The following is a 144179-nucleotide window of genomic DNA, read 5'->3' as shown; positions in this document are numbered from 1 at the left end:
GAATGGAATTAAACTAAACATATCATTTCACATAAGCAAACTAAATAGAGACTTGAGCATTGTGAAGCAATCCTCAAGCTCTTGAAATACTTTAAAGGGGCATTGAATTATGAATTATTTTATACGTGGAAACCTGTTAACCTTAAGGGTATAGTGATGAGAATTGAAATTCAGATAAGGGTGATTCCATATCCATAAGCGGATGGGTTTTACCATTGAATCTAGGGCAATATACTAAGAATTGAAGAAACAAACCATCATAACCTAATGCACTATGAAGGCTTAGCTTATAGCACTAGAATTTTTTAGTATGGAAGTTGAATGACTGAGAAATCTTTTGATAATGATTTCATTGGATAGCAAACCCTTACCCCTTGTATCCATTCATTGTGGTAGCCAAGCTGCTATATATAAAGCATTGAGTAATATATACAATGAAAAATCTCGACCATAACTCTAAAACACAATAATATAAATAATTTACTTAAACAATGAGTAATTTCAATAAAATGTGTGAAATCATGTTAAAATTTGGTAGACCTGCTTACAAAAGGCCTTTCTTGATACAACAACAACAACTACGCCTTCATCCCAAAACTAAAAGGCCTTTCTTGATAAATCATTAAAAATACATTGGAGGAAATGAGATCAAAACCTACTAAACAAATTACTTGTAATGGAAATCCAACTAAGTGACTCACGTCGAATGGGTTCTTGGTTCAATGAGATGAACAAGTCATTGGAGTAATTAGGTGAGCACTGAAGTATATAATGAAGATAAAGAATATGTTCATGTCCCATTCTGATGTAAGTGTTAAAAAACCTGTAATATGAGGGTGAGTTTCATAACTTTTAATGAGATTTGTTTGTGAAATTGACTAAAGTAGTTAAAAAATATTTTCACCTTTGGCAAACTCACCTATATGAGTATGAAGGTGTGGGTCATCTTTTATGAGATTCTAAGTTGTCTTTAAAACACACATTAAGTGAGATACTACATAGGACATTAAATATATGCAACCTTTATATATTGATGATAGATATGGTTACTTTAAAGAGATGTGTGTATGAATGAACATAAGTCCACAATAGGGGCTAAGTTCAAAGCTTACCTACTTAGTTTTTGAGACCATGAATCTTGTTCACACTAACTAAATGTTCAAATGAAAAAGGTACTTTCATTTATGCATATGACTTTCATGAACAATTTCATATTTTTTCTTGTTATAATTTTGACCCACATGGGGATTGTTGTTGTTTGACTCAAAATTTATAGTTTTTTAACCAAACTCCCTAAAGGGGGTTCTCAATTGAACTTTGGACTTACTGTCTTGGTCTTTGTTTGATCAATTTTGTATCACTTCTTTTTAGACAATTTTCTACCTCATGAAATTGCTCAAAAAAACTTTTAATATTACCAAATCAGTTTTGGAGGTTGACAATGGCAATCAAAGCTCATTTTGTCCTATCTGGGGAGCGACACCTAGCCTTAAAGTCTAGTCTCAATGTCTTGGCATGTTGGAAATGTGAGTGAGCGCATGAGGCCCGTTTGAGGCCTTAAATGGGTGTGTACTACCAGTTTGAGCATTAACAAGTGCAAGCTACCCGTTTGTATTTTTTGGGCTCATGCAAATGGTCTTGTCGACCATTCGGTTGGGGTTTATATAAACCTCAGCTGCCTCAGGTCATTTCATCAGCGAATTTAGCCCTTCTTGACTCTCTCTCTCTCTCTCTGTCATTCTTCTTGAAGCTGTTTAGCGTAGCAGTGTCGTGGTGACCAGTCTTCTCAATGTTAGGAGTGGTTGGTATTGCATGTGAGGTGCATGCTTGATTGTATCCCATAAGCGAGGTTGTGTTCAACCCTACTGCACCCGGGTTCAGGTGGGGCAAATGTTGCTTTTAAGAAAGTCATTGTTGCACATCTCCAGCCTTTGGTGGTCCCACCTTTTAGATGGAAATTTGGTAACAACTTACTCTTTGTAAATGTTATTAGATTATATTACCTACGAAAGTTGAAGGATTCTTGAGAAGCTTCTTTTCATTTCATAGATATTTTCTAATGAAGCTGAACTCCTTATAGTCTAATGAAGGATGCATGAGAAGCTTCCTTTTGATTTCATTGATATTTTCTAATGAAGCTGTATTCCTTATAGTCTAATGAGATTTCAGCTGAGTTCTTTCTTGCAAGTTTATTTCCTCGTATGTAATCATTACGGTAACTGTATCGGGCATGTTTCATGTGGAAACATTCTACATAGCCACCATGTGCCAAATATCACAATATTTTGAATTTTTTGCACGTGTTAAGTTTTTTCAATAAAGTATCCAACTATAGTGATAAATTGAAGAAAACTCTAAACAATGAAAACAAATTCAGACATCATTGTGAGATCAATTTTTGTGGCGAGGATCTGAAGTTTATTGGATTAACATTTTTATCTTTAAAAAAATAAGAAATTACTTGGAAAATGTTTTGCATGATCATACAATCATGTTTGAAATAAAGGTCTAAATTTATTCTTCTACACCAGTACTGTCCACTTTTCTTCGGAATTCTCATTCATATGTTATTAATTCCTTGAATGCTACTAAAATTTTCTGCATGGTTGCACTGCCATGCAACAGTGTGGAATATCTCCTATGCTCTCATGTACTGGTGTCAAAGAATTGTACTTACACATAAACTCGTTTATACATTTTGAGGAGCCAATACTTCATAATAGTATTGAGAAATGTATATTTTCAACATTCATTGCAAAACCACCACCGGTGGTTACTCATGTGGTCAGTGGGGTCCTGTGTCAAGCTGAAGGCCTTGGATTTTCTTAGTCATAAAAAAGATCTATTGCAAATTTTTAAAACGAGCAGCTTGCTTGTTTGTGGGATTTAAAACGTAGATAGTAGACATAGCGAAGATAGTGCGTGAATAATGCTACTTATTTGGAAAATCTGTGTGATTGACATAGCAAAGGCATATAGATATATGGGTTTATATTTGGTACAATTGATTGCACCTAAAATCTAGTTTGAATCTCATGATGGAGTTGTTTTGACACAATCTGTCCTCATGCTCGATTTAGTAAGAATCAACACTTGGATCATGTGTTTTAGATGAAAAACATGTTTTTAGGAGTCAGGAATTTTTGCTCTATGTTGTTAGATGTGAGAAAAAACCCAAACAAGGGTTTCCACCCATTTGCTATGTAGTTTGCACAACTGTAGCAAACATAAACCCCTCCCCACCCCCCCTAGGAATCTGGGTTTGGGTAGACCACTACCAGTTTATTAGAAAACAGAAATTTAGCTGTACATAATTACAAAGGAGGAACCGAATCTGGGATAATATAGGACCAGTGCCTTTCTTCCAAAGAAGTGGCAGAAATGGCAAGAGTTCTAGCCAAACTATTGAACTCTTTAGAAACATGCTTTACCACACATCTTTCAAAACTAAGAAGGCATCCTATTAGAATATCTAATTGATCATGAGATGGACCTGGGCCTTCCATTCTTCTGTTGATATGAAAAACCAAGTCTTTGCGTGAAGCCTCTGTAATCACCCTTGCTGACATAGGGATTTGATTCAGGATTTTGTACGTTCCCCGATACTCTCTATCAGAAACTCCTGCTTGATCAGAGACCCATCCAGCTTTAATGAACCTACCATACGAATCTCTCCTCGCATACCCCACTTTCCAGAAATTCTGGTATAAGCTGAAAATATTGATCTTGATCCACTAAATAGGAGGGGGCGACCAATGTCCTGCATACAACGGACTCCAACTGAAAATTTTCACTGCAACTGGGAAAATGAGTTTCACTTTCTGCCTTCTGAAGGCTGACCACAGAAGCACACTTGTCCTCATTTTGAACCTCCTCTTCATTAATGGGTTCTGAATTGATGTCCACTGGGTGCTCTATCACCATCGCATCAGCCAATATCTGATCCTACACTTTTCCATCTTCATCAGCAGAAGTAGCTTTCAAGACGGAAGCTTCTGCTGTATTCTCCTCGCTTGTCAAAACCGAGAATCGGTTAGGAGCAGTCTTTTGATTCACTCACTTTGGCACTTGGCGAGGCCGGCTTGCAGACTTATCTTGAAGAGGCAGTCTTTGTTTGGGGCAGGTGCTCTGTGAATACAGAATAGGATTCGTTGCTCATAAATTATTTTCGGGATGAAGTTCGCCGATTGAGAATGGTAATTTCTATTTTCAAATTGGGTACGAAATCTAATGAAATCCAAACGCATATGCGATCAAATGCGTAATGTTCCATTACACAGATGTGAGTGTCGATGTCTAATAGAGAGCTTTGAAGGTACTTAATGATCTTTAATGGCCTCCTAATAAAGTCTACTATATCAAGATCCATAATAAAGCTTCTAATTCATATGGCTTGAGATAAAATCTTGTATAAAAATAAATAAATTTCCCCCCAATGGATTTTAGAAATTCATTCACAGTTCTGCAGTGAGAGATGACACCCTGAATATTTTAGCCACTCACGATTGTAAAAGCGACAGGCTAAGAATATTTGAGCACTCCCACTTCTTATAAACATCTTTTTAAGCATTCTCACTTCTTATAGACAACCTTCAAAGCAACTGTTCTATTCTTTGTATGAGTGAGTGATTAATCGCTTTATCTGAGATTTATATTGAAAAGGTAAATGTGAGACCCTTTATTATTCACTTTTTTTTAGACAAATATAATTAGCCTATTATTGTTTCACTTTGGTGAAAACGATAATACTCATACTTATTTTGTCTCCTCAATTCATAAGAAATTGATTTCAATTGGTAAAACTAACAGTTCATGTAATCAAAGACAATTCATCATTATACCTTTGAGTATAAACATGCGTCATGGGTTGGTATACACTATACTATTATACCCTGTGTGAATTTTGAACACAATGACTTACTTTTGGGTAGAATCATTGTTTCATAAAGTCACACACAATCATAATACCGAATCTTAATACGCTCCAAATAATCCTCAATAAACACAACTTAGATTACTTTGGTGATTGCATGAATCAGTTAATCAATATCTTTTATTGCAAACATATTTGTATTATGAAGCATGCCTATTCATGATGAAATATGTATTCAATCATAAAAAATACAGGCTTCAACTTATATGCACAAATAAATTTTAATGAAACCACTTCACAAATGTTATGAATTTAGTCCTAATTCATGCTTAAATATCATGCATAACTTTTAATAATCATCAAATGCATATAAAAAATCATACTTCTATGATAATAAACACTTATAAAGTATGAAAAATAACAAAAAATACTCTTTTGGGTAAAACTCGGGGTCCTCATGTTAGAATTGATCTAAAAATGCTCAAAACCAGTATGAAATAGCCTCGAACAGGTCAACTAAGGGCATGAACCGGTCTTGAAACTGTCAAATCGGTTTAAAACATGTACAAAAGCCTACAAACCCTTAAAATCGAATGAGTCAATCACTTCTCCTTCGTAGATTCATAAAAACGTGGTTTCTACATTAAAAAATTGGTGAAAATTTGATAGAAACCAGTCAAAAAAGCTCTGAATCGGTCCCGAAATACTATGTATCGGTTACAGAACCAGTTTAGGTGTAAATAGTGCATGAACTTCATTTCGAATCTGTTCCAATTTAATTCAGATCCAGATCTAGTTCCAATAGATTTTGGGTTAGATCCTCCGATCTTAATCTAGTAAGAATCCAAACCCATAATGACTGGGTCCTGAGTTAGATCCCACGATCAAAACCCAATCTAGATTTGTAAAGAATACGTGTCAGATCTGGATCTTGGATCCGATCTGTCTGGATTTGACCTAGATCCGAAAACACAAATAGGTTTGGGTTAGATCCGGATCCTCAACCTGATCCAGATTCTGTCCAAACACGACCCAGGTCAGATCTGGTCCTTAAACCTATCCAAGTCTAGACCCGATCCAAATAGGACATGGGTCAAATCCGGTCCTCTTTCGGGTCCAGATCTGGTCCATCATATATCCCGGTCGGGGCAAATCATCGACCCAATCTATAATGGATCCAGGTTAGTTGCTGATCCTGGGTCTGATCACTACGGGTTTGACCCAGATCTGAAACCCCAAGTGGATCCTGGTCTGGCTGGTTCGGACCAAACCCAGAACCCCAAATGGATTCGGGTTGGATCTGGTTCTTTGAGTATGGGTTTAACCCATACAATGGGTCCAGACCTTATCCACTCTATCTAGGGGTGGCAATCGGGTCGGGTTGGCGGGTTTGCAGGTCGGGTTGGCGTGTCAGCATACCTCAACCCGAACCCGACCCATTTATTAAACGGGTCGGCTGTGGCAAACACGAACCCGACCCGTTTAATAAACGGGTAACCCGACACGACCCGCCAACCCATTTAATAAATGGGTTGGGTCGGGTAAACGGGTTTTCAGGTTCGCGGGTCAGGTTGGCGGGTCGGGTTGGTGGGTTGACGGATCGGGTTGTCAGGTTGGCGGGTCGGGTTGACGGGTCGGGTTGGCGGGTCGGGCAGACGGGTTGCCGGGTTGACCCACCCGCCTAACCCGTTTATTAAACGGGTCAGCCGGGTTGGCATACCCCCAACCCAAACCCGACCTGTTTAATAAACGGGTTACACGGGTCGACCCGTTTATTAAACGGGTTGGCTTAAGCCCAACCCGAACCCGCCTAAGAGGCGGGTTGGCGGGTCGGGTTGGCGGGTCCTGTCAGAAATTGCCACCCCTAACTCTATCCATAATTGATTTGGGTCCTGGATCAAGTCCTTCTGCGGACGTGGATTCGATACCTGATCTGCCCAGACCGGGTTCGGATCGAGCTGGTCACAGGGTTTGGGTTCGCATCCAGACCCGACCCACCCGGAACAGGTCACCTCATAAACCGAAAGGTTTTCGGTTCTGAGAAATGGATACACTGCTTTCGGTTTCTGAGAAAGCAAAGGCTTTCGATTTCTTGGAAACTGAAACGCTCAGACGCCACATCGCCCCATGTCATCTACCTGCAGTTAGGGGTGGCAATCGGGTCGGGTTGGCGGGTTGGCGGGTCGGGTTGGCGTGTCAACATACCTCAACCCGAACCCGACCCGTTTAATAAACGGGTAACCCGACACGACCCGCCAACCCATTTAATAAATGGGTTGGGTCGGGTAAACGGGTTTTCAGGTTCGCGGGTCAGCTTGGCGGGTCGGGTTGGTGGGTTGACGGATCGGGTTGTAATGTAGGCAGGTTGGCGGGTCGGGTTGACAGGTTGACGGGTCGGGTTGGCGGTCGGGTTGGCGGGTTGGCGGGTCGGGTTGGCGGTCAGGTTGGCTGGTTGACGGGTCGGGCAGACGGGTTGGTGGGTCGGGTTGGCGGGTTGACCCACCCGCCTAACCCGTTTATTAAACGGGTCAGCCGGGTTGGCGGGTTGGCATACCCCCAACCCGAACCCGACCTGTTTAATAAACGGGTTACACGGGTCGACCCGTTTAATAAACGGGTTGGCTTAAGCCCAACCCGAACCCGCCTAAGAGGGGGGTTGGCGGGTCGTGTCAGAAATTGCCACCCCTGCCTGCAGTTATCGACACCGGCGGCAGATCGAAATGCCGCTGACGCCGGCGACCCCCACCCTGGCCGACGAAGACGACAATCATCAGCATCTCCACATGAAATCGCCAGCCCTCATCCGCTACCGATGAAGACGAAGACGACGCTTCTCTATCCCACCCTCGATTCCGGGCATCTTCCTCTTCGTTGTCATGTCATGAGAGGAGATGAACGAGAGGAGCCGTGCGCACGAAGACGCGCTCCCGAGCTTCCCTGGTAGAACCTCCTCCTCCGGCGTCAACATCCCTCCGCCAGCGAAGGTAAGGGATTTTTTTTTTATTTGTAGGTAGCCTCCGCCCTCCGTCGACTGCCGATGCCATCGGCGATCGGCCACTGCAGCTGACAGCGATGGCCGGTCGACGACGACCAACCGCCATTCACCGGGGGCTGCAGCAAGGGGCGGTTGCATAGGGAACATCGTTCCCTGTTCTTGCGCCCACCCGAAACAAGCCCCACCGCTGGGGAAGGGCTCTCGGACGTGGAGACGCTGTTGATCCTCCCAACGCTGAGAGACTGTGTGGAGCACTCGTACAGTGGGGAGCTGCTGATGCAGAGTGACCTCGATGTGCTCTCCGGCCGCCTCGACGAGTACATCCGGTGCTTCAACAACGACTACCGGGAGGGCGCCCTCGCATCGCAAAAAATCGCGATCGTCGTCTCTCGCATCGCAAAAAATCGCGATCGTCGAGTCTCCTAGGGAGGACATGAGCTTCTGCAGTAAAGGGAAGCAGATCGGGTCATGCTGAAAATGAGCGTTTTTGCTCATGCGGACATCGTGGCCGTCTGTTTGCATTTTGGATGAATGCCACGTGGTTTTGTCGACTTTTGATCTTTTTAAAATGCAAATCGGATGGCCACGAGTCAGCATGAGCAAAAACGCTCATCTTCAGCATGACCTGATCTGCTTCCTTAGTAAAGCCTCCAACCGGCGGCAGCCAGCGGCAGCCAGCGACAGCCGATCCTGGATTCCGCCGACGATGATGTTTCACTGCCGGTGATGACGTTCGGCGGCCAGCTGTGGGCAACCACAACCCACTGCTACCGGCAACAGCAGGCAAAGTTCCGATGTAAGGTAGGTCTGGATGGGGTTGACCCCCTCCCACCTCAAACAACCGGGCGACTGACCTCCTCAAGTGATGGGAGATTCCATCCAGTGCCGCAAGACCGCCGACACACCCACATGCTCAGCGGACTGGGAGGTGTGGGCTCATAACCCATTATTGGCGTTCTTCAAAACAAAACTGGAATGTAAATGGAGGAATACATACCGGTAGATGCCATGGAAGAAATTTGCATGCACGGGTACTCGGTGTTCTCCTCAGCCTATCGACGCTTACGATGAGTCCAGGCCATCAAGTCGATGGTGAGCATGACCTTGAACCCAATTGAGAAAAAGAGAATACCCCTTGCTTGTTCTCATCAAGCAACTAAACCCCTTTTTATAGACTTTTGAGAGAAGCCTGTGGTGGGAAGAGTGGGCTGTTACCAAAATCAGTGGTTATTTTGCATGGTCAATTGCAATAACTGCTCTGAAAGTCTCATGAGTGATGCTCTTTTCCCATTATGTATCTATGTCAAACAGGGTCATATTAGGTTGAATGCCATTCATATTCCAACACATACTCCTCATAAAACCAAAACCTAGATAAGTTTTTTAAGTCATATATATATATATATAGGCACTTATGGCGATACATGATGGTACACACTTGAGTTGCAAATATCTAAACCCCAAATGCAAAATCTCTCTTAAATTATGTTATATTTATTATTTTCATGTGTTAAAGTTGACTCGAATATGATGTTTTATACTATTTTTAAACCACTCTTATTTTCATGAATTGTGAACCGTTCACCTTAAAAATAAAATCTTGTGGCATATTATATATGATAAAACCTTATAAACATATTTACTATTTGGAGGCTAGATTTATAAAAATACGACCATATGGTATGATGGTATAAAACTACCATATATTTTTCATATATATATATATATACATAGAGAGAGAGAAAGAGAAAGAGAAGGGAGTAGCCGCCAACGCTACTCCTTGCTAACACACACACATTGATTGATGCATGTGCATCAAAACTCTTTTTAGCAATGGTTGTGAATGCCGCTAAAGACCCAGGTGGTCTTTAGTGGCATATAGCGCCTGCAAGGTGTACTTGTGCCATCTCTGATGCCATTCATCCATGCAATGAATGACATTCTAACTCAATCATAGTAGGATTTTATAAAATTCATTCGTACTCAAGAAAAGTTAGGTGTATTACTACTCTCTTGAATATTAGGCTTTAACTTTCGTATCGAGAAGGAATTTTGCAAAGTATGCACAATTTTTTGTTTATTCTTTTTGCACCAGAAAGGATTTCACAAGGTACATGCAAATTTTTGTTCATTTTTTTTAATCAGAAAGGAATTTAAAAAAAAATGAATATAAATTCATACGTATATTACAAAATTCTTTCCTCTGGGCCAGTTGCAAACACATGTTCATTACTTGTTATATACATATTATACACAATTGAAGTAACTAAAAAAAATCAATCACCTATTACATAAACAACACATATCAAACAACTTTATTTCCTGTTATATACATAATTTATCATTTAAAAAAAAACAAGAATCGAACAAGTTCATTTCATGTGTATACAAAATTTATTCATAAACAACTACATCACCGTACACCCACATTCATTAATTTATACATAACATAACAAAGTTTAATTAATGTCTATAACAAAATTCAATAATATACAAAGTTCAATTAATGTATATAATAAATTTTAATAATATATAAAGTTTAATGATGTACACTACAAAATTCATCCCTTTAGTAGCTTCTTGATACAATTTGGCAAATTAGTGATAAGAGCAACTTGAGAGTTAAGCATCTCCGTCAGCCTGTCAACTTCTTTCTTTAAACAATAATTTTCTACATCCGCCTTGGTAGCACTTGTTGTAGCTCTAACTTTCTCCTCATTGTAGACCTTATCTCCCTCTTCATCCCTATGTACATCGGCCATGGATTCCCTGTTGAAGTCTTCTTCATTATCGTAACGGTCTTCCAGTTTGTATTCAAACAAAGTGGGCTAACCCTTCTTCTTATCCTTCTTTTTACCATGAATTATTTTACTAACTATTCAAGGGTGGCAGGGTGTTTGCTGAACAAAGCCAAACTGTCAGACCACTCAACTGACTAGTAGCCGTTCAACTTTGTTCATGTTATGCGACCAAATGTCACTTCTTGTGAGGCCTCTCACATGCACAACCACATCCTCACGGTCCTCATCTATAGCATCTACGTAAGGGCACCACGTCACCTAAAACGTAACAAACATCATAAATACCTCCAATAAAAGAATGAACTCCTCTATCAGATTATTTGAAGAAAACTTACATGTGCTTCGATGATGTTCTATAATTATGCTATGCAAGATTCCATATTGATATTAGGACCCAATGCTCTTCGATCATTTTTATCCTCATTGTCCCATGTTTATCTTCATATTACAACACGTGAAAATTTAGAGAAATGTTACATCTCAAGTACCTTTCAATAGATATGGGCTTTCACATCCAAACCTGTAAGGATCAATACAAGGATTAGTACAACATCAATAATTAATAGATAAAGAATGTAAAAAAAATATCAAATAGGAAACATAAAAGAATTAATACCTCTACCAAAATTAAAATGCCTGCAATATTTTTTTCACCAATCTTGCACTCAGACAAACCTGCATACCTTTATGCAAGAACGACAATTTCACATGCATATTCATCGATAAAAGTCAATGGTTGCAACAATTCAAAGTACAATCCATGAATCATCTTCCCACCAGAGTAGATGAATAAGCATGCATTAGAAAAGTAGAGCAAAAATGCTATGATGTCGTTTTGCAAATTTTTTTTGCCCTTCCTTCCAAAAGTCAGCATTAGCTTTCTACTAGAACTCTTTGTCAATATGGGGTTATAGTGGTTCCTCAACCATGATAACTTGACCCCAGCACCGTCTCATGCCTCATCATCCACATCAATGTAGACACTACCCAAATCCTTTAATTCTCACCAACGATGTCTAGTCATTGACTTTACATGACACTTCAATCTATTGATTCGTGTTATATCCTCCAACGTAATTGTCATCTCAATGCCTCCAAAGATGAGTGTTTTTTAAGACAAACTCTAAAACTGCACAATAGAATCTACAAGATTATGGCCGATGTTTCATGGGGTGATCTTTAAGAATTTTTTAAAATCCATCTGATCCAGCAAATCCTTGTGGGACTCCGTCAGTGCTAGAATCCACGAGTGTGTTTTGTGCCAGAAGAATTGATGCACGTTGGATGATAGAGGTTGATGTGGTTGATGCACTCACTTGCACATATTCAGTACTTATAACATTTTCACTTATTGAAATGCAAGTACATAAACACATGGCTATGGATAGCATGCATGATGCATATATATATATATATATATATATATATATATATATATATATATATATATATATATATATATATATATATATATATATATGTGTGTGTGTGTGTGTTGTGGCACTGAACAAATATAACTTATGGTGATATACTTTTGATTTATGTAGATGTAATATCAAAATTCAAAATTTTTTATTGTATGATTTAATATCAAGTGATAGTTATATAGAAAATAAATGTAGAAAAATACTTGTCCTTTGACACCAAACATTGTTTGCTACTACAACCTCCTACTCGAAGCATTCACTCTCGTCGAAGGAGGCGGAGTAGGAACCTTATATGCAATATGCAGCCTAAGATTGCTCAACTCTACCTCTGTCAGGCCCATAATCACATATTTTGCTTGAGAACACTCCATAATTTTCCCAACACCAGCCTCACTCTCTTTCATATTTGGGTGACTACTCTTCTTTAATTCGAAGATAACCTGAAAAATTGCATCCATTTCTATCTCGCCACTACCACTACAAGTGGCCTTGTCTCCATGTTATTCAAGCTAGGTATTGAGGTTGACAACAACTTTATAGTGAGCCAATGACTTGAACTGCTTTACTAATGAGTCCCCCTCCTTTGATGCTTTCATGATGAGAGACAATATTTAGCTGCAATCTCATCAACTTTTTTCTTAGAATCAGTAGGGCTTGTAAGTCAGTCTAGAATTTTTAGCAACTGATTTGTTGAAAGTGCATAAAATTGCTTGGATGAGTGTATATTTGTATATTGCAAATCAATTAGGCAATATTTTTGGTGGACAAGATCTGGCAACCAGTTTTTTTGTGTTGGAGTAGGATCCTTTTCTATTGGAATGGCAAGCTTATTGTATTTATTAAGATGTGTCTCATGAAACACCATGTAACTATCAAATCTTTGGAGCCTGACCGACTCATTTTGCCTTTTTATTTTCTTCTTTGTGATGGTAGGTGTAAATTGTATGTTTTTTCTCTTATTCGGTACCATCTCGTAATAAAAAATTTAATTCCTATGATAACAACAGTAAATTAGATAAAATACATGTAAAAGCAAAAAAAAGGAAAAAAAATTGAAGAAACTCACATGCAATATTCTACACACCCAAAAAACTGATTAAATTGGATAATATACATGCAAAAATAAGTCTGTCGATGGACGTAACTGACACATACAACCAATTTTAAAAAAAGTTTTTACCGAAAAAAATAATAGTGAAAACTATTTACCGAAAAACCCAGCCGTTAGTAACCTTACGAATAAAAATCTTGGTTGAGGGACACTTATGAAGTCATTGCCAATGGTTTTTACTAGAATATTCGCAAGAGATTCGCCGAAGGGGGGCCATAATTCAAGGTTTTCTACCTCTGGTGAGCCGTTGTTGATGAATCACCATCGATGAAGGATTTTCGCAAAGTCGCCACCACCAAAATATTTGCATGAATGTCATCGAAAGTTGCCGGAAGGATTGGGAATCACCAATTGGAGACCATAAGAATGCTAAGAGTTACGAAAAAACTCGGTTGACGGACATAAAAAATGAGGTTGAGAAACAAAACATCATTTATATGGGATGGAATTTCGCAAGCAAAAGTAATTTCGCAATACGAGTGTGATTCAAATAAAAAATTTCACAATATCTAACTTTTGGAATTTTTCATAATTTTGCAATATGTTGTTCAATACTCTTTCAGAATTTCACAAGATATAGACTTCTGCAATACTTAAAAGGAGTTTTGCAATGTGCCTTGCGATACTTGCCTGGAATTTCGCAATTATCAAACTTCTGTAAATTTTATGATTTTCGCTGGTTATCACCTGAATCTCGTCATGAGTTTCACAATTTTTTTTGGAATATCGCAACTTCAAATGCAATTTTGTTGATGAGTTCTAGGAAAAGTATTATTTTAGCATCATGACGTGCGAAAATAAAAAATTCGCACATGCGAGAGGTAAAAGGATCAAGAAAAATTTAGAACTGGCAAAATTGTCCATTTAATGGATTTGGTAAATTATAGGACATTTTAAAAAATACATCATTTTGTGAAACAGTATGATCATTATGATCATTTTCTGTTCTTAAAATTGAGGCCCATTTTTGTGATTAGGGGCAAAAGTTTTGCCATTGTATGAAATATTTTCTCAATATTTTAGGATAGTGTTAAGAAGTTGCTTTTATACGCAAAAGCTCAAAAAGTGGTATATTAAAAACATAAAAGATTGTAAATAATCTTATCGTGGAACTGGTATAATCATTTACTGGCCAAAGCGAGAAAACCCGAGCAGGGGCCCCACAACCACCCTGCTTTACGTAGCCCACCTCTAAAGGCTATGGACAGACCCATGCCTCAGTGGGGTTTGATTCGATGCCTTTATGTCAGCGCTCTCACGACCACCCCACTGCCAGTGACCAGGTAAAAGAGTGTAACTAGAACAGTCACATCAATGTGATTAAAGAGAGCAGGGCCCTCCTGATTTTGTATGACAGGTTCCCTTATGCATTTGGTGATACTCACGTGAAGGTGATATGTGAACGTTGCCTTTTATATTTAGGGGTTTTATTAAATTGTTTTAGTATAGATTAGAAATTTGGGATGTAGGCTAAAATGTGAGGAGTTTATCATAATTTTTAACCAAAAATCAATGTTAAATCATAATATATTCATTTATGCCATAAATTCAATTTATTGCTTTTTTTGTTCATTTATTTTAGAAAAAAGATAAATTGAAAATATGAATAGTATTTATGTTTTGTGTGTTATAGACACACGCACATTCCTTGGTGTTTCATGTTTAGACGTGTTTTTAGAGCATTAAAAAAATCAACCGTTCACACTGCACCAAAAATTTGATTAAGCACAAAAGCTTCTAGTTAAATCAATTCAATTCAAAGAAATGACTTTTATTGAATAAGCAATAATGAACACATTTATAAGTTTTGATTAAGCACAAAGCAAATGCAACTATATTTTCGAAGGTGTTTGAGACGGCTATATATAAAATTAGATTTGAAATATCTGTTCCTTTATTAAATGGAAATTGTCTCGAGTATGTCTTTGTGAATAGGCATTCGTAGATAGCACATAGTTGGCATAATTTTAATCTCCATTTTTTTCACGAAAATTCTCTCCTTTAACAAGTGCCCACTTACCCGCAAGGGTTAGGCGTAGTTGGAGCGGGCCTTAGTTGGCATACCACCAGTCGGGGTTTGATTACTACGGGCTCTACCTCACTGCATATGTAACGGTCCGACAAATTTTAACCCCAAAATATAAAAAAAATTTAGTTAACACATTGTTACATTTTTTTTTCTAATATGTAATAATGCAATGGTCTCACTAATGGATACGTTCCAACCGTACCAAGTACTAGATGACCCGCTTGAGCGCAAGCGCAAATGTGTCTTAGCCTCGTAGTATCAGATCCAGTACAGAACCACCGTTAACAAATTTGATTAAACCATTACATAAAAAAACTATTAATTTAAGTCTTTTATCATTGGCATTACCTTAACACAAATAAGCTCTAAGGAGTTAGCATGCGCATGCACTGACATTTAATAGCTCCTTAGAACAAGGTTTGAGAATAAAGCATCCAAATGATAATTTTTAATTTATTATTTATGTGAGCAAAAACAACAAAAAATAATGATTTTTAAATCAATTTCATAGGTTGAATTTTTGGTTAAATCTCTCAGAGACATTACATTTTTAAAATATTATCATTTAAACACCCATAAGAGAAATTAAGTGAAATATGGAATAGTTATATTTAATATTAAACCATTCAAGCCATTGTTAAAAAATAAACAAATAAATAGTCAATGAATCTTGAAATAAAATAAGACAAGTAGCCCTTGGGATATCAAAAATATCAGCCTTGACAACCGCCTCCAACATCCTGCACTCGCTTCACAGATCACATATTACCTGCAAAATATTTTATTTTGAAAGTATGAGATTTGAAGAGTCTTAGTAAGATTGACACAACTAATGCAAAATATAATACATAAAGCTTGCGTAACATGCATCAATCATCAAAGAACTGCATTTAACATCTAATAAGCAGATAAACGATTTTATAGGAAGTTTATGCATTCATGATAAAAAAAATACACAAGCATGATATAACAATTTCAAGCATATATAATTGTATTCTAAATAAAATTAAGACATTCAATAATATGCATAAATCCACATAATTATATGAACATAATAAAAATGCAGAAAAATAAAGTGAGCAAGTATTTTATGTTCTACTTGATTATCAAATGCTTATCGGGTATGCGTAGGACCATCACGAAACAGACTAGACTACTCGGGTGTTTATTATGCTACATATTTTAATTTTCTGAATAGCTGACTGAGTCTTCTCCCTCAGGAGCGAAGTCAGGTCGTGAGAGGTAGCAGCATGCTCATAGAGATTCTACCCAAAAGCATGGCTTCATGCCATAATGATGATCATGATCACTCACTTTTGCAAAAGTACCAGGGATATGCTCACCTAGGATATAAGAGGCAATTTTGGTCCTCCTAAATTCTCTGGGTTGGGGGACCGTCGAGGCATTGCCTCTCGCAACATAATAAGAAAGAATATATCCCAAAGAGTTTTGTACCACCTACCTTCTCTAAGTTAAACCACCAGTCATTCTTGTTAAACATACCTTGGTGAAAGTATACCCGAAAATATATCACAGGTTATCTTTATTAATTAGGCCATAGGTAAATGCATATACCATTTAGGCTAGTGCATTGTCATCTCATTATTCTCTCTTTGGAACCATAAATTATTATTTTATCGAGCATTTAAAATGCTTATACCCTATGAGATTTATATCATCTTGTATGTGTTTCATAAATATTGAATGCCAACATATAACATGCATTTTCATAAAAAAAGAATCCTATCAACATGCTATTCAACAATTTACTCATATAATATCACATAATTTCAATATTCAAAAATATGCATGCATCAATATCACAAATATGAATCAATCTGAGAACCACAGTTCCAACATGACTGTTAAATTATTTAGGTCTCATGGCTAGAGTAGCCCGAAATCGCATAACCAAAATATGTTGCTAACTCACAATGCAATCAACATATCCATATTCATCTTTTTACATGCTTTGCATATAAAATATCTCTATTTAGCATGAAGATAAACACATTTAAGATGTCATAAATGAATTTACTCATAATTCTCATAAATAATTTGTGTAGGAGCCTTTTTCTTAGAAACATGGCATCCTCACACCACAACCATAACTTACCAATTTTAATCGAAATCACTTTTATCATAAGATCTGATATGATTTTAAATTGAATTTGTGAAAAGTTTAGAAAAAATATCAAAACATAATTAAAGCCATAAACCTGACTTTCCCCAATAAGAGCTTCCATAAATCCTCACCGAGCAAATCGACATGACTCCAATTAATATCTTGATTTTTTAGTACTTAAATCACATCAGATCTAATTAAAATATCTATGATAACAGATTGAATCAATGAATCCACTACAACTAACCCATAACAAAAAACACATAAGTTGATTTTCCTGATCTAGTCCCAATAAGCCAAATTAGAAATGCTTATATGCTTTTAATTATGTTTAGTCGTAGCCATGCTTAATCAATGTAGAAATACATAACTTAATTCAGTTCATGTTGTACATAACTTTAAAAAAATCATATCTCAACAATATATACATTTGGAAGAATCAAAATTCAAGAAAGAGCTCAAAACCTTAAATTGATTTATGAGAAAATGGGGTTTTGATTCTCTCAAGCTTAAACCATTACATCTTCATTAAGTCAATCATGAATTCAGATATTAAACAAGCTAAACATAATGAATATGATTATATAAACAAAGGTACTTTATTTTGAAATCAATTAAAATAATTAATTTACAAGACAATCAAGATTTGGTAATATTTTTTAATTACATCTTGCATGCATAACTTCACAATCAAATCTTTCTAAATGTTTAGCCATTTGTTTATAATTCAATAGAGTCTATTAGCACTGATAATATGAGTATATATCAGAAAACATCAAAACCACAAGATCCAGACACATTACTAATTAATCACAAGCACAAGTCGTTAGGGAAATTTGGTCCCTGGTGACCCATTTTTATAAAATCGGTCAGAAATAACAGATCACATACAAAATCATCATATTTTTACTGTGGCTTTGTGTACCTGTCGAGAATACAACTTAACAAACCAATCTAAAAAATAATGAGTACATAAATAATTAAAAATCTTTCACGAAACCCTGTTCTGATAAAGTTTTAATCTGGAATCTGTAAACACCAATATTTTTGTCAGATTTATGTTTTTTTTGAAATTTATATAAAATGTATTTGACAAAACCCTTTTTAAAGAGTCTCTTTATATGTTAAACTTCATTCAAAACTTTTATAAATATTTAGAGTAGTTTTGCTTGGGTGTTTATATCTTTTATCAGAGTTAGGTCGAAAGAGTCCTGTAACTAGAGCTAGAAACTGAAACTCTGTTAGAATGAACATTTCTTCCTCAATACGAATCTAAATTTGGTAGAACAAGATTCTAAAATCAAGATCAAGATGTGTAAATTAACTCTGTATTTTTGTTTAGATTTTTTTGACTGATATTCAAAGCGACATTAATTTATTTTCGAAACTGGTTGGGAATAACTTATCAGACATCTCAAACTTAGGTTTCTCAGGAAATGTTTTTGTTAAAAGTCTTCTTGAGACCATAAAACCTTTGAAATCTCAATATTTTAGATTTAATGAGATACAATATGAGCTTAACTTATGAACATCTGCAATAATAATCAAGTTATAACTGAATATAATACAAACTAATAAAGAAACCCTATTTAGGCATGTTTTTAAAAATCATTTTTATAAAAAACTCATGATTCGCCTTCTTCGAACTCAAATAATGATTTCTTTATAAAGGAAAACATGTACAAGAGATCCAGACATGTTAATATGTTGTTGAAAATAAATATAACTCAGATATGCATGCTTAATGTAAATAAAAAAACATCTACTACGTAAATCTTACCTAAAAAATCGATAGATTCGCTAAACTGAAAGAAAATCAGGTTCTCAAGTTAAAAATGATCTTCGCCTCTCATCTTCAAACCTTGGAAGTGCTTTAATAGCTGCTGAAAAAGCTCCAAGAAGAAAAAAGATGATGGAAGAGAGAAAGAGATGAGAGAATTCTAATGAGAATAAAAGAGTGTGAAAAAACTAACATTGTTAATCTTTCTCATGATGGCCTCTATTTATAGATGAGCTTAGACAACAGTTTCATATCTAATATAAGAGGTTAATATCTATGATTTTTCTTTATTAATAAAATAAATAAATAATTTATGGGTCTTAAATCATTAAATTTTAAAATTAATTAAGTTTGAGAAGAAAAATAGAGACTTCTTATCCTGTCTTGGGCTAGAGTGACATGATAACCTTTTGGGCGGCTTATAGACCCAAAGACTCAACAAAATTTAATGTTTAAATAGTCGATTCTATAGTCCTCGAACTGTAGATCATTGTGGTGGTCTTAGATTTAATCGTACACACACGGATCAACAAAAAAATTTAGTCGATACCGAAAATTATTGGTTTTTAACTTATAATTAGGCATGAACTTCAATCGATAATAAAATACTCAAATCAACACTAATTTGGGTCTGTAGATAGTCTATTTCAATGCACTCAAAATGAGGAATGTCAAGGTTGACTTCGATTTAATAAGTGTACCACCAATCAACCGCAATTTCTATCAAAACAATAATGACGTTGTTCATAGTGTCTCACCCTATGCGTCAAATCCAATGAGATTAGATCCAAATTTAATATCCATAATCTAAAAATATACAAATTATTTACTTTCTTATTCAGTCCACATATTAAATTTTTGTTTAATTATTCTTGCATTGTTTTTCATAACTTGAGAATTAATTTTATAATAATTTAAAAATATAAAAATTAAGAAAACCAAGAAAATGCACTCATGTCATAGATGCACATAAAACTCATTATTTATTTATTATAATTGCCAAAGAAAAATTCTTGATTTTACAACATAAGCCAAAGTCTAGCATTATGCATAGGCTCTAGGGGATGAGGGTCCTAGCCACAATGTTTTATTCCTTGAGAGGGCGGCGACTATGTCTATGTACTAGGGATGAGAGTGGACCGGGGTGGAGGCAAGGGACAAGATCTCCATCCCCTCCTCATCTCAAAATTTTGCCCTCCATCTCCGCCTCCATCCCCGCACGAGTTTTGATTTTAACCTCCATCTCTGCCTCCATCCCCTTTTCATGTTCTCCATCCCCGATTCAAACAGGGCAAGGTGGGGCCAGGCCTACTGCCATTCCTAAAGGTATTTTAGTTATTTTACTAATGATGATCGAGGGCGGGGAGGAGGAAAGCGTAAGTCCATCCCCACAAAGGTTTTGATTTTAACCTCCATCCCCATGTCCATCCTCGTTTCATATCCTCCTTCCTCAGTCCAAACGAGGTGAGGTGGGGCGGGGCCCCATTTTCTCCTGGTCCACTACCATCCCTACTTTGTACCCCAGGTGGAGATTTTCCAATGTAAAATATGAAAAAAACCAGTGCGGCATTACGGAGAATGGTGCAACCCAGTTAACTTTATTGCCAAATTAATCCTAATGGCGCTGAAAAACACAAGATATGTCAACCATGAGATAGACTCAATTATGTGTGTGTGTGTGTGTGTGTGTGTGTGGGTGTCTGCGATCATGGTAAGTACTTGGTGGCCAGTTCTACAAATAGGAATAAAAGAACGACTTCACATTGTATGCAGGGCATGCAACGACCTGCCTAACAACCATCCATCTAGGCATTTCTCGAGATGGGTGTTGTGCCCATCCCATCCCGAGAAATGCCAAGATGGACGTCATCAAAAAACAGTAGTGGAGCAGATGCTGCATAAAGAATGACCTCTAGACGAAAAATATCATGCAATGGATGTGAAGCAACAGAATTGTCCAAAAACCTCTATAAGCATCTCCCTTGGTTTCTATTGCAAGAATTAATTCCTTCCCTCTCCAGAGAATAAAGAACATTTAGGGGACTTACAGGGTTGAGCATCATAAGTCTGTGAGCTGCAATTTCTGCAGGGTTGGCTATTGAAAGTACAAGAAGTGGTTGTATCCTTTTTTTCAAACTGTAGAGCATATTGTTCCTTCTTTTACCTTTAAAAGTGATCTTTTTAGATTGAAAATCAGAAATTAAGCATAAATCATTTTCAAAAGAAACATGAAAACCTTTATCACATAATTGACTAATAGATAATAAATTATGCATTAAACCATCTACTAAAAGAACATTTTCTATCAAGAGAAATTTTGGATTACCAATATTACCAATACCTATTACTTTTCCGTTGTTATTGTCACCAAAGGTGACGATTCCTCCATCCTTATTTTAGAGGGTGAAAAATAACTCCGGCCTTCTAGTCATATGTTTGGAACAACCGCTGTCCAATATCCATTTGCTCCTTATTTTGTGTACCTACAACAAAATTAGAAGACAAAAAAATTGACCCCTTTCTATTTTCGGGTCTATGAGAGTTAGTCTTAGGAACCCATATCCATTTGGATTTTGGTTTCTTTTGATAAAAAATATTCTTTCTATAACAAGCTTTAGCATTTCTAGAGTAATCATGTCTAGGCTTATAAGCATTATAAGTTCCATGATTAGATGCATTTCTACTAGAAAATTTAGTTCTTTGAACAAATGGTTGAGAATATTGTCTTTGATTCTTCACCGCATAGTTTGGTCTATTTTGAGTGTCAAATAAGCTATATCCCAATCCGGTTTTATTAACCGAGCATCTTTGAGAACCAAGAAGTCTTTCTAGATTCTCTTGACCATTTGTGAATTTTGTCACTATAGAAAGAATATCATTTGATTTTTCTTTTAGACTAATTATTTCTTTTTGTAAGAGATTGGTTCTAATTCCAATTTCTTTTATCTCAAATGCTTGACAAGAGTTTTCCTTCTTAAGATCATCTATCTCTTGAAGTAACACTTTGTTTTGAGAGTCAAGAGTTGAATTCTCAGTTTTTAACTCTTTGTTTTTAGAACTTAGACTCTTAAATTTAGCATATAAATCATTGAATGCTTCTAATAAATCATCATAATCAAATTGACTTACCGAGTCTTCTTGTGCTACAAAGTACCTGTTGGCGACTTCTTCATTTGATTCTTCATCGGAAGAGGAGTCACTATCATCCCAACATGCTTGAAATGCCTTTTTCTTTTTGAATTGGTCATTGGGCTTGATTTTGAGAAGAAGACAATCTTTCTTGATATGTCCTGCCTTTTTGTAGTTAAAGCACTTGACTTCATTTGGATTAGAAGAATCCGCTTTCTTTACCTTTCTTTGAAATCTTCCCTTTTTTATGAATCTTTTGAATTGCCTTGTAATGAGAGCAATATTTTCATCTTCTTCAGAATTTTCAGGTCAGAAGTAGCCTTAAAAGCAAGAGATTTCTTCTTGGGTTCTTCTTCTTGTCTGTCTTGAAGTTGAACTTCATATGCCATTAAGTTACCAACCAAATCTTCAAGAGTCAGAGTGTTTAAATCATTTGCTTCCTCAATAGCTGTAGTTTTTCTCTCCCATTCAAGAGTTAAACATCTTAGGATTTTTTTGACTAAATCCACTTGTGAATATTCTTTTCCAAGGGATTTCAGAGTGTTAGTGATATCGGTCACTCTTGTTACCATGTCCGATATAGATTCATTTTGCTTCATTTTAAACAATTCAAATTTATGAACTAAAGAAACAATTTTAAATTCCTTTACCTTTGACGTACCTTCGTGAGTCATGAGAAGAGTATGTCAGATTTCATTTCCTGTAGAGCATTGAGAGATACGATTAAACTCTACCTTGTCAACGACACAATACAATGCATTCATAGCCTTGGCATTAAGTGAAACAGTCTTCTTTTCTTCATCGGTCCATTGACTGAAATCAGTTGATGGCATTTGGTACTTTCTGAAACAACTCTCCAAATTTCGAGATCCGTGGATTACAAAAATATTGTCATTCTCACTTTCCAGTATCCATAGTTTGTTCCGTCGAAGAGAGGAGGACGAACAGAGGAGCATCCTTCTTTGCGTTGAGATGTTGTAGTTGCCATGCTAGATGATGGTCAAATCAAAATAATAGCAAACTTGCTCTGATACCAAATGAAAGTGCAGTAGGATCGAGGCAACGAGCACTAGAGGGGGGATGAATGGTGCTTTTAAAAATTGCATGCGAAATTTTAAAAGGATTTTGCAATTCACAAAGCAAACACACAAAGAACACAATAATTTATCCTGGTTCGGTCTTTGCCGACCTACATCCACTTCCCAAGCAAAACCCGCTTGAGATTTTCACTATCAACCTTGTGTAACTACAAGATCATACAGACCAAATTTGGTCCCACTTCCAGTAACACTCCTACTGAAAGCAAAGAACTCCTTTAAACCAAGAGTCCTTCATTTTACAGAAAATTGAAACAAGTAACAACTTACAATACAACCTATGAGTTCTTCTTATGAATGCAAATGAGATGCAATTGGCTTTTAAGGTTGTTGAAATACTCTACTCACGAATTCACTATCTCTTAAAGGAATTTGAGTGAAAAAATGAAGTGAAAAATATCACGTCAGTGAGAAAATGAATATGAGTGAAATGCAAAGAGTAATTGATTCAAATTGATTGAATTGCAGTACTTTTGAGTGTAAAATGCAGTTATATTTATAGTTGAAAGTTTCCATACGTTGAGGGTATGAAAGGGTGTCAAAACAGTCCATTTTGAATGATCAAAACGTTTGAAAAATGAAGACACACCTTTTTAAAGTTTCAGGAAAAACGACAAAATTAGTCGACTGGAACAATAGTTAGTCGACTAATAATTAGTTATTAGTAGACTGACAGTTATCGTCGGTCGACTAATCTGTTTATCGAGCCGTATGAAAATCTGAAGATTTAAAACTTAGTCGACTAGAGAAAAGTTAGTCGACTGATAATATTATCAGTAGACTGAAAAACCTTTCAGTCGACTGCTGCTAAATTTCCAGAAAACACATGTTTTGTCCAGTCGACTGATAAAGTCATTAGTCGACTGCTGCTAAAATTTCCAGAAAATAGACATTCTGTCCGGTCGACTAATAAAACCTTCGGTCGACTAATTTGATAAAAAGGACATTTTAGAAAATATGGCGCGAAAGGATTAGTCGACTGGTGAGTCTATTGGTCGACTAATAAATACGAAAATTTAAGAAAAGAGTTTTTTAAAAAGATTTTCATGAAGGGTTGTTTTAGAAAAGTTTTTCTAAAGATTTTTTAGGTGAAATGCAACTGAAATATGCACTCTAAGTAAGGTTCTTACAAGAATCTAAGACTTTTAATGAATTTAACATTTGCGCACTAGTCTTCAAAGATTCTTCAATACTTGTCATCTTTCTTTATCGCCTTAGCTGAAATGCAGTTGATTTACTTGTTCATCATCAAAACCTTGTACTTGAAGTATCATGTACGACTTCATTGTCGTAACATCTTTCTCTCTCTCTCTCTCTATATATATATATATAGAGAGAGAGATAGAGAGAGAGAGAGAGAGAGTAATGTGTAGGTGCTAAATGATACTTGATAAATGGTTCATGCTAAATGGGTTTTTCTTTTTTGATATTTTTTTCAATGTTTCGACCCCATTAATGTGTTTGGCATGGCAGATTTACAAGGAATCCATACCTGGATCATGTGTTGATGAAAAAAAAATGATATTTGGAGCCTAAAAAATTTATAAAGATTTTGAACAATTGATTTTTTGAACCTTATAAAAACTCACCCATGCATCGAAATCAAACACTTAAGTGTTGATCCCTATAAAATCAAGTACATAGATCATATTTTTACAATCAAAATTTCAAAATAAAACAAAAAAACCGTGAAAAACACATTTAGCACCTACCCATTACTCTCTCTCTCTCTCTCTCTCTCTCTATATATATATATATATATATATATATATATATATATATATATATATATATATATATGAGAAATGGGTAGGTGCGAAATTGGTACAAGCTAAATGGGTTTTTCTGCCCTTCCATTTTTTTTGCAGTTCCAACCCAATAAATGGGTTGGGCATGATTGATTTAGGAGAAATCCATACATGAAACATGTGTTTTTGATGGGAAAAAATGATATTTGGAGCCTAAAAAATTTTACAAAGATTTTGAACACTTGATTTTTTGAACCTTATAAAAACCCACCTATGTATCCGAATCCAACAGTTCAAGAGCTGATCCCTATAAAATCAAGTACATAGATCACATTTGTACCGTCAGAATTTCATAATAAAATGAAAACAACCTGAGAAACTCCTATCCATTATATATATATATATATAATTTATTTATTGGTACCATGTCTTTCTTTTGTTTCCTTGAATTGGATTGTCGTTGGGGTCAAAATATACTTGCTTTGATGAGGTTTAGAATGGTGTTGTGCCCCCACGATTATAAGTTTTTTCTTTATTATTATTATTATTATTATTATTAGTTTTTTTTTTTAGAATCAAGAACAACCATCTCATTCACTCGTGAGTTTCTTGGTGTAAAAACTTTAGGTTCCTTGCCCACCGGGGATTACACCGAGCTTTGGCCTTGCGGTAAGGTTAGATCTTGGAGACAGCTTTGTTTTATATCTAAATGAGTAAGGACACAAAGTGTACGACGTTACATCAGACGAAAGCACGCGATCAGCGGCACACTTTTTTTTCATTTTTTTGACATTTAGCGACATTACATTTTTTTAACTTTTTTTTTACGCTAAAAGTCTTAAAATACTGAAAAAACCCATGGGGAGGCTGCTTCGCTAATTGAGAACATTTTATTTGATTAGTCCTTTATTGATTTATTTACTTAGTTTGGAGTGTATAAGAACCTTTTTATTTTTTTAGATTACCAAAATGTTCGGTGGCACATAATGGCAAGCATCGAAATATTGCCTAAATTCACACATCTCGGACACCAAACGGGTTGGATTCAGGCTGGATCTTGCTAGATCCAAATCCAAATTCAATAGTAGATCCAAATATAGATTTGGATCTGAATCAAATCAGATGAGAAAAGACAAAACCATTTTGTACTGTTGTTAAATGATTAGAAATGACGTATGTTAGCCTTTTGCAACTTGCAAGCATGCGTCAAAGCATGAATTTGGACTCACCTGGACCTGCAAGCATAGACTTTACTGGCAAGTGGGCTCTATGGCATTGAGGGACAAATCTTGGTATAGCTCATAATGCAAGGAATAACGTGATCTATAAATGAGGTCATTCAAGTGAGACAAGAGCCTAGAATGGAGATGCTCAAATTAGGTACCCATACTATGCAACTGGCCTAGAGAAAATAAATTGAAAGGTTAAAGGTTATCACTGTCTCAACAGACTTAAAATTATATAAAATAATGTAAATTATATTTTTTGCAAAACAAAATAATGACAACAAATTAAATATTCTAAGCCCATATGAATATCATGATGGAGTTATGTAACTAATACATTGATTGACCCTAAAACTGTCTTTATCCTACTTTTGTGGACCTCTTTGGACTGCCTTGAAAGAGTTTTTGATGAAACAAGCCCAGGGTTATAACGATAGTGGGGCCACTTAAGTAAACCAACCACCTAGCATATGCTTGTTGGGAGCAGACATGGGACACTTAAAAGGCCAGGAGCAACATAAAGGGTGTGTTTGATTGCTTGTCCAAGCTCAAACAGAATACACTGCCCTGACCAGTACAGACATGTTCTTGTCCAAGACAATTTTTTTTTACAAAATGCCCCCTGTTGGGTTTGTTTTGTCCCTGAAACAGGGAAAACACTGGACAACCCGTCCGTTGTGACTGTGGTGTCCCCAGGAGAGTTTTATCCTGTGTCACAAACACACACGTAACAGTTATTTTGTCCAGCTCTAGATAGGTTATTCTACTGGCTGCCACATTATCCTTGTTCCTTTGAAAGTATTGAAACGTGACCAAGTTCACGAACATGAGTGTCTTGACGAGCAGCACCGTTCAAGTTTGTGAAATTGGTCTAATCTCCCATGAACTAAAAAACCACCCTAAAAACGTGCTTAGGATTTTGACAAAACCACCCTTTCCTGGTTTAGAAGTCTTCTCCCGTCACAGATATCAAAACTACTTTGGCAATATCGTTGATTATATTACAATATTTAAAAATTAATAAAAATTTCAAAAATATTGTGATGCATTGAATATAGAACCAATTTTAGTATATCGCTATAATAATCATTAACACTTTTTAATAATTTACTATATTTGTAACACCCGAGATTTTTTTAAATTTTTTCGATAAAAAAAGATGAAATTATGTCTCAAATTTGGATTGAATTTTAATTTGAATTTGAATTGAGATTTAATTTTAATTTAGATTTATATTTCAATTTGCGATTTAATTTCAATTTGGGTTTGAATTCCAATTTGAAATGAATTTTAATGTGATTTGAATTTGGACAGAAATCTGCAACATTACATTCAAAAGTGATGACACAAACATATTGCCTCAATAGGCTCGTCTAATTTACATACTTATGTCATGTACCCATCTAGTTTACTTCTAAAACCATAGCATGTTCATCTGGTTCACTTTTAGAACCATGACATACATTCAAATACAAATTTTCAATTTGAGACTGTTATCACAGAATTTACCCGTTATTGTAAATTCTACATAAATAATTCAAAATGAATTTGGCTCTAGGATTTTCACAAAAAAAATTCACATATGTTACATGCATCTAGGCAAAAACTTAGACCTTAACTCATTACAGATTGAGAATTCAGAATTCTATAAGCATATACTGTTTTCTATTCACAGAACAGTCTGGTTCAAATTTAGCTTTTCAATGAAAAATCAGTCATAAATCATGCATAACAAATTAAATGTTGGGATTTGTACTATGGGTGGCTTGATATGTCTGATTCAAGTCGCAAAAAACTCAGAGTTAAATTAGATTCCAATAAAGAACTAAAAATCATGTAATATCTGTTGTTTTTGTTATTTGACAAAACATGATCTAGAAAATTTTAAATTATAGAGCAACTTCCTTGATTTTTTATTTCAAAAATATGAAGAATTAACATCTAAGATTTTAAGTGTGTGTTTTGCCATAACATCCACAAATCTTGAGTATGCTGAGAGATATGATTTTTACAAAATTTTTACTGTCTCTACAGATTTTCTGTCATGACATGATTCTTGTATCAACTTGATGATGGCATATCTCTTAAATCATGACTCATCGAAGCCTAAGATTTATAAATTCATAGTTTCAGAGAATCAAATTTTTAGAAATGATCACAAGTCAAAATTAGTAGGCTTTCATAAATGGGAGAAACATTCAAGATCGCATCATTCTCGCCCCCGAATTAGTTGACTTGAAGACAAGAGGGAAGAAAAAGGGCGCACTCTTTAAAATGGATTTGGCCAAAGGCTATGACCACATTGGTTGAAGATTCCTAAAAAGGATAAAGTTCTTTGGTTTCTCGAAAAATTGGAAATAATGAATCATGAAATGTGTTCGCACTCCATCCTTTGCAGTGGTGGTCAATGGAAAAATGAGTAAACAATTTTATAATATAAGAAGGATAAGGCAAGGAGACCCACTGTCTCCTTACCTCTTCCTTCTGGTGATGAAGCACCTATCTCATAGATTACAACTAGCAGAGGAGGAGAAGAAAATCAACCCAATACATATTCAAGGGTTCTCATGGCATCATTGGTTCTATGTAGATGATATCCAATTTTTAAGATAAAAAAGACTTGGTATACAACTTTTTGGGTATTATGAGGCAATTTGAGGAGGCATCAGACTTACTTGTAAGCAGGGACAAATCTGTCTTTGTTTCTTTCAGCATTTTCCATCTTGATAACAAAGATGCTTTTTTGTCCACTACCTCAAATGCAGGGATAGGCCCTATGCCTTATCGCTATCCTTATCCCAACATCTTGCACACATTTTGTATGAAAACCCTTTTATAAAAAACCTCCAGAAAGCTATTTCCATCTTAAGAATAGACCTCACCCCATGTTCATTGAATCCAACTGATTTTTAGTTTTTTAACCTTTAAGTAGTGTAGCATCAACTAGTAGAATGCAATCGTATCATCCTCACAGACAATGTCATGAGTTTCATACCCAAGTGCTAACCTTGTAGAGAACAACCAAATTATACCATCACTTTGCCTCACCCTCTCTTCTATTCGGATCCACCACACAGAGGTTCTGTCAGATCAACATCTCAAATCATAATACCTACGTGGACGTGCTACCAAATCATGGAGGAGAAAACTCTTAGATCACCATACACGCCTTGTCGAAGAAAGCCTATAATTTGGAGCCAAAATGTATATTGGATAAATGAAATGACAACATCCACAAGCAAATCTCATTCTAAAATATTTACAACTCACTAAAGAGTAATGATCTAAAACAACAAAGTTTAAAACTTTGCAAGTCTTTTAAATAACAAAGTCTGGATTCCTCTAAGGATCGTAATAAGTAAGAGAGTCCCTTCGAGGGTGCAACAACCTGTCCTTCGCTTTAATCCTATCAGATGGTATCTGTAATATTGTAGAACATTAATAACGTGCCCGTAAGAAACCCAAAACTAAACTTGAAGAATACAAATCAAGTTTGTAATGTTATAACTATAGTTTGATTCTCGTTATTATTGAAATGAGGTTCAAGAGAATCTACAACATAGCATTCATTCTTAATACATATATGCATTCATTCCATGACATTCATTCATTCATTCATATCTGTGACATTCATTCGCATAAATAAATGAACAATCAAGCAACTCCACATAAAATTACATAAAGTAAATAGGTCATATCTCATTGACCGTATCTAGCATAAAACACACACACATGCTTTTCAACAAGTCAGGACATAAGAGTTCTCTCAAACTTATCATATATATTTATAAAATTGCATATGACAAACAGGTCAAAATTTCATTTGACCATTCCAGTGTACTTTATATGTGCATGCTTTTTAAGTAAATAAGATATAACAGTCTATAAAAAATGGAAGTATTCATATTATTTTCTCAAATGAGCATAAACATGTGCATCTCATGACTATGATATGTATTCTTACATTTATGTAATCATTAGGTCCGTTCTTAAGACCATTTATTCTCTTCTGCATTTTTATCATATGAGAAATAAGTCATTTCTCTTGACATTTCCCATATGGTCACACATACATGCACCTCACATGCATTCAAACAAGTTCTTAACTTAAATCATCAAGTTAATCACATGACTCTATACATGTCTTTTTTATTCACATGTAAACTTAAATGCAATGACATATGTAAACGTTAGAAAGTTATGTCTACTTTTATATGTTTATGCACATGATAAAAGTGATTTTATAAATTTAATGCATTGATTCACTTGATTATTTTAAACCTATCTGGTACAATAAAGGGTATAGTCCCCAAAAAACAACTATTTGAGTATTTATTATTCTATGTATTTTATTTTTTTCTCTTATGGCTTAACTGGCTCCATCCTAGGTTGTCAATCGATTGAAAACCTAGGATGAAGATGCAATGCAACAATTAGAAGATGAACATAGAGTTCTTATACTGGCCTATGCCCGCGTACACCACCCAAGCTAAAAACAAAATAAACACATTCCCTCACTATGCAGAATTTTTGGCCCTTTCGTGTAAATCCCCGAGTAGGTATGCCCCATAACTTTCATGGCACGAGAACGAGGCACACATAGTCTTCAAACACTATAATACCCTATGAGGTTTGTACCATATTTTCCTCTTCAAGGAAGACATAAGATCGGGATAAACCCAACCATCTTTGACAGTCTGACTTCACTAGCATTTCATTTGTACCCGTAGTCTAAGGGTTATCTTTTAATTAAAGTCAGGTTATATTCCAGTGCCATTATCTCATAGGATAACTCTCTCATGCCCTTATGCATTATTCATGTCATATTTAATTCATGCCCTCATGCATGATACATGACTCATTTAAATATACTTTGATGCATGATACATGTCATGATTCATTCATGCCCATATGCATGATTCATCAATTTCATATGTATGATACATTCATTGCATTATATGGCATGCTTCACATGCAAATATTTGCACAAACATTTAATTTGGCCATGCATTCATATCAATCACGTAACATTCATTCCAATCATACATATGCACACATGTACCTACAAAAGCACTCTATATTTCGATATCTAAAATCATGTCAAGGATGATCTTTTGAACTACGACAAAAGAACACTTATATTCTTATATATTCAAATCATGCTTCGCATGATCTCCGAATTACATTTCAAGGTTTACATGATGCTTTTGCATCACACATACTCACTATAGGTAGTTTACCCGATTTTCTTTTTGAATGTGCATTGTCTTAATGGCTGCTTTATGATACTTAGTATTAAGTGCCATTTTATTTGCGGTACCTGCATGACAATTCATATATTTGCAAGGTACATATATTTTAACATTCATATAATTCTAAACTGAATTAACACGTGCTTCTATGCACTTTCGATTGCAAACATAAACATTACATGAGCACATGCATGAAGTTGGCTTGACGATGTGCATGTTAACATAGTTAACTACGCACATTCATGTTTATTTACATGCATTTTTATGATGCATCTCATGCATAATCATAACCATGATGCAATTATGTATAAAACCTCTTCAAAATTAAGTTTTAAATACACATAATTTATATTTGAAACTGATTTTAAATCATGTTTAAAACTACAAATTTTAGAAATTATACTCTCTTAGACCTTTTACCGAACACTTAGCATGCAACATAATTCTCAAGGTATAAACTAAATTTTCAGAATTATAAATATGTATTATAGAATTAAATAAACTAATTTAGTCATGCTAATTATATGTTTGTTATATTAAATATTTAAATAATAGCATAATCATCTAATTAGGTATCTCAAAACTTAATTTGGCAAACATGATATTACGCTACACCCATCCTTCAACACAATGCTACAAATACACTAGATTGTTACCAAATAACCTAATTATGCATTCATCGAGTTTAGTTTAAGGATTCTACCCTAATAGATCTATAATATAATGTTGTGAAACCCAAAAGGCCAAGGTGTTTCTTAAAAATGGCAACAAATTGCTGCTTTGGTAATTCATCGAACACTTGGTGTGCACATATAATACCAAGAAAAACAATAAAACTGGTTTAGCTGGAGCGCTCTTCCGCTGATGGAGAGTGATATAGGACTGCACAAATAACAAGGAGGTGTAAAAAGGTCTCTCCGCACAAAAACTAGCATAAATCTGAAATCGAGTAAGCCAATTTCTCGAGAATCGATCCAAACAATACAAGAAATGACAATGACTGGACTGATTGACTATGCTGGGCATTCTCCTCGGTTCTACACGCAAATTTTGGTGTCTTTAATGCTAAAACATGCTTCCCAATGCACCCAAATTTCAAGAAAAATCGATTTTCTTAGGAAAATTGATCCAAAATAAGGTAGAAATCGAAGAGGAAGGTGGAGAAAGCATACTCCACGCTAAAGCTACTGACGAAGATGACACCAAATTAATAGTGCATGAATCCCAATGTAGTGAATCAAGCACAAATCCCAAGAAAATCAAATAGGAAAAATCAACTAGAGAAGAAATGCTCACAAAGAGGGAATGAGAAGGAGAAGAAGGTGATGGAGACAAAGAACTCACCTAACAATGTTGATGGAGGTTGTGGATGATGCAAGTCCCAAAAAATGCAGCATCAAACCCAAGAAATGGGTCAGCTAGGGTTTGTGCAAAAACCCAATACAAAACGAAGTGAAAAGAGAGGTTAAACTCGCTACAAATCGAAGCCAAAATAGGGAAGAAGAGATTGAACTCACCAAAATGAGAGTTGTGGGAGGCTGAAGGAATCTGCAACAATGGCACAAACCCCAATGACTGATGCAATTTCCAAGAAGGATAGAAGGAATAGAAGAAGAGAGTTCTCCACAGTTTTTGGGGAAAAAGGCAAAAAGAGAGAGAGAGAGAGAGATAGGGGTGTCAACCTTTAGGGATTGAAAAGAAAAGAACAAAAAGGGGGTTGGGTGCCCTAGTGGGCCCCACCCCATTCGAGTTTGTGTGCATACCCCAAACTGGGTCCCAAATCTGGTCCGGTTTAAATTTGGTTTGGTCCCAAACTCAAATTGATTTAAAAAAATAAAAATATAAAAGTAAAATAACTATAAAAAGTGATATTTGTTCAAATATTATTTAAAGTTCACATTATATTTAATTGTTTAAAAACCCATAAAATCCTAATTAGGGTCGACCCATTGGGTCTGGACCTACTTGTAAAACAAGTTTCAAAATAAACTTGAATTTCATTTTTATACTTTGAAACATGTTAAGAACTTATAAAATCCTTCTTAAATATTTATTTAGCAATATTTTATTAAGCATTATATTAAAATAAATTAGCAATGAAAACATCATTTGACCTAAGTTTAAAAATCAAGGTTTTAGTTACTAAAACCATCTAGTTAGCTTCAAAATCAAATGATATCACTCCAATACATTACAAACATCATAAAAATATGATTTTTAGTATAATTAATATAATAAAATGTTAAATACCTTAAATAATTTTATAAATCCCATTTTACCCTTGTTATCTAGAAATGAGTAAATGAACATGCAATACATCAAACAAATGCAATTAAAAACCCATAAAAAGTTTTTCTTTTTATTTATTTATAAGTCATAAAATTTATATATTTTATAATAAAAGCTATCTCATGCATTATGCATTGGTTCATGTATCATGTGTGATTGCTAGAACATCTGAATCGGTTTATGTAGCTTAACATTATCTAAGGTAGATGTTTGTTTGATTTATGCTTTTAATAATTCAAATGCTTAATTATGGATATGTGCTTGTTCTGTAGCATGTTGCTTGAATTTAATTGCTATAGTTGTCTCTTTGATTATATGCTAATTGTGATTTGCTCTATATATGTTATGAAAGAATGTAATATTTTATGTATACTTGGTTCTATATATACATGCATTGTTATTGTGTTTCTACTTAGACTTAATGAGTCTTACACCTATATTATAAACATTCAGGTGATACTGAAGCGATGTCGGGATGTTACGGGTAGTGTCAAAATTCAATAATTTTGGATTTGAGTTTTGTTTTGGAAAACCGTTTATTATTATTAAGATTAGTTATTTTTATTAACAATATTTTCAAACATAATTTAAATTAATTCATGAATGATATTATCCCTTTTCTATCTTGGCTTTTAGATTCTTGAGTTAGAATCGATTCTTGATTTGGATCTAGACTCAAGTCCAATATGAGAATTGAATACAGTTCTATGTTGAGTTGAAATACTTGTAATCCGTTTGAAATTTTTAACCAAAATCAAAATGTATGTTTTCATAGTATTTTTATTTTTCTTTGATAAAAGGTTCTTATTATTGATTGTCTCTTTTGCTAACTTAGTTCTATTGAGCTAATATTAGCTAGCGCTTGTTCACAAGCAACGAGCTCCTTAATGCTTAGTTCGATTAAATTATTGTCATTCATAGAGCCTTTCATCATTTACTTAAAAAAAATTGACTATATTTTTAGGTTAAAATTTTGAAGCTTTTTTAGAATAATATGTCATCGTTTATAAAAAAATAGTTTTAATTTTGTTACAAGATTTTTTCCTTGCTGAAAAATCATGATATTGTGAAATCATGTGGATGGGTTAGGCATAAAGCAAGGGCTAACTATAACGGATGTAAGTGATTTAACGTAATCTTACTGAAATATGAATTCATTTAGTTGGGCTCGATGATTAGGGCTGGTAAATGAACTGAACTGCTCGTGACTTGGCTTGGGTTAGCACATTACAAACTCGTTTTGATTGGTTCGTATAGCTGATGAGCCGAGTCGTAAACAACACGTTTAGTTGAAACGAGTTGAGCCCAAAGTGTTTCCCTTAGCTTGGTCAAGTTTGGCTCACAGAGCTCGTGTGTGTATATATATATATATATATGTATATAAACCATGAAATGTTTTTACTGTACATAGTTTCTTACCGGGTGGAGAGAGAAAACATTCATCATTCAACATTACCAAAATACATCCAACAGAATATTGGATGAGAAAGAAACATGGTGACTGTCACAGTTCAGAGTACAAGTAGATTCAACCCCCCATCTCTACTCTCTGTAATTTAAGAGCCAGATACACATCTGACGTAGCCTTCCAAAATCGAATTTGATGAGAGAGAGAGCGCGCGCGCTTTAAACGAGTCAAAGGGAGGGATCGAGGACCAGCATACATAGTTTCTTACCGGGTGGGGGCTGCCACTCTCCAAATTCACACTACTACATCATCGACAGTCAAATTCTCTTTCCTGTTGGAAAAAGGTGCTGAGCCACAGATCTGCGCCAGCCGAAGGCCGGCGCACAGGAACCTTCCAACTCGACCCTACCCTCTCTCTCTCTCTCTCTCTCTCTCGTATCTACACCACCACCCCACAATTCCCATCGTCCATTTCCTTCTTCCTTCTATCGGGATTTCTTTTCTTGCTTCCTGCCTTCTTCCCTTTTCTGGTTCTTCTTTTTTATTTTTAATTTTCCGGTCTTTTCTCTTCTGCCGATGAAATTTGCTTCAAGTGTAATTCTGTTGTTTCCATCAAATTTCTGCACATATTGGCTCTCTATCTTGGCTATTTCCTTCGCCGTTTTGTCGTTCCGGAATAAATTTGATGGGTTGATTGAAATTGGTTCTGCCCGTTGTACGGTCGGTTGATGGCCGTGCTGGCGCCATCGCTCCATGATTTCGTGGCTGTTCGGAGAGCATAGGACCAAGGAGGGGGCGGGCAGCTCGTCCATGCCGGCGGAATCGAGCGGCCGGCGCCGACGGAAGCCCCACCGCCTGGAGCGGCAGAACGCCGCCAAGGACATCGACTACGACCCGCCCTCTCCTTCGCCGGCCTCCTCCCCCGCCCGGTCCCTCGACCCGCGCCCTTCCGACCCGGCGGACATCGTCACCAGCTTCCGCGTCGTCGACGGCAAGTTGGAAGAGATCTGCGAGAAGATCGGGATCGCCGGCCCGGACGATTTCGGCATCCCCGTCGACGAGTGGTTGGCGATGAAGGTGCGGTTGTCGTTCGATCTGCTGCCGATCTCGTGCCTCCAAACGGTGGGAAAGCCTAGGCTTGCGGATGCGAGCGATGGGGCGTCGGAAAGCGGGGTAGCGGCGGCTCGGGCGAATGAGGTTCGGGTTTCGGCCCGGGAATCAAGGGCGGAGAACTGGATCAGGGGGTTCAGGCCGCCAGTGCTGGCGCCGGCACCCTTGATGCGGGGTAGCGGCTTCTCCACGTTAGGTACCACCAGCCGGTTCGCGTCTGAGAATGGTTACAGGGGGAAGGATGAGGTCAAGGATTTGTCCGAGACCGAAGCGCCGGGCAACGGTGCGGCCATCACAGCCTGCTCCTCGTTCTCGACCTCTAATAACGACGATTCCTCTAGCACGACAACGGAGTCATCAATGTTTTTTATATCCCCAAATGGGAGATTCAGGCGAGATATCAAGTCATGGCAGCGGGGAGGGATTCTTGGGAGCGGATCATTTGGGACGGTATACGAAGGGATCAGCAAGTAAGTGGTTCTTCTGATCTTTGCGCTATGTCGAGATAATTCATTGAACCAATAATGGTTTCTTTTCTTATCGTTTGTGTTTGGAGTGAAAATTGTATTTGATTTTTTCTTGATTGGGCTATGCAAAATTGGGGAGAATTAGTTGTTGCGCTAGATGGGGGAAAACGTCTAATAGAATTCTCATTGTCTGTGTAGAGCTTGGAATTTGTCTGCGGGTAATTGAACCACTATAAATTAGTTCCCTGAATTCACGGTTTGCTCAGGACAGCTTGGTTATTTGAGACGAATTTAGGCCTTAGGGTGTGATGGCACTGGTTATCTAGATTAGTGGATCATTGAGACAGTATATTTCGTTTATGGGAGTGTATAAATATTTTTTTGGTTCTCTAATCTATTGCATTTGTGCGGACAGAAGGAATAAGCTGAATTCTGCATTATTTTATGGTGCTCTGTGAACTATTTCTGGGATGTAACTACGGCTGGTAAATGAGCTGAACAAACTGAGCAGAGGGTGTTCAAGCTCAGATCGTTCTTGTGGTGAGCCGAGTGAGCTTGAGCTCATGGCAAGCCTGAGTTAAACGAGCTGAGCTTGAGCTGGCTAGTTAACAAGAAAAAGGTACTTTTTTTAAAAAATAATAGAAATTGAATCCTGAACCTATTGAATCAACCTCAAAATAACTAGTTTTACAAAATGAATATATTGTTTTAAAGTTGTAGCAATAGGATTTCACTCGTAGCTTATTACTTGCAAGACAAACACTTCAACTATGTATACTCTACCGTATAAAATATATGTAAAATCTATTTTTTACTAGTCAAGGTTCCTATGCGAGATGAGCCAAGCTGAACACGAACTGAACACTCATTGTTCGTGTTCAGCTTGTCAAGCCTATTTCACGAGTTCAAACTAACTGTTTATGGGCTGAACCACAAATGATTCATCCTGTTTCCCAATGTAACATTAACAAAAGTTGAAATTTGAAAGAGACAACAGGATGGCTAATATGTTTGAGGAGAAATCTCTCAGATAGAATTATCTGCCCCTTCTTTGGCAGACTGCTCTTACTGCCATGTTAAGCTGCTAGCAATCTTAAAAGCACATATACACAATGATGGCAGAAAAAAAGTCTGGAATTCTCGAGTATTGGAACTCCATATGGGTGCTATGATCTTTTTGCTGTTGAAGTGGAAGCAACATGATAATTGTTCAATTCCACACCTGAGATGATGGATGGAGTGGGTTTCCATATAAAAGATGAGCATTAAAAGCCAAAACTACTAATTGCTGCACATCAAAGAAATGAGTGGTATGAACTTGTTGAAGTATTCAGTGGTTGTATAAGTGCAGACATAGGGGGAATAGAAGAAATAATGGAAAAGACAGCAGGACTGAATTATCATCCCTGAAGAGGACGTCTGATCTGGTAGATGCAAAGTCCCTTCCCAAGCATAAAAAGGAACATTTAGGTTGTGTTGTTGTGTCAAAAACACACAGGGAGGTTTACTTTTTAATGGAGTGTTATTTTTTTATTCTTTAAAAAATGAAAATAAAATTCTATGGAAAATATAATCTTGTGATATTTGTGACTTTAAACCCATAAAAAATGAAATATCCAACATGATAATATGTTTTTTTATGTTTTTATTGGAATCAAGGAAAGTAACTGGGAGTTGCCAACATCAGGTCAGGATTTTTTATTATCCTCCATGCGAATTTTAAGGTGCAACATTTTAATCCGTGTTTGGATTCATTGGTTTGGGATCACATTTTATTTCCCATGCTTTATAGCATAGTCAAGATTTATGGTTCTTGGGGTTTTGTCTCTGGAAGGGATTGTTTTATAAGACTCTTGGGCAATCCTTTTCCTTTAGAAGAATCCTAGTAACATTGAAAGAGCTAAAATAAAGTTCAGAATTTCCTTTAAATTAGAAGTTGATAGGTGTAAAATTGTCTATGAAGAGACAATACGCATACAAGCACAAATACTTTATAAAAGAAGTATACGAAGACACCCTCACAACACTTGAACAAAATACGCAAAAAAGCGTAAAAATAGCAAACATGCAATAATGCATGTATTTGATAAAAGGAACAAATGCTTGAGACTCTCAAGCTTGGGAATTACAAGGGGGGAACACCCCTATTTATACAAGTGCCAAAAGGTGCAAAGGGGGGGCTCCCAAAGGAGTCGTAACGGTCACATTTGTGACCGTTGGGGCCCCCCAACGACTCTATTGGGGGACCCCCAATGCACTTTAAATAAAATCAAAAAATAAAAATAAAAAGTAAAAAAAGAATTACAAAAAAATAAATAAGAAAATTACAACATATTCCAAATGGAATATGCGCAAAACAAGAAATTACAAGAATACCCTTTTCGGGTAAGAATATATAAATATATATATTTATATATATAGAGATAAATGTACATATAATATATTATATGTAAATGTATCTCTATGTATATAAATGTATATATTTATATTTACAATAATGATTTTAGGAGACACATTTTAACACCCCCCCTCAAACTTACGGTGTGATAACCGCAAGTTTGTTAAGAAGGAAATGAAATCTGGGCGAACATAGGGCTTTTGTGAAGAAGTCGGCAAGTTGATACTCAGACGTCACATATGGTAGATCAATGACCTTCTTCAAGTATTCTTCTCTGACATAATGACAGTCCATCTCTATATGCTTTGTTCGCTCGTGAAAGGTGTGGTTCTTGGCAATATAGATTGCACTTTTATTGTCACAACAAAGCTTTGTTGGTTCTTCGACAACCACTCCCATATCTTCCAAAAGACGTCGAATCCATACAATTTCCACGGTGGTAGATGCCATGGCTCTATATTCGGCTTCAGTGGATGACAAAGAGACCTTCTGTTGTTTTTTATATCGCCATGAGATCAAAGATTCTCCTAAGAAAATACAAAAACCAGTGGTGGAGTGACGGTTACTAGGGTCACCTCTCCAATCTGAGTCAGTATAAGCAAGCAATTTTAATTCAGAGGAAGAAGATAGAAATACTCCCTTGTTCATTGTTCCCTTCAAATATCTGATGATGCGAATGACATCACTCATATGAACGGTTGTAGGAGCGTGCTGGAACTGACTGGCGATGTGAATAGCATGCGACAAGTCGGGTCGAGTAATGCTAAGGTACATTAGAGAGCCTACCAACTGCCTGTAAGGAGTATGATCGGTTAGGGAAACACCGTCGTCAATCTTCATTTTTGATCCCACGACTTCAGGAGTTTCGCATACTTTGTCTTAAGAAATTCCTGATCTGTCAATAATCTCACAAGCAAGCTTAAATTGAGATAAAAAATAACCACGTTGCGAATAGGCAACCTCAATTCCAAGAAAATATGTCAGAAAACCCAAGTCTGACATCTCAAATTTTGAAGTCAAAACGGACTTAATACCCTTGACTCCTTGAACATCATCACCTGTAATTAATATGTCATCAACATAGAGTAATAGAATCACAATTCCTGCATTAGATCTTCTAGTAAATAGAGCAGTGTCAGTATAACACGAGGAAAAACCATTTTCCAACATTACACTGGTAAACCTGTCATACCAGGCCTTGGGGGCCTGTTTTAAACCATAGAGGGCCTTACGAAGACGAAAAACTTTATCTTTAGGAATCTTCATGCCTGGTGGAGCATCCATATATACTTTTTTCGTTAAGATCACCATTTAAAAAAATATTTTTCACATCCATTTGAAAAATGTTCCAATTTTTAATAGATGCAATAGCAATAAGACATCTAACTGTAACCATTCGGGCTACAGGGGCAAAAGTTTTCTCATAATCAATTCCATACTCTTGCCCATACCCTTTAGCAACTAAACGAGCTTTATACCTTTCCAAGGATCCATCGCTTTTAGTTTTAACCTTAAAAACCCATCGACAACCTATAGTTTTCTTTCCTATGGGTAGAGTTTGGAAATCCCAAGTTTAAGCCTTTTTAAGGGCATTAAGTTCATTTTGCATAGCTTCTTGCCATTCTATACATTTTTTGGCTTCTTCAAAATTCCTTGGTTCAAAATAAGAGTGAATGACACTAAGGCAAGCCCTATATCGGGGTGAGAAAGAATCAAAAGAAACAAAACGAGTTGGAGGTATTCTATTCCTTTCAGATCTCCGGTGGTCGATAGTAGGAACAAGCTCACTATACTGGTCAATAGCACTTCTAAAGGTGTCTTGGTTTCTACGAGAGTAGGTTATTGGATCACTTGAAAGTCTACTTTCTTGTTCATTGAATGAGTTATGTTCACCAATGTCACCATCATTTTCCTCATCGTGATTTGATGATACATCATCATCACTAGATATATCATCATTATTAGACAATAGATCAAATAGGAAGGAATAATCAACATTTTCTTGTTGAGAAACATTTTTTTCAAAGCCACTTTCATTTTCCAAAAAAGTTACATTTCTAGAGACATATAACTTATCATCTCGAAGATCATAACAACGAAACCCTTTTTGAGTTTCGGAATATCCAAGAAAGGCGCAAGGGATAGCCTTGGGAGATAGTTTGTCATTCTTATCCGTAAGTATAAAACACTTACACCCAAAAACTCGTAACCTATTATAATCCGGTTCAAGTTTATATAAAATCTCAAAAGGGGATATTTTTCCTAATATCCTAGATGGCAGGCGATTTATCAGATAAACAGAAGCAAGAGCTGCTTCTGCCCAAAAAATTTTAGGAATGTTTTGGGAAATAAGAAGGGTCCTAGTGGTCTCAATGATGTGCCTATGTTTTCTTTCGGCCAACCCATTCTGTTGAGGAGTTTTAGGACAAGACCTTTGATGGACAATTCCATGATCCTCAAGATATACTTTAAATTGATTGGAGAGATATTCCCCTCCAGAATCACTCCTAAATATCTTTATATTACCGTTGAATTGATTCTTGATCATTGAATGAAAGGTTTTAAAACACGAAAAAACTTCATGTTTGAACTTAAGAAAATAGATCCATGAATATTTGGAAAAATCATCCACAAAAATGACATAATAAGAAAAGCCTCCTTTTGAAGTCACAGGTGTGGGTCCTCAAACATCCGAATGAACAATTTCAAAATTTTTAGAAGAGAACATGGTTCTTTGCTCAAAAGGTAAACTTTGCATTTTTCCGAGAATACAATCATTACAAGAAAATGAACTTTTACGTAGGTCCTTTGCAAAATGTAAATAAGACAACTTGGTGATATTAGGATGACCAAGTCTTTTGTGCCATACATTTATATCTTTGTTTTGGGCCACATTACAAAAAGATTTTGGAACTCGAAGAGATTCCATATAGTATAAGTCTCCTTTTCTAAAGCCTTCCCCAATCAATTTCCCGGACTGACGATCCTGTATTAAACATTTATCACAAGAGAACTTAATATCGCAACCATGGTCCGAGAGTTGAGAAACAGAGAGAAGATTTAAGTTTAGTTTAGGTATAAATCTAATTTTTGGAATAAAAAATTTTTGAGATTCGAAATTACGTATACCTTTAATTTCAAGAGATGTTCCATCCGCAGTGGAAACAAAAGAGGGAGAAACATTTTTTGAGAAATCGGAAAGTGAAAACATGTTTGGGGACATGAAAAGATGCACCAGAGTCCAAAAGCCAAGAGACTTTACCTAAAAGAGATGAGGTAGACACGGCGGCACCGGAGGTAGCTCCCTTGAGTAAAGGTTGAAGGGCTTCCACTATTTGATTTAAAGAGAGTGACCCACTTGATGATGCCTCCTCCTTTTGTGGAACACCGGTGGTAGCCATTGCGAGAAGCTTTTTCCATTTGGGACATATGGGTTTGATATCTCCGGGTTCTTTACAAAAATGATAAATAATTTTGCTATAGTCCCTTTTTCCTCTTGGCCTACCATTTTCACCTTGATTTTGTGGTTTAAAATGAGGGGGACGATAGGTTCTTACATTGTTCCTGGGTCTTGATACGGCATTGACCTCATTACTTTCTTCATGATTACAAGGAACCATAAGAACACTTGATCCTTGTTTACATAAACTCATACGAGTCTCCTTACCACTTAATTTGGTGAGTACATCTTCAAGAGAGGGAGGAGAAAAAGATGATAGAAGAGAGAACCTTATTTGGTTAAATTCGGGCCTTACCCCATTCAAAAAATTGAAGAACCGATCTTCTTCAAGTTGCTTGTGACGGAGTTCAATTGCTTCTCCACTCCATTTTGGTTCAAGCATGACAAACTCATCCCAAACGGAGGAAAGATCGACAAAATATTCCTTAATAGTCATTTCACCTTGAGTAAGAGAGAGAGTCTTCTTTTGAAGATAATACTTATGAGATAGGTCCCTCGATGTATACATTTTTTTAAGATAATGCCAAGCTTCCGATGCCTTTTTGAATTTAATAATGTTGGCATTAATCTTGGTTTCAACGGATGAAAAGAACCAAGAAAGAATCTTAAAATTCTTCATTTCCCACTCATCGTGCTTCTTAGAATACTCTTCAAGAGCTCTAACCCTTTCTTCTCCTTCAAGAATCTTGATCTCACTTTCGTTTACCACGATTATTTTGGGTTCCGGTTCCGGAATTATGCCTTGCACATAACCCCATAGTCCCTTCCCTTTTATGTGAGCCTCCATGTTTCCGGCCCAAATATGATAGTTGGACCCATTTAATTTGAAGCCAAGAGTAAAGTGAGACTCTTTTTCGCCCATTATGAAGTAGAGAGAAATGAAGAAATGGCGTACCAACACAATATCCCAAATGCTAGCTTGCGCAAGATTCTTCTAAAATATTTGAGAAGCAAGATCCACCACTTCAACCTCCAAAGGTCCGAAGGCATGCTTTTCGAGGTACTTGAAAAGAAGAGGATCCCACAATCCTCTATCACCAACCAAGCTCTGATACCATGTAAAATTGTCTATGAAGAGACAATACGCATACAAGCACAAATACTTTATAAAAGAAGTATTTTGAAAAGATACATGTGTTTTTTGAAAAGAAAATTAAAGCACGCATACGCATATTTAAAGTGTGCCTACATAAGTAAATCACGTGTAATTTAATAAAGCAAGCGTACACAAAACTACGTATATAAATAGATGCATGCGTAATTTAAGGAAAGTAGCATCCACATAAATGCTATCATAAATAAATGCACACGAAATTTTAAATAAAGCAAGCATACATAAATAAATGCACGCATAATTTAAAGAAAGTAACGTCTACATAAATACCATTGTAAATAAATGCGCACGTAATTTAAATAAAGCACGCATATGCAAAACTGCCTACGTAAATAGACCATACATGTATACGTATGCATATAAGTATATATACATATTTAATATTTTTATATATGCAATATGTACATCAGGACTGTACAAATACGATCATCACATGTATTTTCCCTACCTCAGAAAATGTGCGATCCTTGGTGAAGTTCGAGCATAGGCGACAGTTTGCCCATGCCTTGGTATTTGTGCTGGAGGTACGGGAATGCGTTGATGCTCGTGTTTGAGGCGCTCAAGTATTTTTGCGAAACTGCGACAAGAGCTACGGTTAAAAACATATTTTTGGCGGAGGTGGCGACTATAACGGTCCTGGGGTCGAAGCCGAACTGAGTTCGAGTTGACCGAACTAAGCTAGACTTTATTTTTGGTTAAGCTGAGTTGGGTTTGACTCGACTAAACCAAGATGGGATCGGTTGGTTTGACCGAGCTAGGTTCAACTCAAGTAAACCGATCTTAACTGGGCTTGGCTCGAGTGAGCTGAGCTCGGCTTGGTTAAGCTGAGTTGAGCTTGGCTTGGCTAAACCAAGAAAAACAAGGGGGGTGGGGATTTTAACTGAGCTGGGTTCGGTTAAAGGGAGCCGAGTTGAACTCGGTTGTGATGAACCGAGTCAGGCTCAGTTTTGAGAAAATTGAGTTGGGCTCGATTTAAGGAAACCGAGCCGAGCTCGATTGTAATGAACCGAGTCAGATCTGGCTCAGGGAGTAGCAAGCACAACGAGCAGTTGCTAGTGGCTCGTCGAAAAAGAAGCAGAGGGAAGAAGAGGAAGCAGCCGCCGCCGCAGGTGGCACCGCTGTGAGCTCGAGAGGAGCGGGGAGCTCCTCTCATTAGACAGAAGAAGGCGGAGAGCGGCGGAGGCACCCAACACTCGGGTGGCCTCCGTCTGATGTAGCAGCAATTGCTGTTGTTGCTGTCGGCTCCCCGGTAAGCAGAGGAAGACGGCGGTGCGGGCTGTGCTGTCGTGAACCAGAGAAGAGCAGTAAGGGGGGTGGGGGCTTGCTGGCCTGTTGGAACAAGGAAAAGAAGGAGGGCGACAGAGGCACCCAACACTCAGGTGGCCTTCGACCAGTGCAATAGCAGCAACAACTGCTGCTGTCGGCTCCCAGTGAAGCAGAGGAAGACGGCGGTGTGCACTGCGCCATTGTGAACTAGAGAGGAGTGGGAGGGGGAGGGGGGGGGGGCTTGCTAGGCTGCTCCCAATCTGCCGGAACAAGCAGAAGAAGAAGAAGAATGGGGGAGAGGAGGAGGGGGACTTCACCTGTATTTGGTGGGGGCTCAACAACGAGAGGGAACGAGAGGAGGGGTTTGCCTCTGGCATAGGGTAGCGGCGTACGCTGGGGGACTGAGAGAGTCGATTTTAAACACACGGTAGGGGGGGGGGGGGGTATAGCCGTTGAGGGGAGGTGGCCCCTTTCGGATCCAACCCAAACATATTTTTTTCAAAGGGTTGAATTTCGATTGGATTGGGTTGGGTCCATTTGGATCCAACTCAATCCACCATATATATATATATCAAGGTTGTAAGTTGTGTATCGTTACCCGTATCGGTCAGGCCAATAATAACACTGTATCGTAAACGTATCATAATTTTTTAATAAGAATTTCAAAAAATCCAAAAAAATTAGAAATTATTAGTAAAACTTCTAAAAAAACATATCACATCAAATAATGATGAATTGCACATAATACAACCATAAAATTGCATATGAAGCATTTGTCTCTATGAACTCCATAAGACACCATCAAACGTCAACTATCTCACAAGAACAATGCAAAATATTAAAAATCTTGCAATTAAGAACATTCCACAAGATTCATACTTTCATACTACATAAACAAAAATATTATGACAATAGTTGCACTCGATTTTCAATCGGTTCCCACTGATTACTTGAGTGCCCCATTGCTATGTCGGATCATATGATGCCATCTTTGTTGGAGTGTGGAGCCTAATTTCTACCTTAATATAAATATTTAATTTTGGATAGTAGCTTTGTAATTTTATTCATAATAAAGATTTTTTTACCTTAACCCATTTTCTTGAGTGAAAAAATAGTGAAAATGCATATTTTTTTTATCTTAACTCACTTCTTTGGTGAAAAAAACAATGAAAATGCACTTCTAATGGCCTCTAGACAAATGGAGAAGCTGGCCCTCAGAAGGTATTTAAAACCCAAAATGAAAAAAAAATAATTTTTGGCCTTTTTAAAATGCGCGAAAGGTATATCGTACGATACAACACGATACAGATACGATACACCTGATACAAATACGATACACACTCGTATCGCAATACGAGTATGTATCGTATCGTAAACCCTAAAAGTAACAATATGTATCGTACGATACAACACGATACAAACATCCTTAAATTATAAAATCCAAATCCAAGCCAAACCTTATTCCAAGGTTTAAACCCAAGCACATGGATCCAGTTAGGGTTTGAGTTGGGTCCATTTCAGATCCAACTCCAATTCAAAGAGTTTAAAACATTATAATAATATGGTTTTATTGGGTTGGGTCCGAATGTCTGAATGGACCCGAACCCTATGTTATTTAAAATAAGACCCACCTTGGGTCTTATTTGGATCTTGGATCCAAATTGATATTCATCTATATATATAGATAGATATACTTTATTTTTGTTTATATATATATATATTCACTTTTGTGAATTGGGTCCATATAATTGATCCAATTCAATTTTTAAAAGGATCTCAATCCAGGTATATATATATATACTTGTTTATTTTGGAATTGGTCCATCTATTTGGATCCAATCCTAGACCCCATGTGTCTAATAATTTGGATTCTCTTATGGATCCAACTTGTTTTGAGATTGGATCCACCTAATGGATCCAAACCTAAGTCTTAAGGCTTTGAGAAATCCGGATCTCTTTCGGGATCCAACTCGAAACTATTCTAAATTTGGATCTGGTCCATCGAATGGATCCGAGTCCTTATTATAGTGTTTTACAAATTCGGATCACTCTGGATCCAAACTCCTTTAACTAGGAGATCCAGTGGACCCTAGGCATCTCAAATGCACATTTTGAACGGGGTTTCATGGGGGTCGATCCTCATGGATCCCCCATCGAGATCCATGTCCAAAGATGTATAAGAAGCTCAAAATCTTTAATTTAACTGGATAGAATAAAAAAATCTCATCGATAATTAACAATTAATCAATTATTCAAAAAAATACCGGGATAATCCCTTATTATTTTCGAAAAAATCCAGGAAATTCGCTGACTTTACCGTTAATGCCAAAACACAAACACAAGGGCCATTCAAGCATACACAAGAGCCAATAAAACAATATTTCATTAAAAGAAATTTCACAAATTCTAATTCCAATCGATTTAAAAAAACATATTTTATATACCCAAGAAATGACCATAATATTTCAAACAAATTTTGATAAATATATCATAAATACCTTTTAAAGATTAAATAAGAGATATATACGGAAATATGAGAGCCTCGAGTCCAAGCCATATATCAATCCAAAATTTTCTTTCGAAGCATGAACTCAAACAAGATATTAAGATCAAGAATCCCTTGCTCTGATAGCATGTCACGAAATGGCACGGAAACCAAGATATTCCAAACCGAAATCCAAATGCCAAACCAAAAAGCATTTGGATACAAACAAGACACATTAAAACAAATGCAATGCAAATATTGTGAATGCATGATTTCATTAATAATGAACAATTAAAAATACAAAAAGTAAAAGACATAAAGACCTCACTACAAAATATACTCAAACACTCAAAACCTAAAAACTACCCATTACTCTCTCTCACACAACAAGCACGCTTAGTTCCCAACGACTAGAAGAGACTCAACTTTAGTTGACTTTATATATATTATATATAAAAGTATATATTATATAAATATTATATATACATATATTATATATACACAAAATATGTACAAAATGATACATTAGTCTTAACAAACCAATGTCAGTTCAGGTACTCATATCTGGCAATCTTATTCTCTAGTCGCTTGTATTTCTTCCTAGAGATCAACAACTTGCCATCCTAGCATGTTGCGATCTGTTTTCCAGTAAACTGTTTCCTTCTTCTTTTTTTCACCTTTTGCCTGAAATTCTGTCACTAATCACCTTTTCTGAAGTTCCTGTTGTAGTTTTCCTGACAATGGTCAAATAAGGACCTTGAGTTAACCTCCCTCAAACATAACAGTGGAAAAATGCTTTAAAGTGTTTTAAAATTCCTATTTTACCCTTATTCACTAAAAATACATGATTGCCCTTTTTACATGTTATGAACTTACATCCACCCACCTTTAAAAGTTGCTAAACTTATGAATAACCAACATGGACGAGCAGAGCTCCAACCCAAGTCCAAAATAGATCTTACTCATATTTTTGGGTTTGCGTAGCATATATCCATATTTGGGTCAAATTCAGTATAAATATACTTAACTAAAGTATTTAAAAATATCTAACTCAAGTTAACTAGTTGAGAATAAAGTAGAAGGGTATTTTTGACATTTTAAAATATTTAACTCAGGTTAGCTAGGTGAGGGTAAAGTAAGTTAAAATAATTTTTTATTTGACCATTGGCACACCAAACCTAGGACTGTACCAGGAATTTCACAAAAGGTGGTATCTAACATGGAATTACAGGTAAAAGGTGGCACTGTATCAGGAAATTGCCCAAAAAATAAATGTGTGGCAGTAAAAAAGAGAAAAAATGTAACTGACGTGATATGAAGTGTCTTATGGAAACATAGCCCTGATGATAACCTGATCTATCATGTTTAGTTTAACTTCTGATAGGCTTGTTGCAGTGGTGATAATGTGAACCATGCGTCATTTAATTTCTACTTCCTTTGCTTGTGAAGAACTTAGTCGACAAAAGAAAGTAATGATGACTGTGTGCTGTTTTGGTGCTTGGGTACTTGATGAAACGAAGAAAAAGGCTCATTCAATTGATTTCATGAACTGTCAAGAGTTTTCTTAGTTTTCTTTCTCTTTAAATGATATTTTGATGTGGCTGTTTCAAAAGAGAGAAAGAAGAGAATACATATTATATGACACTATTTATGCTTATAAAGTCTGCATCTTTTTCAGTGATGGGTTTTTCTTTGCGGTAAAGGAAATCTCTCTGCTTGGTCTAGGAAGCAAGTACCAACTTACTCAGCTTGAACATGTAAGTGAACTTAGACTACCAACATATGCCATGTGCACTATGTTCCTCAGTTGAAAAGAAAAGTGTTCCTCTCATTATTACTTGCAACTTGCTGGCCTTCAGGAAATTGCTCTGCTCAGTCAGTTTGAACATGAGAACATTGTTCAGTATCTTGGTACTGACAAGGTATAACCTCTTTTTGCTGTATTTGATTAAGTCTACTTATTTGCTTCATGTTTCATTATATCTTGAATATTCATACTTTATCTCAATGCCCAAGCCACTACTCTTTAGTCATTGTTGTGCTACTCAGAGGATGATTTTGATGGCATTAGCACAAATATAACTGGTAAATACTAGATACTAGATAACTTACTGAAGTACTTAAAATCAATAAAATTGTGGCAGATAAAAGGATACCAATTCCTTTGTTCTATCATACGGATGGTTACAAAGTGACTATGAGAACAAAAGGAAAATTTTAAGAAGAAACTTTGTCTGTATACTTCTGGTGGATTGCTGGCATCCTTGGGGGTAAGTTAATTCTGTGAATGGGCCATTTTATATGAAAACTGAAAATTCTAAATCCTGCTGTCTGCTGGTATAGGACTCCTCTACCTTAACTGCTTTGTCAACTGGGAAAGGTTGATTAGCATGACATTGGCAGACGGTGAAATCTGCTTGATGTTGTTAATGCCTTAATGGTATAGATAGTGATGTTAACCTGCAAAAAGTAGTTCAAAGCTTGCACTAATTGGTTGGTTTCAAAGTCCTTTAAGTATGGTAGTCCTGCTTTAGTTAATAAAATCAATGCTGGTGAATATGCTAGTTTTTTCATTTGGATCTTTATACCATGCTCTTCTTTTGCATTTGTATTTGCTTCTATTCATCCATTTGTTACTATATCATAGGATTAAATGAATAAATGAACGCTTGCAAACTTGGTCGTGTTTCTATTTGAATCATTTTTATCCTGCCATGCATTTGTATTTTTCAATACAAACATTGTCAATACTAGTTGGCGTGCCAAGATATTAAAAGGATTAGCCGACTAGGGGGCTAGATGTTATTTCCTTATTTGTGTAGCTGATTGCATGTGTAACTCTTTGTGTTGAATGTGCAATGATGGTGTTTAAATTGTATTACATGTTCTATACAGGACGATGCTAAACTTTATATATTCCTTGAACTTGTGTCACAAAAGTCTTTGGCATCACTTTATCAAAAGTATCACCTTCGAGATTCTCAAGTATCTGTATACACAAGGCAGATCCTGAATGGCTTAAATTATTTGCATGACAGGGATGTGGTACACAGGTGAGATACTAAATATTTCTTTTGAAATTTATGAAGCATGTTTCATTTCACATATCTTGTGTGCTTTCATCTTCCAAACGCCTATGTATTCAGACATCTGTATTTTATGCATCCTTTGTTTAATGATACTAGAAAAAGTGATGTGCTCTTCAAGATGATTTATAAGTCGACTTATATCAGTCAATGTGGTGGTCTGACAACAAAAACTTTCCATGTATGGCCTTTTTTCATAGCATTCTTTATGATTTCCTTTTGGGGGTTTTTCTAGGGCCTATAGGTTTTCTTGTGAGAACTGCCTTGGGAAACATGCCATGCAAGAATGTGCAGGGATTTGTAGAAGCAAGGGTTAGAGAAAGAAAGCAAGAGGACTTGGAGCAAAAAACGTCCAACCCAAAACTCTAGGGCTGACTCACGTGTGGTATTTTACAACTATGTAAAATACATTACATACACTAAAATACATGAATTGGATCCTGGTCCGTGATCCATTACCTAATACTGATATTTCTAACATGCCCCCTCAAACTGTTCATGGGTTAAAACTAAGGGTGTCAATGGGTCCGTTTTACCCGGACCTGACCCGGACCAAACCCTATAGGGTCCGGGTGTGGTGACAAATAAGAAGTCCTGATTAAGACCTGGGTCCGGACCCGAAGGTTCGATTAATACATAGACTCGGGTATAGTTTGTGAAATTTTATACCAGACTCAGGCCCGACCCGAGTTCCGATTAAGACCCGCAATTTTTCAATGTAAAAATGGTAAAAAGTATTATTTTATCGGGTATGGTCCAGGTCTGGTTCATGTAGAATATCGGGTCCGGGTATGGTTTCTCTTATAATATACCCAATTAGTCCTGGGCTCGGACCCGATACCATACCCAAAAATCTGGTCCAAGTTTGATTCCACCTGAGTTCGAACCAAACCCGACCCGTTGACAACCCTAGTTAAAACCATGAACAGTTTGGCCTTTAAAAGCCAATGATTCACCGTTAAAGCTTTTGTTAAAAGATCTGCCACTTGGTCTTTGCTTCAAATGAACAATGACTGAATCTCTTTATCTTCCACTTTTTTCTAAACAAAATGTTGATTTATCTCTACATGTTTCATTTTGCCATACTGGACCGGCTTTGTGGAGATGGCTATAGCACTTATTTTATCACTGCACAATAATGATTTTGATATTTTTTGGTGCAAACTTGTCAACAAGTGATGAATCCATGAAACTTCATTTGTAACTTCTCCCCTGGCATGATATCCCACTTCAGTACTAGAACGTGCCACTGTTCTTTGCTTTCTAGTAGACCAAGAAACCAAGTGCTGATCCAAATAAACACCATAACCTGATCCTGACCGTCTAGTACTAGGATCAGCTACCCAATCTAAATTTGAATATGCAATAATCCATACAACAAGCTCTGGATTGATGTGTGTTGGTCTAACATAGATCAGTCCATCCGACATTTATACCTTTAATATAACGCAAGATCCTTTTGATAGCTTATGCATAAAATGAGATACCTGGTTTACGGAATATATCAAATCAGGACATGTAAAGGTAAGATACTGCATGGATCCCATCCAGTTCATTCAGATCAATGTCATCGGCCCGAGTATCTCGTAATTGAGAATTCAAAGACATAGGAGTAAACATACCACTCCGTTTGAGAATTTCTAGTGCATACTTCTGTTGAGAAAGAATCAAACACTTGGGTTGTTGATCCACCTGTACACCAAGGAGAAACCAGAGTGGTCCCAAATCTTTCATGTGGAATGGAACCACTTGTGGAGGATTGACTTCAGCTGCTGAATCTTAGAAAGGCTGCTCCCAGTTATAACTGTGTCATCAACATAAACTAACATGATGATCATATCAACATTATCATGATGCACAAAAAGGGAGTGTAATCATAATGATTTTTTTGAAAGCCGAGATTTCGGACAATTGAGCTAAGAGTGTTGAACCATGCCCTTGATGCTTTCACTCAATACTTCCATCAGATTTACGTTTGATCTTGCACACTTAACGACAACCTACCACATTTTTATCTATTAACCTTTGAACAACTTCCCAAGCATTACATTCATGTAGGGAAGCAATCTCTTCGTTCATTGCGTCAGTTCAACGGTGATTCTTACATGCCTCATTGAAAAATTTCGGTTCCTGAATGCCATCGAGTACAGCAGCATAAACCTGAAAATCTAATGAAAAAGTCTAACTAGCCCCTCTTTCCGATAGATGTCGTATTCTGCTAGATGTTCGAATCTGGCTGTGATGGCTGAACCATAGAGTGGCCATGGGGCTGCTCCAAGGGCTGATTATCAAGCTTGAGAAATTGTACCAGTCTTTTGATTATCAGCAGCTGTGTTATGGACTGAAACTTGACAAATCATTATTTTGCTGACCGATTTCATCATTTCTTACAAAACCATGATGAGGAGTATCATCAGGTGAATGTTTCCTGCAGCTGTACCCGTTGCTGCCCATGGATTGCCAGTAGGCTGCTGCTGCAAATTTAAATGACCAAAGGACACACTAAGAGCATCTGCATCCTGGGAACCTACCACAAAAGAAGTGTATGTACTATGTACTAGAGATCAATTGTACATAGTTTTTCGGGACATTCCCTAAAGGTGCAGCAGCTGCCATAGCTCAAAAACAGGCTGAAATTGGCACAGTTAAAGGTCAATACATAGGGGCATATTGCCAATAGCAGTTAGAGCAGGTGTGCCCTTTCTTGCCACACATTTGACATGTAACATTAGCTTGATTGGGAGTGAAGGAGTAGGCAGGATTCCTGCCCCATGACCATCATAGGTAGATTTTCCCCGGCCACAATATCTACCACGCGGAGCACTGTAAGACTGGCAGCAAGCATAACTTCATGATTCACTTCATCTTTAAGAGGCCTTGAGTAAATCCCAAACATGGCCTTGTGCTCCAACAACTTCGACATTAATTGATCAAAATGCGGCCGAGGACCTATAGTTGTATATATGGTTGCAAACATATTATACTCACTTCTCAAGCCTCTCAGGGTTTTCATACAGATATCTTCATCAGAGAGAGGCGCACTAATCGCAACAAGCTGGTCAATGATCACCTTGACTTTGTTGAAATATTTTAATACGTTGGAATTCCCTCTCTTCAATTTAGTAAACTCGGCCTTCAACTGATAGATTTTTGGAGTAGAGTGTTGGATTAACCACCACGATTAACGTGGTGGTTATCCACAATGTGGATACATCCCCATTGAGGGGTGATCATGCCTATAAATCAGCATGAGATAAAGGGGAACGGTGCGTAACCGTTCCCACCTTATGCATATATATATACAGGGTATCATGAGCGACCCTGAGAGTGTGTGAAAAAGGAAGATCGAAGGTCTGCTCACCGATTGCATACGGAAGCCTGGGCTCGTGAAGGGCTGCAGTCCAGCTGAACAGAAAATTCCGGCGACCTCCGACCTCCGTAAATGGCAGCATCAGGTACGCTGTCTACTGCTTTTTCTGTTTTTGTTTTTTGCAGGGTTACTGCTACAGTGACGCCGTAGGTATTGCCTCCTCGCCGGACTCCGATCCTCGCCGGAAACCCAACATTGGGTTATGGGCCCACACCCCGTTTCCTGCTGCGCGGGGTGTGCTCCGGTTTTGACCAGAAACGCAGGTCACCGTGGGGTGACCCTGCTGCTGGTCACCGGCGACTGTCGCCGGCACCGGCGATTGTCGCCCAACGACAGTATATAAAAAAAAAGTTCTTACCTCTGTTCATGGGGGGTTTTCCTGTCGGCAAGGATCCCGCCGGCATCTTCATCTTCATCCGCCATCAGGAGGCTGCGGGAGCCGTCGCCGGCGACTATTGAGTCGCCGGATTTCAAAAAAAAAAATCTGCGACAACCATTTTGGCCGGCGGATGGTTGTTTTCGCCGGAGTTGGAGCTCCATCTGATGGCGGCGTTGGTCGCCGGCGGATGACGGTGTTTAGTCGCCGGCGAATGGCGGCGTTGGTCGCCGGTAAGCGCCGGCGCTGGTTGCCGGCAGGCGGCGGCAACACCCTGCAAATTTTTAAAAAAAAAGGGGCGAAATGGGGTTCTGTAAACCCTAACTCGACCCTTAATTTTTTGTTTTTCGGGTCGGGTTCATTTTTGAACCGGACCCGACCACCTGAAATCGATCCATAAAGTGATTCAGATCGGATCAGGGATTCGGGTGGGGACCCGCTCGGGTCCGACCCGGATAAGGAAAACCCCGGGTCAGACCCGGATCCAGCGGTAACCGGGTCCGACCCGGATCCGGTTAGTACCGGGTCCGACCCGGATCCGGTTAGTACCGGGTCCGACCCGGATCCGGTTAGTATCGGGTCAGACCCAGATCCAGTTGTAACCGGGTCCGACCCGGATAAGGACTGTACCGGGTTCGACCCAGATCCGGATAATCCCGGGTCTGATCCGGATCCAGTTAGCAGTCGGGTCTGACCCGGATCCAGAAGGGTCTAGGCACTATTTGGCCTGAACCGGATCAGGGACTGACTCAGTCCCCTTCCGGGACCGGTTCAGAGCCGTTTTTGGCCGGTTCCTTCCCGTTTCTCACCGGTTCCGAGATGCTAAGACCCTGTTTTCTTAAATATAAGAAAATATAGGGGTTTTGGCATACGGTTATAGGGTTTTAATGAACTTTTGTTCATATTTGACCCGGTTCATAAGGTTCCGAACCGGTTCGGATCCTTGGATGACCGGTTCGGGGCTGTTTCAGACCGGTTCAGAGTGCTTTAAGACCAGTTCGTGATACATATGACTGGTTCATTCAGTTTAAGAACCATTTCGAGGGTCATATGTTTAGTCCATTCGGTTTACAGACTATTTTAAGATATAATTTTTCATATTAGCATTAAGGATAGTTAAATGAATCAGTGTTTTCATGTCACAAAAGTGACTGAATACACGTGAGTCATAAATGAATTTTATACTATCATACAGTTCCTAAGCCGATATGCACATTGTACTTATATTCATGAAACGATAGACGACCCAAAGGTACTTTTATCGTGTTTGGAATTTAAGTAGGGTAGAATAAGGTAAATGTGTCGAGATACATCACACATGAGTATCCAAAGGTACCTTGTGTTGATGGTCTATCTTCACAAGAACCTTAGTTTTACCGAATATGGTCGGTAGGCGAAGTGGTTTCGCGTGTCGGAGCTCTTACCAAAGTAGGACTCCGATGACCCCCTTCACTCGCCTGGAAAGAAGCATATCAAGGGCCTTTATTATTTTGCTTTTTCCACTAAAGTTTTAGTCTCGTATGAATGTTTCCTAATACATGTCTTTTGTCATGCAGTTTCTAGTTCTGTGATTTTAGATGGCTCTAGCTCCATACCTTTTCTAGATTGATCCAATTTTAGTGATTGGAAAGAAACTGTTTTATTTGCATTAGGGTATATGGATTTAGATCTGGCCCTAAGGATAGATGAACCCGCTGCCCTCACTGATCAGAGTACTGCTGATCAAAAGATTGCTTTTGAGAAGTGGGAGCGCTCGAATAGACTTAGCTTGTTGCTTTTGCAATCTAAAGTAGCTAAGAACATTCGGAGTGCTATCCCACAATGCAGAACAGTGAGAGAATTCATGAATGCCATTGAGGCACAATTTGTGAGTTCAAACAAGGCCAGAGCCAGTACCCTGATGTCAAAATTGATATCTATGAAATATACTGGAGGGGGAAACATTCGCCAGCACATTTTGGAGATGAGAAACATAGCGTCTCAGCTGAATGACATGAAGCTCACTATCTCTGATTCTTTCCTAGTGCATTTAGTTCTAACGTCCTTACCCTTGGAATACGGACCTTTCAAAATCTCGTACAACACACATAATGATGAATGAACATTTAATGAACTTATGTCCAAGTGTGTTGAAGAAGAAGAGAGGATGAAAGGTGAGAAGGTGCAAAGTGCACATATGGCTTCTCATATGTCCAAGGTAGGACCAAGGAAGAATGCATTTAAGAGAAATGCTAGGAAGAAGCCAACTGGGAATAAGTCATCCCAAGATAAGCAATCCAACTCTGCTCCCATAAAGTGCTTCTTTTGCAAGAAGAAGGGACACATAAAGGCAGATTGCATAAAGTACAAGAAGTGGTTGGAAAAGAGAGGTAATTTGTCATTTGTTTCTCATGAATGTAATTTATTACAAATTCCTGAAAATAGCTGGTGGATTGATTCTGGTGCTACTGTTCATATTTCCAACTGTCTACAGTTGTTCCTGAGCAGAAGGGAACCAACAATGCATGAGAAAAGCATCTATTCGGGAAACAAGATGCGTTCACATGTGAAGGGTGTTGGAACCTGCAGGATTACTATGGATACATGCGTAGTTTTAGATCTTCATGATGTCTTTTATATTCCATCGTATAGTAGAAACTTAATTTCAATTTCAAAGTTGGATAAATTTGGATATTGTTTTAAGTTTGAAAATTCCAAATTGTTCATATTCAGAAATTCAATTGAAATTGGTTCTGCATCTGTTTATGATGATTTATATAGATTGAATGTGAAGATCCAAACTCAGGAGTCTTTGACTTCTGAATACGCATTAGTTGGAAATAAACGTAGCATGATGAATGATAAATCTTACATGCTTTGGCATCGAAGGTTGGGTCATATCTCTGAAAAGAGAATAAAGAGACTGGTAAATGAAGGAATCTTGCAATCTCTAGATTTTACTGACAATGACCCATGTGTTGATTGCATAAAGGCTAAGCATACAAACACATATAAAGAGGGTGCCAAACGCAGTAGTGAGATATTAGAAATAGTCCATACGGATGTATGTGGACTGTTTTCCCCATGTTACACAGGCAAAAAATATTTCGTCACCTTTATTGATGACTATTCTCGGTATATGTATCTCTACTTGATTTTCGAAAAATCTGATGTTTTTCAGATGTTTAAAAAATTTAAGAAATAAGTAGAGAAACAAACCGATAAGGTTATTAAAATAGTCAGGTCTGATAGAGGTGGCGAATATTATGGTAGGTTTACTGAGATGGGGCAAAGGAAAGGACCATTAGCGCGATTTCTTAAAGAGGAAGGCATTGTGCCTCAATATACCATGCCTGGTAGTGCCTATCAGAATGGTGTAGCTGAAAAAAGAAATCGTACGCTTAAAGAAATGGTCAGGGCTATGTTGAATTATTCAACACTTCCCATAAAGTTGTGGGGTGAAGCCTTAAGGACAACTGTGCATATTTTGAATAAGGTTCCTACGAAATCTGTGCCTAAAACTCCTTACGAGTTGTGGACAGGTAGGAAACCATCACTGTCTTATATGCACATATGGGGATGTCCTGCAGAGGCTAAACTATATAACCCCCACATTAAAGCCTTTGATCCAAGAACAACCAGTGAATATTTCATTGGTTATCCAGAAAGATCAAAAGGGTATAGGTTTTATTGCCCATCTCACTCACCACAGATTGTTGAAACGGATAAGGCTAAATTCCTAGAAGATGGTTCAGTAGGATTAAGTGCACTTCAAAGCATTGGTTTTGAGGAAATACAGGATCCAGTTTTATCACCTGTTAAGGAAAACATCGAAAGATACCACATTGTTATTCCTAATGATAGTGTGGTTGATCATTCGATTGTTAATGCACAAATCCAAAGTGAACCTATTGTGGACAATGCGGAAGAACACGAGCAGGATGATCAGGTTTCATCTGAGCCTGAGGAACGACCTGTTTGGAGATCCACAAGGATTAGGAGATCTGCCATACATCCTGATTATGTGGTGTACCTTCAGGAGCCTGGTGATTTCATAGATATGGATGATGACCCGTTGAATTTTATGGAAGCTGTTGAGAGCAAACAATCTTCGCACTGGATTGAAGCCATGAAAGAAGAGTTAGACTCTATGGCTAAAAATCAAGTGTGGGATCTTGTCACGTTACCTAAAGGAGTAAAGCCCGTAGGGTGTAAATGGGTCTTTAAGACCAAGAAGGACTCCAAAGGTAACATAGAGAGACATAAAACAAGATTGGTTGCTAAAGGATTCACCCAGATGGAGGGCATTGACTATAATGAGACATTTTCTCATGTCTCAACTAAGGAGTCAATGAGGATTATTCTGGCCCTCGTAGCTCATTATGACTTAGAGCTACATCAGATGGATGTGAAAACAGCGTTCCTCAACGGGGATCTGAATGAAGAGGTATACATGGAACAACCTCTTGGTTTCTCTGAAAATGATCGTTTGGTTTGTAAGCTTAACAAATCAATATATGGACTTAAACAGGCCTCCCGACAATGGTATATTAAATTTTCCCAAGTCATTGTGACTTTCGGGTTTACAGAAAACATTATTGATCAATGTATATACCTTAAGGAAAGTGGGAGTAAGTTCATTATATTGATGTTGTATGTGGATGACATCTTACTTGCAACCAACGATATTAAGTTACTTTCAGAGACAAAACAGTTTCTTGCATCACATTTTGATATGAAAGATATGGGTGAGGCTGCTTATGTTCTTGGCATTGAGATTCGTCGAGACCGAGCAAAAGGGTTTTTAGGCCTCTCCCAAAGATCCTATATAGAAAAGGTGTTAAAGAGATATGGGATGGAGAATTATTCTCCTACTTCTACACCCATATCAAAAGGTGACAAGCTGAGCCTAAAGGATTGTCCACAGAACGATATTGACAAAGCACATATGAGTGCTTATCCATATGCATCAGTTGTTGGCAGCTTGCAGTACGCGCAGACATGTTCTCGACCAGATATTTCTTTTGCAGTAGGGGTACTTGGTAGATTTCAGTCTAATCCAGGTTTACCCCATTGGAAGGCTGCCAAGAAAGTCTTGCGGTATTTGCAAGGGACAAAAGACTATATGTTAACGTATCATAAATTTGATCACCTCGAGGTCATTGGCTACTCAGATGCGGATTTAGGAGGATGCCTTGATAGTAGAAAGTCTACTACTGGGTACGTCTTCTTACTTGCTGGGGGAGCGATCTCTTGGAGGAGTGAAAAGCAGACGACCACTGCTGCCCACACCATGGAGGCAGAATTCATTGCATTGTACGAGACTACTTCGCAGGCTATATGGTTAAAGAACTTCATATCACAGTTAATGGTTGTTGATTCCATTGGGAAGCCACTAAGGTCTACTGTGATAATGAAGCTGCAGTGTCTTTTTCGAACAACAACAAAAGTACTACGTCATGCAAGCATATGGAATTGAAATATTTTGTTGTTAAAGAAAGGACGGAGAATCATTTAGTGCATATTGTCAATATTGGTACCAAAGAAATGATCGCTGATCCTCTTACTAAAGGGCTAGCACCGGGATTATATTCCGAACATGTAATGAGGATGGGATTGTTAAACTCTTTTTGACATATGCATATAAATAAAGTGATCACTTTCAGTCTTTTGATTCTCATTATGGTTGTTGTTAATCTCATAAGGATTAGAGATTCAACTAAGGACCTTTAGAATAGAATATAAAGGCCATTCTATTCATCAAGTTATTTCCATAAGGTTTTTCTGGTTAAAGATTTATCGTCGGATCAAGTGGGAGAATGTTGGATTAACCACTACGATTAACGTGGTGGTTATCCACAATGTGGATACATCCCCATTGAGGGGTGATCATGCCGATAAATCAGCATGAGATAAAGGGGAACGGTGCGTAACCGTTCCCACCTTATGCATATATATATACAGGGTATCATGAGCGACCCTGAGAGTGTGTGAAAAAGGAAGATCGAAGGTCTGCTCACCGATTGCATACGGAAGCCTGGGCTCGTGAAGGGCTGCAGTCCGGCTGAACAGAAAATTCCGGCGACCTCCGACCTCCGTAAATGGCAGCATCAGGTACGCTGTCTACTGCTTTTTCTGTTTTTGTTTTTTGCAGGGTTACTGCTACAGTGACGCCGTAGGTATTGCCTCCTCGCCGGACTCCGATCCTCGCCGGAAACCCAACATAGAGATCTGCTCAAACCATCTATGAATTGTGTCTCATAACTCCTTTGCAGTGGCGCTAGTAGGAATGTGTAAAACGACCTCCTGAGAAAGAGTGGTTGTAATGAAAGCCGTGGTAGACTGATCATTCTTGTGCCATCTAACAAAATCCAGATTCTTGATCATGGACGTGGACCCCGAGTCTCCCTCTTTCTTACCTTGCACTTAGCTATCCATTTGAAGAACGTAAGGCAGTGTGATTGATCCATCAAGGTGTCTCATCAGATCATGGCTGCAAATGAATGGAATGATTTGTTTCTTTCGAGTGATAAAATTGGAAGAATCAAGTTTTTCAGTGACAAAATGACTGAAAAGAAGAGTTGAGAGGGAAAGAAAAAGCCATATGAAATATAGGGGTGAAAAATCAGAGAGAATCAACAAAAGAAAATAAATATGAAATACGAAACACAAATTGATGATAAAAGAAACTAACAAAGTATTACAAGCACATTATAGATTCACTGGCACAACCAGAAAGCACCAGGTAGGTGGTGGTGGGACCGTAGATTTTGGATCTATTTTTGAAGGCTTAGGACCTTGCAGGAGGTCTTCAATAGCTTGGCGCACAAACGGATGTTCAAGCACAATACCAATACGCCAAACCTCCTCGTGTGCCCGTGAGCGAGTACGAGGCGCCACTTGTGTGTGCAGTGTGCAAACCATGCCTAGACTAGGAATTATATAGCTTACAAGGCTGAGAGGGGGTTTCGTCTAACTTATGCTGGCGGTTACAAGCTTACTTTTCAATTAAACCAAACAATAAAGCAAATGACTGAATTTTGCTTGATGCTATCGGCGCACTGTGCTTGCGCATGGTTGTGGCCGCATCAGGCGCACAGTCTCAACTGCGTGCACTGCATCGGTCGCAGTCTGCTATGTGCACTACAGTGAGGCAGTAAGCACACGACTGTTGTGGTGATGAGTTGTCCGACACCTTGGCTTGCAGCGCTGAGTGCTCACGCAGAGTAGCGTGCGGCGGAATGTTGACGCGCAGACTTGCACGCTGAGGAATGATGACGTGCGGCTTGCGCGTTGTGGCGGAAGATGCGCGGTCTGCGCGCAGCAGGTAGATAGTGCGTGGCTTGCGCACGCAGCGATGCAGCAAAGCATTAGATGTGTCGGATAGCTCAGATGTTGCTTCTGGAAACGAAAACACATACAGATTGCTGGCCAGGGATGGCTAGACACAAGGCTGGCTCAACACTCTGTCAAAGGAGGTTTCGTTGCAGAAGACTAACTAAACACGATCCTGGAACCTGTGGTGAGCTGGAGTTCGCCACCGATCTGTTCTGCCACGTTGAGCGCTAAGCGCACGTGAGGAGTGGAAAACCTCCCTTCGGTTGCGGCAAGGCGAGAAGGCCGCACAAGGCGGAGAACCTCCCTGTAGTTGCAGCAATTACAAAAGGTCTCACAACCGTGCGTCAGCTGCGGATGAGCATTGCGATCTTGACATTCTTCGCAACAACAATGAAGGATGTTAAAACCGCAAATGGAAGCACGCACTGAAGCTCTAGCTCACGGTTGAGCCCATCCACAATGCATTCACAATTGCTGGTTGTACGATGAGCAAGTCGGGACGAAGCCAAGTCGAAGCTCTATCTGAATTGCTCAACACTTGGTTGAACAACTGGCCCAAGAGGTTTGGTTAACCAAACTCTCCAAAAATCTCACAAGGAGACCAAATGTCGAAAGGCAAAGAAGAACTCACAAATTCTATTAATTTTCCAAAGATGCATTACAATTCAAGGCCTCAACTATTTATAGGCTACAAGACTCAAAAACCCGCCAAAACCAATTCCGCCCATTTTGTTTGGAACCCGCCTGGTTTTCCTATGGCCCTTACCGTTCAACTGAAGTGATCCCGCCCACCATGCGTGCCCTTAGTGGAGTTGCGCTGAGGTGGAGAACTGTTGCTCTGTCCTGCTCGCTGTGCCATGTCGACTGCCCTGCTGGCTGCGCCCAATTGGCTGCTGCGTCCCATTTATATTTCCCTTAGGTTCGCATCAATGGCTTAATTGTGCCATGAGAAATAGGATGTAATCAATGAATAAGAATGTGAGGAAGAATATAGGGCAGATATGAAAAGAAATAGGAATTGAAGAAAGAGGACAATATTAGGTGATCAAAGTTTTTTTTAGGATTGAAGGAAGAAGGCTTAAAGGAGAAAAAAAAAATATTTTTCTTTTGCGAGAGAGGAAGAGAGGGGATGATAAGAGGAAGAAAAAGAAGAGAAAATGATTGCTGCTAAGATCAAATAGAACTTACCTCTTAGGTTGCTCTTATACCATGTGAGAACTGCATTGGGAAATGTGCCCTGCAAGAACATGCTCAGATTTGTGGAAGCAAGGGTTAGAGAAAGAAAGCAAGAGGATTTGGAGGCAAAAGACATCCAAACCCAAAACTCTAGGGCTGCATCTAATCTTATATTATGACCCACGTGTGGTATTTTACAACTATACCCTTGTACAACTTAAAACACGTTACATACAATGAAATACATGAATTGGATCCAGATCCGTGATCCATTGCCTAATACTGATATTTCTAACTACAAGGATTCTTTTTGTGATGACCTTTGCTCTAAATTGTTATGGACTGTTTGCTTAGTAAAAAACGAGAAGTATCTTGTGGTTTATTTTGCTTGCTTCCTTGTGTGGGCTGTAGAAGCAGTTCACTTCATTCTGTTGGAACTGTTGTTTTTTTTATTTCTTTCTGTCCCTCTTTTCTTTTACATGGCTTTTATAGGAGCCATTGGGATTCTTTCTGTGTGCATCTTCTACTGGCTTTGTTGGAAGAAACAAAAAGGGGATTTTTGTTTTTAGGTTGTACCATACCCAAATTTAGAGCACTGACACACCAAGTACCCATAAACATAATCAAAGAGGGTGCAGGGTGATAAGTTTATATGGCTATTGCTCTGGAAATTGCAGTGCTTTAGTTTTCAATGTCTGAGAATGAAAACTTGCTTCGGTACTCAGCTTATTGCTTAAATGATGTTGAGTTTCTATATCTGCCATTCAAGCATTCTAAACTGCAGACGTGCATATTTTAGTAGCACATGCAGATGCCCATAAAGCAGTCAAAAGACTCAACACCACAAACCTAGAAAATAATGTTAGCATCGGCTGATAGAATTAGGAATTTTAAATTCTTTTTTCCTTTTGAACAAATGTAGCTTTTCAAGCCAGGAAATACTGAAGCAGTTCTTGGTGCAAGGTTGGATTTGAATATTATACAAACTAACCATTTATGTTTTTGTTTGGAACCTTATGCATCTAATTTTGCCTTGAAGGGATATAAAATGCGCTAATATTTTGGTGGACGCAAGTGGCATGGTGAAGCTTGCAGATTTTGGATTAGCAAAACAGGTCAGTTATGATATTTCTGCAACTAAGCTTTCTGCATGATTAGCTTCTTGGTGATGAACATCATGTTCTGAGGCAAGCCATATTAATTATATTCAGGTAGACAAATTACAAATGTTGAACTCTTGCAAAGGAACTGCATACTGGATGGCTCCTGAGGTTTTTCCTATTATTTTTTGCATAGCTTTAATTATTTGTTGTTCTTTTTCTTTCTGTAACCTTTTGAATTCTTGCTTCTAGTATGTGCATTATATTTGACTTTGATGTTATTAACTACTTGATTTTGCAGGTTGTAAATCCTAAAAAGTCCTATGGGCTTTCAGCTGATATATGGAGCCTTGGTTGCACCGTTCTAGAGATGCTAACTGGTCAGGTTCCATATGCCGACTTGGAACCGGTGAGAGTATTTCAAATCATCAAACTTAAAGTAGCATATTCTTGTGATAATCCTAGTTGGTGTATTAATAGTCCTTTGATGTCCATTTGCTGCATTCATTCATATCTACAATTCCTCCACAGTTTATACTAACAAATTTCATTGGTGGCATATTAAAAGGCTCCTGTCAGGCAATTCTTGGAAAATCTTGGAAAATTTAATGAAATACAAATGGTTAATGTATGAAAAGGGTAATGGATTCTCCTTTGATTTGGTTTCATAAAAATCTGAGAAAATATCCGGATAGAGGGATACAGATTCATGTTTCATGTGTATGATTAATTTTAGAACAGCTGGTGCTTTTCGCTAAAATATCCCAATAAAGTGAATTACTGTTATGTCTATTTATTTATTAAAGCCAAAAATATTTGGTAGGGCATCTTTCAGGTTTTGTCACTACAAATATTTGATTGCCTGGAAACTTAAGTTATTCTTGGTTTTATGCTAGTGGATTTTTGCTGCTTTATCTGTGCCTGGCCATTGAAATGCATTGCAACTTGATGTTAGTCTCCCTTTCTTCCCATGCATGTTGGATGGTTTATCCCTCTCTTAAAATCTTCAATCTCATCATTTTTCCGATGTCTTATTTCATGTTAGTTGTCGGATAAATGGACTCTTAATCAGGCAAACAGAGATAAGCTTTATGGAATGGAGACAAGTTGGGTGTTTCAGCAATTCCTTGATGTGTCCATTCTACTGAACTTTGTTCTTCTAAAAATCATAGACCTGACAAGACTGGTGAGATAAACACATAAATGCTGCGGAATATGCACCATCAGTTCATTGGCTATTGGCTAGCAGCAACATGATGACTTCTCCTTTGGGAGTCTATTTTTCTTGTTACTGAAGATCCACAGCAATATGGGAGTTGAGCATGTGAAGAGAGTAGAAGTGAAAATCTTAGATGCATTGTTTGGTTGATGCCATTGAGTGATTTCATCATTGTTGTAGTATGCACTATTAAGGATTCAACCTAGTGAATAAAGATCCTCTGAATGATTATATTTCCAGTTAACTTCTTGAATGATTAACTTTTGAAATGTAAACTATTAGTCTTCTGAAAATTTTGCTTAGGCAAAGAACCAATTGGCAACAGTAAGATTTTATGGAAGATTTTTATGTTAAATGTAGTACTATAAAAATGTGACACTTGCAATGGCTCCTACCAGGATAGCAGTTCTTGCTGCAGTAGTCGTACTACACAAGGAACCTGGAGCATTACTTGCTCTCACTCTTTGGAGATTCGTTGCAGCATTTTCTTGTTAGTGTAACGCCCCAAAATTTCGACTTGTGATTTCGAAAACCTTATCGAAAAACCTTTCAAAGATTTAAAGTGTTAACTTTTAAAAACGACAGCGGAAGATATTTAGAAAGGAGCACAAGTCAACAATCCTGGGTACGTTAGCTGAAAATCATCATTCACATGTACAACAACTTAAAGGAATTTAAGAAATAAGACAATAGATTAAAAATCTGCAGTTTATTACAAAATGAGCATTTTGTTCCAAAGTTCAATAAATCTAAAGAAAACTCCAAAAAGACCTAGAGCCAAGCCGCCAGCAGAAAGAAGATAATCTTGATCCATGTTGCACCACGCCATCGGCCGCCAGTGAAGTCCTACTCCTCACTTGCCCATGAAATGGGTCAGTTTCATAACAAACCAGTAGGTGCACGAACAGATAAGTAGAATGAAAATAAAACAGGACATTCATGAGATAAGCAGTTATGATATTGAAGCAATCAATACAATTGAAATCTATTCTAACAAGTGTAATATGTGTAAAGAGTTGTTAGTTGAAGCATTTCCAGCAGTGCAAGTCTCAATCATCTACAACTATTCATGAAGATATTCTTTAAGTTCTGATATTAACTGGCCTGTGGGTACGCACAGACGCGAAACGTAGAAACAGACGAGACCGATCCGGGGGTTTATTATGTCAGGTGTTTTCATTAACCCGGATGGCTGACTGAGTCCGCTCCTAAGGGGACGGTCAGTGACCAAGAGAGTAAATTCCCAAAGGCATTCGTGGTCCATGGATGCATCCAACTTCTGCAGAAGTACTTGGGAGTTACCACCTAGGATAATTTATGGTAATCCCAATTCACCTAACTCCGATGACTGGGGAGGCCGAGTCTTTTGCCCGTGGGGTGGTTGTTAACAACCTGTCCATCGGAGTTTTTGTACCATCCATCCTCTCCCTTGATGAACCGTGAAGGTCGAATGGGTACGACGGGGGTTTCTTAACCGCCGCCCCATCCTACATGCTTTGGTCTATTAGACCCCCTCGAGCATCTTGCCTGTGAAGGCGAGTTGTCACCATTTATGTGATCTCAACATTGTGCTAATTGCACGCATCGAGGTTGCTACAACCTCATCCTCCAACCATCGTAACCCACATGAGACGTACTTGTCTAAAAAGTACGGTTGTACCTTCCTAGAGGTACGACTACGATGAGAGGGCAACATATAATGTTTTATGATTCTTTTGGTTCATACATGACATGTATTGCTCTTTTGAGCAATTGGTCTGTGGAGGCCGATAATATCACATCAAAACAATAAAGTGTTGATTCCCACTTCAAGATACTCCATGACCTCACATAGAATTCATACCGTACATGCCTTAAGGTTCGGTTATAATAGCAATTTCAGTGGTTTTCTCTCCATAAATGAGTCTATTCATAAAGTCTACCTTAAGTATGCAGTTCCAACAGAATAAGCATGCAGAACAGACAATCACGAGTTAAGTAATCCTACAGGTAACAGGTAAGCCAATTAACTACTTGATTCTTTCTAAAATGAGTCTACCATTGAGCATGCAATTTCAAAAGAATCAAAAAGAGTAAACTCTGACCAACAAATACTTCTTCAGATAAGCAGGTATGTAAAATAACTATTCTATCTCAGAAGTCTTATTTTATTTTGTTCATACAAACTCTTCGTGCGACTTTCCCCTACCTCGGGATGTCGTGCAGCTGCGTGCGTCTACGAGTATAGATGATACGAGGCTCAGGCCGCGAAGCCAGAGCGGGGTTCGATACGAAGTCTGCAAAAGTGTGAGAATTCAACACTACTCTATTTATCATGCGGAGAAATAGAAAATCGGCCAGTCGATCGAAAAAGAGAGAGGCAGCAGGGGTGTCACTCTGCTGGCCGAAAACAGACAAGCGACAGGGGACAAGCCCCTGCCTGCCGACAACCACCAAGTGGCAGGGGCTGAGCCCCTGCCGACAGCACGAGACGGCAGGGGGGCCAGCCCCTGCCGACGGCGACGAAGTGGCAGGGGCTGAGCCCCCGCCGACCGCATCGAGATGGCAGGGGGCCAGCCCCTGCCGACAGCCACGAAGTGGCAGGGGCTGAGCCCCCTGCCGACAGCACGAAGTGGCAGGGGCTGAGCCCCTGCCGACAGCACAGGACGGCAGGGGGGCCAGCCCCTGCCGACGGCCACGAAGTGGCAGGGGCTGAGCCCCTGCCGACAGCACAGGACGGCAGGGGGGCCAGCCCCTGCCGACGGCCACGAGACGGTAGGGCCCTTGCCGACAGCACGAAGGTGGCAGCAAAAAGGGGGGTGTCGCAGGGGCCATAGGTCCCCTGCCGGCACTCCGGCGAATCCCAGAGGGAGAAGGGAATGACAGGGGCCCCGTAGGCCACCTGTCGAGTCCCCGATGGGCACAGGGGGTGGTGGGAGGCCGCGGCAGGGGCTGTGAGCCGCCTGTCGGCCTCCCGGCGAGGTGACAGAGAGGGGGGGTGGGGTGAGGAAGAGAAGAGGGAGGAGAAAAGGGAAGACGGCATACCTGGGAGACGGTGGTCGGCGTCGGCGGCGTGCGCAACGAGGGAGGAGACCCTCGATGGGCAACGAGGGAGGAGACCCGGCGAGGGCTGCGAGAGGGAGGCGTGACTCCCCTCGCCCTCCAACGCCTCTCTTAAAGGCACAGGGGGCAACTAATGGGGAAACCCTCGATGGGTTTCCCTAATTCGCCCGATATCGCAGGGGGGGTGTGCGGCGCTCGGGAGTGCTCGGGTTACTTAAAACCCTAATGAAGAGGGGGCCCGGGTCCAAAACAATTTTTTTTTAAATGGGGGTTTTACAGTTAGTCCCTTGATGGATGTTTTTTTAACTCTTTTCCCTTTTTTCTCTTTTTCATTTTTTGCTGGCTCCTTAAAGCTACCTGGCTTACTACATGTTTTCTCTCTTTTTGTTTTCACTCTTGCCTGGGAACTGCTCTGTAGGAGAGTCTTTTACAAGTGACTGGGCATTCTGGCACTAGCCAGTGAAGAATGTCTATAAGTGATCTAGTTTGATTTCATAGTTCTAGCCAAGGAAAAACCTAGTTTACACTTTGCTGAAACTGTGGGGATTTCAGTTAGCTAGAGGAATGACAAGGCTGATTTAATGCAGGCATGATATTGCTGGCTGGCTGGCTGCTATGCAAATGCACACACACTCACAGTGGTTCACATGGCTGTATTAAAAAATGTGATTTTTTTAAGAAAGAGAAGTGTATTCATGAAAAGGGATTTCCCTGTGATGAGAAATCACCAAAAAAGAGTAGTACAACTAGGAAAGATTAAACAATTCGGTGCTCATTCTGCTTCACGAGCTGGTTAAAGTTTGTAAGTTTTTACTCAGGCAGATTTCTGCTCTATGAAGCTTGCACTTTAGTATGTGGACTGATTGATCCAGGCATATTTTAGTTCTCTGAAGCCTGCACTTTAGTGCTTCAAAATGTCAGTCAATGCTGGTCCTTTTGTGTGCTAGTGTTGGGTGCTTCTAGGAGCTGGCACTTATACATACATTGTATGTACAATTTTTTGCATTTTCTTTATGTTTTAACGGATCTTCTCACTTGGAATATATTTTTTATGTATATGTTTGGGAGGGTGTGCCCAGCTGCATCCCCAAACTTTGGAAAATGGTCGTATTTTAACACCATACTGGAGTTGCACCAGGGACCAGCACCCATACATATGTGACATACTATACTGATATGGGTTACATGGAGTAGAAAGAATGATAAAATCTACTAATGATATTCAAAACACAAAGGAAAGTGAAACTGCATGTAAATGGCTGTATTGGGTAGGTTCCTCTCCTCGGATCTCTCTGTTGTTGGCTTGGCTTTTCCCCTAAGAAATGCCAAAATAAATGGAGGTGCATGTTTAAACTGATCTGCTTCACAGAGTTGAAGGAATCTTAACATCATTATTGAGCTGATTTAGATTCTTGGTTGCTAATTCAGTTAAATTCTGTTTCTAGAACTGTATGTCGTTTGCAAATTTTTTATTTGCTTAGCTTGTTGAAAAAAATATACTCTTGCGTGGATTCTGATGTGTTGAATTTCATGTATTTTCTCTGTCCTTAAGTGTCTATGTTCCATCATCATGGGTTGAACCAAGTGTCGTATCCATGCTCAAAGCATAGTTGAATTGTAGGTGGGTGTCATTTACTGGTGTGGGAATATAATGGTTTCTTTACTGATATGACAGACTGCTGCACTATTCAAGATTGGCCACGGTGAACTGCCATCAATTCCTGATCGTCTATCAAAAGATGCGTGCGATTTTATCAAGCAGTGTATACAAGTGGATCCTCACAGAAGGCCCTCTGCAGCTAACCTTCTTGAGCATCCTTTTGTCAGCAGATCATCAATTTCAACCGGCTGTAGAACATGTTGTTAAGAGAGAAGAGCTTAATTGCTGGACCTGTTTGTTTCTGGATTTGAACCCAGGATCCCTCTGTTATGATAGTGGGACTTCACCATCCTGCTATCTCATTCAACCCCAAGGAGAAAGAAGCAATTACTAATGATATCATTAGGTGAGTTTGGAAACCCTTGATATGTATGAGTCTGCAAATGACGGTGCTTACATTTGTTGGTCTGCAATGGTACATGGTAAATATGAACCACAGAAGCAGCAGATGCTGAAGTTGCTTGCCCGTATTGCTAAGCTGGCGTATATCCTCTTTGCATCATTTGATTGTGGATTTAGTGTCTACACTAGCAAGCCAGCTCACATTCATGTTGTAGTATATTGGCGAATTTGATGTATATTTGTATTTGTTCATAGCAAGCCAGCTCACATTCATCGTTTGGAAAGTTTTTTTTTATTGCAATCCTGGATATCATAATTTTGGAAGGAAATGAAATCAATTATTGGCCAATGTTTGTGTCATGAATCATGTATTTGCCGGGTTTGGTGTGCTATCTTACAAGTGCATGTAGAAGTTTTGAGCGACATGATATTGCTTTATGGATCCATTTTTTTTTTTGATGAAAACAAAAAATCATAAGGTAACTTCAGTTGTCGGCAAGCCAAATTTTGTTTGGTGCATGAGTTAGAACGTTGCAATCCTGTCCTATGCTAATTATATGTTTATCTAGTTTCATAAGCTTCTTGTTGTCCTGATGTGCTTCCAACTACTGCCATTTGGGAACGTTTGCTTGCGCTTAAGGCTCTGTTTGGGAGCCTGGGATTGGGATGGAAACACCATTTTCATGTGTTGCCAAAATATGATTTTGCCAAAAACTTCATCTTGTGAATGGTATGGAAATGTGGTGTTGCGCTGTCAACTTTATTTCCAGTGCAGTGTTTTGGCAACCCCACAGCTCCCAAACAGTCGGAGCTTGAGAGGAAATAGGGAACTGCAACATGCCTCCGATTCAAGGCTCTCAAACAGCCAGAGGCTATGTTTGGGAGCCTTGAATGGGAGGTTGTGTTGTGGTTTCTGCCATGCTCTCATACTCTTGGTGTTTGGGAGCACAATGCATTGGGAATGGTGTTGGCAGCCCCAACACCACATTTCAACATCTTTGACGAGAGGATGTTTTTGACAACTCATCTCTCAACATCACACAGGCAAAACAACATTTTGCCCACACACTGAAACCGTGGGCTCCCAAACATAACCTAAATGTGATTCCATCGCATGTGACTGGTGAATTGCATGATGCACAATGAGATTTTGAATCTCATGTTCTGTGAGTAAATAGACCTGAGTGTACTAGAATTTTACTGCCCATTTTCTCGTATTTGGTTTTGCCAGAAAGTGGGGCTTGTTTGAATCGCTCTCACAATTCATTTGGGGTCTTAACTAAAATTCAAAGCAAATGTGCCCTTAGCATGTGATTAACTGAAATCCACGAAAGTACTCGATCAATCCAAAAAAAAAAAGTAACAGTCTTTAACTTCTCTGTTAGATTCCTGTTGGTCGGGCTCTCCTCGCTTAGAGGCATCGTCGGCAGCATCTTCGCCCATGGCGAACGACTTCTCCATGTAAATGAACCCCAAATGTTAAGCTGGTGTTCATCACTCTTCAATTTTCATCTTGGAGGACGGTTTTTGGATTGGCCTTGGAGGGAGGGTTGATGCATCTGTCTATTATGCATATCATGGGCCAAGATCCATTAAAGATGATACTTTTTGTTTGTTTCTGCCATCTCTACTATTTAGAACATATGGAAAAGGCGAGGCTTAGGCGACACTAGAGGGAGAGAGCCCTCTGATTGTGGACGGCAAGTGGTCACCATCGAGTGAGGGGACGATGCAAGTAGGCCTGCGACACCCAAGAGAAAAGGAAGGGCCCACTTCCCCCCCGGCACAGGGCATGCCTTCTTCTTGGGCAGAGGTTCTATCTCAGGGGAAAGGAAAAGGGGACAGCTCCACCGAAGAGGTTAGGATTTATCGTAACCCCATCTGGCCAAAGGTAACTATTACGGCCAGGAGATACGAAGAGTTGTTGAAACTGATGAGGTGGATAGTACTCGCCGGATTTTTGGGAGGCATAGAAGATCGTCGAATGGAGTATAGTTTCACGTTCACCTCCCTCTACGCATTGTGGCCGTCCATGCCAGGACTTCTCCTATCGTCGCTCAATGTTGGGTTATTTCTCATCTTGATGGAATGCGAAGAACATCTAAAGGTGGTCACGCAGAAGGGATTCTAGAGGGTAGCCAGTAGAACGCTGGTCACCAACAAATGGAGACCGGGGATGCCGATGCAATTGGAGGTGAACTCAACCATCCCTATATGGATAAGGGTGCTAGATCTCTCAGTCGAACTATGGTCAGAGGACATCTTCAGAGGCAGTGCAGAAACACTGGGTGGGAAACTCTTAGGAGTTGATTCCTACTGATTCCAATGATAGACATTGAGATCGAGCATGGGAGAGAGATTCAACAGGAGATTGTTTACGAAAATAGGATGAGCTTCTGCTCAGTTTGTGGGTCCATCATACACTCCAAGGCGCAACAGAACCAACCAAAAAAGACTCCTTCACAGGACCAGGGGGGATGGGCGAAAGTAAAAACGAAGGCTCAGGAAGACAGATGAAGGGGAGCAGACGCAGAACCAAAACAGATTAGCTATGCTAAACGACTAACCTGAGTGAGAGCAAGGGCCTAGGCGGTAGATGGAGGAGGATACAACTCAACCCATGGAGGAAGATCATGTCAGGAAGAAAGGCGGATCATAAACCCAAACTGAGAAGACAACGAGATTGGTGAGAGTGATAAAAGGAGACACTATATGGTCAACGAGGAGGACAAGCAAAGAAGCCTCACCTCCATCAGCCATGTGTACGTAGCTCTTCCCCCAAGGCAAATTGCTTGTTATCTAAAAAATGCTAACATTAAGGTTCATACTTTGTATCATATTAAGCATACAATAAAGTAGAGTTTTTACAAGAGCTAAGAAAAATCAAGTTATTTGTATACTATTTAGCAAGAGGCTCCGTAAGAAATCAATATTCAAGAATTTGATCAAGGATATACTCTTCCATTATATAGGTTCAATGTGGAGGGAAGGGTGGAATGAAGGAAGAGGAGAAGAAAGGAAGGGAGGTCATATGCGATTGCGGTCTTAGTGGTGCTTGTTAAAACTCTTTGGTCCAAGTTGCAAATTTAATGATGACGTTCTTTTGAGCTTTTTGAGGTTAGAAACTGAAAGTAAGCTGGATGCAACCTGAAACAGTTTCTAAAATCTTTGTCATTTGTCATATTACATATTTTCATGCTCGTTTGGATTTTTTTTGCAGTAAATTACTGTTCTTTGCTCATGTATTCATTTCAAATGTGCTTTTAAAGGAAAATTGCATTTTTCTGAGGCATATCTTTGGACCTGCAGATTATGATCCAGCAATGCTAAATGAAACCTAGCTGCATTTATCAAGGATAGAGCATTTTAGTATCAGAAACTGTTAATTCTAATTTTAGGATAGTGAAAGAGAAAGGAAGTTGGAAAAGCAAGTGCCATGTAGATAAGCAGTCGGTTCCCTCAGCATGTCTTGAATGCAATGCCAGCCATGACTTCGCCTGCAAGACTCGGTCTTTGATGGGCCAGTAAGCGAGATCACATAATCTGGGGGCAGTAATGACAGCAGAATCAAACATTATGTGGTGTGAACAGCCAGACACTCTGCTGAAGCTAATGTGTATAAGGCATTTCTATTATGTAATGTGGTTTTCCAAAGTGATTTCCTCTTCTGGTTTGGTGTGTTTCTGCTACACCGGACTATCAACAGGAGAGTAGCAGCACTGGCAATTATTTTAAACACAACCAATTACTGTACGCATGCAATGTGGGGATCCTAGTTGAAACATCGTGTTTGTATAGAACAATACATGATATATTGAGAACAATTTGTTTTTCTTATGCCTCCTTGAGTTATCTTGACAACTGTTCGTGGCCTTGTATAAGTAGGTGATACTTCTCAGTGGGGCTGGAAATGAGCTAAGCCTCTTGCAACTCATCTCAGTTTGGCTTCTGAAATAAGTTTGGTGTTCAACTAAATATGAAAAAATGCATGTTTTTCTATAGGAAATGTATCTTATAATCTGCAAATAAATTGATTGCCGGGCATGATCTTATTATAATGTGCAAATAAATTGGTTGCTGGGCATGACTTGGATGCAAAAGGTTTGAAGTTCATTAAGGGAGCTTTAGAATTCCTTTGCGCACGCAGGCAACGTGTGTGTGTCTCAGGACTCTTCAAAAAATCATGCGTATTTTTTGCTTGATGTGAACCGGTAGAATGTTTTTCATTGCCTATTTCAATGTTATCAAAATCGATTTGCATGGGAGAATTGGCCGATCGAATTGGCCCCTTAAGGAAACGAAACAAGGCCACATTGAATTATTCCCAAAAGTTGGCCAATTTTCTGGTCAAAATGGCAGAATTGGCTCAAATTGGACTGAATTCTGCCTGAATGAATTCACCTACATGTGTTAAAAAAAAATATCTATAAAAAATGACAATTAAATAAAAATAGCCCTTGAAATGGCTCGATTAAAAAACAAACTGATTCAATGGGAGAGGTGGAGGTAGGGATGTCAACGGGTCAGATGTAACCCAATGTCCAACCCGAATCTGATTAGTCGGATTTGGCAGCCAAATCCGGTTCTGAATAAAAATTGGATTAGGTATTAATTTTGCATTGAAATCCAAATCCGATTAAAACCCAAATATGACTAAGATAATATCTGACCCGAATCCGATTAGTCAGATTCGGTAGCCAAATCTGGATCTGAATAAAAATCGGATTCAGTATTAATTTTGCATGAATTCCAAATCCAAATCCGATTAAAACCCAAAACTGACTACAATCTGAATCCAATTAAGTGTAATATCGGGTTTTAGACTAGTCGGATCCGGATTCAGTTTTATTTTTTTCCATCCGGCTCTTAAGCTCCAATTAAGTCGGATTCAGTAGTGCCTAGATCCGACCCAAACCCTACCCGTTGACATCCCTAGGTGGAGGCGCATTAATCACTAGACTATTAGCACTGGGTGCATGGTGGGGTGGTCGAGTGCTGGTCTACTTATTCAATGGTTCGTAAGACTTTCAGTTTGGAAGAGGTTAAAAAAATAAAGGTGAATAGATAAGTATACAAGCAGTAATGTGCTAGTGCTCTGAATGAGAGACCACAACATGCTCACAAGGGCTCCACTCATCTGGAAGGGCCGACTTGAGAACATTGCCCAGTTAACAAGATGTCACGAGTTTGAAACCCCTATGGGGGGCATTCCTTGCCACAAGGTCCAAGCTGAGTGGGTGGGCAGAGGGGATCTTAAGGGTTTTACCAACTGAAGGTTTGCCAATGTGCACTTGGTGGCAGTAGCCTAGCCCAACAAAAAAAGAAAGAAAAAAGTCTGAAGGCTAACGTATCCCTGATGGGCAGAAGAGACCCCAAGGGTTTTACCAATAAAAGGGCTGCCAATGTGCAGTTTGGTGATGTGAGGTTTTCCATTGGCCTAGCAAAAAAAAAAGAATCAGATCATTCAATTCAGCAACCCAAGTGAATCTCAACCCTAATCATTTCATAAAGTTACTTAGCCGTTGCCACTTGTATTTCAATTGAAGCCTGAGTACGTCTGAAGGAGTTCGTTTTAATCAGAAACATTTCCATAAAAGACGAGCATCATCAATAAGAAAATAACTATATCCTAGTATTCGACTGTCTTAGTTCTCTCTTTTAACAATATTATGCAACACAAACACAGTCTCACCTCTAATAAGGGCAAAATGAAACTTTAAAACGTGACAAAAAAAAGGAAAAGATTAATCACAAACGAACCACCAGATGTATCAGGTATTTAAATATAACAGTTAACCTTTCAACGTAAATGCAGAGCATTTTGCCTTTGCAACGTAAATGCACTTGGACTTATAATCATTAGACTGTGATTAAGTCAAATCAAACGTTTAAAATATGCTCAATAAGATCGTTTACATAAGCAAAAAGCAGAAAAAGTGATAATATATCTCAAAAAAGGCGCTCCAGGCAAATTAAGAAAAAACATGATGTTCACGCAATAAATGTAGATGTTAGGTGGTCACACGTAAATAGTTGAAATGTCGGATTGTTATGTTCCACGTCCACCAAGTTGAATTTTTTTTTGCTGAAAACATAAAAAACTGAAACTTTGCCACGTTCATAAAATATTCCTTTACTGAATTGTAACCAGATTAACAAATCATGCAACAATTTTCCTGAAAGCCTGTGTGTGATCGCCAACCAATGACAAGAAACTCTCTTCTTACGAAACCAACAACAATTTCAGAAGCATGGGAACAGAACTAACCCTCGTCTAAAATGTAGAAGGATCGCACTTGACAATTTCCAAGTCCAACACCATGTAACAAACAATGAAAAGAATTAGTTGTAAGCTAAAATATTTTGATATTCATCATCTTTTTTCCCAAAACAAAGCATCGACGCAGCCACCTGTTTTTATAGAAAACAAAATGTAGTTGTGAGAGAGATGCTAAGCTTGATTTTCCTCAGACCAGTAACCAAAGGGACACCCTAACCTTACAGTCAGAGATATTTTGAAATATTACAGTGAATTCACAGGGCAGCACCTACATAACCAGGGGAAAAAATGAGGAACTGGAAACATGTTATTGCATTTCCACCTTCACAAACTGGTGTGTACATTTACTTCATGCCCTCTAGCGAACACGCTGATTTCCAAAACAAATGCTCAAACAGAAAATTCTCCACTTCATTTCCTGCAAATACCTCTGAAACTTTGGAAGCAACCACAATCTACCACTGGTGTCAATTTCAGACCAATCCCAAAATAAAAAGAAAAGAAAACCTATAATAGAAACCATTGATGCTGAGCCTTAATCAACCTTCAGTCTCAGACTTGGACCAAGTTAGTCCAGCAGTAGTACTGTCTAAGCCATCAACTGCATTAGACTCAAATGCAGGGACCCTGAAATGCTGAGCTCTATGATGGAATGAAGCAGATGGCCTTAGCTTCATTAACTGCAAAAGGAGATGACGTTTTTCAATATATGTTGCTATTCTACTCATTAAAATAGCCATTCCAGCCTGTGAAAGTGCATGCATAGTGCACACACATGAGAGAGAGAGAGAGTATACCTCATAGAAGGCATTAATTTCCTCTTCAGTCAGTGCTTCCTCACCAGCATTCTCTTCCCATCCAAGGGACCTCAGAAAAGCTGCCTCCTCTTCTTCTGGAACAACCATAATTGAAACTCCATTTGAATCTGCACCCTTCTCACCATCAGCCAGAATGTCCAATGATTCTTCACAGGCATCACCATTATCACACACAGCAACTTCAGAATCTGCAACAGGGACATCTTTCATCTGATAAACAGAATCAACTTCAGATATTGGCTCCACCAACTTCTCCACATCAGAGAGTAAAGTGGGATTAGGCTGTGCTGAAGCTGTTGTCACATTCGTAGTCTTCTTCCTCAGAGAATTAAAGAACTCAATCCTATTTTGGCCTTGAGCAGATGGCTTTTTCTCATCAGAGATCTGACTTGCTGACAATGTTGGAGACTTAGGATCCATTACAAAATTTGGGTTCGAGTTACTAGGAACAAATCCAGCTGGAGGAGAAATATTAGAACTATTTGCAATTTTAGTTGAATTGGAAGACCCCAAACTATCTTTGGAGACGAGAGAGATCCCATTCTTTTCACGGTTGGGCTTGAGAACAAGAAGCTTCCCAACTTGAGATGTCTTGGAAGTATCGGCCCTTACAGGTCCACGCACAGAGTTAACAAGCAGAGATCCAGGTCGTGCTGTTTTAGGTTTTGGTTTATCTGAAGGGTTGAGTGCCTGTTCATGAAGCAAGGATGAAAAAAAATGATGAGTCCTTATTGTACTCAAGGATTTAAAAGGAGATTAACAAGTAGAAGAGCAAATGCAGCCTACAGGTCGCAATCAAGTCCAGCTAATCAGTGTTAGAATATGTGTATATACATATTTATATATATATATATACTTTTGTGTATATACATATTCATATTCATATATATGTATTTTTTTCTTGTTTGTAATTAGAATACCCAATAAGGGTATTTCTATGATTTTCTTCTGTAATAGGGTACTGTCCATTAGGGACAGATTTATTCTTCTTTCTTTTTATTTAATTAGATATTTTAGGTTTTGGACAAGGGCAGTTTTGTCCTTGGCCTTCTAGCTGTTGGGGAGCTCCCCAACAGCTATTTGCTGTCCTCTTTCTCTCTCATGTTAACTTTATAAATGGGACCTCTTGTCCTTGTATCTCTATGCATTTTATGTGCACGTGTTTATAAATAAAGACTATAAAATGCACGTGTTTATCAATAAAGACTATCTTTTGTGTGTTGAGTGCTCTTCTAAGCCCTTGAGTCGCTATTGTGTTTTCATCCCTTGTGGGTTCATATTTGCCTCTTGTTTGAGGTGTGTGGAGACTCTTTGAGTTCACTACATGGTATCAAAGCTATCGGTATTGTGATTATTGTGAAGCTCATTGGTGTGAAAGTGAGATCGTGTGATCATGGGCTCATGGTGTCCAAAAAATCCGGCTTCTATTTTTTGTTTCTCTCTATTTCTTTTTCTTTCTCTATTTCTCTTCTTCTATTGTATCCATAGAGGATGACCGAGAAGTCACATTTACTATTCCATGAGACTCAATAACACTATGTGATGTTGGCATCCATAGTAAAACATAAAATTTGGGGAAATGGTCTATGGGGTTTGGTTGATGGCACTGATAATGAACCAAATTTTGTGCTCGCCAAAAACGAAAATGACAAGAAAATAGCGCTTCAAGGAGATGACAAGATTAAAGTTTTTGCCGATTACGAAAGAAGATGAAAATAGTGAAGGATGGGTCATTCTAAAATCATAGGATGGCTCATCAATAGTGTTGATATAAAGAAGTGTTCTAATTTGATAATTTTTTATTTTGCTAGTGATGCATGAAAATGTCTCCAAGATATATACTCTTTAAAAGACGTAGAACGTGTATGTAACCTCCAAAATAAAATGAGAACAATGACCTAAGGTGACATCTAAGTCATAGGGACTCGGCTAACTGGGTGTCGCACCCATGCCGACGCGACGCGACGTGGGTGCGCGTGCGGCACCCGGTGCTGTCAACGGGATCCTGGGTGAGGTCAATGCACCCAGGGTCATTTGTGTACATTTTTTGAATAAAAAAAATGAGGGTCGAGGGAGGTGCTCGGCATTGTCAGAAATATCCACCTGCAAGGGTTAGAGTCTTAGAGATGAGGTAAAGAGAGAAGAGAGAGAAGAGAGGGGTCGGCGGCAATAGGGTTTCCCTCTTTTACTTATTATTTATAAGTGTTGTACATAGTATGACATTACACAAGAATTAAAACCAAATTACAAACATGTCACCGCCCACGCATCCCAAGATGGATCCTTGGAATGTGGTGCAGGTCGGATCCATGATCCAAAACTAACAGCCTCCCTCAAGTTGAGTATGGTCTTTGATCATGCTCAACTTGCCTTTGAGTGCCCAAAACTGATGAGTGGATAATCCCTTGGTAAAGATGTCAGCAACTTGCATATCTGACCGAACATATGCAGGTTCAATTTTTTTTTCTTCCACCTTTTGCCTAACAAAATGTTGATCGATCTCGATATGCTTCGTGCGACAATGAAGGATGGGATTGAAGGCAATATTAATAGCACTCTGATTATCGCAAAGAAGCATAGAGGACGAGATCGGTTCTTGTAATTCTTGCAGTAGATGTCTCACCCATGTAACATCGGCTGTTCCTGCTGCCATTGCACGATATTCTGCTTCAATACTAGATCGCGCCACTGCCTTTTGCTTTTTGCTACTCCATGTTACAATATTATTGCCGATAAGAATGCAATACCCCGAAACTGATCTGCGCTCGTCAGGATCACTCGCCCAGTCCGTGTCTGTGTAGGTGAATAGTTGATGCCCTGACATATAAGTTGTGTCCTTGGTGTACATCAAGCCATCTTCAATCGTACCCTTTAAATACCGAAGGATCCTTTTTACTCCTTCCATATGTACATCTGTAGGAGCATGCATAAACTGTGAAGCCTGATTGACAAAGTATGCTATGTCAGGCCTAGTGAATGTTAAGTATTGTAACATCCCTACAACTCGACGATACAAAGTAGGATCATGATAAGTAGTGCCTTCTTTAGCACTTAGCTTATGATTTAGAAGGCAAGGTGTGCTAATTGGTTTACAATTCTCCATCCCTGTAGCAAGTAAAATATCAATGGTGTACTTATGTTGGCTCAATGTAATAGTCTCATGTCGACTATCAACTTCCACACCCAAAAAATATCGCAAGGGACCCAAGTCTTTCATCTTGAATTTAGCCATCAGCATAGACTTAACCCAAGATATGTGAACCTCATCACTCCCGATAATAATGATGTCATCAACATATATAAGCACCCAAACAATAGCTGAATCACTTTTGAATATGAACAATGAATGATCTAGAACACTTTTAGTGAACCCATGATGTTGGATCTTCGTGGAAAAACTCTCAAACCAAGATCGAGAAGCTTGTTTCAAGCCATAAAGAGAGCGTCGAAGTTTATATACCCAATTGGATGAATCATGCATACTATAACCAGGTGGCTGCTCCATGTAAACTTCTTCCTTTAGTTCACCATGCAAAAAGACATTTTTAACATCAAGTTGACTGAGTGACCATCCATGTTGTAATGCCAATGCAATGATAATCCTGACGGTGCCCAATTTTACTACTGGGCTGAACGTTTCATCATAGTCCTGCCAACATTCTTGTTATCTGGCCTTGGTACAATTTCCCATGTATTGCATTCATGCAATGCTTCTATTTCCTCATTCATCGCCTCTACCCAGGCACGGGAATGTACAACATCATGAAAGGAGGAAGGTTCTGTTTCTTTGGACATTCTGGTTAAAAATGTTTGAAAATCCAAAGAGAAATTGTTATAACTTACCCAGCTATCTATAGGATGTCTAATCCGAGTGGAACGTCGTAGAGGAGTCTCATCATTGACTGGATGAGCTCTACGAGAATAAACAAGACTAGAAAAACGTGAGGATGTTGTTGTAGGAGGAATGTCTTCCATATGCGGTTCCACATCGAAAGTATAGGGCTCATTGTCTGTCAATAAAGATGAATCCTCATAAGGCAACGAGTCATATAAAAGTGAGTCACTGAGCCAAGGATCATAACTGTCCTGTGTATCTGTGGAAGACGAACCCAGAGTGTCAAAATTCTCATAATCAAAAACAACATTTCTAGATACCCGAATTTTGCATGTATGAGGATCATAACACCTGTATCCCTTATATTCATCTGCATACCCAAGAAACTTGCACTGTACAACTCTGTCTTGAAACTTATTTCTCAATGAATGATCAATGTGAACATAACATACACAACCAAAAGGATGTAGTTCTTCATATGATGGATGCCAATTATAAAGAACAAAGTATGGAGAATTATCTTCAAGGATGGTCATGGGCAACCTGTTGATAACGTAAACAGCTGTATGGAAAGCCTCGGTCCAAAGAGAGAAGGGAATACCCACAGTGTGCATCATGCTCAAGGTTGTCTCAACAATATGCCTGTGTTTTCTCTCAGCTACTCCATTTTTTTGAGGGGTACGAGGGCAAGAAATGTTACGTGTAATGCCATGCTCCTTCAAATATTCACTAAAATCATGGGATATGTATTCTCCCCCCATCACACTGGAAATATACAACATTGGTATTGAATCGGTTTTGGACTAGTGCATGAAACTGTTTGAACAACTTGAAAACTTCATGTTTGTTTTTCATGAAGTAAATCCAACTAAATCGAGTGTAAGAATCAAGAAAGAGTACATAGTATCGAGATCCAGAAAAAGAGGCAGTGGGCGCAGGACCCCAAACATCTGAGCATATAATCTCAAAAGGCTTTGTTGCTCTTTTATTGATACTATGAAAAGGGAGTACATGACTTTTGCATAAATGACAACTTGAACATTTTGACTCTAAACTGAATGCGGGTATTAGACCTTTAGCAGACAACTTGTCAAGAAAAACTTGACTACAATGACCCAAACGAAGATGCCATAAGTCTGGCTTATTAAGTTTCAAGACTCTAGATGAAGAACTATGATCTGTGGATCGACTAAAAAATGTTGGAAAGGAAGGAGCTGAAGAAGCCACGGCTACGGAAGACGACGTCTTCAAAGGCACATGAGATTCTTCAAAGACGTACATGTTCCCGCGCCGTTCACCATTAGCGAGCGTCTTCTTGGTGTGAAGATCCTTAAGATAAATAGAAGGAGTAAATTCAACGGAAGAATTTGTTTCATCAACTAATTTAGACGCAGATAGAATATTCTTTTGAATAGCAGGTGTGAGTAAGACATTTGACAAGGGTAATTGAGATTCAGGCAAAGAAAGGGAGACATTTCCAGTGTGAGAGATGGGGTGGTGAGATCCATCTCCTATGACTATAGTGCCATTTCCAGTGTAAGGAGTCAAGTGAGAAAATTTACCTGCATCAGAAGTAACATGTGCTGCTGCCCCTGAATCAATATACCATACACCATCATCATTTTGATGCAAGTTCATCTGATTGAAAGTAGTCATAAGGATATTTTGTACGTCATGTGGAAGAACCTGTCCTTGAGGAGTGCGTGCAAACGTCTGAGTTGCCCTCTGCCCTGGCCTCCCTGTTTTGATCCGGTTCTGAGGATTGTACCAGCAATTTGCTTTAACATGTCCCCGCTTGTTGCATAGAAAACAAGTATGAACACGTCCCCCTCGTGGTACACTGCCTGAGCCAAGGCCTCCTCCAACTGGTGTAGGTAGTAATCCTCCTTTGTTTATAGTTGTTCCATTTGGACGAGGAGGAGTAAATAAGGCTCCTGTTTGAATAAGCGTATGTGCCATCATCACAGGATGAGTATCATCTGACGTGTGTTCCTGATTTAAACTGACCTCATATTGCAAAAGCTTAGATTAAAGATCATCAAAACATGAAAGAACTGAGACAACCTAGAGTGTTGTGCAAAACATGAAATATTCAGGTCCAAGGCTACCTAATACCTGTTGTACCATGTCCTTATCTGATACAGGACTTCCAATGGCAGCTAATTGATCTGTAATAACCCTGACATCCCCCATGAACTCTGTAATAGATTTGTTTCCTTTTCGCATGGATTGGAATTGTCACTTGAGTTGCAAAGCCCGAGATTCAGAAACCTGAGAAAAGGAATGAGCTAGTCCATTCCACAACTCGGCAGCAGATTGATCATCAGAAATAGTTTGTAAAACACGATCAGAAAGTGTGGAAGTTATGTAAGCAACTAATGTCTGATCCCGTTGTACCCATATGTCATAAGCATGATTGGTGGTTCGAAGTTGACTCACCTTCCCATCTTCACCTGTTATTTCTTGCATGATATGTGTAGGTGGGGCGGGTGATCGCCCATCTAGATGCCCATAAAGACCATGACTGCGAATAAAAGGCACAATCTGACGTTTCCAAAGTAAGTAGTTATCATGAGTTAACTTGTGGGTCATGAGGTGAGTAAGAAAACTAGGGTTCAACTTGGAATCCATAGATTATATGAAGAATGAGAAGCCAAAATTGTTCTAATAGTGTATTGAAGAGGAGACAGCAATGTTGTGTGCTGAAAATAATATCAGCACACACGTTATTCAGAGAAAGAGGAAAACAACAATGTTACTGTGTGCTGAAAATGCTACCAGCACACACGTTACACAGAGAAAAAGGAACAACAATGCTGCTGTGTGCTGAAAATGATATCAGCACACACGTTACACAGAGAAAAGGAAGCAGCAATGCTGCTGTGTGCTGAAAAAGATATCAGCACACACGTTACACAGAGAATAGTAACGTGCGAACCAGAAAAAGGGAAAGAATCAGAAATATTTTGGGGAGAAAAACAAAAACTCGGCAGACTGAAACAGGATGTTAAGACGTGCGTACCAGAAATATTGAGAATGAGAAGAACCAAAAAGAAAAACTGGAATGACGTGAAAGAGGGTTAAGAAAAAGAAGGAAAGAAGCAAAAACTGATTAAGGAAGAAGGGACAGAAATAAACCTACGTCCTTTAGCAACACGTGTTGGTCTTTAGAGGCCTTCCAGATGATTGATTTTCGCGCCTGTGCTCTGATACCATGTCAGAAATATCCACCTGCAAGGGTTAGAGATGAGGTAAAGAGAGAAGAGAGGGGTCGGCGGCAATAGGGTTTCCCTCTTTTACTTATTATTTATAAGTGTTGTACATAGTATGACATTACACAAGAAGTAAAACCAAATTACAAACATGCCACCGCCTACGCATCCCAAGATGGATCCTTGGAATGTGGTGCGGGTCGGATCCATGATCCAAAACTAACAAGCACCGCCCTCCCTGAGGGACCCAGGGCCACCACGATGGTGGCCCTGGTCCACCGACCTGAGAACAAGAGGGTTGAGGGAGAAGGAGAAGAGAGAAGAAGACTCGGGGGAAGGGGGGTTTACCTGAGAAGGCCGCGGAGGGCGCTGAAGTCGCCGGCGAACAGGGTGCCCGCAGGAGGGGGGTCGACTGTCGAAAAAACATCGTGAGAGAGAGAGGGAGAAACGAGCGGTGGGGCTCGTTGGGGTTCCGGTGTCTGAGGGAGCTCGAGAGGGAGGGAAACCGAGGGGGAAGAGAGGGTAACAGAGAGAGGGAGAAGGACGAGCACAGGGGGTGGGAGGCTATCGGTCGGCGCTCCAGCGAGTCGTCGGTCGGCGGCTGGAGGTCAGACGAGAGGAGAGACCAGGGCAGGCGAAGGTGGGGAGGGTTTTCTCGAATGAGAAAACCCTAACCCCTCTGTTGCTTTATAAAAGCACGGGGTGGGACATCCAATTTGGGTCTGGGTCGGGTCCAGACCCGACTCAGGTCTGACCCATTTTTTAAAAATCCTATATATATATATATATATATATATTTATTTATATTTTTGTTGCACCACCGCACCAAAGTTTTTTGAAAGTGTCGCACCCCCACACCCGCACCCATGTGACATAGGGTGACATGAACATAAGAGAATATTATAATGCTCTTTCACACCTTTGGGATGAATTAGCCCTTTTAGAGCATAAATGACATTGCCCCTTAGATATAGAATTTTATAAAAATAAGTTAAAACGAAGCATTTCTACCAATTTGTAAATGGGCTTAGACCTGAATTTGAGGGGACCAAGTCAGTCCTTCTTCGTAGAGGACGTGTTCCTTCCATAGTCAAAACATTAGAAAAATTGACTGTGGAAGAGAATAGATTGAAGAAATCCTCCACCAATAAAGATGAAGAAGCGGTGCTCGCAATGTCAAGGCCCAGAAATCACACAAGAGTCTACAAGTCTCCTCATTTTGGAAGAAATATAAGTAACTATGATTCCAAAAAGAAAATCATGTCACTTTTGTAACGAACCGGGCCACATCAAACCTTTTTGTCCTAAGAGGAAAATGAAAGATCACAAAGAAGAAAAGAGAGTGGCTTTCATGGGGCTATCATTCAAGAAAAGTGGTGTAGATGGAGGTTCCAAAAGTACTGGAGATATGTCTTTTGCTCAACTTGTGGAGGTTCTACAATCACTACTCAAGAATCAAGCATCTTCTCTTTCCGGTGCAGCCGTTTCTACATCCGTGGACCCCGATAAGACTTCTTGGATTCTTGATTTCGGTGCTTCTTTTCACATTTCTTAATGAGTCTGTTATATCCGAATGTCAAACTAACCCAAATGACTCATGTTTCAACCGCAGATGAGACATCTTTAAAAATCAAACGTTTTGAAAATTTAAAAAACTTTTCTAAAAATAATCAAAATTTCTATGTTCCAAATATTAGAGTGGTACCAAAATTAAATCTAAATCTCCTATCCGTTTATCAAATTATCGATCATGGATGTAGAGTGATTTTTTCATCTAGTGGTGGTTTGGTGCATGATCTCTGGTCCGAGAAGCTGATTGGGTTAGGCCATAAAAGAGGAGATCTCATGAACTTAGAACTATCAAATCAAAGTTTTGTAATTTTGTTAAAAAGAAGGGTATAGGAAATTGGCATAGGAGATTAGGACATCCTATTATATCCAAATTATATTTGTTTCCTTTTCTTGAAAAAGTAATGAAAAAGGCGTTTGTGAAAATTGTATTCTTGAAAAAAAAATGAAATATTTGCCTTTTGGACCTAGTCACTTTGTTTCTAAAGAACCATTTGAGTTAATACATTCGGATGTATGGGTGCTGACACCGGTTATATCTAAAGGAGGAGTATCTTATTATGTGATATTTGTAGACGATTATAGTAGGCATACATGGATTTATTTTCTTAGACTCAAATCTAAAGTGTTTGATTGTTTTAAAAAAGTTCATAGTTATGTCAAAAATCAATTCAAAACTACCATTAAAATTTCTATATCCAATTCCGAAAGAGAATTCTTATCAAATGATTTAAAAAATTACCTTGATCAAAATGAGATTATTCATAAAAATCTTGTCCATATACCCCACAACAAAATGGTTTGCCCAAAAGAAAATGTCAATACATTATTGAAACAACTAAAACTCTTATCATTTCCAAAGATGTTACAAAAAATTTGGGCTGAAACCGCCCTTACGGTGGTCTACCTTATCAATAGGATGCCTTCAACTATCTTTAAAAATATCACCTATTGAAAAAATTACTTAAAATTCTTCTCGATTATAAGAGGTTGAGAATTTTTTTTTGTAAATGTTTTGTGCTTAATAACAAAATTGATAATCTTTTCACCAAATTCATTCCTTGTGTTTTCTAGGTTATGTCGAAAACCAAAAAGGATATAGGTGTTATAATGTAGAAAAGGACAAACACTCTATGTGTCAAGAAATGTAACTTTTCTTGAAAAAAAAAATGAATTTAACAAAATTGAGTCCAAGAAATTGTGAGTACTCTTCCTTATTTGATTTAGTTAAAAACATGATAATATCGTTGAGCATGATATTGATGATAATGACAACAATTATATGATATTGATGATAATGACAACAATGATATTTAAAATGTAAATGAAAGTAACAATGATGACACTCATGATGCACATGAGAATGTTACAACAACAACAACAACAACAACTACGCCTTCATCCCAAAACAATTGGGGTCGGCGATATGCACATGAGAATGATATTTTCATTAATATAGTTGAACCTCATAATAAAATACAAGTTTATACTTGTCGTATTGAGGACAATCCTCCTTGTGCATTAGAAAGGTACTCCCAAAGTCAAGACATGGATCAATCTAGTAATAGAAGATCTACGAGGATATCTAAAGAAGCTGGTAGGTTTGTCTCATATAAATCTTTTGAACCCAACTATAGCCATTCATTCCTAAGTAGAACCATCTTCCTACAATGAAACTAAAAGTCATCAAGAATAGATTAAAGCTATGAATAGTGAACTAAAAGCTTTAGAAAAGGCATAAACTTGAGAGATTCAACCCTTATCTTTAGTAAAAAAAACTATAAGATGTAGATGATTTTACAAAATAAAAACTAAGAGTGATAGAACTCTAAAAAGATACAAAGTTAGGCTAGTAGCTAAGGGGTTCAGTAAAAAATATGGAATAGACTATGAAAAAACCTTTGTTCTCATAACCACCACAGTTAGAACCCTTATTACCATAACATCTATTAGAAAATGACCCATTCATCAAATAGATGTTAAAAATGTTATTCTTAATGAAAATCTTAATAAAGAAGTCTATATGGTTCCTCCCCCAGATTTAGGGTTTCTACATGAAAATGACTTTCGTTTGTGTAAAGATTTGTATGGTCTAAAACTAGCCCCTAAGGCTTGGTATGAACGCTTTAGTAATGTGATGGTTCAACTAGGCTTTAAATCTTGTTATACTGATACTGCTCTGTTTGTTAAGTTTTCTGATGCAAATATAATTATCTTCTCTATGTGGATGATTTGATTATCACATGAAGTGATAAAAATGAAGTTAGTTATATCAAAGATGTTCTCAAGGCCAACTTTAATATGACAGATCTTGGTTTCCTTCATTATTTTTTTGGAATTGAAGTAGCTTATTCACCCTGTAGATATTTTTTGTCGCAAACTAAGTATGCAACCGAGATAATAGAAAGATCAGGTCTTACGAATGAGAAGCGAGTTGATACCCCAGAGGTCATAACTGCAAAAATGAAGAGAGATGATGAAAAACCTCTGAAAGATCCAACTCCATATCGCTAGATGATTGGGGCTTTAACTTACATTTTTTTACTCGTTCTGATATTGCATATGCAATTCATAGTCAATTTCAACACTCTCCCACTACTAGAGATATGAGTGTCATAATGAGGATAGTTAGATATGTTAAAATACAATTAATCATGGATTGTTTTTATCATTTTTTCCCCATTATATGTAATTGCATATTCCAATTCGGATTGGGGGGAGATGCCAATGATCGTCGCTCAACCACTGGGTTTTGTGTTTTTGTAGGTGTTTCCTTGATATAATGGAAATGCAAAAGGCAGCAGATGGTGTCTCTATCCCCTACAGAAGTCAAATATCATGCTACGACCACTATGACTTTTGAATTAGTGTGGTTGAGACAATTACTTGAAGACTTGGGAGTTCATATATCTGAACCCTCCAAAATATGTTGTGACAACAAGATAGTTGTTTATATTACAGGCAACCATACATTTAATGAACGCACAAAGCATATTAAAATGGATTGTCATTATGTTCAAGAAGAATTTCTGAAGAAGACCATCACCTTGCCATAAGTACCATCTGAGTATCAACTAACAGACTTCTTCATTAAGGCACTTTCATCTCCAAGATTTCACTTTCTCCTAGGCAAACTCTTGGTGGTCTCCCTGTGAGTTTGAGGGGGGGGGGGGGTGTTAGAATATGTGTATGTACATATTTATATATACACTTACGTATGTGTATATATAGATATATACTTTTGTGTATATGCATATATACATATTCATATATATGTATTTTTCTCTTGTTTGTAATTAGAATACCCAATAAGGTTATTTCTATAATTTTCTTTTGTAATAGGGTACTGTCCATTAGGGATAGATTTAATATTCTTTCTTTTTACTCTTCTTTTTATTTAATTAGATATTTTAGGTTTTGGCCAAGGGCAGTTTTTTCCTTGGCCTTCTAGCTGTTGGGGAGCTCCCCAACAGCTATTTGCTGTCCTCTCTCTCTCATGTTAACTCTATAAATGGGACCTCTTATTCCTTATATCTCTATGCATTTTATGTGTATGTGTTTATCAATAAAGATTATATTTTTTATGTGTTGAGTGCTCTTCTAAACCCTTGAGTGACTATTGTGGGTTCATATTTGCCTCTTGTTTGAGGTGTGTGGAGACTCCTTGAGTTCATTACAATGAGATCGTGTGATCTTGTTGCATCAGCTATTCAAACCACAAAGGCTATAACAGAATTTCATTATCTTTAATATCTGCTAACCTAATCAAGAAAAGGCATCCCAAAAATAACCTATTTCAATATACCAATCCTGGTGTCAGCTGTGCCAAAAAATTGAAGAATACCCTTGTGACAATTATATCATTAATCACATCTATCAACACCCCACTTATCATAATACAACCAAGAAATAACTCAGCAAACACCAGAAATATGTGGGCTGATATGAATAGAGGTCTTATCTGCAATATATTCACACATTGGGAGTTGTAAAATAACCTGTTTTGGAAACTAAGAGATCAAAAAATGGGTGGCATTCCAAACAGCGCCAAATAGAGGTTTCCCCCAAATAGATCAATATAATCTGACAATTTTATAGCACCTTCAATCTAACTTTTTCTACTTAGGCTGACTGGGATGTCATTGACTTGGCTGTCAGACCTTTGCTCCAGTGCTGGTTCTTAACATATCAAAAGCCTGCCACACAACATAACACGGAAGTAATAGAAATGTGTATGTGTGTGCATATTTGATGTATTTGCAATCTTTGAATGCCAAGAATGATCTTTTCTATATATTTTTTTCTTTCCCACTTCTCCAAACTCCTTTTTTTTGGAGAGAGAGAGAGAGATTTAAGTTCAAAAAGGTCTTTGAGAACCTCAAGTTCAAATCCCACATTGTTCATTATGCCTAATGCATTGGATTCTAGGTAGAACCAAGATTTTGACACTAAAAGATTGGTGGTAATAGTATTCTTATAATTTGTTATATCTTTTTTTGGATGATTGTGAAAAAAAACAGAGTTACTAGAAGCTTCTTAGATAGGTGGGAAGTGTGCTTCCTAGAAACTTGCTTTGAAAATGTGCTGCTCCTCGCTTCTGAATCTTGATGGGAATCTTGATTCTCCCAAACTTCTCCTATGCTTCCCATACGCTTCATTCATGTATTCTACATGTTTTTTATGTGTCCTCTCACGCTTCTTTTTATGTTTTCTATGTGCTTCATCTCATGCTTCTCACTCACTTCCCATGTGGTTTCTATAAATAGGTAACCACCAAGGTGTACAGAACCTTTTTAATGGACTAGTGGCTACAAAAAGGAAAAAATAAAACAGTGTACCTAGACCTATTAACTGAAAGTTGAAACACCAAAGAGTACAAGAAATTTATGACTAAATGCAATAATTTTGCACACTTTCTTAATTCAACATTGTTACAATTGCTTAGAAGGAATAAATAAAGTTTCATAACTTCTATCATCCATAGTCAGTCATTAGAGGAATCATAAATGCTTTCCAAAAAAACCCAAATGAGAATCTCATAAGTTAGATGTTTCAGCTTTCAAGCCCACTTGCCTAAAAGGCAATCAGGTAATGTATATATCAATTTGCAGCTTCTATCTAACCAAAATGCTCATTAAGAAAGAAAAAAAGTAATTTCAGCCATCGAAGAAAATTTGTTCATAGGAATTCCTTCTCCTAGATGAAGGAACAAAAAGTTAAAAGGAAAAAGATTAACAAATAAATTACCCACAAGTAAAGCTCAGACACTCACGCACACATGCATAAACGGAAACCCACAAACACAGGAAGACCCAAAGAGTGAACCTGCTCTATCCAAGCGCATACAAAGTGGAGCATTACAAAGAATTACAGCTATGATCAAATAGGTATTTTTTACTTTACTCCAATATCATGATCTTGCAACGCTCAAAAGTCTATTTGCATTTTTCTGTCAGATTAACTGAATAATCTTCTCCTTGATCGTGTGTTTCCCTAAAGGTATACAACACTCTTAAACCAATTAATTGGACCATACTTTTTCATCAGGTGAAAACTTAGTATGAGATTGGGGATCAAATGTTCCAAATACATCCAAAACTCTATAATAAGTTTGTGTTAAATTCAGAGCATTCTTTAAAAAGAATCTTCAGAACAGGAAACTGATAAATCATTGTTTCCTGCAACCTCAACATGGAGATGCAACTAATTTATTCTAACTTAGGTTCACTGGAGCTGCTTTAGAGAAGGAAAAGGATAACTCGTGTTTCTTACCGAGTTTTTAGGCATTGAAGATGTCATAGGGATCAACTGTCTTGACTGCTTAATAGCCAATTCCTCAAGCTTCTGAGTCTCGATGGACACCTGCATCAAAGGAAATAAGGCATAAAACAATAGAACAGTTTCTCAGCAATTTTAAAATAAAACACATACTTGTGGGGTGGTACGAGCACACGCAGGAGCTTGAGCTAATGTTTCAGCCATATTAAGACCAGATGGTGTGCTTGGTGGCACAGAAACTGCACTTGCTGCAGCAGTTTGTTGAACACATAAAAGCATGTGGCTGTGGTTTCCAATTATAACAGGAACTTCAGCTAAAGCAGATGTCCAGCCATCACCACCAATAACAGATGTGCTACCTAATGGTAAGGCTTGAGCAACCGTGCTAAGGCCAGGAGAAGGAACTCTACCCATATCAGGAGCTCCTGTACTAAGCTGTCCATGTTTATCTTCAGAACCTAGAGACGGGAAATCTCTTTCAAATGCAGCTTTCTGAATACTGCTCACAAGACTTCCCCCATTAACCATGCCATTTTTCATGCTTCCCAACTCACTCCCTGGCCATTTAACCCTGTTCTCACTTCTCTCACCCTTTTTTGAAGAAATCATGGACTGTGACCGTCTCAAGGTCTCCTTCTCAGGCCTGATGGTAGGCATGTTATTTGTCAAAGAATCAGCATAATCACGATCCTTGTCCCTAACATCCCCCAATGCCAACCTATCTTTCTCACGAAATTCAAAGTCTCTTTCCCGGTCTCTACTCCGATCAGGTCGTGGAGCATCCCTATCACAATCATAGTCATAAGCTCGGTGATTCCGTCCAAAACTACTATATGGACGTGAATTTAATAGCAGATCCCTGTCATGCATCATAACACCATTACTACTAGAACTCTGACGAAAGTGAGAGGCTGAATTCCTTTCCACGAATGAGGAAGAGCGAGGAGTGTCATAACAGTTAACACTCGACCCAGGAAATTGCAAATGAGATGATCGATTTTTAGTTGAAGGCAATAAATCATCTGTAAATAAACAAGCAATCTAACAAATAATGAGAAATTGAAGACTTTTAGAAGATTACACACCAAAACCTATGAAAAATGACAAATTAGAGTTCAAAATTTCAAATATTCAATACCCGATTGAGAAGATGAAGTGAAGTGATGGGGGGTGGTGCCACCCCCCACTGTGCTTCCAGTAGATGCCTTCAACCATTCAGGAACAAGTGCTGGCTCACCTTTCTCCATGGCACTTCTCAACCATGATCAAATCATCTGTGACCATATGGCAATTGATAATCCGGTACACAAACTGCCGTCCATAAAAAGCATTGTTGGATGCAGACTCAACAATGCAAAACTCTATAAAAAAACAAAAAGCAAAACTCCCCTACGCCTTCCGCTCTTCTAGACCCAAGAACACCAACTTTCTCCACTATCTCTGCAGCACCAACTGCACAACAATTCCAAAGCTTCCTGGTCTCCGTAGAACTAATCCACACCCTGAATCCCACATAAAAATTAGAGACTGTCACCAGCTTGGCAGGCCTGCTTCTGATAAAAAAAACACATAATCTTAACCCATACTGCTCCCTGCAGAATGACAAAAACTCTTGTAGAATATTTATCCGCTGTGCCACTTCTTCACATGGAAACTTGGTTAAAATCTTAGGAATCAGCAAGGTCACCAAATCTATTGATGTATCTACAGTTCTTTCTCCTTGGACATCACATCCTTCACCCGCCAACCAGATTTTGTGTCAAAATCGTCCATTTCGCAACATAATTCTACGCAGAACCAGGAACCCCACGCGCCTCATTACCCAGAGAGGAGGACCAATGGGAAGCAATCGATCCAGAAAATAGAGACGCTGAAGAATGGGCTACCACGTCCCGCAGATCAGCAAAAATTCAACCTGATGAATTCACTCTCAATACCTTCATTTCTTAGCAATGCACATATCTGCATACACCCTCCAAATCAAACCCTCATTTGAAAACCCAGACTGTAATTCTCCCCACGAATTAAGAGGGCCCTAAACAGTCATTCTGAGAGAGAAGAAGAAGCCCTAGAAACGAAAGACCAATACCCAATACCGAACTGAACTAAAACCAATAAAATCCTAAATGAAACCTCGCAAACGATATCTTCAAAAACCACGGAGAAGTGGACAGAGAGAAAACCCATCCAAAAGAAAGCACACAAGAAGTGCTCTAAAAACAAATAAATGAAAAACAGAAAAACAGAAAAACTCAAGATAACCCAAACAACCGAATGCTGAATACGATAAGAAAACCCTCTTTCCTCAATCCCCCTCAATAAAAAAAACCAAAATTCCCAATCCTTCCTCCCTCCCCAAGAAGGAAAAAACCAACGGCAGAATTCAACAAAACCAATACCCGAAAGAAAGCACACGAGCGTGACCTGTGTGCGCTGGGGCGTTCAATCTCCTACCTATCTCCGCCCAGAGAGAGAGAGAGAGAGAGAGTTCCTCTTCGCCAATCTGAAAAAGGCGAAAACTCCGGTCGAAGAGAAACTGAGGCAGAGGGTGCACTTTCGGCAAGTGCTCTCAGAGACTACGGGGAGAGAGAGATGGGAACAATAAGGGAATAAGGGGAAGTGGAAGGGGAAGGGTTTTATCTGAGTTTGTTGTTGGTTGCAGAAACGTATGAACACCCTCCTTTCTGCGCTTCTTCCGACCCCTTCAAAAACCCCCCTTTACCCCAATATTTATACTCTCTCTCTCTTGCACCCTCCCACATTTTCCTTGCATTTTTAAGGTTTCCCTCGCACCTTTAAATTCACGTTATTTTCCCGCTAAAGTAACGGCCTAGGCCAGACCCTTTCATTTGTGGATTTTTTTGGCCAGATTTGTTTTATTTAATTATTTATTTAATAGTAATGATAGGGTGCTCTAGCAGTTGATGGGGGAGAACCTGTCCTGTTTGGAGCAGGAATGGAGGACATGAAACGGGGAATTGACCCGAGATGGAAGTGAAAATCAAAATTCGTGAGGCAGGGATTGACTTACTTTTGCCCCGACTCCGTCCCGGCTTGCCCCATCGATTTCTGTTAATGAAATTACTAATAAACCCTTTTCAATTAGAAATTGCCATTTAAATCATTCTTATATATATACAACTCTATGTTCCTACTTCGTAACCTTAAAAATAGGTCTCCAACCATCCACTAGGATGGAATGAGGATGGAGAAAAACAAATTGAAACAGGGCGGGGGTGGAGAGTTTGTCCCCCGCACCCACCCCGATCCACTGCCATCCCTACTCCCACCTAGGGGTGGCAATTTCTGACACGACCCGCCAACCCGCCTCTTAGGCGGGTTCGGGTTGGGCTTAAGCCAACCCGTTTAATAAACGGATCGACCCGTGTAACCCGTTTATTAAACATGTCGGGTTTGGGTTGGGGGTATGCCAACCCGCCAACCCGGCTGACCCGTTTAATAAACGGGTTAGGCGGGTGGGTCAACCCGCCAACCCGTCTGCCCGACCCGCCAACCCGTCAGTCCGACCCGCCAACCCGACCCGCCAACCTGCCTACCTGCCAACCCGACCCGCCAACCTGAAAACCCGTTTACCCGACCCAACCCATTTATTAAATGGGTTGGCGGGTCGTGTCGGGTTACCCGTTTATTAAACGGGTCGGGTTCGTGTTTGCCACAGCCGACCCGTTTAATAAACGGGTCGGGTTCGAGTTGAGGTATGCTGACACGCCAACCAGTCAACCCGACCCGATTGCCACCCCTACTCCCACCTAATAAAAGCTTCAAATTTTCCAAAAAATTAAGCATTTTTTGTTGATCAGACCCTACAGATATGATGTAAATCATTATTTAGTGATTTTTTTTTTGGATCATTTGATTACCTGAGTATACCTCAATTTCATGGTGTCCATTTATCTTCATCTATTATCGCCTGCGTGGGTGTCCTTTTGATATATCTTAGCATACATTCTACATCATTCATGTGGTGTAATTTTGGGGCATGGATGGACTGACTGACAAGACTCACTATTTGAGTGATATCAGGTCTGGTAACTGTAGGATAGTCAATGAGCTCGAGTTTAGTCTTACCGGCCTCTTTAGGGAGGTCAAGAGCATATTCCCTTTAAAAGAAGAACAAACTTTTCTTAGAGTGGGCAACTTCGATGCCCAGAAAGTATCACAAATTTTCTAAGTCCTTGATGTCAAACATGTGATGTAGGTAATCCTTGAGATTGTGAACTCCTAGTTAACCATTATGAGTTATAACTATATCATCTACATAGACGAGTATCATGACTACTATGGATGATCTGCTTTTCTTGACGAACATGGTGTTGTCAACAGTAGTACTATGAAAGTCTTTTTTACGAGAGTTGAACTCAATTTGGTGAATCATGCATAGGGGGATTGTTTTAGGCCATATATATATATATATATATATATATATATATATATATATATATGCCTTTTTGAGCTTACATATGACATTTGGTTTTCCTTCTTGTGGGTGCTCTAGAGATAGGTCTATATAGACTTCTTACGAGATGGCCTTGTAATAAGACATTTTTCACATCAAGTTGGTACAAGTCTCAGTTGTAGTTGCATGCTACGAATACTAAGACACACAAAGTGTTCATTTTGGCAACATGTGCAAATGTTTCTTGGTACTCAATTTCCTTAGACCGAGTGAAGCCTTTGGTAACCAGTCTTGCCTTGTCTCGGTCGAGGGTCCCATCACTCTTGTATTTTATCTTGAAAGTCCATCGACATCTAATGTACCTTTTTCATTTTGGCATAGTAATAATATCTCAAGTTTGGTTTTTGTCGAGAGCAGCTCATATTTCATGGCTTTTCTCCACTCAAGATATTTCATGGCCTCTTTAAAGTTCTTTGGTTCTTGGTGAAAAGAGATGGAGCTAAGAAAGGAAACAAACCCTTATGATTGGTGGTGATAGGATATGTTCTCCTCTATTTGGTATTTACATGCTTGAAAGGTAACAAAGTCATTATACCTTTAAGGAGGCTTGGTAAGTCTCTTAGAGAATTTGAGGGGGTATGTCATTAACCTCATGAGTGGTGATATTTCTTTATATTTCAAAATTAGTGGATCCCCTTTGTGTTCATTGAGACCTTGCCTAATAGGGATGGAAAATATGTCATCTTGGGAGCTTATGTCAGGTAGCTAGCACAAGATCATGAGATATCACGATATCTCCCTGAATTGGAGTCATGAGAGACTCCAAGTTTGAATAGTAGGATGTGTGATACAGTTGAAGGATTTCAAGTGGCTGAGAGATATGTTTCTCCCTTTTAAGACCTCAGTGGAGACTCTATATTGAGTTTCTTCTTTGAGATATAATTTATGAGGTAGCAAGTAGTCATAATTGCATTACTCCACTATTCTCTGGGCATGTTTAACTAAAATAACAAGTCTATGTCAACTTCGAAGAGTTTTTTTTTTTTTCGTTCTGTGACGCCATTTTGTTGAAGAGTACTGACACGTGGTCTCATGAGTGATTCATGACTATGGTCAAACTCATTGAATTAGTGGTTGATGTATTTGTTGCTTTTATTGATTCACAAGGTTTTATCTTTAAGCCAAATTGAGTGGCCATCATGGCATGGAAGTTCTAAGTGCCCTAATACTTCCTCTTTAGATGACAAAAGATAGACCTCAGTGGCATTGGAGTAGTAGTTAATGAAATTGATATGGTACCTAAATTCTGAATATGCCCCACACATCCGAGTGAACAAGTTTGAAGGGCTTCTCAGACATCACAAGATTTAGAGTCAAAATAAGCATTAGGTAAAAGCTTATTTAGGGCTTTGTCAAACAAATGCCTGAGTCTCATGTGCCACAGTTTCCCATTAGTGGATTTTCAGTTGGACGTGAGGGCTCTACTATCTTGATTGAGTAGGTATAAGTTGTGAACTTCATGTCCTTCACCAATTGTCTTTCCCGGCGCTCGGTCTTGGAAGATCACATTAGTAGAAGAAAATATAATCTTGAAATTGTGGGTCTTGGTGATTTTGCTGACAAGGAGGTTTGAAGTGAGAGAGGGCATATAGAGGACCTCTCATTTCCTTTTGGTGTCGAGAAATTGGGCTTCCTTGATGCTCTCAATAGTCACTTGAAATTTATTAGCAATAGTGACTGGTAGTTATTACCTTATTTACCTGGATTTATGTTCTCTTGGAGGTTGGGATGTGGTGATGCCGACAAAGATGTTTTTGACAAGTCCCTGTATGATCGGTCTCTGCTATGTTTGTCTTTTTTGCAAAAATGAGCAATGTGAGCTTCTTTCCCCCTTGCTTGTTCTTTTCAATGGAACCTTTCTTTGTCTTTTACTCATAATCTGCGTTCAACAACAAATGCAGATTTTTATGGTTGATTCTGTCCATTTGCCTTGGTTGGATTGATGCCCTTCCGATGAGTTTCCTCCCTCATGATGGTGAAATAGATGGAGTTTAAAGAAGGCATATCAGACATAAGGATGTGACTTCTGATTGCCTCATAGTTCAGTCTTAAACTTGCAAGCATTTAAAAGAATTTTTCTTGCTTGTGGTACTTTTGGATAGTAGTTGAGTAATAGGATGTGGGAATATAGGAATCAAGCTCGTCCCACATCCCGCCAAGAGTCCTAAGATATTCACTGAAGTGGCGATTAAGCTTCTTGAATTCATCTATCTCTTGGTTAAGCTGGTAGTTGCTAGCTATGCTATTATGTTCGATGTAAAAATCTTTTGTGGTCGACCAAATTGCCTCAGCAAGGTTGAGAAACAGGAAGCTTTCTGCATTCTTTGGTTCCATAGAGTTGAGGAGAAGACATGACCAAATGGTTTGTTGACTCCCATTCTTTGAACGAGAGACCTAAGGGATCATGAGTTGATTTTCTCCTATTAACATGTCCTAGTTTTCCTTTGTCGCTCGGGAATAGGGTGGTGGATTTGGACCACTTAAGGTAGTTGGTGTTATTCAAAGGTGTAGTTGTGATTTCATACGCCACCACTTTATGAGTGGTGAAATCACGTTTGAGAGGTGGTATCGACTGAGACCCACTATTGGAAGACATGGGAGAAAGAAGAGACACAACTTGGCAGTCGAGATTAGAGCTAGTGGTTGTTATGACACCCCAGAAATGGTGGTGCAGTGAAGCATCAGTCGGTAGGCAGTCTTGCTGAGAGTGATGAGGTGCAAGCAGTGAGGCTTCAGTCGTTGCACCACCAACAGGATTTCGTGCTCCAGGTAGATCAGGGAGACAACTAGAACTATAATGGATCGAGTCTGATCAACCCTCACAACAACGGGAGATCACCATGAGACCAGAATCAACAGGAACAGTGACGAGGAACAATCTCCGTAACTGCTGGTGATTGGCTCTGGTCTTACCAGAAGGCCATATCAATCTGCAGTCTCTACAGAGGCCTGAGAGCGGCGTGATAGCTAGGTGAGGGCTCAATGAGTAGACCCAGCAACACCGAGGGAAGGGACAACAGATGGGGTGCTTAGTGAGGGAGATGTTCATAAGAAAAACCCAAACAGAGAAACACGGTTTGCTCTGATACCATGTCAAGATCAGGGTGAGAAGGAAGAAATATCATTTCATGTGGTTTGGCCATTATAGCCTACATCCACAGTAGAAGCACAAGCACCTTCACTATGAGAAGTTGGGAAAAATTGATACAAACGGTTGAGAATACATCACATATTTATAGTCTCAGCAGGATAGAGTTTCCCTACAATTTTTCATAAAATCAAGCCCTGAGAATGGAACATAGGTAAAAAAAAATCCGGGCCCCTCCCCAAAAAATTTTTTTGGCCCACCCCAAGATTTTTTTTTTGGTTTATGTTTGGACTCCCCCAATAAAAGTTTGTGGGTCCTTCCCTGGTAGCACCTTCCCTGAGCCGAGATATGACAGGGATAAAACTTTCCTTGGTGGCGACTTTCCTACATTGAGACTTCCTGAATAAGACTTTCCTACATGGAATCTTGCTGAATGGAGACTTGTTGTTGTGGTGTATTGCCTGCCTTAAAGGGAAGATAACTTGCCATACGTGAGGTTGTGCTTGAGCTATCCAACAATATTGAGATCCCATACACACAAGGTATCCCTTATCTTCACTTTAATTTTGAGGATCTCAGATATACATTTTGTCAATGTTGTAAAGATCGGTCTGAATCCCTGAATCAGGCCCAAGGAGGATTCAAAGGGATGATCCAAGGTCGATCTAAATTCATTTTTTAATATTTTTTATTTGTTAATGACACATCATTTACTGATTCAAAGGGGTCGATTCAAGATTGATTTGATTTTTTTTATTTTTTTAATAAATCAATTCACGTAGTCAACTGAATTTAACAACATTGCATTTTGGAGGGAGGATCTAGTGTTTGGACCAAGTACTTTGCAAGGTACTTGGTCCTTTTGAAGAAAGAGGGAGGCGTGGGATGTCATAGTCAGTGATTGGGCTAAGTACCTTTGTAAAGTATTCGGCTGATCACTGAATTTGCTACACATTTTGGAGTAAAATCTATGTTTTTTTGGCCTGACCTCCTCAGATCAGGCTAAAGAGAGCTCAAATCAGATCCCTCAAATTTGTGAGCTAGGGCTCTCAAATGTATTGGTAGATCTTTCATCTTTAAGCTCATAACTTTGGTAGTTGGTTGCATGAAATCTGTCTGAGACATTCCTCCTCATGACGAGGATTGGTTCATATATATGTGCATTTGATACGTCAAGAGCTCAAATGCAAACTTTAGATAAGTTTGTTATCAATCTTGGGGGAAAGAATCTGCTAAATTTTTATAACTTTTAACTACAACAAACCATATTCAGATTATCTTACATGGATTCATTATAGTCATTTTAATATGCAATACTTTGTGAAAGTTGGATCTTCACATGATCCTATGATTGCAAATTTCAATCACATCACTTTCCAAAGTTTAGTTAAGCATGAGAAAGTGGAAGTTGTAATTGTGAGAATCGCTTGAAAATGCTATTTTCTTGAAACTTTATAAACTTTTTAGCGGACATTTATGGCTTAAACTTTCCCAAGCGTGATGGCTTATCCCACTTGTGACCAAAGCAAAGGTGTACTGAAGTTTTTAGTAATACCAACATACTTCTGTCCCCTAATTTGAAAAAAAGGTTCACCTCAATCTGGTACTTTTATTTTCAGAAAATGATATAAAATTTCATCAATGTTATTGTTTCAATGTAACATTGTATTTGTATCTTTTTCCTTCCTATTGACTCACTTTGTTTATTTTATTGTGTAGTGATTTAAGCAATGATGATTATGAAGACAATATCTTAGATTCATATGTGCGGTAATGTGAACGAGAGTTCTTGTTTTCCCAAGAACCATCCAATTTCAATTGTACTGTAAAGCTAACATGATGTATTTAAAGGGGTTGAGGATCATGATTCATTGATCTCAAAGGAAAGTCTTAGACTTGGTGATTAATGATTACAGCAAGGAGAAAGAATTCATGTTTGAATTTGGATGTAATTGAATTTCGGCAATCTATCTCATTTTAAGAATGTATAAAAATTCATACAAATGAAATGCATGATATTGTTTTCTGCTCTTAGTTGACAAAATTTTAAATCTATCAACCATTTCTATTACATTTTACGGCTGTGTAAGCTTGTTTCAAAGACTATTGCCTATTCTATGTGAAATGATTGCCGCTATAAGGCACATGTACTCATAGTGTACCTATAGCTCTTTCAATCCAACACAGTTTCCAATTTTTTTTAGAAAAATAAATGCAAAGAGTATAGCATTGCCAATCGAATTGACCCAGTTTCACAACCTCCCTAGCGAGAACATAGTGACCCCACCCTCACAATGGGGCATGCCCATTAAGGGACTCAGTTCTCAGTGAATGTTCCTTGTCATAAAAACATGGTTTTCTCCCCAGGTAGGGCTGAAACAATCTATCATAACAAAGAAATGAAACAGAAATACATGCATTCTAGAAAAATATGGTTTGAAAAACATTACAGTGAACAATAGAGTTTCATGGTAAAAAAAAGTCAAGATGTAACCACAATATGAGTTTTATAAGTTCCTAAATTTCATAAAAAAAGGCCAATTGACAAACACACTCATGATTTATGAAAACAACTATTAAAACTTACAATAACTGATCTATTACAATTGCCCAAGTATACAAATCGTTGCCCCATACACCCCATATTTATAGAGTTTAGATGAAAGCCCAATATAAAAGATCCTATAAATTCACCCTAGAAGGGGACATGATGAAACACCTATAAAATTGCAGAGGAACTATTCCCTACCAAGACCACGTTATGTGACCACAAACTACCCCAACAAGCCAACACAAAACACTTTGTCTTTGTCTCTTCAACTTCCATTGGTTCAAATGCATTGCCTCAATTGCTTCAACTGCTATGGTTCCAATTTTAGAGAGATGGAACAATGTCACCTAGGGAATAATAGTCAACCTGTCACTTTTCCTTACTCCAAGGACATTGTGTTTGGTCTAGCACTTAATTGATCTGAGAGAAATAAAGGAGTAAGTACACATTCAATAGAAACTATGTCTTGTGCACTCATGCTATGAACACCAAAAATGCTAAGTGATTAACTTTAAGACCAAAGCTACAGATTGTCCATATTCTATGCAAGTAGCCCTCATAGTTAGGCGCACCAAAATGCTAAACAAGAACATTGACTAAATTTCAACTAAAATTAATTTACTTTGTCCATATATAATGTATAAGATGAGAGGTTGAATTCACTCCAAAAAAAACTTAGTCATATCTCTTGCTTCAAAAGTCCACACACAAAGAATTTTAAAATGTTTAGGGTGAGGGAAATGGCCTATCTAGGGTTACAAATTGGTTTCCTATAACACCAAAATTGATTGTGAACATCATTGCATGATAGGCAAATTTTAAAAAAAAATCATTTCATGATAGGACCGATATGGTTTGGACAAAAAACATAACATTTTTTTGCAATAGATAACATAGCAGTAATGAAAATTTACCAACAAACATAGCTTCAATTGAAGTTAACAATTATGCCAATTTTGCTGAAATAGTTTTAAAACTATAGATTCAAATTTATGTTAGATAAGATTAAGATCCAATAGGTTTAGAGATTCTTTATAAATCAGAATTTGTTATCAACACACAAATACTATTAACCTGCCATTATAGTGTTACAAATTTTGGGTAGATGCCTTCAGAATTGCAACATATCTCATCAACTGGCTCCTTGCACCAAACCTCAATAAAAAAATTTGGTCACTTTATTGGCCCATTGAGCCATCCCATGATCCACCTCGTGACACATGTCCTCTTGAATCACCACAACATGACCCAAAATTTCAGTTTAGCCAACCCACTGAAGTTACCAACCATGACATTCCTTCCGGTTCTAAATCCCCAATTTTAAACCTAATCCTTGATCTTCTTCATCAAACCCTTATTAGATACCATCACATCTCAAGATGGAACCTTAAAGCCAAGATTTTTCTTTGGAATCAAATAACCTATTGCCCTTTTTAGTGAGACGAGTCAAGAGGAACATGAACCCTATTCATACAACCAAGCCCTTACTGAACCCAAATAACGTCAAGCTATGAAAGAAGAAATTAAAGCTCTTTATCGAAACCAAACGTGGTCCATGGTTCTTCCTGACAAAGCCACCAATCTTGTTTGATGCAAATGAATCTATAAAGTTAAGATGCACGTATATGGATCCATAGCTAGGTATAAAGCTTGTCTCATAGCCAAGGGTTACAATCAATAGGAGGGAATTGATTGATTTGAAACTTTTAATTCTGTTATCAAACCCAAGTCGGTGAGAATGGTTTTCTCTATTACAGTCAGTTTGGGATGGCCGACCAATCAGTTTGATGTAAACAATGTTTTTCTTCATGGTATCATAAAAGAAGAAGCTTATATGAGTCAACTTCTTGAATTTCAAGTTAAGACTCATCCTAACTTTGTATGCAAACTCGGTCGTGCTTTCTATGGATTGAAACAAGCTCCCAGGATGTGGTTTAAAAGACCTTGTACTTAGAGAAATTTGGATTCTTTGAGTCCAAGGCTGATTCATCATTATTTAATTTCCATGATCATGGATTATATATGTTTATTTTAATTTATGTTGATGATACTATAGTTACATGTAACTCTCTTAAAAATATCAAACGTATTATTCAGGATTTTGGGAGAGAAATTTCTATTAAAGATTTGAGTACTCTAAACTATTTTCTTGGGATAGAAGTTATTAATGACTCTTTGAGAATTTTTATTTGTCAAAGAAAATATATTTTTGACTTCTTGGTTAAGACAGGTATGACATGTAAACCAATGGTAACTCTAGAAGCATCAAATGTGACTTTGTCAAAGCAAGGAGGACAACCTCTAGAAGATGCCACACAGTACAAAAGTATTGTTGGAGTCTTGTAGTATGTCATGTTTTCCAGACCCGATATAACATATTTAGTTAATAATGCCTGCCAATTCATGCATGAACCAAGTTAAGTCAATTGAACCCACATAAAAAAATTTGTGCTATTGGAAGGGCATAATTAATTTGGATTTACATATTAAGAAATCTCCTTCTCTACAGTTATCTGTGTTTTTTCATGCTTATTGGGCATGATGCTCTGATAATCGCAAATCCACAAGTGGTTACTTGACCTATTTAAGAAGTAATCTCATGTCTTAGAGCTCAACTAAGCAACGTACATTTGCCAAATCTAGCACAAAAGCATAATATAAAGTTGTTGCAGGTGTTGTGTCTGAGCTAGCCTGACTCAAATAGTTATTAACAGAGTTGAACATCCTCTCCTACAAAGTTCTCACCTTATGGTGTGGCAATCTTGGTGTAACATGCCTTGTTGCCAATCTAGTGTTTCATGCTCAAACCAAACACATTGAAATTGACTATCATTGTATGCGAAAAAGGTCTCTAGAGGTGAAATTGATATGCAATTCATTTCTTCTCAAGAACAAGTTGTTGACATCTTGATTAAGCCTCTTATAGGGTCTAAGTTCAATTGTTTTGGAGACAAGCTTAACCTCATGGGGGTTGGGTTGAGGGGGCGTGTAAAGATGATAGATTAAGATCCAGGTTTGGTCCTAGATCCATAGTCCAACGTTAATCCGAAAGCTTCCAACGTGAACAAGCATGAAGAATAACTACTCATGAGGTCCCACATTGATGAGGTTGCTAATAAGGTGAAACTTATTGTAAGTAGGACTCTTAATGTAAGTCTTAATAAGAGCGTCGTTAGAAGTCCCCTACACAAACGTGAGTCTCAAGATGGTATAAGAAGTGAAAGAATTGTAGAGTCCTTAACCATGTTGGGTTTCATCTTTTAAGTGCCTATATAAGTAAAGAGGGGTCAGCTCCTCCTTTCGTGGTGAATTAGAGAGTGATAGAGCTTTTTCATGTACGTAGGTCTAGCTTGACCGAACCACGTTATATTGTGTTCCTGTCTTGAACGTGTTACTACTTTTTCACGACATGGGTGTGGGGAGAGAGAGAGAGTGCAATGGAAAAGGAAAAAACACAAGGAGAGGGAGGGTTTATATATGGGGCATCTTGGCCGTTGAATCTAAATGCAAATGAGATCCAACGGTCAAGACAAATGTGTTTTTGTTAAGTAGGTAACGATCAAGCAATTGCCTCTCTCTCTCTCTCTCTATATATATATATACACACCTCCCCTCCCATAAAAAAATTCTGCTTCTGCCCTCGGCTCGAGCTCAAGTTGGAGCTGAGGTCATATGAATTTGCTGAACAAGGCTCACAAGTTCACAGCCGCGATCCTGAACCGAATTGAAACTCGGCTCTTGATGACCATATGAGTTCATGAGATGAGCCCGAACAACTAGTATCCATCGCAAGACAAGCCAAGCTTGGCTCGTCATGGATACATGCTGAGCCACAAACACTAGTAGTAAACTTTAAATAAGATAAGTCTTCTAATTAATATAGCTAAGCATCCTAATTAGATATAGGTCTAATATAGATTTAATATTCAAATATGATCTATAAAAAATCTAAATTAACAAATGGATCAAAAAATGATCCAATGGGCCTGGGTCATTGGGTTCTACTCCTGCATCAAGGAGTACCACATTTGCTGCCCAAACTACCGAAGAAAATGTTATTTGTATGGTAGTAGACCAAGGTATGCAATGAGCAGATGATAAAAGGTCCTGATCTCCAAAGAGATTATCGAATTGTGCTACTTATACATCTTATTTAAGAGTTTGGGAAGATCAAGAGTTTACAATGTACTGAGATTTCACCATTGAAAACAATTAAGTAACTAGGTCGACACTGTTACATTGAAAGAGGGATTCTTAATAAGCCAACCATGCCGAGCAAACCATGGGGTTAGACTGTTCAAAGAAAGTTTGCACCTATGACTTTTATTGGAGAGTGCATGCGGGAGTCTCTCTCTCTCTCTCTCTCTCTCTCTATCTATCTATATATATATAATAGGTCCGTGCTAAACCACATTGGTGTTAAATTGGAGCTAAAGTGCACTGACCGTCCATCAAGTGCATTGATGGATGGTCACCGTGCAAAAAAAGAAGCAAAAATCGCATCAAAAATATGATTTTTGGGCAAAAAAAAAACCTTTAGTGGTGCAATAAAAATGCCAATAAAGGTTCTGCTAAAGGTTTGGGACCTTTACTGGCGCTTTTAGTGCACCACTAAAAGCCGAGCACATTTTTAAAAAAGGTCTTTAGTGGGTCACTAAAAGCGCCAGCAAATGTCTCAGACCTTTAGTGGGACCTTTACTGGCGCTTTTAGTGCACCAATAAAGAGTTTTCAATGCAATTTTTTTTGCTCACTTTAACCTTTGCAGTGGATGGTCAGTGCATTTTAGCTCTGGTTTAACACCGAATGGGTTTATCACAGACCCATTTCACTATATATATATATATATGGTGTGTGTGTGTGTGGAAGGAGAACCGTCCATCCAAAGGAAGGTCCAAAATCTACAACCGAAGATGATCGGGCGACTCTCCTTCTCCAATGCTTTATCATCTCATCGATCAGACCTCATATATTTATTCTTTATAATTTATTTAGTAAGAAATATGCTTTACATGAAGACTTTATGACATATAGATATGCTTTTGGAGATGTGAAAAATCAATGGCTCACAATGCATTTAAAACTTTACAATATAAAATATTGCGAGCCATTGATTTTTAGCTCTTTCAAAAACACATCTAAACATAAAAAAATCATAATCCAAAACATGATGCTCACTAAATGAATGATAAAAATTTATTATGTAAAGTTCGATCGATGAAAACTTGACTCTTAGAGAAGGAACATCGTCAATTATCATCGGTTGTAGATTTTGGACTATTCATCGGTTGTGTGGTCTCCTTCCCTACACACACACACACACACACACACACATATATATATATAATGGAAAGCTACCTGATTGCATCCATGGTATCCGATTGCTTGGGACTGTCAATTTTTGACATTTTTGTGAGAATGCACTCGAATCTGCAAACCACTCATTGTCTTGTGAATCAACTACGGATAGAGAAGCAAGGGCTTTAGGTGTGTCATCCATCTGATAAGAATGATTGAATCGATGATAGCAGTTTAAGGCAAAGTGATTCCATTTTCTGCATATTTGACATTGCATCCCATAAAATTTGTTCTTGTTTTGTCTGGTATTGTGAGATGTGTTAGCCGAAGTCTTGGAACTATCTTCGACATTCCTATTGGAATTATTCTGACCTTGATGAAAGCCTCTACCTTTGCTATTGAACTTGAAATTATTTTTGCGTTTATTGAACTAACCTTGATTTGCATAATAGGTAGCTCGTGGTTGGACATCATGCAAGGTGTTTCTTGTCTCATGACTTTGTAACAGGGGCAGTATGTCTCGGTATGGAGGAACCAGTGGCTTGAGCATACTGGTAACGAAGTTCTCATATACAGGGCCTAAGCCCTGTAGAAGCCAGAAGACTTTAACCTTGTCTTCCACGAGTTTGCTTATCGTGGCTAGATCATCACAGATTATCTTGAAACGTCTGATATAATCATTAAGAGAATCTGTCCGTTTCTTGAGAGTGGACTGTTGTTGCATTAAGCAAAACTCTCTCTTGTGAATCTTGAGCAAAGGAAGTAATCAGCATCTCCCATATTTCTTTGGAGGTTTCAAGGCCTACAACAAGGCCAAGAACCGACTCAGATAAGGTTGCTGTAATCCAACCTTTAAGCAATCAATCAGATTTTTTCCACAACACATATGAAGGGTTGACGACAACCTGTTTTTCAGGTCCCTCAATGGTAGGATCTGGTGAAGACATCTCTCCATTGATAAATCCTTGCATGTCTTGACTTTCGATCAAGGCAAGGATTTAAGTGCGCCACAACAAAAAATTTGAGTGGCTGAGCTTCAGTGAAATGAAATTCGAAATGTTTAAGGTGGCAGGATATGGATACGTTGAACCTGAAGATAGTTGAGCCATCACGCGAACCAAAGGCACTTCAAGAAAGCAAACTCTAATCAAGAAGAAAGACAGTGAAGAACAAATCACTGCTGGATACTATAAAGAAATATCGAGCAAACGAACACATAAAAACAGTTTACATAGTTCGATTCTAGAATAGAACCTACATCCATGGGAAAAATTCTGTCACTCTCTTGTTATTAATATTATCAAGAACACACTCTTGAGATACACAAGATGTAGCATATATAAAATTCGATCCATGATTTTCTACTATAATTTTTCTATCATGGATCTCTCATCCATATCCACTAAGTCAAGAGTGATTGTTTGTTAGGATTGCCTTGATGGTGCAGATTCTTTCCTTGAAGGTCAAGATTATCCTCAGCTGTGATGATGTGGTATTATGGCAGATGCTGTTATTGTTGCACCTTGGATCTGGATCTTCAATATGTAAGCCCTCTAAGTTTTGCACTATCAGGACACTGATCATATGTACAGCCAACACAACTAGGTCTCACGAGCGGTTTATCTGAGTAGAGAAAACAAAAAAAAGTAAAACCGAGCAGTCATCTATAAAGTCTTGCTAGTTTGGAAATGTGGAGGCCTCCTGGATGTCCAAATAGTCTAGACAAAGTAAGAGTCAAGGTCAAGAACCAGAGATCGAATTTCAAACATCACGGCTTCAATACAGAACTCCAACTAATTTTAGAAGTCAAGGAAACCATTCCTGATCTGCCATGTGTGCACTGTAAAGTGTCACAAAGGAACCACGAGAAAGGTTGAGTCGGGATCGGGTGCAATATAATTGCACAAATATTGTGCATTCATCAGGTGCTGAATGCACAATATTTGTGCAATTATATTGCAACTGATCTTTTCGCAGAAAGGTAGAGGAAATCTTTGGAAATAATGCACTCAAAGTGACACGTGTCAAAAAAGCTTATTTACTTTTTCTTACGCAATACTTTGTTAATAAAAAAAAATCTTTTCTTTAGAAGAAAAGTCTAATTGTAACATCATCAAAGAAATTCGTCAGCCTTCAAAATCGACCTCAACCTCTTACGTTAGCCCAATAACAATTCCAGTTAACCCGATCCAAGAATTGAAGGTCGATCATTAAACCTGTTCTTTCCCAACTTCCCGTGCAAGCGCATGGGATGTGGTCGGATATTGGATCTAAGATCAATATGTTTTTTGGAATATGGATCTTTTAAGTACGATCCAAATGTACATTCGGATCAGTTCAATCAGATTACTTTTGGATTCTGATCAACATTTTAAGTTGGATCTAAAATTGATCTGATTCAAAATATGACCGGATTACATTTTTTTTACATGTAAATAGCTTGTTTTTGTTCTATTTTTTCCGGATCCAGTATTACCACATGTATTTCAGATTTAGATTCAACATTACCTTTCTCGGATCTGATTTGGTTTTGGATCTGAAAAGATCCATCTCAACTTCCCGTGCCAGCATGCGTAGTAGGGCTGCAAAAGACGGATTAGATATGGTCGGATATTCGATCTGAGACCAACATGTTTTTTGGGATAATGATCTTTTAAGTAAGATCCTAATGTACATTCAGATCGGATTCAGATAAGTTCAATCAGATTACTTTCGGATTCGGATCAGCATTTTATGTCGGATCTAGAATTGATCTGATTAAAAAACTGACCCGATTACATTTTTTACATGTAAATAGCTTGTTTTTGCTCAATTTTTTTTCACATCCAGTATTACCACATGTATTTCAGATTTAAATTCAACCTTACCTCCTCGGATCTGACAAGATCCACCCCAAGTCCCACCCGTTTGCACCCCTAATAAGGTTTATAGTCAGGTTCGGGTTATGTCTTAAGAAAATAGAATCTCAAACTTGAGCGATATAATCTGATTTTTTTGAACCTAAACTACATTTAAAATACTTGGTCAGGTTACATCGGGTCGGATATTGTCAAAAATCATAGTTCAAAACTAACCCTTACCTTGATGTTTGGGTTCTGGTTGGGTCGGATACCTGACACAGATCCAAAATATGTGCTGATATCTTTTATAGAACTTTTTTGAGAAAAATAGAATCTTCAAAATACTGCGAGCTTTTTCCTTCAGATTTGGTATGAGCTTTTCATCATCCGAACCCGAGATTATCTAACATCTGATTAGTCGGATCTGGCATTTAACTGCATCTGACCCAAATCAGAACCATTTATATCCCTGCCTCCATGTAGGGGTGTCAATGGGTCCGGTTTATCCGGACCCGACCAGGACCAAATCTTATAGGATCCGGGTATGGTGACAAATAAGAAGACCCGATTAAGTCCCGGGTCTAGACCCAAGTTCCGATTAAGACCCATAATTTTTCAATGTAAAAATGATAAAAAATATTTTTTTACAGGGTATGGTCCGGGTCTGATTCATGTAGTTCTTATTGGGTCCGGGTATGGTTTTTCTTATAGTAGACCCAATTAGACCCAGGTATGAAACCAATACCATACCCAAAAATCTAGTCCAAGTCTGGTTCCACCTGGGTCCGAACCAAACCCGACTGGTTGACACCCCTACCTCCAAGTAGGGAAGTGATTGAGTCAGATATTGGATCCAGCCTAAATTAATCCAGCATTGTCCATGTTAGGTTGGACTCTTCCTTACGTATCCAAATCCAATTACTTGTATAACCTACACTCACAAATATTTGCATCTGACATAGCTCAGTCGGATTCTATTTTTTATGTTTTTTGGGATATGTGATACTTCATGGTTTTTCTTGGACTCGTTTAAAACCCATATTGGGTCTCGGGTTGGACCTGTTATTTTGGGAAAAAAGAGAACATGATCTTTATCACGATATTTCCAAAAGCTGATACCATCACACGATGTTTTCAAAATACCAAAAATGTTTTTTTTTATTAGAAAAACAAATTTTTTTTCTTTGAAGGAGTGTTTTGTTATATAGACCCTCTCGGGGAAGCCACTTTCACACAAAAAGGCTGCCTACGTGAGAAAGTGGCTCCCCACAGGAGAAAGTTCAATCGTATGATTGTAAGGAAACGGGGATGGAGGTTTTGATATGTCTGCCTTGCCACATGTTTTCTCAAAGTGGTGTTTGTTTAGCCTCCAGTACAGAAGAGGCTCTCTTCCATGCCAAACGGGGTGAGATGAATGCCCCTCAGGGTGTGTTTGATTGCGCGTCGCAAGGACAGGGGCTCCACGCATTGTCCAGCGCGGAGCCCCCTGTATGTCTAGAAATAAAGTTTGACCAACCCCTCAGACTTTTTCAGCAGAAAGCATGGCCCTCCTGTTCAAAAAACAAAACCTTTTCATGCTAAAAGAAAATCCCATGTTTTAACTGGAGGCTGCAGTTTCTTTTTCTTTTTTTTTTAACCAAAAAGGCTGGGGTTAGGCAGACCCTACCAAGGTTGTTAAATGCGATGAGGCGAAGCGAGGGGTTGAGCCTGCGTTTCGCCTCTAAGGCGTACTGAGGCGTACGCCTCTCACAACTAGTATGAAAGTGAAGCGGTGGGAGGGGAGGTAGGGAGGGGCGATGGAGCAGCTGGCCGGCACGTGGCGGTGGATCCACCGGTACTTGGGGTTAGCACAGCCGACGAATCGGGCAGAGGAGGAAGACTTGGGGATGAAGGAGGGGTTCTGAAGGTTGATGAGGGGCAATTTGCGTATCACAGCACGCCTCAGTACCTTGAGCGTGCACCTGGCCTCTGAGACGTAAGCTTCAAGTACTAAAGCATACGCCTCTCACAACACTGGACCTTACCAGTTATACAACCATACCATTGGAATTCGAACTTGCGATGTCCTAACAAAAAGTGACGTGCAGGAAAAAGTGCCCAATGGTATCACGAGCTTTTCTTTTGTTATAAAAATCCTAGTTACTATATAAGTGACATTCCTTTCACCTTATGGCACAAAGATACGGGTACGATGTGACGTGTGATTTATTTATTTTTTTATATTTTTTTTTGAAAAAACAAGATATAGTGACGTTGTTTATTTTAATTTTTAAATAATAAAAAATATTCTGTGATAATTTTATATATAAAAATATTTCATTAAGATATTATAAAAATTAAATAATATTTAAGAGTACTATAAAAATGTCCATGCATGTCAAGAATATATATATTTTTTACGAATGATGAAAAACTACCATCTAGGTCAGAGGCCTAGTCACACGGGTCTGGAACAGGTGTAGCGTAGACAAGGACAAAGGCGGTTATTTGGTAGGGGTGCAAACGGGTCAGATTCAGGCTGAATCTTGTCAGATTCAAATTTTTCAAATTTGAATCCATACGTGAACACTAGATTCAAATCCAAAGAGGTAAGAATCGGGATAAAAAAAGATGCGGTAATACTATATACACAAAAAAATTGAACAAAAAACATGTAAAAAAATGCAATTTAGTCAGATTTTGATTCTGATCAACTCTAGATCTGACTTAAAACGATGATCCAAATCTGAAAATAATCCAACTAAACAGATTCAAATGCGCGTTCAGATTTTACTTAGAGGATCTATATCTGGAAATAATATTGGATTCGGATCAGGTATCGGACTATATCCGATCCGTTTGCAGCCCTATTGGTTGATTCTAGTCCATTGTAAGCCGATCCATATCCAACCCGTTTGGGTAAGCAAAAGTTTTTGGCAAAATGCTATTTAAGGGTTAACTTTCGCCCTTAATTGTAATAATACGCCTTTTTTTTCTAAAATTTTGAACACGAGGTTCTGTTTTTCCTAAAAACAGTCCAACAAGGGCCTAATTTATTATTATCTTTTAATTCAGGGTTAAATCATGTAAAATTATAATGGTAACCTTTATCATTAAGAGATCAAACTGTTTACTTTTTTTTTAAGGATAAATGACTCTTTTTCAATTTCCAAAGCACAGTAACTCCCAGAAGCCAAAAAGGGAATGGCGTTTTTCAAGATGATAGATGTTGACTTGAGGTTCTTATTCGACTGCTTTTAAGAAAAGTGAGTCTTATATTTAGAATTCGTTAAAATACAGTGATTTTTTTAAAATAAAGAGCAAAAGGTGGCTCTAAAATGAAAAATTCTACCATTTTTTTTTTTAAAACGTGGCAACGTCTTTCTTCAGTCTCCCGGTCGGGGTCCATCCTCGAGGACGTGTCTGACTCTGGCAATAGAAAGAGAGGGAGGACGTGGAGCCCACCATCATCAAGCACCCCCAGTGACTCCGTCCTACAAAGACGCAGGAGAAAGAAAGAAGACGACGAAGAAGAGCCCCACGCAAGTACGAATAAGCCTTCGTCGTTGTCGGCTCTCTTTCCTCTCTCTGCGTCGGCTTCGAAGGCAGCATTCCGACGTCTTCAACGGAGAAGAAGGAGAGGTAGGTGAAAAGGAAAAGGCTTCTTTGGTATTAGATCCATATCGAAGAGGAAGGTGAAAAGGAAAAGGCTTCTTGGTATTAGATCGATATCAGAGTCCTCAGCGGAGAATAAGGACAGGAAGGGCAGGAAGGATATCGAAGAGGAAGAAAGCAAGGAAAAGGCTTCTTGGTATTAGATCGATATCAGAGTCCTCAGCGGAGAATAGGGACAGGAAGGGAAGGAAGGATATCGAAAAGGAAGAAAGCAAGGAAAAGGCTTTTGTTGTTAGATCGATATCGATTGAGAGAGAGAGAGAGAGAGAGAGAGAGAGAGAGAGAGAGAGAGAGAGAGAGAGAGAGAGAGAGAGAGAGAGAGAGATGAAGGGTGGTCGAGGGGGCCGTGAAAGGACGGGGACGACCAGGACAGGAATGTTCATCCTCTGCATCGCGTGCTTCGTCCTCGGAATTTTGTTCACAAACAGGTCAGAAGAGGCCTCCCCCTCTCTTATTCTGTTATTTTTCCGAGGAAATATGAACACCCAGATCGATAAATTGTTCGAAAAGTTCTATTTTTTCCTTTTTCTTCCTGGTTGTTATTATTAAATTGATATTTGAGGGCGATAGAGTTTGCTTTTCCCTAGATCCACCACCGGAAACGGCGGGAAAAGCGTTTCTTTTTGGTTGGAAACTTGTGGGAACATTAGGTTTCTTTTGCATTTTTCGTTTCTTGAAGGAAGATTTTCTCCTCTTCTTGAATAGGGTTTTGTCCTCATAGATCTGTCATATTTGTGACAGTGGGTGTGGATTTAATTTGATGGTCTTTTACTGTTTGTAGGGCTTTCTTTTTGTTTTTTTTCTTTAGTTGGGAAAAGATGGGATCCGGTTTGAAGATTTTTAATAGATTAAGGGTTTTCGCCTTGGTGGGCTTCGGATAACACCTTGGGAAAGTGTCATGTTTGATTTTGTTGATCTGGATCGTTCATCTGATGGGTTTTGAAGGGTGTAGTGATTTCTATTGGTGATTTTGGAAGGAGAAACAATGGTCTTTTGGTTTTGAAGGGAAATGATGGACCATTGATGAAGACAGCTGTTTTTCCTTTTTTTTTTCTAATTCATGTTGGTTTTTAAAAGGAAATGGGGATTAATTGATTGTTTTTGAGGAAAATAGGGTTCGCATCGGAGTATTCCCAGATGTGGCTAAAGAATAGCCGCGTGTATTGCCATCTTGGCAAAACACAAAATTTGCAGTTTTTTGTTGAAATAAAGCAAAAAAAAAAAAACTTAGACAATTTCCCTGAAATGCTTGAGTTGTTTGTTAGGGTATGGATTCCTCCTGAGTCAGGTGGGAGAATTATCTCGAGGAGACGGCAAGAACAAGAGCTAAATCTGGTAAATGAATGCTTTCGAAGTGGTTTAGCAGTTTAACTTTTGTTTTAAAACATATTTGGTGGGCTATACTGTCTAATGTTCACTGATGTGTCTGCTTTTTCCTTCATAGCAGAAGCTCGATCAAGATAAAGATATAATGGGTGAGGTTCACCGGACACATGATGCTGTAAAGTAAGTGTGGAGCTTGACATTTGAGCTTGTGAACCTCTAAAATTCCACCATTGATCACTGTGGAAAAATTTACATTTCAGATTATTGTTTAGTGTGAGGTTGAAAGTTCCAGCCTTTTTCTTTTTCAAAATTGAGGCTTTTGGTTGATGATTCCAGGTCCTTAGATAAAGCAATATCTACACTGCAAATGGAGCTAGCTGCCACTCGTGGTTCACAAGAGATGGGCACCGGTGATTTGCCTCCTGCACTGAAATCTTCTGATCACAATGTTGCTTCACGAAAGAAGGCTTTTGTTGTGATTGGCATCAATACAGCATTTAGTAGCAGAAAGCGGAGAGACTCTGTTAGAGAAACCTGGATGCCTCAAGGTCTTTGAAATCATCCTGTATTTTTTTGTATATTCTGTAACTAGTATCTTTAACCCATATGCAGAACACTGCAGTTCTTTGTATAGATTGGTCATGCTGATGATTTCAGCATTTGTTTGAGTTCCCCCCAAAGCATCATCCAAGTTTTTTTTCCCTCTAATTGTCTGTAGTACGTAACATGTACTGTTAAAGAACCTGTATTGTTCCATGAGTGACCATTGTATGATCTATTCTTAATCTGTCCATGTTGTTAGTTCTAATCTGCAAAACTGCAGTGCATAAATGCAGATAAACCTCCTGGAGCATGCTTGCTTTATCAAGTTTTGACACAGTGGAATCTATCAATGCATCACTTTTTTACTAACCCTGCTTTTAGTAGCCAATCCATGGGTTTTGCCTAATTCATTCTTGAGTTTCTTGTTGTTTATGATTTTAGAATTCATTCTTCTGCTTTTTTTCATGTTCCCATTAGCTTCATGTTATGAAAACAGTTAATGAATTACTTCTGCTTGTTGAAAAACTTGCCTCTGGATATGTGGATCCATTTGTTTCGGATAACATTTTATCACATATTCCATGCCCTCACACTTGGTTTTCGTCTGTCAAAAAATTTTGTAGCACATTTCTCACTGTCATGTTATGAACTAGTTCTCTTTTTATTAAATAAGAGATTACAAAACCTTTCATTTGCTTTGTTTGGGGATATGAAACTGCATATTTGTCTTTTCCAGAACTAATTTGGTGCAATTGTTCATAATGTTATAATGCTGAGTAGCACCTTTGCTTAGCATTAGGTCAGTTTTTATGTATCCATCATATTGTAATCGTTGCCTTGTTTTTTTTATACGTTTACAATAGAATATCATATCTTTTTGAATAATAATATACTGAAATTATCAACTGTCTGATCATGTGAGTGGTGAGAATCTTATGAATATAAACCTTTTTTGTCTTGGCATGCTTTGAATCTGAAGTTCATGTCAGTATGTGGAATTTTTGTTATAACATCTGTTTCTTTGGTTCATTCAGGAGAGAAGCTGTTGCAACTGGAGCGAGAGAAGGGAATTGTTATCCGTTTTATGATTGGCCACAGGTACACTATTATATTCCAATGTTTCATGCACTTTGTGTAGACTTTTAGACTCTTTTTGGGAGCCAGTTTTGGAAGGGGCGACAAGAGGGGCCATGAAATCCACGGCTTTCACAACATCCTCTCCTGGAAGTTGTTGAAATATGTGGTTTTGTGCACCGTCACCCCTCCCATCTCCCTTCCCCACCCCAAATACAGGAGGCCAAATTATGGACACCGATGGGGATGCATGGGCCATTGCCGCTTCTAACACAGGCTCCCAAACAGAGCCTTAATTCCATTGTTTGAAAAAAAGTGTTTTCACTGTTGCTTGGATATAAATTTATAATGCATATTAAATCCAATGATCGATTTGCAGTTGTTCGAGAACATTCTGTTGATAATTTGTTGCAGGCCTTTTGGTTCATTGACTTTATCCTACTTTACCTATGTCTTGTTTCTGACATTCTTATTGATTCGCCTCTACTATTCTCCATTTTTCCAATGTGACATGACTTCAATGTGATTTGAACTTAATTGATTCAACTCATATGATTCAATAATTTTAGCTCTTTTTAATTAAAAGTACTGCTTAACTCTTTTTCAGAACATGTTCAAACAGCAGGATCTGTTCTTGGAAATCAAAACTTTTTGGCTAAAACTTAAGGTTTCCAATTCTAAGAAGCACAGTTTCTGATTTGGCGGTAGCACAATTGCCATCGTGTTTTGGAAGCAACTAGTCCCACACTTCCAAGATGTGCTTCCTACCACTATATAACACTTCTAGTAACTCTGGTTTCTTCTACCTTTTGGTGAACATAGTTTTATATATATCATAGTCACAAATATCGCCGAGTTTTTGAAAATCTTGCGATATTATCACGTTTTATTCAAAAACCATGACAATCACAATATTATTGTGGGATTTTCAAAATCTCGCTCACTATGAAAATATCACGATATATATATATATATATATATATATATATATATATATATATATATTATGACAAAGAAGCTCCGCCGAAGCGAGGAAAACCTTGGGTCGGGCTCCACGACCATCCTGCCTTATGTGGCCCACCTTTAAAAGCTACAGACACACCTGTGTGCCAGTGAGGTTTGATCCGGTGCCTTCATCTCAGCATCCTCACAACCACCCCTGCTGGCCATGCGGGCGACCTCTGCGGTGGTGAAAATACCGCGATACTATCGTGGTATTTTCCTACTTCTAAGATAAAAAACAGAAAAACAAAAAATGCTTAGTGTCAGCAAGGGCATAACTGTACATTCGCCCACTGCCAACTCATACAACATTCAATTCTTTTTAGAAAAGCATTTAGAAGGTGTTCACGTGGGCAACACCATGCAATCACACAAGTATGCATCCTGAAGAGGCACAAAAGATCTCTTAAATAGAAAGAGGACGGGTCGAATTTCGTCGGCCTTCTCGATATGGGGCTATTTTTGGAGGACCTCAATACTGAATAAAGGCACCCATCCAAAGTACTTTTAATAAGGTAATATCTTACTACTTTGTTTTCTATTTGTTTAATAAGGTAATATATATATCTTATCACTCCTACCTTTTTTTTTATTTGTTTAAAAATTCTTCTTAATATTTTTATTTATAATAATTTTAACTAACCGTTATTTTTCTGAGATTTTCCCGAGAAAAACAATTTTTTTTAAAATCTCCCGAGATATTCCAATGCCGAGAAATTGTTGAGAAGGTTGTTCACTTATATTTATTAATATATAGCACTATAATCATTAATGGATATTGCTATAGCATGGGTACTTGCATTATGAAATGGGTGATCTATAAAATTTCTCATGATTAGTTTGGAAACTCACTGCTATAATCAATAGAGTAGACTTACCATTCCTTTTGATACAATGAAGATTGAGCCCTTGTGTTGGAGTGGACCTTTTTCCATTTGTTGAGGATGAAATTCTATGTTCCCTAAACACAAATCAGGCAATGCCAAAAGGAAACTCAGATTCTACATTTTATCATTTTTTGAACTTTGCTTGTGTGTGACATTTCATCATGTCTGCAACTTTAGTATGTGCTTTTGACAGTATTTTTTCTAGTCAATAGTCAATATGATAACATTTTTTATTCAAGTTCTTTATTTTCTGGACTCTTTCTTTACCCTCTCTTGCTACTATATGTTTCTTCCTTAGTTGGGAACTACTAATGCAATGATGTGTAGAAGGATTTTAATTTGGATGGTATCTATTTTTTCAGTGCTACAGCCAACAGTATCTTGGATAGAGCCATAGATTCAGAAGATGCAGAACATCATGATTTCCTTAGACTGGTACATGATCAACCATTTGGTTCCATTAGACCATGAGCAATACACTGGTAAAAGATATATATTCATTTGATTATGATGTATCAACATCAACTGCAGGAGCATGTTGAAGGATATCATGAATTATCTGCAAAAACGAAGATATTTTTCTCTACTGCAGTAGTCAAATGGGATGCTGAGTTCTATGTCAAGGTAGATGATGATGTTCATGTCAATTTAGGTATAAATTCTGGGTGTTCATTATCATCATTGAACCTTTTCTCATGTATTTATGATATGTTATGCCACTGATTGTGTTAACATTTAACAGGCATGCTTGCTGCAACTCTTGCTCGGCATCGTTCAAAGCCTAGGGTTTACATAGGCTGTATGAAGTCTGGACCAGTTCTTTCACATAAGTAAATCACTTCATATACATAATAATTCCTCTCGCAGCCTTAATTTTCTGCACTGTTAATGTATTTTCTTTTCTTGGATGCACTGTAGAAATGTAAAGTACCATGAACCAGAATACTGGAAATTTGGAGAGGAAGGAAACAAGTACTTCCGCCATGCAACTGGGCAGATCTATGCAATCTCAAAGGATCTGGCTACATACATTTCAATCAACCAGTAAGTGATAAACGAAAAAAGATCAGGTGCAATGTGGTGCCGCTGCACCTGATCACCCTCCATCTTGGAGATAGGGCCTGTCAGTTGTGGGGCCCAAAAATGATGGAGGGTGATCAGGTGCAGCAGCACACTAAAAGTGTGCAATCACATTGCACCTGATCCTCCCTCATGATAAACTATAAATTCTGGTTTTTGCATGCGCTGATGACTATTCTCAGTAAACTAATTGTTTGTTTTGGTGATTCTGTAGGGCCATATTACACAGGTATGCCAATGAAGATGTCTCACTCGGTTCTTGGTTTATCGGGTTGGATGTTGAGCAGATAGATGAGCGGAACATGTGCTGTGGAACTCCACCAGGTAAGAATTCCGTTGAACTTTTTATGAGATGGAAGAAAAAATGTTTTTGCTAAAACTGCCGTCTTCTCTTTGTTCTTTTTCCTTATGGTTTGGGCATTTCCATTTAAGTTTTATTTATTGTTATCAAGATTGTGACTGGAAGGCCCAGGCTGGCAATGTGTGTATCGCATCATTTGATTGGAGTTGCAGTGGTATTTGCAAATCAGTGGTGAAGATCAAAGACGTACATGCACGTTGTGGTGAAGGAGATGAAGCTGTTTGGAGTGCTCTTTTCTGAGTTTTCTTGCAAGGATTTTCATTAATCAAATATTCAGACATGCTGATTTTAATTGATAAAAAAGGGGTTCCAAGAGTGTGATGCATGTTCTTTCCAAATTGATTAGCTGTGTCCTCACAGGTCTTTATGGTTAAGCAATGGATTGTCAAGCTAGAGGATTCAAGAAATCAGTTAAGTTTTGGCTTGGAAGCTCATAAGCTTGTTCATATTTATCATTCTTGTTTTACAGAGTTTGGATACAGAAAATTTTATTTGCGATATTTTCTCAGGCTGTAGATTGATGCTGTACTCATAGTCCATCAATGAGTAGAATGTAATGTAATATTCCATGTTTATTTTGTCCTTGGTACTCAAACCTTATTATACATTAATTGATATGCGTTCTGCTATGATTTTTTGTATCCAGAACAACCTAGTAAATACATTATTTGGTTATCAATTCTACCAATGGCTGTTTCTAATTTTCCTTTTCGTTAAATCTTGAGAACAAAGTATCTAAATCGAAAGTACATGTCTGACATAAAAGTTGAACATGGGCTTGATGAGAGTAAATTTGGGCAGGTGCCAAATCCAAAGCACATACCAAGAGGATGTAATTGTTGGGGAACAATACAACACACTTTTGATAGATCACACTAGTGATAGATAAAAAACAGACTGGAAAAAAAGAAGAAAAAACAAGCACTCGGAACATGGATTTTACGTGGTTAGGCCATACTGAGATCCTTTATTCAGATTGTGAAACCACACATAAGAGTCTAGAGAGACCTATTTAGAGTAAAACTCTTTAGGATAATCTTTAGAGTAAACTTGCAGAACTACCTTTCTAAAATTTTGCCTCCGGAGCTAACACTCATGAACCCTCACCTTACGCGTAGGGGCCACAACCCCCTTGAACTCCTGTCAACTTACCGCGAAGTTGGATCTGCAAAAATTAAGGATTTTTATCATGCTTTAGTTTGTTTTGACTTTCCCAAGCATGAGCTTTCATCACCACAATTTCAACCTGAGTCTCAGCTCACCTTCCATGAGCTCAAGCCAAGCCCAAGCTCGCTCGTTTGGATTAAGAAACAAAGGGTTGTTACGATGACGGGGAAAATAAATTGTATTCCCAAACCCTGTTTGAGTAAAAATACAAAGAGGAATATACTGTTTCAACAAAACCTTACTCCTGTATTAGAACGGAAACACCTCTTTTTTTTTCCATTTAATCGGTTCATATCCTTGTTTTGTTTGTTTCCATGAGGAATTCAATCTTTTCCATAAAAAGGATGCTATCTCTATAGTTAAGAATCCATGAACCATCTTAGTTAGGGGTATAAGTAGGTTTGGGAAACTTGAATCAAACCAAAGAGCTGAGACCAATTTATGCATGACCGCACTGAATCTGGTTTCACTGAACCCATGGTCGGTTCCAAATTGTTAAACAACTTGGTTTTTTGTGTGAAAACTAAAAACCAAAACCTGTGTGTGCCCATATACCTGGACCTAAAACAACCAGAACAAACAAGGACCCAAACCTATTCACACTTGAATGAATAAAAAACTTGATACATTTACAGAACTAATTTAAACACTATATGAATATATACAGTTCTTAATTTTGCGAAGAATTTTCTCATTATCTTCATGACCAATGCTTAAGTTCAAATCACTTAACTTGGTTTAAGCCCAACCCTGTTAGTAACATAACTAGTTTGTATCCTAATTAAACCAATTTTGAACTATTTATATACCTGCACTGGTTTATATCCGAATCAATCCTGATTCAAATTGTTACAGATCTGATCGATTTTGGATCTAAACGAAGCCCAAGTTGACCCACAAAAGCCTTCACTTGGTTTCTGCTAAACCCATTTATACACAAAATATATACCTGGACCTGTTGGTGTTTACGGGTTTAAAATATATTATAACCAAAACTGAACCTGAACTGATCCAGGCTCAGGTTCAGGTCTAGTTCTTAATCGGGTCCCAATGCGAACGGACCCGCTTATGACTTGTTTGTTGATTTAAGGGCGACAACCTTGATACTAATAATCAGAGTGGATTATTGACCACTAATAAGCATAATGGCAGATATCATTTGTTCTTCCTTGGTTTCAAAATATCATTGTGTTTTTTTTTTAGTGAAAATAGTTAAATGATAACAGAAAATGACCATATCATCCTTGTAAAATGATGCAATTTCAGAAATGCCTTACAATGTGCTCAAATCCTACTCATGCCCAAAATTCTGATTCTAACACTTTTAAGATATTTTTACCCTTCGCACAAGCAAACCTGCTGATATTCATGCGATTGATACATATGTCATTCAAAGGTCACAACATCTCAATAAAAAGGAAATTCACGTGAACATTTCACAAACTTGATAAAATTCAGGTAAAGTATATATGAACATGGCAACTTGAATCCCAACATAAGAGATTCACATATGAAATGCACAAATCTTCTCGGATTTGCAAGCCTAATGCAAACATTCTAGAATTTAAAAGTTAGTGCTTAGCGGGTTCACTCCATACATTTGTGGTAGTCCTGCCATTCACATAGACATCATGCAAACCTCCTTCTTAAGTTAGGACGTAAGTCTGCAAATGTATGACTGATCATCACAAATATCTGTTGTGAATGTCCCTAACTTTGCATATTTTTTATTCAAGCTCGATAGATTTGTGTTATAAATTTGTGAATGTCACAACCTTTGCACATATACCATGCGAAGATCCTTTAACTAAAAACTCACATAACATCTGAATATACGTCCAGAAATGTGTGTCTAAATGTCCTTACCTGCACATATTTTCTGATTCGAACTCGACAAGTTCACGTGACATATTTATGGACATCACAACCTTCATGCAGATAGCATGCAAACCTCAAAACTCACATAAAATTTAGATGTACGTCTTTAAATGTTCACAAATATATGTTGTGAATGTCTAATATATTCATATGTTTTATGATTGTAGGTTCACGTCATATATTTGTGAACATAACACCCTTCACACAAATACCATGCAAACCTCTTTTAACTAAAAACTCACATAAAATCTAGATATACGTCCATAAATGTATGAAGTGAACCTACTATTAATATTATGTACGAAAGTTTGACATTCACAAATATATCACATTCGCAAGCATTATATGCAAAACTCTTGTTAATGCAAAAAAAATCTATTTAACATGTGAATGTCTTAAGGTTATTTTGCAAATGTCCTTGCGAATATTTTTTGGTTCTAGTTTGACATGTTTGCGCTATACATTTGTGGTTGTTCTCCTGATGTCTGTACATACGACTTGTGAATATCCTTCGTATATGTAGAACTTCCGACCTTAGTGGCAGACCTAATAAACATCCACATATGCATCATGCAAAGTTGTAAGGTTCATAAATATTCTTATAAACTTTGTGTGAATCTCCTAACCCTTGAATGTATTAAATGTGACTCTTTGTATGTATAAAAGCTCAATTTTGCATGAGGACCCTTTTTGCATAATATTAGGGTTTCTTTCAGAGGGCTTTGTGCTTCCCAATCTATGTGATCTCTAACATGTTTCTCCTGAAAAGTTTTTTCGATGAGGTGTCATTGTTCTTAGCTGATATTCGTCACACAATGACACATCATCAACGAGTTTTCTAGCATCCAACACATAATTAACGGTGTGATTTTTTAGTAAGCACAAGTTTTGATTTTTTTAATGGTTGAATCAATTATTTTATAAAACAACGACATGATTCTCAAGTTATTTTTACATATTCAACAACCTATTATACTTTTTTAATTCAATTTCATGTGAATGTCATTTTTTTCTTATCTTGGTAAGTCCATATCCATAAATTTGGTTGTTTATCTTGTATTATAAAGAAAATAAGAGAACAATGACATGATTCTAAAGTTTTTTTTTTGTAATTTCAGTAGCCTATTTTATTTTATTTTTAATTCAATTACATGTGAGTCCTATTTACCTCTATTCTAAATTTGGTTGTGTAAAAAATTGTTCATCTTGCATTATAAAGATGATGAGTGAAGAAAGTGTCATAGAGGCATCAACACATACTTGTCGATAAGGAAAACATGTAAGATATGTACATGCTATAAATAGGACTATTGAAATTGTTGTCTCTATGATAAACCATGTATAATATATTGAAGTTACTTTCTCTTGAATATTATTTTCTTCAAAAAAATTATCCACTGGTTGATAGTTCGTAATATGATGTACGTGAGAAGCTTGATATGTGGATAGATAAGGAACCTGTTGCATGGCCAAGAGCACGAGTTTATGATGTAATTCATAAAAAAATGCAACATTAGTAAAATGAAACTGAGATTACTGCGATCAATTTAGAAACCTCATAAAACACAAAATCTTGAGACTTTTGTAATAAAAATTATTATATAACAAAAGGTTGATGAGTTTGTGTCTATTATCATGTCTCTCATCTAGGAAGAATCTAAAGAGGGAGATGTTAATGAGCAGTCAGTGGGTTAGAAGTGTAAGGAGCTCATGACTTTTGATTCCTCAATCATTGCTAACTTGCAGGCCAAACTGAAGGAAGCATGAGACATAGCCACTTGCAGTAGCAATGATGAGATAGAGATGAAAAGAGTGAACATCGTGATGATGGAAAGGGTTGAAGAATAATATCAACAAAGGGAGGAGGCCAAGCTTGAGGTAGAGAAGGGAGAAAATATGCATTAAGCAAATAAAGAAGAAAAATTGGAGGTGGTGAGTGACAGTGTGGGTGGTGAGAAGGCAGAGAAGGAACCTCAACAAAGGTAGAATTTCAATGTTGAAGTAGAAAGTGAGAGTATGAGTAGTAAGAGGGCATATGAGGTTCCTCAACAAAAGAAATAAGTTGAGGTGGAGGAGAGAGTGGTGAGGGAAGATGACCGAATTGAAGTAGAGGATGATAGTGATAGGAAGGTGGAGAAGGGAGAGGGGGAAGATCACCCGATAGAAGAGAAAGTGTAGGCTCCCATGTAAATGTCATAGCGAGTCACAAGGTTTGGTGCTTATGGATATGCAGTTTCTATATCTGTTGATGTATATGTAATAGTGAATTAATTATTTATTGATGCGTGTAGTTATAATTAATATACTATAACGAATCAATTTTAATGCCCATTCAATGATTAAATTATGGTACGTGATTGTGTATGAAGCATGTTTATAAGAGAACCAGTTATATATTGCAATTCATGATCATGTTCACTGATTGATGCATATGCAATAGTAGATCAATTATTTATTAATGTGCATAATAGTAACTAGTATAATACAATGAATCAATTTTAATGTTTATTCAATTACTAAAATGTGATATGTAAATGTGTAAGAAGCATGCTTGTAAGAGAATCAATTATATATTGCAATTCATGATTATGCATTCAATGATTGATGTGCATGGAATAGTGGATCAATTATTTGTTAATGTGTATAGTTGAAACTAATATGTATATTATAATTGATGATCATATATTCAATAATTGATGATTATGCAATCGTAGGCCAATTATTTATTGATGTATATAGTTATAACTAGTATACTACAATGAATTAATTTTAATGTTCATTCAATGATTAAATTGTGGTATGTGAGTGTATGAAACATATTTATAAGAAAACTAATTATATATTGCAATTCATGAACATGTATTTAATAATTGATGTGTATGTAATAGTGAATTCATTATTTTTTAATGTGTATAATTATAACTAGTATACTACAATAAATTAATTTTAATGTTTATTTATTGATTAAATTATGATATGTGTGTATAAAACATATTTGTAAGATGACCAATTATATATTGCAATTCATGATCATGTATTCAACGATTGATGTGTATGTAATAGTGGATCAATTATTGTAAAATTAATATATATATATATATATATATATATATATTGCAATTGGTGATCATGTATTCAATGATTGATATGTATGTAATAGTGAATTAGTTATTTATTGACGTGTGTAGTTGTAAGTAGTATACTATAAGAAATAATTTTAATGTTTATTCAATGATTAAATTGTGTATGTGATTGATTCTATACAAATTTTGTTGTCATTGTATGATCCACAACCACAAATGACAGATGATCCACAATTATCGATACACATCATGAACTATTTGTCATAGTCTTGTAGATTTTATGTTTGAAATCTTGCTTCGAGCACTTTTCAGTTTTTTGGATTTGAGCTCATTGTCACCTTGAAAGATGTGACATATCACAGGATTAGAGTGTCACAGGAGCTGCTGTTGAAGCTTTGATACCATATCATAGTAGACTAGCTTTCATGCGCATAATTCACACACACGCAGGAGACTAACGTGGTTTGGACTATGATCTGACCTGCGTCCAAGGTTCTCTTTTCTCATACACTCTAGATTGAAGGTTTGTTTTCTCTCGTATTTATTTTCTTACAAGAGAACACGTTTTACACAGAGGAATCTTTCTTTACATGGGACTCTACAATCCCAACCTCACAACCACTCTCTAATTTAGGACTTTCCTCATCTTTAGTAGTCTTCACAAGAATAGGAAACTCTCTCCTTGCTGTCCAAGGAATCTTCTAACATTGAATCAGACTCCTCCTTAGTTTCCATTTTCTCAAGATCACCAGTTGGTCTAACAATAACAAGCATGGGTATGTTACACAGTGCACACACCTATATATGCGCATTCTTCTGTTGATGAAAACATATAGCTCTTGTAAGCCCATGATAAAAGCATAGAATATTAATCTCTTCATTCTTGAAAACATATGTACAAGTTTCACCTCAACTGCTACCCAGTGCAATCCAAACTTCCCTTCCAATTCACAATCAAAATCAATGAAAGAAGAAAAAAGAAATGAAACATGCAAACACACTATGAAGGATGTTGTCTTGACAGTGTGGAGAATAGTTCACTTTCCCATCTCTTGCCAGTGGAGCCATCAGCATCTGCTTGAGCACTCCAGTTTGCGCTTTGGAGGTGCCCTTCCTGGTTGATGAAGGAAGTGAGTGCATCAGCAATGGCTGCAGCGAACTTGGGATCTGAAGTTATAGCAGTCACATTCTCAGCCATAGACTGACCCCTAGCCCAGTTCCCCCCAACATGCTCATTCAGCAATTTTCCTAACATCTGTCTGTCCAATGAGCTCAAATCATACCTAACCCCCGCCTCCTGGGTATCCCACTGTGCTACTACTAGGTTTTTTGGCTAACCAAGAATTATTGAATTGGAATGAAGAAGAAGATAGTGACGATGGTGAGGGTTGAGGGGTTTTTGTGAGGTCTAGAATAATGCCCTTAGATGAAGGACTAATGTTACTGGCACTATTGTCAAGAATGGAGTTCACATAAGGATTATATGAAAAAGTGCTAGGGTTTTGTGTCTCCTGAATTTGTGTTCATCCCAGAGAGAAGCATGAAAGTTGCAGCTGCAGTTGTTGAGGCCATGGCGGTTGCACCCACTGGAAGAGGATGGTTGTGAGTTCCTTCATATGTTATGAGAATGGACATGTCCTCCATGCACCTTTGTACCTACCCATGTTTAAAAGGAGGTGTCAATCACCACAGGAAGAAAAAGAACTAAAAAGTTTGAGACATAAATATGTATTTGTTACAGTCGACCATATGTACAATCTAGTTGGGAAATCATGGTCAGAAGTTAGTATCAACTCAATCTGACCTCATAGATCTGTTCAACATATATACTTTGTTTGCTAAGGAATAGACCTTGAATATGTTTTCTCAATGTAAAAATATGATTTTTGAGTCATAATATGTTGACCCATGTAGTTTTGAAGTCCTTGAAATTCTTGCTTGTACATCAAAACACATGAACCAAAACTAGTACATTTCCCACTAAATAAACCATGTAGATGACATCTATAAGGTTAGATCTACCAATAAATCAAACACACACACACACACACACACACACACACACACACACACACACATATATATATATATATATATATATATATGTGTGTGTGTGTGTGTGTGTGTGTGTGTGTGTAGACCTTCCAACAAAATGAAGGTGTACAAACTGTGCAAATCACTTTTAAAAGCATTTTTTGATAAATTCGACCACATGGGCGTGATCTTCATAATAAAAAACCCTAAGAACTGACTCTTATTGTGATTTTTTTTTTATGCATAAATTCGGTTTTTATGATCTAGAAAACTTCATTTTTTTTAAAGAATAATAAAGTGGAGTGAAAGAAAACTTCAAAATTTTCAAACTTCTGATTTTAGCACATTATAAAATCCAATGTACACATCGAAAAAATTGTTGCAAGATCTGGTTATTAGGTTTTCTTACCATGGAGATTGCATCAATTCAAACATAATTGCCAAAAAATACTCTTAAATTTATGTTTTGAAGTGATTTGGATGGTTTCTATATTTCTTTGGTTGGGCGCTCCTCCTTTCCTATATATATATATATATATTGGTTGAGAGTATCATTTAACCCCAAAATTCGAGCAAAAATTGGGCACACCCAGCACTCAAAAAGGCCTCTAGCAGCAGTTTTTTACTAAAGGTCTGAGCGAAAAAAAGAGCTTAAGTGGCAGTCGTGAACGCTGCTAAAGGTCCTTTTTTTCTCTTTGCACGCACCGCTGATCACGGGTGCAATTAACGGTGCACACTTCTAATATATATATTAGGGGTGTCAATGGGTCAGGTTTGGTTCAGGCTCGGGTGGAACCAGATTAATTTGAACCAGATTTTTTGGGTATGGTATTGGGTTCGGACGTTGGTCTAATCGGGTCCACTATAAGAAAAACCACACCCGGACCTGATAAGAAAATACAGGAACCAAACCCGGTCCATACCCAGTAAAACCATATTTTTTTGTCATTTTTACATTGAAAAATTGCAGGTCTTAATCGCGGGTCCAGGTCTGGTATAAAATTTTACAAACTATACCCAGGTCTGGACCCGGGTCTTAATCGGATTTTCTTATTTATCACCATACCCGGACCCTATAGGGTTTGGTTTGGGTCGGGTCTGGGTAAACCAGGCCTGTTGACACCCCTAATATATATATATATATAATATTAATTGATCTTACGTGCAATAGATCATAGCATTTGTGTGTGTGCGTGTTTCTCCAACCTGTTTGCGAACAGGGCAGCCAGCCGCAACGATAATAAGCTCTTGGGCATGGGTTCCCTTTCGCTATCTTTTGCCCGTACTTCCTCCATTGGCACCCATCATTCATCTGCAAATCGGTCAAGTTAGTATTAGTTGGAAGAAAATAACATTAAAAGTGGTATCGTGATATGATGATCATGAAACAGAAGCTCTCTCTCTCTCTCTCTCAGATTAATGGAGATAGTAGATTGACAATGTTCTTGAACAATTAAACACCTTGGCTCTATCGATCCAACCGTCAACCAGCTTGTTTTTGAGGAGCCATTGTAAATCGGGGGCCCAAAGCTGTATAGAAGGAGGTATCATAGTAGCTATCACTAGAGAACATCCAACGAGGCTGATCTTCGCTTTGTGTGAGCGAAAAATGAGACAATTAACTAGTGAGGGTCAACCATTGTTGAAAAGCTAAATCTGAAGGGTATCTGCCTAGTTGGCTATTGTTATTTATTTACGTATGACATATATAGATAACACACATACCTGTGAGGTGTCAACTTTGAAGATGTAGTTGGTAGATGAGTACTCATTACAAAATTGGCATGATTTCATAGTTATTTTGAGATGAGCATCATACCCTTTTAGGGTTTAAACTATCTAATTTTGTGTTTTTACTTAAAATCTTTTTTTTAGAAGTGTTTTAATTAAAAATCAAATCCAAATGAATTAAGCATTTCATATAAAAGGACATCGATATTCATGTTTATTTTTGTTGGAGTTCGGTTGTGACTGTTGGCACACCACAAACAAGAAGGATTGGATATTTTAGTGTAAAAAAGAGCGTGAAGATCATATTCAAAATTCAATTATAAATAAAGATCACTTAACAAGAGAGGCGTCTCCCATGCTGCAAATTATTCATTGGAAAGAAAGATGTCTTCCCTTGTCAGGAGAATTTTTGTACATATTATTACCATTAGTTTATATTGCAAAATGGAATCAAAATGACAACATAGAGGAAGGATGAGTGAAAACATACCTGATGACACCATGGTGTGCGAGTGCAGATGCTTGGCGAGTTTGGCGTTCTCCTCAACCGATCAACGCCCACGATGAGCCCAATCCTTAGGTCGACGGTGAGCAGAACCCTTTACCATGTAAGCCTTATGTGATATTTTGAGTAGGCTAATTGCTATGAATCTCTCATCATTTTCATGGTAGCCTACCCCTTATATAATGGAAAAAATAGGCAGTTACGTGAATGTGGCCTCTCCACATTCAGGTAACTCCCACCTACTATCCCCATTATGTGACCCACTAATAGCGTCAAACCAGGTCACAGTGGGTTGGACCCAACCCATTATATTCAACATTCTCTCACTTGACCCATTGACACCAAAAGTGCACTAAATTGAGGTTTATACCATTATCTCAATTTAATTCTTCATGTGGGTTCACATGATACCATTTATCACAAGGATAAATCATATGAGTCATGGAGATGAACAATCTTTTATGAAATACCATATTTTCATGTACTATACTATAATTCACCTTCAGTGCTTAAGCATGTTGAAATTACCTTTATAAATAGGTTGGTCTCTTACATATTCTATTGGTCCGTTAATATTGTTATTTTGCTATTCTCTCTAACCCATGTGAGAGATTCTTTATGAAAAATTAATAATTTATAAAGTCATAGAGAATCAAATTCACAAACACAAATGTGATCACATAATGTATTATCATATATCAGAAGGAATAAAAAAGACCCATCTCCTTTACATGTTGGGAATACAATATCGGTGTTAGCCCTTAAGTAAAGGGATCCACAATCATTTCCTTCATTTCAATTGTATCAATACATACCAAATGATTCTCAGTCATTTCTTTAACAACAAAGTATTTTAACTCCATATGTCAACACGATGTTGAGCTCTTGTTGTTATTTGAAAAGGATACAACTGCTTCATTATCACAAAAGATCTTTAGTGGTATCTCAATAGAGTCTACAATACCAAAACCTATAATGAAGTTTCTTATTCAAATGGCCTGTGATGAAGTCCCGTATAGAGCAATAAATTTTGCCTCCATGGTATGAGCGACAGTGGTAGACTGTTTCCACTTCTCCATGAGACACCACCGCCCGCTAGTAGAAAAATGTATCCAGTAGTGAATTTTGTACTGTAAATACACCCTCCTAAGTTTGCATCAGAGTATCCAACGACTTCTATGTGGTCAGTTTTCTTGTAGGACAACATATAATCTTTCGTTTCTTGTAAATAGCACATAACCTTCTTCGCTGTCTTTCAATGCACAATGCTTGGATTTGACTGATATATACCAAGCATTCCCACAGTAAACACTATATTAGGTCGAGTGCAGGTCTGCGCATACTGCAAACTCCCAATTATCGAAGCATATGAGACAACTGTCATCTGAGCCTTTACAATATCATCCTGAGGACAATCCTTTAAGCTCAATTTATCTCCTTTCACTATAGATGCTGAACTAGGAGACTAATTCTCCATCCCATATCTTTTAAGAACCTTAATGATATAAGATTTCTGAGAGAAACCAATGACACCCTTAGTTCTGTTATGACATATCTCAATTTTAAAGAACATAAGTGGCTTCACTCGTGTTCTTCATATCGAAATGAGAGGAAAGAAAATATTTTATTTTATGTAATAGACTCAAATAATTAGTTACAAGAAGAATAACGTCAATATATAAAACCAAAATTATGAACTTACTCCCATTAGTCTTAATGTAAATGCACTGATCAACAATGTTTTCAGTGAATTCAAAGTTCATAATTACCTGATTGAACTTTTTATACCACTGGTGGGAGGCCTGTTTAAGTCTATAAATTGACTTATTCAATTTACAAACTAAGTTATTTGAGTCATCTATATTGAAACCATGAGGTTGTTGCATGTATATCTCTTCATCTAGATCCCTATTCAGGAAGGCAATTTTCACATCCATCTGATATAACTCTAAATAAAACTGAGCTACGAGGGCCATGATTATCCTCAATGATTCCTTAGTTGAGACAGGAGAAAAAGTCTCATTATAATCAATGCCCTCTATTTGTGTGAAACCTTTTGCAACAAGCCTAGCCTTATACCTCTCCACAAGACCTTTAGAGTCTGTTTTGGTCTTATAGACCCATTTACAATCAACGGGTTTAACTCAATCAGGTCGAAGTACAAAATCTCACACTTGGTTCTTTGCCATAGAGTCAAGCTCTTCTTTCATGGCATTGATCCAATGTGTTGATCTTTCACTTTCAATGTCTTCTGCAAATGTGAAGGGATCTTCATTAATGTCTATGAAATCATTCGATTCTTGTAGATACACCACATATATGAATGACACGTCGCACAAGTTCTGGATGGTGTGGCTTTGCTTTGCTTCGTGAACAAAGAACATACAAACCGATGGTTCCTTTATAAACGACGTGTTCGTGAATCGAACATATAACCTGCTTCATCACAAATGGGATATCAATATCGATAAAAGAGACGAGAAAGGAGAAGACGACAGCTACACGACCAACGATGGCGATTCAGTCGTATATTGTCTAAACATCGTATCTATTTTCGTTAAAAATTGTCTCTTTTATGGCGTTTATGTGATTTGTGTTATGTACTGTATAACAGAATTTCAATATCATTTCTTGAATATTCTACTAATATCAATGAAACATCCACAAAAGGCGGTGCCCAAAAACTCAACAAAGAGCTCCAAGATAATGTCAAACGGATGTAAAACGAATATACAGAAGGGAACACTATCAACAATTTTGTATGTATAAAACCACTATCAGTAATATATTTACATATGCCATGGTATGTATGTTAACAAGTTCATATTTGTTGCAAACAAACTATATCCGATTTTGTCAAGTATATTCAAAGCAACACAACAACCAATACTAGACGTATCATCAGCCCTTATTTCATGGTATATTGGTTCTATTTTATGTTTATTTTGTGTTTTTATTTACTCTTGTTGCTTTGTGTTTTAACATTACTATTATCATTGTTTTGTTCAACAGAGTATCGTCTGTCGATTGCCATACTCTATTGGATTTCAAGATGGACTACCATACTGGGGTAACGATGACCATTGCAGAGACTTTTGGTCATGTAAAAAGGTAAGTGAACAAACCTCTTATGCAAAGTTTTGGCATAACAGTCCTAACATGATTTGTCCTATTGATTTACAGATAGTGATTCCAACACTCTGGCAAACTGAAGTGCATTGGTTCTTATACGTGATGGATTTAAAAGAAAAACAATTATGGTGCTACAATTCATTGGAGTTACATTGTGGTGTACGTCGTGACATTTTGCATTTCGTAAGTTTCTATCTATAAGAATATTGTATTCTGTACGGAGGACAAGAATTTACTTTCTTCTACATGAACTACAGATGGGATTCGTCAAAGATGTTTTGGGTGTCGACATTGGCGAGTAGATCTTTTGCTAAGCACAAGATGCTCCTTTACAAAATGATGGCGTCGATTATGGTGTATTTGTAATGAAGTATATTGAAGCAATATACAATAGATGAGAACCTGATTTCGACGATGTATGTTGTGTATTACCCTCTATTATTGGGATGAAAAATTGATGGAGTATCTAATTTCGAAAGAGAAAAAAACTCAGTCGGCAAGAATACTTAGAAGGCAACAAACGACGCGACCCCCCAGGAGTAATATGATGTACATCGACTTCTAACAAATTTTATGTACTGTACAACAAAATTTTGTATAAATTTTTTTATAAGACTCTATATATAAATTATGTAAATATCTCTAGGTTGAAATAAATAAAATTTCAATTTCACTAAACACGACAAATAAGTTGGACTGTTATAGAGTAAAAGAAAATCGTTGTTATGTTCGGCCTTCGTAACTGAAAATCGTAAAAGCGATTAGCATTGTGTAAAGTAGAAATGAGCTATTTTCTTTAATGTGACTTTCTATAAGTGTATAAATCTATTTTAATCAGTGTAGCACACAAACGTCACTGAACAAATAGTTATAATGATCGGCCTTTATAAATTAAAATCGAACAAGCGTTTATATAAGGCTTAAACGATTTGTACAAACATTCATAAACAACAATCACGAGTTGCACAAGCATTGACCGTGCACTTGTACCACGATTTCTACTCATGCACAAAGCGGTTTTTATCCCGTTGTGACTGACATAGACGTCATTATGTAAATCAGTATACCATTGCATTTTACACAATGAAGTTTGTCTTTAAGACAATGAGCTTTGTCTAAGTGAATCATAAATACCATCGCAATTTATACAATGATGTATGAAGGTTACGTGCTATCGTGATTTACTTTTACGGGCAATGTCTATGCCAATGAAATTTCCTAATCGCTTTAACGGGCGATTGGGGTTGAGGGTTTAAGGATTTTGAGTTTTACTTAAATGATACAAAACGAGTTAAATTCTTAAATACAAATCGATTTCGTTCACAAATACAAACAAAGACATATCGTTCTCGCTGTAACTTCGTAACTACAAATCCACATGATTTATATGATTTACAACCACATTCATATAAAAAAATATTAGTATTTAGTTACAATATCTATGAGAGGATAATTCCATTGAACACATATCTATCTTTTAGAGACTCAAATTTTTACAGAAGAGATCACCAAAACATTTGTATCGTTCAGTGTCACGTCCTTCTATGCTGAGGATACATCCTCTGCAAGCAAACAAGCTCGTTAGTAATGGCAGCCCACTGCACTATTTTCTTCAAACTGAGGCTGATTCTTAGAGACTCTAGCATTGGTGCACTCTTGACAATCAGCTTCAAAGGTCAGGAATCGTTCCCTTGAAGGAACCGAGAGGCTACATGATAGATCGCTCACCCTACGTATTTGTCATGAAGTATATCAAAGATTAGGTAGATATTTTTCCAATTGTGAAGTATGGTTTGCGAACAATGTAGGGTCCGACAGTAGGAATAGATCAAATAGATGGACATCTACATCACCCCCCATGTCTATCAAGCACAGGTAGAAGGAATACAAAAGAAGAAAGAAAAATACAAGAAAGAAGAAGAAGAAAGAGAAGAAGAAGAAGAAGAAGCTACACTGTCGCAGAAAAGAAAGAGAAAGAGAGGTTAAATAGACTAGGGTTTTAGACTTGGACAACAGGTTGAGTCGAGTCGGTCGGGTAGGGTTTTATATATAGATCTATATTAGGGTTTTACAATTTACAGGGTTTTATGCACGTGTACAAGCATCGACATGATGTGTAGTCTTGATAAAGTATAAATCCAATTAACAGTTGCAAAATGTTATGAGTAAATCGCTATATTATATATCGATATCGTTCACATAGACAAACAAAGATATATCTATTTTTTTTATACAATTAGACATCCTGTTAATTACCTACTGGTGATGATATCTGTTTTGTTGATAATGATGATGGTCATGTGTTTTATCTAAGCCAAACCAATGTGGTCATGTAAAAAAGACTAGGTTTTTGGTAAATGATTTTTGTTGTAAATGACATCGATTTATAGTTTTAAAGTTATCGATTATAAATAACATTGGTTGTAAACCATTCTCGTTAATTACCCAGGGCCAGGAAATCGATTTGTATTTATTAAGTTACCGCGACAATGATATATCTTCGTTAGTCTTTGTGAACGAAATCGATTTGTATTTATAAAGTTACATCGATTTGTATTGTTGAATTATTCACGATTTGTTCTTTACTAAATTTGTACATCGTGTGGCTTTGTTTGTGAACTAATTATTCTTGGACAATACCGGATATTGGAGAGGCCCTCCCATACAATATGGACGATACAATTTATATATAATGGTTTTTATATGTGAAGGCTAGATGAGAAAATGATTTTCACTAATTGTATAAACACTGAGTTCACATATAATTCCCGATTTTCATACCCGATTTTTCACGATTTTCACTAACTACGATTTATACATGTGAATGATACATATTACAAGGACTTATACATGTGAAAGGTACATTATTAAATAGAGTTCTATTTTAATACATGTGAAAGATACAATTCTATTTTTATGGCTCACGATTCATGAAAATGGCTTCATCCAAAAACTCTTTCTTAATAAGACCATCCACTGTATAAGCATATTCACCTCTTGTTTTGTTAAACTCTTAACAAATCCGACAATGTGGAAATTGGGTCATGCAAAGAGGCATGACAACTAACTTTATGGTAAGACTTAAACAAAATTCACACGCGATTTCTGTGTTCCATAGCTCGCTTTCAAATTGATCTGAGTCTGTCATGAAACAGAATAATATAAGACACTATATTAAGTTTCACAAGAAATGCAAGCATCCCCTCAACATTGATTACATACCAAAAGACTTATAAAACTGAAGCTATCGTTCCAGAAAAATTGGTCGAGAGGATTAAAGGTTACAATGTTGGAAATTACGTCCATAGGGTATTACTGCATATTGGAAATTACGTCCGTAGGGTATTGTGGTATGTTAGAAATTACACAAGTTAGATATTGTTTCACGTAATACAATTTACATGGGAAGCAATATAATGTCTTACATACCTGTTCATGCGAAGGGCTTGGTTGCTTAATTTTGCTTAGATGTTGGTTGTTTCTTAGACCTTTTCTTGCAAACCAATTCTAGTCCACCCTTTGTCCTTCGACGACTGTGATTAGCGGCAGGTTTTCTTTTGATACCTTTCGCTAGGTAAATTTTTCCATTATAATCTATAACATTCACTCCTAACTTATTGAAGATGATGTTTATGCTTCGACGCAACTTCTCAGGATTGTCAAGGGAAGCATGATTTTTACCTCCATTGTTCGTTGTCATTTTTTTCGACTGATCTTCATGAGCTACAATGGACTGATGGTGAATTAACTGCACATTTTTAAGTAACTCCCTTGATGCTTTTCTCATGCATACATAGGCTTCTTCACTTTTCGATGCCAAATCTGCAACATGCATAAATGACCTACACAGTTGTTGGTAATAGGAGGATATATGACACTTCTCATCAACACCAGATTGACTGACATTATCTCTATTCATCAGTTCAATCTTTACTTGTCTCCTCCATCTTCGCATTAAATATGACTCAGGTATTTCTCATATCTTCTCTTCATTAAGTGCCTTTAATGCATGACGACATAAAATACCTTTGAATTCATACTTTTTGCACGTACATTCAACTATTTTGTTGTCAACATTGTACATGACATGTGCTTCTTGCCTTTTCTGATGCTCTTCGCCCTCTTATATAATATGATATTTGTGTATATTTTTGGTTTGCATGTGTCCTTCTATTTTGCAATTCATAGCCTGTATAACCTTCTTCTTAATCCATTCAAATACAGTTAGTGTATACAGATCTGCAGGTCGCATCAATATTTTCATGCCCAAAGTTACAGGGCGTGTATTGAAGCATTTCACATCTTGTTCAAGCTCATTTTGTATAAGATCGTCTACAAATAATTTATATTGTTTCATGAAGCGAAACATTGTTAAACATGAATACATGGCATGCATAGATTCCGCTCTTTGTGTGCTCATCATACTTGCACAAAAGTATTGTCTTCCATATGCCAATGCCCACTTCTCTTTTTTTGCATATAAATTTTGTAATCACAGACAGTCTTCAAGGTCGTATATCTGAATCATTTCTTCCCAATCAGACATAAAGGTGATCTCATCTACTCTCTCAAATACACACCTAGTAAACCTTTTATCAAACCCTGTCTTCTGATTAAATATGTGTCCTATGTTCTTTGTTGTATTTTGAAAGATATGCCACAAACATAGGCAATGATGTGCATCACACATGAGACACTGCAGTCGCAATTGCGTGATCACCATCTATAAGTACAACTTTAGGTTGCTTCCCATTCATTGCCTGTGTAAATACTATGAACAACCACTCAAAGTTTTCCTTGGTCTGGTCGTACAAAAAGTGTCGCCTAATATACAACTTTGTGAGTGATGGTTCACTCTGACAAACTGCACAAATGGCCATTGTTCAATATTAATCTTCATTGTCGTATAAAAAACATGCACATCATTGAAGCATTCATAATCTACTCTTGACTTTGAATCTACCCCAAACATATTCATAACATATCCATCTTTATCCAGTTGCATTGCACTAAAGAAACCATGGTCAATGCTTGATTTCTTCTGTAATTAATCAACCAAAGGACATATTTCTTCATTCTTCATGTTATTTGTCATCTCCATTCTCAAGTGATTTCTTAGATCTATAGGTGTGAATGACACATTCTTGTGACCACCATCTATGTGCACAAACAAATTATATGTCTTCCTTGGTGCAATGCTGGCGCTACCAACTATTTCAGTAATTGCAACATGCACTTCAGTTACTTTACAATGTGACCTTAATATAGGAGTCATAAGTGAAGTAAATAAATCATGGTTATGATCACTGATTAAAGTATGAACTACATATTTCTCATTCGGAAGTCTTCTTAACACCATTCTCGTTGGACATCCACATCTTGATTCTGGCATGCTCCTTGTTGGATTTCCACTTGACTTCTTTCAACCTTTCTTAGAACAAACATATGTCTTTTTCACCATGACACCCTGTGCATTTTTTGACCAAGAATACCATCTAACAATGAAGCCAAATTTTAAGGCATAATCATTGTAAAATTTAGATGCAACATCCTCATTATTAAATTGCATTCCTTCTACGAGAACAAAGTCAGGTATACTATCATGTACATTCCCAGTGCATGCACCTTTATCAAGTGTACTGCCATGATTGTCTACCTCATTATCGAATTACATTTCTTCTGCTGGAACATTCAAGTCAAGAGTGAATTCAATGCTTGCACCCTTGTTATCATGTGCATCATTAGTTCACATGCTCACTTCTTTAGGTGCGTCATTAGTACATATGTTCACTTCTCCATAAAATGATTAAGACAGATCATCTTCATTACAACCAGATAATAAGCTCACCAGTGTTATAAGCAAGATATCAATTTATGTTAGCAAGTGCATACATTTACTATGATTTATTCACGATGCATATAACAACGAATACCGATAAGGTTAAGCAAGTCAAAGAAACGATTGAATGAATCACAATATAAAAGCAACGACGATTTGTTATTTGCTTATACTATGCATTGTGTTGTCACTTACCATGCCAATAAAAAAAATGATTTATCGTATATGTATGTTGACAATAGCGATTTAATTATATCTACAATGTTGTGGAGCGATTTCAATAGAAATCGCTAAATGAGCAACAATTTGAATATGAAAATCTCTACCGCAAGCACGTAATAATGTATTTCTGCACACACACATTTTAAAAGTCTTTCTATAAATATCTTATAAATCGATATTAGAAAACACATAATATCTTACAAATCGATATACATATCGCATAATATATTACAAATTGATACGACAATTCAGCATAATAGCTTACAAATCGACACTACAAAATACATAATATCTTACAAATCGATATACATATCACAAAATATATTACAAATCGATACGGAAATTTAGCATAATAGCTTACAAATCAATATTAACAAATAAAACAATATCTCACAAATCGGTAGTATGTTACTACAACCACGATTTGCGATACATTGCATATACTGAGTGAATTGAGGATACCAGATAGGGTAGAGGCCCTTCCTCACATCTGTAAACAAGCATTCTTGTCAACAGGTCCCAGCGTCTTACAAATATCGTTAAGTTTCCAACTATCGAAAGGACAAGATTCACCTGCAATAACAAAACAATCCTTTAATGGCACTCACAACGATATACATTCTTCAACGATAGCATGATGACATGAAAAGGTACTCACGACGCCTTAATGGCACTTGTTGGAATGCTTGTGCATCATTGCTTTCTTCCATAATGCCTAACGACAACGAAAAAGAAGAGAAGACTGTAAAAGAGATGGTCGACAAATGCCCTATGATGCTCACCATTGATCGAACCAGTCGATCGCAAACACGAGAATGCTTTATAACACAAGGCAGGAATGAGAATGCAACAATGTGTTGTAACACAAGCTAAAAACCAAGGCGGGAACCTCGACTCAAGACGACGGTAAAGGCTGCTACTCCGGTGGCAAAGTTTGTGTCATCAAAGGGAGCTCCTATTACAACAGATGGTGCAAAATTTTACTGCTTAGGGCAAAAATGGAATGTTTGGACTTTGAAGAGTTAACATCATCTTTGACTTTCTGGATGGAGGACATTTTTGTCCTTTTCTCGAACCATTGTTTTCTTTTTTTTAATGGAGGACATTTTTGTCATTTTCTCAAGCTGTCGTTTCATGGCAAGAATAGCAAGAAAGGGTACTTAAGTCTTTGCAACCGCACTGAACTCTGATGCTATGTGATGCCGACATACACGGGAATATGAGCCCCATGTGCTTATATACGTGGCGCTCATTGAAACCTCCAAACATGCATTGTGGCTAACGACCGTCTTTGGGGGAGAACACACACCACCCTCCCATACAGGTACGTGAAGGCATAAAAAGTTTCAGGTGCATTTTTATTTGAAATACTAATTAAAACAATTTCAAGAAATATGAATATGAGTTTCTAATATACATTGACACAGTTTCTAAAAGAATTGGTACAATTTTCTTAAAAGTTGATACAAAGTATATATTTTTATATAAATACATGTAAATTAATTAAAATGGTTAAACACGATAAGTAAATCAATCATTACTGTAAAATATTTTTTTACACTGTTATTATTCTTAATAAAAATAAGTGTCTATAAAATGAAATTATTGTTTGTATGCAAAATGATAATAAAATTGAATTTGATACTCATTTATATCGTAATAAAAAAGTGTTTTTATGGAAGATATGGTACACGAGTTTCTTAAACATTTGATACTTCAATTTATGGTTTCAAAGTTTGTACTGATATCTAGTACTGGTACACCTGATATGCGATACGCTAGGGTGTATAAGTACCAAAGCTACTCTGAGAAGGATCCAAGCAGGTTATATGCCCCCCCCCCACCCCCTGAAGACGGTTGTTAGCTACATCGTGTGTTCAGGGGTCCTAATGAGTGCCACGTATGTAAGCATGCACATCTCGTATCTCCATGTTTGTCAGCATCAATTAGCGTCAGAGTCTGATGCGGTTGCAACGACTTAAGTATCCTTTCCTCCATTGGTGCCATAAAAATGACGATTCTAGAAAAGGAGTGGTTGCAAAGACTTAAGTACCCCGAAGATGGTTATTTAAGACCCATTCTCTGCACTGCAGGATTATCGGAGAAAGGAATTCTCCCTGAAGAAAGCCATGAACATCAACCCTCTCTCACTCTCTCCCTTCTCTTTCTGCCTCTGTGCACATCCAACAGACGATCCTACACTGCTCCATCAAGCACCGACTGACCTGCACACTGCCTCTGTGCACATCTAGCAGAAGATCCTATATTGTAGCATGGTTCAACTTGATGAGTTGTGGAGCCTGATTCAGAGTTTTTGCCCTTACAGGAGGGGGGTCCGGAGGCTCCCCCCAGCGCAGGTCCCGCTGTAACTGTCAAAAAAGAGCAATAAAGTGTTTTGTTTGATCGTGGCGCTCATATGTTTCCTTTGGTTGTTTCTTGCTCGAGGTTTTCGTAACACTCTTTCCCGTGATTTTCTGTTTTTTTTGCTACACGATTTTCGTAAATCGCTACTCGATTTAGTGATTTTCTATTTTTTTTCGCTACGCGGTTTTCGTAAATCGCTACTCGATTTAGCGATTTACGGAAATTGCATAGCGATTTTCCATTTATTTTCGCTATGCAATTTTCGTAAATCACTACTCGATATAGCGATTTTCGTAAATCGCTACTTGATATAGCGATTTTCGTAAATTGCTACTCGATATAGCGATTTACGAAAATTGCATAGTGATTTGCCATTGATTTGGCAGGGAGGTGGGTCATGTCGGAGAGTATGGCGTCGTAGGTCGAGATGAGGACCTCGCAGTGCCAGAACCCGATGAATGCCTGCCAAGACTTGAGGGTGCGAACGCCCGTATTGAGCAGCGTCAGGGTGGCCTGGAAGGCATAGCTCTGATCGAAAGTATTGCCAACGTAGGGGTAGATGGATTATACTTTGAAAGACTCCGTTGTAGGTTTACTGGAGGAAGATTATGTTGTAGGTGTCCCTCGAAGGCAACGGAGGGGATGTCGCAGACGGTTGCCCGCTGGACGAGGGCAGCATTCCGGCCACTGCTAGCAGAAAGAGGATGACGATCACCATCGGATCGCCGACTCTTTGCCTCCCTTAATACAGTGTTTCACGGAGAAGGAAGAAGATGATGAAAAGTTCAAACGGAAAAGAAAGAGAAACCGTTTCAAGTTGTTTCATTGTTTAGACTTTGAAGAGTTAACATCATCATCGACTTTCTGGATGAAGGATATTTTTGTTCTTTTTTCGAACCGTTGTTTTTCTTTTTTTGAATGGAGGACATTTTTGTCATTTTCTCGAACCGTCGTTTTATGGTGAGAATAGCAAGAAAGGGTACTTGAGTCTTTGCAACCGCACCAGACTCTAACGCTAATTGATGTTGACAAACATTGGGATACGAGCCCCATGTGCTTACATATGTGGAGCTCATTGAGACCCCTCCGAACAGGCGATATAGCTAACGATCGTCTTTGGGGGAGAACACACACCACCCTCTCGAGAAGGATATATAGTAGAGTGATTAATTAGGCGACAAAAACAAAAACAAAAACAAAAACAAAAACAAAAACAAAAACAAAACAAAAACAAAAACAAAAACAAAAACAAAAACAAAAACAAAAACAAAAACAAAAAATATGCTTACAGTGGCTCCTTGGCATCTTGCTCGAACTGAAACCCTGGCTTTCCTTGACTGTGGAGGAGAAATTTGGCTATGGATTGCGACCGGTTCGGTCTTCTGTATCTTAGTGCACGGGCTCCATTCCTTGAGCTTACTCCCTTCTTCCTTCCTCTTCTCGCCAGACCACTCGGTGCAGCTGCCCGTCCGAATGTTGAGAAAGAGTTCCAACTTGTTGGAGTTATCGAATGCCGTAGAATCCTTGGGTTCTGCCGGTGGCGAGTTTTGCATTGTCTATCCTTGTGTATCGTTCACAAGGGTCATCGAGCTTGTTCCTAGAGAGAGAGAGAGATCTGATCCTAAAAACACCAAAATTTATAGATTTATAAGACTCGTTCTCATGAGCGTGTAAAAGTTGGGCTTACTTGGTCATTTTGTGTGGTTGGGGCTATGTCACCAACTTTGTGTTTTTGTGCTTCGTGCTTCATTTGGAGATCATGATAGTCTTTCATGTTTTGCTCAACCACCATTCTCAGCATCTTGTTCTCTTTTTTCATGCTTCCAATCTCACTCTTTAACTTAGATAACTAGGAAAAAAAGAAAAATAAATTGCGAGAGAGGTAAATTATGCTAATGGCATCTCTGCCATCCAATGAAGAAATTGGTTGTTAATCCCTTCAATATGCATATACTAATCCCCTCTCAACATTGATCCCTTCAAGAAATCAATGATCTGTGCCAAAGAACTTAGTTTGTGTTCATCCGAGGATGCATATTTCTTAGATCAATCGACTCTAGAAGGGTTGAGGCATATTTTTAATTAATATTAAGGGCCATTAATAGCATCCAAGAGTGACCAAGTTCATGAACTCCAACATTTCTAAGAGCAAAAAATGTCCTAGTTCATGAACCCCTATCATCTGTAGTAGCAAAAAAAACGTCATACTTCATGAACTTGGTCACGCTTCAAAGTTCAAACCATGTATCAATGCGACTTATGTGCAATTTTGAAA

The 144179-nt window shown here is 37.9% G+C and overlaps 3 protein-coding genes across 5 annotated transcripts; 2 read left to right on the top strand and 1 right to left on the bottom strand.

The window, feature by feature from the left end:
• The first annotated feature begins 35620 nt into the window (after positions 1 to 35620).
• LOC149812223 (mitogen-activated protein kinase kinase kinase 1-like) lies at positions 35621 to 70627 on the top strand. Of its 2 annotated transcripts, XM_089992613.1 has the most exons (8): positions 35621 to 36870; positions 49269 to 49347; positions 49450 to 49512; positions 50486 to 50643; positions 63955 to 64030; positions 64127 to 64186; positions 64317 to 64424; positions 69952 to 70627. In XM_089992613.1, the coding sequence occupies exons 1-8, from the start codon at positions 36044 to 36046 to the stop codon at positions 70141 to 70143; spliced, it is 1563 nt and encodes a 520-aa protein (XP_089848739.1). In that variant the 5' UTR covers positions 35621 to 36043; the 3' UTR covers positions 70144 to 70627. The 2 variants fall into 2 exon arrangements, with proteins under 2 accessions (XP_089848739.1, XP_089848740.1); XM_089992614.1 differs by lacking the exon at positions 64127 to 64186 and having other exon boundaries at positions 35622 to 36870.
• A 6000-nt stretch (positions 70628 to 76627) lies between these two features.
• Positions 76628 to 94478, bottom strand: LOC149812222 (uncharacterized). Its single transcript, XM_089993229.1, has 5 exons — positions 92909 to 94478; positions 91924 to 92792; positions 91765 to 91854; positions 77356 to 78066; positions 76628 to 77238 (listed from the first exon to the last, which is right to left on the bottom strand). The coding sequence occupies exons 1-5, from the start codon at positions 93015 to 93017 to the stop codon at positions 77098 to 77100; spliced, it is 1920 nt and encodes a 639-aa protein (XP_089849355.1). The 5' UTR covers positions 93018 to 94478; the 3' UTR covers positions 76628 to 77097.
• Positions 94479 to 113528: 19050 nt separating this feature from the next.
• Positions 113529 to 120637, top strand: LOC149812221 (beta-1,3-galactosyltransferase 7-like). 2 transcript variants are annotated; one of them, XM_089993924.1, is made up of 11 exons: positions 113529 to 114104; positions 114942 to 115011; positions 115124 to 115182; positions 115339 to 115550; positions 116580 to 116643; positions 118871 to 118943; positions 119040 to 119160; positions 119251 to 119338; positions 119427 to 119552; positions 119803 to 119912; positions 120041 to 120637. In XM_089993924.1, the coding sequence occupies exons 1-11, from the start codon at positions 114001 to 114003 to the stop codon at positions 120187 to 120189; spliced, it is 1176 nt and encodes a 391-aa protein (XP_089850050.1). In that variant the 5' UTR covers positions 113529 to 114000; the 3' UTR covers positions 120190 to 120637. The 2 variants fall into 2 exon arrangements, with proteins under 2 accessions (XP_089850050.1, XP_089850049.1); XM_089993923.1 differs by having other exon boundaries at positions 113703 to 114104; positions 115121 to 115182.
• Positions 120638 to 144179: the final 23542 nt, after the last annotated feature.

The sequence above is a fragment of the Nuphar pumila genome, chromosome 17, assembly GCF_984573655.1.
Source record: "Nuphar pumila chromosome 17, dmNupPumi1.hap1.1, whole genome shotgun sequence".
NCBI lineage: Eukaryota > Viridiplantae > Streptophyta > Magnoliopsida > Nymphaeales > Nymphaeaceae > Nuphar > Nuphar pumila.
The sequence above is the reverse complement of the archived record's forward strand: the minus strand, read 5'-3'. Positions and strand labels throughout refer to the sequence as shown.

Excerpts from the sequence above, each read along its gene's own strand:
- LOC149812223 (XM_089992613.1), top strand. The coding sequence starts at position 36,044 with ATGATTTCGTGGCTGTTCGGAGAGCATAGGACCAAGGAGGGGGCGGGC. Across the intron at positions 49,348-49,449 it reads AACTTACTCAGCTTGAACAT|GAAATTGCTCTGCTCAGTCA; the intron begins GTAAGTGAACTT and ends GCTGGCCTTCAG. Across the intron at positions 64,031-64,126 it reads ATTTTGGATTAGCAAAACAG|GTAGACAAATTACAAATGTT; the intron begins GTCAGTTATGAT and ends AATTATATTCAG.
- LOC149812222 (XM_089993229.1), bottom strand. The coding sequence starts at position 93,017 with ATGGAGAAAGGTGAGCCAGCACTTGTTCCTGAATGGTTGAAGGCATCT. Across the intron at positions 92,793-92,908 it reads CACTTCATCTTCTCAATCGG|ATGATTTATTGCCTTCAACT; the intron begins GTATTGAATATT and ends GTTTATTTACAG. Across the intron at positions 78,067-91,764 it reads CTTCAATGCCTAAAAACTCG|GCACTCAACCCTTCAGATAA; the intron begins GTAAGAAACACG and ends CTTCATGAACAG.
- LOC149812221 (XM_089993923.1), top strand. The coding sequence starts at position 114,001 with ATGAAGGGTGGTCGAGGGGGCCGTGAAAGGACGGGGACGACCAGGACA. Across the intron at positions 116,644-118,870 it reads CGTTTTATGATTGGCCACAG|TGCTACAGCCAACAGTATCT; the intron begins GTACACTATTAT and ends CTATTTTTTCAG. Across the intron at positions 119,161-119,250 it reads TGATGTTCATGTCAATTTAG|GCATGCTTGCTGCAACTCTT; the intron begins GTATAAATTCTG and ends AACATTTAACAG.